Source organism: Lontra canadensis, unplaced genomic scaffold (assembly GCF_010015895.1).
Source record: "Lontra canadensis isolate GAN:19392208 unplaced genomic scaffold, GSC_riverotter_1.0 scaffold16, whole genome shotgun sequence".
NCBI lineage: Eukaryota > Metazoa > Chordata > Mammalia > Carnivora > Mustelidae > Lontra > Lontra canadensis.
The window spans coordinates 201,586-314,323 of record NW_022631010.1 but is presented as its reverse complement, the minus strand read 5'-3'; the positions used below and the strand labels follow the sequence as shown (position 1 = coordinate 314,323).

Here is a 112,738-nt window from a genome sequence, read left to right as displayed (position 1 = left end):
GACATAACCAATAGGACTGGCAGTACTAACAGATTCCTATCCAAACCGCCCAGACCCTGTGTTTTCCTTAAAACCACTCAGCCTTTTACCCAGAGCGGGTCTGTGGTTTTGAAGGCATTAGCCTGCTGCAGCCTCTTTTGCCTGGAAGTAATAAAACTGTCTTTTCTCTTTACCCCAAAGCACTATCTTTGTGTTACATTTCAGCTCTGGAGCACAGAGCCCAGTTTTCAACAGCATGACTATCACCAATACTAAACTAATCTTCCAAATCAGAAAGTGAGGAGTCTACTGAGCAAGAAAATCCAACAAGTTTTGGGGAAGATTTGTGTGGCAGACTTGCCTGGTACTAGCCCAGTATACCAAAAACAGCAAACTAGAAAACTAGGCCACCTTTATATTTTTTATTTTATTATTTTTTAAAGATTTATTTACTTATTTATTAAGATTTTACTTATTTGTTTGACAGAGAGAGAGTGCATAAGCTGGCAGAGTGGCAGGCAGAGGGAGAGATAGAAACAAGCACCCAGCCAAGCAAGGAGCCTAATGCGGGACTCGATCCCAGGGCCTTGGGACCACAACCTAAGCTGAAGGCAGCCATAACCAACTGAGCCACCCAGACGTCCCTAGGCCACCTTTTTAAACAGAACCTATACTTTGTTATATATACTCTTTGCAGGTATAGTAGAGTGCATTGAAAACAAAACCTACATGCAATGTTGTATTGGGATTGCCTCCTGGAATAGAAAAGGGGCATTAGTGAGAAAACTGGTGAAATCTGAATAAAATCTGAAGTTTACTTAATACTAATGTAGAGATGTTACTCTCTTAATTTTGACAAATATACCATGTAACTTTTATATTAGATGTTAAAATTAGAGGAAATTGGGTGATGGACATCTAACTCTGAACTATCTTTGCAAACTTCTCTAAAATTATTCAAAATAAAAATTCTTTTTAAAAAACCTTCTTCCTGGGCACCTGGGTGTCTCAGTCATAAAGCATCTGCCTTCAGCTCAGGCTCAGTTCATGGTACAGGGGTCCTGGAATGCAGCCAGTGGCCAGCTCCCTGCTCAGCAGGAAGCCTGCTTCTCCCTCTCACACTCCCCCTACTTGTGTTCCCTCTCTCGCTGTCTCTCTCTCTCAAATAAATAAAATCTTAAAATAAAATAAAAACCTCCTCCTCCTATCCATCTGCATTTACTGTACTGCTAGCTAGTAGCTTTCAAAATTTTTTGCCATCACTCACGTAATACATTTGCAACCAGGTATACACATTTAAATATATAATCAAAATAAAATGGTTAAGGGGTGCCTGGCTGGTTCAGTGGATGGAACACATGACTCTTAATCTCAAGAGTTGTAGGTTGGAACCCCACATGGATGTAGAGATAACTTAAAAATAATTAAATAAGGGGTGCCTGGGTGGCTCAGTGGGTTAGGCATCTGACTCTTGATCTCAGCAGGTCTTGATCTCAAGGTCAGGGATTCAGGCCCCACATTGAGCTCCACAATGGGTGTACAGCCTACTCATAAATAAATAAATAAAATCTTTAAAAAACAAAATAAAATAAAATACTTAAAATATGTGTGATATACTCTAATGTATTCTTTCTCTTGCTTTTTTTTTTGTTCTAGTAACTATTCACCTACAGTGTCATACCCACAAATGGAAAAACTACTCTAGCTATATTAGCCTATTGGTTTCTCAAACATATCATGCTTTTTTTAAAACTCAGGCCCTTTATTCTTCCAGCTCCTTTTCATTTCTCATTCATCTCTAGCTCTTTCCATGGCTGGAAATCACATTTTTAAAAAATTTTATTTTTTTATTTGACAGAGAGAGAGAGGGAGAGAGAGAGTGTGTGTTAGCATAAGCAGGGGGAGTGGCAGACAGAAGAAGCAGACTCCCAGTGGAGCAAGGAGCCCGATGAGGGGCTTGATTCCCAGCACCCTGGGACCATGACCCAAGGCGAAGGCAGACACTTAAACGACTGAGCCACCCAGGTGCCCCTGAAAATCACATTTTTGCTTACATAACATCTCCTTCAAAAGTCACCTACAGGGTGCCTGGGTGGCTCAGTTGGTTAAGCGACTGCCTTCAGCTCAGGTCATGATCTTGGAGTCCTGGGATCGAGTCCCGCATCGGGCTCCCAGCTCCATGGGGAGTCCGCTTCTCCCTCTGACCTTCTCAGCTCTCATGTTCTCTCTCACTCTCAAATGAATAAATAAAATCTTTTTAAAAAATAAAAATAAATAAAAATTTAAAAAGTCATCTACAGGAATAAAGTGGAGTGGTAGTTTGCTCCTGGTTCCCAAGGACAGGTTGAAATTTTCTCTGAGATTTTCATAACGTCACAAATTAAATAGAAGAAGGTGATTTTATTTCTCTAATCTGCAAATTAACAATTTTTAAAAAGAAACATAAATTATTAGAATAGTGGGTGGAGTCATAGATATTTCTAGCTCCATTTGGTCAAAAAAAATGAAGAGGGACAAGAACAGGAGATAAGCCTTCTAAGAAACTTGCTTCAGTCTATAATCAACATGAAGAGGTGAATTGTGGAGACAAAAAAGAAATTAAATAGTAGGTTATGCTTGTTCCTGAAGGAATCAGTCTTGCTGAGCAGTAGTAATAATTCAGATGTCCACATAAAGCACTGAGGTCTCTGAACAAAGAACCTTCTTCCAGTTGCTCTGGCTCTCCACACCAAGAACATCCATTCACTGTAAGACGAGAGGACTCCTGGAGAGAAATGGTGAGGGTTCCCCACTAAAGGAGCGGAGGCTCAGGAAAGATATTTTGTGTTTCTGTTTTGGGTTGATGGTGGCCTGATACTGAAGTCAACTGGGCTACAGCAATTCTGGTCTGAACATGAAACACCCACTAGGCATTACAAGGTACCCAGATATGCATGGGTTGGTGAGGCAGGAGGAAGCAAGGTTGGCACAAAGTCAGAGGCCCAGCCCATTCTTCTAGTGTTGGGTCCACTTGATGCTCTTGAGATCAATGCCATCCTGTACCATCTCCCAGAGAGGGCTGCAAAGGAAAAGAGATACTGGGTGAGTAAGGGCTTAGATAGGAAATAAATGACATTGCTCTCTGACCCTTGAGTCCTGAATTATATCCATCTGTTCTTCTTGCTCCATTTTCTTGCCCTGAAAGACCCAACATGGTGGTTAGCGAGTCTTTCCCAACTCTCTCTCTCTCCCTTTTTTTAAAGATTTTATTTATTCATTTGAGAGAGAGAAAGAGAGCACGAGCAGGGGGGAGGGTGAGAGGGAGAGGGAGAAGCAGACTTCCTGCTGAGCAGGAAGCCTGATGTGGGACTCGATCCCAGCACCCTAGGATCGTGACCTGAGCTAAAGTCAAATGCTTAACCAACTGAGCCACCCAGGTGCCCTCCCAGCTCTCTTTGAACCCTTGTCAGCTCTAGCCGCTCCATAGCTGCCAACAAACAATAACTGAGTACCCCAGGCTCAGCTCTAGTGGGGCCAAGCCAGTGGCATAAGGTTGTGGTTATATTCGAGAAGCTCTCATCCCATTCGTGAGAGACTATGGACACATTTTCTCTGGTGGAACCAAGACCATTGGAACTGTGTAAGCAGCAAGTTTCAGCCTCTACTCCTCCCCATCACACAAGAACCACTTTCAACACTTCTCTCTGGTTTTTGCTCTATTTCTCAGTTAGTTCTAGACCTTAGTCCTAAATTACCTAGGTATGTAGCAACCGTAGCCAATTCCTACCAGCTTCATCTCCCCAAAGTTGGACTGTGCTTCCAACATCCCTGGTTCCAATTTAAAAGTACCTCCTGGATATTAGACTTGAACATCCCATCTCACACAAGAACTACTGCTGATAAATCTACTAAGATCTGATTCCCTTCAGCTTCAATGCCTTAGATGATATTCCCAGAACAGATATTACCTTAATGTGTTATGACTATGAGATTCTGGTTTGGATTTTACCAGTTAATCTTCTTCTACCCAATTTCATTCTGTTCTTGCCTTATCTCTCTCCTTTATGTCATGCATTCCCAGCATGCCTTTTTTTTTTTTTAAAGATTTTATGTATTTACTTATTTGACAGACAGAGAACACAAGTAGGTAGAACAGCAGGCAGAGGGAGAGGGAGAAGCAGGCTCTCCGCTGAGAGGGGAGCCCGATGCGGAACTAGAACCCAGGACTCTGGGATCATGGCCTGAGCCGAAGGTAGCCACTTAAGCGACTGAGCCACCCAGGCACCCACCAGCATGCCTTTCTATGTATGACATTTTCCATGGCTTCTAAAGTTAGCCATCTCCTTTCTGTCCTTTCTCTTAAGAGGTCACTTACTGTCATAGACGCACATTATAAAGCTTTACTGAGAGCTAATAAGACCAGGCTGAATTTAGTTTGTAAAGGTCAGAAGAAATAGGGTGGAGACACTGAAGTGACAGATTAGAAGAAAAAGTCTTTGCAGTATGGTCCGTAGAAATGCCCCTTCAGTGTGCCAGACAGTACCAAAAGCCAAGCCAAGGAGGAATCTTTTTTTTTTTTTTAAAGATTTTATTTATTTATTTGACAGAAATCACAAGTAGGCAGAGAGAGAGGAGGAAGCAGACTCCCCACTGAGCAGAGAGCCCGATGCCGGCCTCCATCCCAGGACCCTGGGATCATGACCTGAGCTGAAGGCAGAGGCTTTAGCCCACTGAGCCACCCAGGCGCCCCAACCAAGGAGGAATCTTAAGCCTAAGAAAACTAAGCAACCTGTAGATATTTAAGCAATACAACTAGACATTGGGAAGGAAAATCCAGAGCCCAGAAAGGCCTAGTAAAGTTCATAAAGGGAAGAAGGGAGTATACCCGAACTTCCTCACTCAATAACCAGACCAACAGAATCCTGAAAGTTGAATTTAAGCAGAATGGAGCCAGACCCTGAAAAACTCCAGAGGCCTCAATGTCCCCAGGAAGAAGTGGAGCTCTACAGCTACTACGGGAAGCCCTGGGGGCAGCAGCTGACAAAGCATCTCTTGACTTGTTTATAAAGCATCTTTACAAAGAGCACTCTTAGTAGTTCCCAACCTTGAGAACTTGATGGAAACTATGAACTTGCTTTCAAAAAAAAAAGAAAAAGCAAAACAACACAATATTTAGAATACAATTTCAGGGCTATCATGTGCCTCCTAAAGTTAAGCCACAGAATCCAAATTAAGAATCCCAGGGCGATGGGGCACCTGGGTGGCTCAGTGGTTAAAGCCTCTGCCTTCAGCTCAAGTCATGATATCAGGGTACTGGGATTGAGCCCCACATTGGGCTCTCTGCTCAGCAGGGAGCCTGCTTTCCCTTCTCTCTCTGCCTGCCTCTCTGCCTACTTGTGATCTCTGTCAAATAAATAAGTAAAATCTTTAAAAAACAAACAAACAAAAGAATCCCAGGGCGCCTGGGTGGATCAGTTAAGTGTCTACCTTTGGCTCAGGTCATGATCCCAGGGCTCTGGGATCAAGTCCCACATCTGGCTCCCTGCTCGGCAGGAGGCCTGCTTCTCCCTTTCCCACTCCCCCCTGCTTCTGTTCCCTCTCTCGCTGTGTCTCTCACTGTCAAATAAATAAATAAAATCTTAAAAAAAAACTAAGAATCCCTATTTTTTTTTAAAGATTTTATTTATTTATTTGAAAGCGAGAGAGATAACAAGTAGGCAGAGAGTCAGGCAGAGAGAGGGGGGAAACAGGATCCCTGCTAAGCAGAGAGCCCAATGCGGGGCTCAATCCCAGGACCCCAAGTTCATGACCTGAGCCGAAGGCAGAGGCTTAACCCACTGAGCCAACCAGGCGCCCCAAAAATCCCTATCTTGAAGGGAATTTATCTCTACTTAGTCTACAAATCACTAATTTTGTATTGATAATAATACTATAATAATGAAAAACATCTGAATTTATGTAGTTCTTTAGTTTTTAAAAACTCATTGTCCTTTTCTGAAAACAAGTAGCCAAGATCATCCACTACCAGGCTTTGTGGAATTTTTATTTATTTATTTATTTAGAAAGCTCCATACCAAATGTGGGGCTTGAAATCACTGCCTCGATATCACAAATCACATGCTCTACCAACTAAGCCAGCCAGGGGTCCCAACTCTGTGGAACTTCTAAGTCCTAAAATCCAAGTATTCTCAAAGGCTGGTTTGTGGCAAGGTGAACACAAAGCCTGAGGACAAGAGAGGAGCCAGCATTACAATCTCTTTCAAAGGCTCTCTGCTACATAGTGCATACCTCATTTCTCGAAGACGCTTCACATGGTGAATGCACTTCTCCACTGTGTAGTCCACTTCCTCCTCTGTAGTGAAACGGCCAATGCCAAACCTGAAAAAAGGCACAAGAGAAGAGCTCCGCATCTGAACTCTGGCACCAGGGTAAATTCATTCAGCAGATACTCAATGAGGATCTATTCCACAAAAGACACGGAAAGAACAAAGCCAGAGTGTCTCAGAGCGTGGGTCTATGGACCACCCACATTAGTGTCACCACAGTTTTCTTTCTTCCTTTCTTTTCTTTTCTTTCTTTCTTTCTTTCTTTCTTTCTTTCTTTTCTTTCTTAAATTATTTGAGAGAGAGAACACGAAGTGGGGAGAGGTCAAAGAGAGAAGCAGACTCCCCGCTGAGCAGCGAGCCCGAAGTGGGACTCAATCCCTGGACTCAACGGTCATGACCAGAGCTGAAGGCAGTCGCTTAACCAACTGAGCCACCCAGGCGCCAACCAGAGAAGTTTTTCTCCTCCAGTCCTAGTGAATCAGAATCTCTGAGTGTGGAACTCAGAAATCTTCACAAATTTCCCAAGTGATACTCAGTGAAGTCTGAGAGCCGCTGCTCTAGCAACTTTCAAGAAGCATCAGGAAGGGATAAGGAAAACAAGTCTGAGGAGACTATAATAGGAGATGCATAACATGAAAGAGGATGCTTTTCATAAATGTTGCCTCTCAACTGACTGACCTGATAGAAGAGTGAGCTAAATCCTCATCAGTGCCAATCGCTCGGAGGACATAAGAGGGCTCCAGGGATGCAGAGGTGCAGGCACTGAGGAGAAAAACAAGGAGCCTTGCTCAGTTCATCATCAATGTCTGCTTTTAGCCACAAACCTCTTGATCCCACCCCCAGGTCCCTGAAGTCATTACATGGAGATAAAAGAGACATTCTCATCTGGTAGAGCTAAAGGGCCTGATGCTGCCTCCATTTTCTGGAATGTGGACCTACCTCCTCTGGCCCTTGTGGAGGATGTCCTCCTTGAGCAAGGACATTACCAAAGCACGACAGAACATGACACCATGTGAGCTGGGTCTGACCACCAGAAGCAGCGGAAAACCAAGTGCTCACTCTCCTAGGACTGAACACACCATCAGCACCAGCCTAGAAGGCAGCTAAACCCTAGGTGGTCTTTTGAGCATTCTTCAGTTCTGGAGGTCTGTAACAGAACTGCCAGCGTAACACACAACAGATGCATGCATCTCCTAGGGCCACAAAAGGCACAAAATTCTACCCCAGGAAGCCCTCTTACAGTGGCAAACTTCAGCCAGTGGCAAGCCAGCTAAAAAATCAGCACTTATAAAATACATCTACTTAACCAAGAGCTCTTCTGCCTGTCATCTCCACACTAGGAAGCTTAATAATCTGTTATACCACTTAGAGGCCAGGCTAATGAGCCCTGTCATAGTTCTGGTCTATCCAGTCCAACTCACCTCCCTGAGGATAAGGCAACATCCTTGAGTGCCATCAGCAGACTCTCCCCCTCCACATATGCAAAGGAGAGGTTGATACAGCCTGGAAAGAGAATTACTATGAAAGGAGGTTCAAAGTCTCAGACTCTTCCAGAACGGGGATAGAAAGGGCATGACCATACCTGGGTAATGGTGCTCAGGGTCCCCATTCATCACCACATCTGGAAGGCTCTTCATTATCTTCTGTGTGAGCCGCTCTGCTAACTTGGAGATCCGCTTATGGTCGTACTGAGGAGCAGGTAATGGAAGACTAAGCATAGTGACCAATAACAGCTCAGAAACACACAAGATGAGGAGTCCTCTCCCTGTGCTCAGAAGTGATTGGGCATCAGACCCACCTATCATCCTGTATTACCCATGGAGACCACTGTATCCTCAGCACAGAGCACAGCACCTGGCATGCAAAGCTGCCCCATAACTGGACTCATGGTTGCAATAAGCTAGAAATAAATGAGCTGATAACTACTAAAAGGACCCAGATTTTGGAGCCCATAACACCTCCCTCAGAGAAAGATGCCAGTAGCCCTGGGACAAGGACGGATTTTCTAAATCTCCTCTTCTGGCAGAGGTCTGACTCAGTTCTGCAGAAAAGCCTCTAATGGGAGACGCAGCACAGGGGAAGAAGTTAAGGAAGGGAACTGCTCTCCCCATACCTCCATTTCTTGCTGTGCCACCTCACATGCGGCCCCCAGCCCCACCACCAAGGGTGTGGGCACTGTCCCAGACCGCATACCCCGCTCCTGCCCCCCTCCACTCTGCAGGGCCTCCACACGCACACGGGGCCGGCGGCGAATGTAGATGGCACCAACCCCTGGGAAACAAAGTTTGTTACAAAAGAGAAAAAAAGAAAAACGCAGGTGAAACAAACTATCACTTTCAAAAGGGGTCAAAATATTCTTTCAACTTTTCTATAAGCTTGAAACTTTTCAAAATAAAAAAAAAAGTGGAGGAAAGGGAGAAACAGCAGTAAAAGCATAATATTTATAAAAATTATTTACCATCAGGGAAGGTAAATACTAAGAGTAATGACCACATGGTTTAAAGCAGTTCCCTATGCACGTCTGAAATGAGATCGTGCAAGTCATCATTATTCTTTTTTTTTTTTTTAAGGATTTTATTTATTTATTTGACAGATAAAGATCACAAGTAGGCTGAGAGGCAGGCAGAGAGAGAGAGAGAGAGAGGAGGAAGCAGGCTCCCTGCTGAGCAGGAAAGCCCGATATGGGGCTCGATCCCAGGACCCTGAGATCATGACCTGAGCCGAAGGCAGAGGCTTTAACCCACTGAGCCACCCAGGTGCCCAATTCATCATTATTCTTAAGAGAGAAATAACCAGAAACAACTCAGATATTCATCATCAGGGGAATGGGCAAATAAATTATGATTCAGTCCACACAGAGAAATACAAAGCTGGTGTATACAAGAAAGAGGAAGCACCCTGTGTACTGCTACTGTAAAATTGCCAAGAAGCATTGTTAGAAAGTCTGTACTTTATAAAGTCTGTACTTTACATTAAAAAAAAACAAAAACAAAACATTATTAGGTGAAAAAAGGAAGGTGCAGAACAATGAGTATACTATGCTATTTTTTGAGTAAAAACAGAGGAGGAGGAGGGGATTATATATATATATATATATATATATATGCTTGCAAACGCATAGAATAATTCTAGAAAAATATTCAAAAAACAGCCTCCCCAGAAGAGAACTACATTAATGGCAGAAAGAGGTGACAGACTTTCTGGCCTTGTACTTTTTTATAGCTTTTCAATTTGGAACCATGTAAATATATTACCTTGTCTAAACAGAATTTAAAAAATGTTAAGATTTATTTATTCATTTGAGAAAGAGAAAGAGCAGAGGGAAGAGTGAGAGGGAGAAGTGGACTCCCTGCTGAGCAGGGAGCCTGACATGGGCCTTGATGCTAAGACCCTCGGATCATGACCCGAGCCGAAGGCAGGTGCTTAACTGACTAAGCCACCCAGGAGCCCCTAGAATAAAATTTTTTAAAAAGGGGCAGGTAGAGGCGCCTGGGAGGCTCAAATGTTAAGCGTCTGCCTTTGGCTCAGGTCAGGATTCCAGGATTCTGGGATAGAGCCCCACACTGGGCTCCCTGCTCAGCAGGAAGCCTACTTCTCCCTCTGCTTATGCTCCCTCTCTCTCTCTCTCTCTGTCAAATAAATAAAAAGCAAATCTTGACAAAGAAAGAAAGGCACCTGGGTGACTCAGTGGGTTAAAGCCTCTGCCTTCGGCTCAGGTCATGATCCTAGGGTCCTTGGATTGAGACCCACATTGGGCTCTCTGCTCAGCGGCGAGCCTGCTTCCCTCCTCTCTCTGCCTGCCTCTCTGCCTACTTGTGATTTCTGTCAAACAAATAAATAAAATCTTAAAAAAAAAAGAAAGAAAGAAAGAAAGCATTTAAAAAAAAAAAAAGGTGGGGGGCAGATGCCTGGCTGGTTTAGTCAGTGGAACATATGACTCTCAATCTTGGGCTTGTAAGTTTAAGCCATATATTGGGTGTAGAGACTACATAAAAATAAAATCCAAAAAAAAAAGAAAAAAAGAAAAAAAGAAAAGAAAAGAAAACAGGTGCACCTGGGTGGCTCAGTAGGTTAAGCCTCTGCCTTTGGCTCAGGTTATAGTCTCAGGGTCCTGGGATCGAGCCCCACATTGGGCTCTCTGCTCAGCAGGGAGCCTGCTTCCCCCACCACCACCTGCCTGCCTCTCTGCCTACTTGTGATCTCTCTATCTCTGTCAAATAAATAAAATCTTTTAAAAATAAATAAATAAATACAATTAAAAGAAAAGAAATATTTCATTTCCTCATCAAATTCCTCATCAAATTCATTTCCTCATCAAAATCATTTCCTCATACATTTCCTCACTATGTGAATCTCTGCGGTTCCCAAGTTCAGAGAGCACGTGCTCTGACCCCACATCTGGTAGTGAAGGATACCATTTTATCTAAATCCACTGAGATCATGATTTTAGAAAGAAGGAGTTTGGATAGTGAGAGATACCTATACACATTTAAATGCTTATCAGAGCTTCTGCTCCATTGGTTTTGTCAAAATACATATACCCACAATAAAAGCCAATAAAGGCAACATTTTAATTAAAGATAGAATACCTATTGCATTTTTTATAATAATAGCTCACACTCTATAACCGCTGGGAACCTTGAGAAGAAGCCATCTTACATATTTCCAGGAGCTATCACAGCTTTTTCCTCAGGGTATATACCCTAATGACATACACTACAAACACAGAAAGTATAACAGCATTACCAACCCCCACAGACCCTCACCCCAGAGACAAAGGAGTTTTATGGCTACCTCCATGAATATAGAAAACAAGATTGGAGTGAAAAAAATTCTAGCTAGGAAGCATTCCTGGGCCAATAGGACCATAGGGAATAGACAAATATCCTTGAGACACTAATAGTCTCTCAAGGATAACACATTAAATCTAGGCATAAATACCAAGACATGTAAAAGCCCAATTTTCCCCTAGGCTACAAAAACACAAGGAATGAAGGACTCAAAGAACATTGCTCTGAATATCACATCGTGGCAGACAAGATAGCTGGACTTATCTAGCTAAATTTGATATGACAAAACCCTTTGTTCCTCAGTCAAATGAATCTCTACTTGCTCTCCAAGAATTTTTTAAAGAGACCATGGAACAATGGACTGCTACATACAGTTAACTTCAAGAGCCTACAAACAGGCAAGTGTTCCTGGTTATTGCTAAAAGACACTTGCATTCTGCAAGACATTATGAATGTAAACTTCCTCTGAGAGCAACGGTAGTCCCAAATGAGTTCAAGGAACTTCTGTCAAGGAGTTTACTGGGAGGTCTGAGAGAAGGAACTCTAGGAGAGGCTGGTACCTTTGGGACCATAGATTTTATGACCACTGATGCTCATGAGATCGATTTTCATGTCATTGACGTCAAGTGGGATTTTTCCAACAGCCTGGGCTGCATCGGTATGGAAATATACCTTTCTGGAACTGCAAATCCGCCCTAAGGAAACAACAGAAGGGAAGAATCATAGCACAATGTTGGGAAGTCACCTGGCAGTGACCCGGCAAGGTACCTTGAGTTCTAAGGCAAAATTGCATCTGGCACCAGCCTCTAGCCATAAAGTAAATAACTTCTCGTTCTCTCTCTTTCTTCCTTTCTTTCCCTCTCTCCCTCCCACTCCCTGTCATTCTCAGCTAGCTTCCTTTACTAGAAAAAATAAGGGCAAGTACACATCACCTAATCAAAACATCCCTGATATTCTGATGCCTAAGACTCTTCTTACCTTGTTAACACAGCCTTTTGATATACCAGATTAGCTTTTATATCCCTCTTAATTTAAAGGAAGCAAAGATTAGCAGATCTATTTGCTAATGTGCCTTAGGAGTTACAGAGTAAGTCTCCAGCTGTAAGTGAGCATAATAAAGAGATGTACTGAAGTGACAAAGGTGAGAGAGGAAGAGAAGAAAGGGTGGTGTTGTGTTTTGGGCAGCAACTGCAGTTAAATGAAAAGAACAGAAAGAATACTAGACCCGGATTCAAATACTGCTATGCCATACATGGGAGGTCTTTGAACAGGATCTGAAACTCCCTTTCCTTTAATCTCCCTCCACTGCTATGCCATACACAGGAGATCTCTGAACGAGGATCTGAAATTCCTTTTCCCTTAATCTCCCTCCCAGACCACTCTTATTCCTCACATGGATCCCAGTGGTGGGCAAGCATCAAGGTCCACCCACAGTACTCACCTATTTCCGCAATGGGCTGCTTCACTCCAATCTCATTGTTCACAGTCATGACTGAGACCAGGCTGGTATCTGGCTGGATGGCAGACTCTAGTTCCTAAGAGTATCAGGAGCAAGGAGACTATATAGATCCAACGAAATCCTCCCTAACTCAGAATGTAGGCAAGCTTAGTCTTGGAAAGGGGCCTTTCGCCACCCACTTATCAGAATGGTTAAAATAAAAATGGTGACAACCCAAAATGCTGGCAAGGATTCAGAGAAACCTCATCATTCACACACTTGGTTATTACTATTAGTAAGAACGCAAGATGGCATAGCCACGCTGGAAAACAGTTTGGCAGTTTTTGTCTCCTACTAAACATGAAATTACCATATGGCCCAGTAATTGCACTGCTGGGCATTTATCTCAGGGAAATAAAAACAGATTCACACAAAAAACCTACACATAAATGTTCATAGCAGCATTTGTCAAAAAAGCCCAAACCTAGAAACAATCCAGAAGTCACTCAACAGGTGCATGGTTAAACTGTGATACTTCCACCACATGGACTATGATTCAGCAATGTGGGGGGTGGGGTGGGGGGAGAAGTAGCCTCCCTGCCGAGCAAGGATCCCGATGCAGGGCTTAATCCCAAGACCCTGGGATCATGACCTGAGCCGAATGCAGAGGCTCAACCCACTGAGCCACCCAGGCGCCCCCAACTCAGCAACAGAAAGAACAAACTATTGAGTCATATAACAACCTAAATGACTTGCCAAAGACTTGTGGTAGGTAAAAAAAGCTAGTCCCAAAAGGTTACATACTTTAGGATTTCATTTATATAACATTATTGAAATGAAAAAATTAAAGAAATGGAGATCACATTAGTGGTTTTAAAAGAACAGCATTGACACATCACTGTGATGATGACACTAATTTGATGGTAGTTACACACACCTACACGTGATGAGTGAGTCCAAGTTAAACTAGGGAAAGGAGAAGAAGACTGGCAGACTGTCAATATCAATACCCTGGTTGTGGTATTGTACTATACTTCTGCAATATATTATCATGGGGGAAACTGGGTAAAGGATACATGAGATCTCTCTGTATTATTTCTCACAACCACATGTGAATCTACAATTATTTAAAAATTCAAAGTTTAATTAAAAAAAGAGAGAGAACCTTTCCTATGTAAGGTTGTCAGAGTAAGCTGCAAACAACAAAGTAAGTAACAAAAAACAAAGTTATTGGTGACAACACTGAGGTAGGGACCTCATCAGACTAAAATGTTCCTCTTAGTGGAATTATTAATCAGCCTCCCAACATCTTGCTTTCCCAGACACTGGTCTATTAGAGGGGCTCAATGTCATGTTTCTTTCAGCTTCTTGTTTGCTTCCTTCATAGTATTTATCCCAGTTTCTAACTACTTCATTTATATGTTTGTTTATATGTTAACTGTCCCCTTCACTAGAATGTAAGCTCCCTGAAGACAGGGACTAAGCTTGTCTTGTTCATCCCGCTATCCCTAGAGCCAAGCACTATGACATAATAAATATTATAAGGTGAAAGAAAACCAAAGCCATTAAGGAATTTAAGGAATTTAGTTCTCTAAATTATTAAATATAAAGTATTTATTTATATAAATATAAAATATTAATAGGGGTTGGAGCAGCCAAAAAGATTTCAGCAAAAGAGCAGAACTTGAGCTAAGTGGTTAGAAGAGGGAGAGAATTAAGGAAAGTGCAAAGAAAAGGAGAAGAGATCAAAGGTGAGGGGCTATGTGAGAACAGGCCTACAGCAGGACTGGCCAGGGCCGATCAGGGAGATATGAAGGCAGTCTGGCTGAAGTGGAGGGTTTTAAGAAGGGGCCCAGTGGTCAACAATACTGGAACACTAGGTGACAACCACCATGCCTATTCTGAGACCATTATTACCCTCATATCCAAACCAAAGATACCACAAGAAAACTACAGATCAGGATCCCCAATGACTATAGAAACAAAAGTCCTTAACAAAACACTAGCAAACTGGATGGCTCAGTAGTTAAGCGTCTGCCTTTTGCTCAGGTCATGATCCCAAGGTCCTGGAATCGAGCCCCACATCAGTTTCCCTGCTTGGCCGAAGCCTGCTTCCCCCTTTTCCACTCTCCCTCCTTCTGTTCCTCTCTCACTGTCTCTCTCTGTCAAATAAATAAATAAAATCTTAAAAGAAAAAAAAGAAACACTAGCAAACTGGGGCACCTGGATGGCTCAGTCATTTCAGTGTCTGCCCACAACTCGGGACATGATCCCAGAGTCCTGGGATTGAGCTCTACATCAGGCTCCCTGTTCAGTGGGGAGCCTGCTTCTCCCTCTCCCACCTGCTCTTACTCTCTCTCAAGTAAATAAAATCTTTAAAAGACAAACGAAACAAAAACACTAGCAAACCAAATCCAGCAACCTATCAAACAATGTATACACTATATTAATAGAAAACAAAACCCCCTCAATAAACACGAAAAAACTGATGAAACCAAAATGCATTCATGATAACCAAAAAAAAAAAAAAAAAAAAAAATTAACAGCCTTGGAGGAGAACTTCTTTGATCTAATAAAGGACATTCATGCAAGAATGGCTCTGAAAAATCCACAGTTAAGATCATACTTAATGAGGAAAGCTTTCACAGAAGATCAGAAACAAAACGAGGGTGTCTGCTCTCACCACTTCTATTCTGTTTTGCACTAGAAGTTCTTGCCAAGCAACTGGGCAAGGGGAAAAACAAAAAAAGGCATCCAGGTTGGAACCAAAATAAAACAATCTCTACTTGCAAAAGACAGGGTTCTATCCACAAACTGCATCTCAGGATTTGACTAGGGATGCTGATACTCAAAATGTGGTGAACAAGGGGTGCCTGGGTGGCTCAGTGGGTTAAAGCCTCTGCCTTCAGCTCAGGTCATGATCCTTGGGTCTTGGGATCGAGCCCCGCATCAGGCTCTCTGCTCAGCGGGAAGCCTGCTTCCTCCTCTCTCTCTGCCTGCCTCTCTGCCTACTTGTGATCTTTGCCTGTCAAATAAATAAATAAATCTTTAAAAAAAAATGTGGTGAACAAGATGCGTGAACTCACTACACAAAATGTACATTTAAGGATATGGGCCATAAAGGGAAATATTCTTTTTTTTTTTTTTTTAAGATTTTATTTATTTATTTGACAGAGGGAGAGATCACAAGTAGGCAGGAAGGCAGGCAGAGAGAGAGAGGAAGGGAAGCAGGCTCCCCACGGAGCAGAGAGCCCGATGCGGGGCTCGATCCCAGGACCCTGGGATCATGACCTGAGCCGAAGGCAGAGGCTTTAACCTCTGAGCCACCCAGGCGCCCCAAAGGGAAATATTCTTCACAAAAACTACACCTCCAATTTAGAGGGATAAGAAACATCAGCATGGGGGTGGGGGAGAGGCCAGAGCTTTTCCATGGTGAGTGTTGAGTCCCTGGCATCCCGCACACACACCCAGTGGCCCTCAGACACACCAGGAAGCGTTGACAAAGCTGAGAAACAACTCCTCCAGAGAAAAAGAAGATGGTACACACTCAAGGGGAACATATGTTCATATGCTCAGTTTCTCTCCCAGGCCTATTTCTCTAAGCTTCCCCTCACCATTAGATCTAGTCCTTGAAGATCCAGCTGAAGCTGAAGACAGTTACAGGCTGAAGCCAGGCTGCTCCTATTTTGCCCCTCCTGCCAGTAGCCACACCTACCTTCAGGTCGATGATCCCACTCTTCTTCACCGGGAGGTATGTGACCTGAAAGCCCTCAGCTTCCAGTGAACGGCAGGAATCCAAAACACATTTGTGCTCTGTCTGAGTGGTGATCAAGTGCTTCTTCCGTGACCTATAGAACCTGGCCACCCCCTAGAAATTGGTGGTGGTGGAAGGAAGGAAGGTATACTCAGATAAACAGCAAGGACTTCAATCCCACTTGAAAGAAAAAGTGGGAAAGAGCTGTATGCTCCAACATCAATTCTGTGACACCAAGTACATGTCCTACAATTCAGCTGAATTCTGACACTAACTACCGTGAGTTAGTACAAATCCCACAGCTTAAGGGGCTCAGTCCCACGAGACTAACTCCACTTCAGATGTTAGTCACAAGGTCCAGGTGTCACAACCCAGCTTCCAATACTTTTGCCCAGCTGGCTACAAATTCAGGACTACCCACAGCCCCCCAATAATTCACCCGAATAACTCTCCGAAGTGGCTGAAAGCACTATACTATTACAGTTTTATTATAGAGGATACAATTCAGGAACAGCCAAATGGAAGAGATGCATAGGGCAAGGCTGAGGACGGGATGGGCACAAAGTTTCCATGCCCTGTCTTTGTGAATCTAGATATACCACCTGCCCAGCACATCCATGGTGAACACCAACCTGGAAGACCCTCTGAGCCTTACTGTCTGGAGTTTTTATGGGGGTTTCATTACCAAGGCATGACTGATTAAATCACTGGCCACAGGACTGAGCTCAATCTTCAGTTTCCCTCTCCTACTCTGAGGGAAGTAGAGTTGAAAGTTCCAACCCTCTGAGCACATGTTTTATTCTTCCGGAGTGGGCACCAGTCCCTTGCAACCAAGAGTCCACCATGAGTCACTTCATTACCATAAACTCAGATATGAGGGGTTTGTTATGAATAACAAAAGGCATTTCTATTATTCAGGAAATCCAAGGACTTTTGAGGCTCCGGCCACGAATTTTTTTATATAAAAAATATATTTTTTATGATACCACAGGTAGAAAATAGGGAACATGCCTATCCTTGCATCCCAGAAAAGATCTTTCTCTTTATTTCCACTTAATAGTAAAACATGCAAATATGGTGACAGTGATACCAAAAACTGCCAGTGTAAAAGTGAAATGCATACACTCATTCCCTGCTAATATAAGTAATTATGCTAGAATCTCTTCAGAAAATTATTTAGAAAGATGTCTTAAGGGGCGTCTGGGTGGCTCAGTGGGTTAAAGCCTCTGCCTTCGGCTCAGGTCATAATCCCAGGGTCCTGAGATCGAGCCCTTCATGGCACTGGGCTCTCTGCTCAGCGGGGAGCCTGCCTCCTCCTCTCTCTCTGCCTGCTTCTCTGCCTACTTGTGATCTCTGTCAAATAAATAAAATCTTTAAACAAAACAAAAAAAAAAAAGAAAGAAAGAAAGAAAGATGTCTTAAAAGCTGTATTGAGGGGACCTGGGTGGCTCAGTGGGTTAAGCCTCTGTCTTCGGCTCAGGTCGTGATCTCAGGGTCCTGGGATCAAGCCCCACATCAGGCTCTCTGCTCAGCAGTGAACCTGCTTCCCCCTCTCTCTCTCTGCTTGCCTCTCTGCCTACTTGTGATCTCTATCAAATAAATAAAATCTTTTTTAAAAATTATTTATTTATTTGACAGACAGAGATCACAAGTAGGTGGAGAAGCAGGCAGAGAGAGAGAAGGAAGCAGGCTCCCTGTTGAGCAGAGAGCTCGATGTGGGGCTCGATCCCAGGACCCTGGGATCATGACCTGAGCCGAAGGCAGAGGCTTTAACCCACTGAGCCACCCAGACGCCCCTCAGATAAATAAAATCTTTAAAAAAAAAACAAACTGTGATTCTTCATTTGGGGATTTACCTTAGGGAAATATTTCAAAAGACAGGTCAAGCTACAGAGATTAAATATGTTTTTGTGGTATTTATAATCTTTAAAAAGAATGGAAAAATTATTGCTAATTGAATTTAAATTTTTTTAAAAAGGAAAAATTAAACACATCTAACAACAGAGAAATAAAGAGTAAAATATGATAACACAACTCCATGAAAAAGAAGGTAGTTATATTAAAAATTATGAAGTTTGAGGGATGCCTGGGTGGCTCAGTCACTTAAGCATCTGACTTTGACTCAAGTCATAATCTCAGGGTCCTGAGATGGAGCCCCATGTGGAGCTCCCTGCTCAGCAGGGAGTTGGCTTCTCCCCAACTCCTGCCCCTTCTCCCCCCTTGTTCTCTCTCTCTCCCCATCTCAAATACATAAATAAAATCTTAAAAAAAAATTTTTTTAAAGTAATAAAAAAAATAAAATGTGGTGGATCTCAATCTTGGGGTCATGAGTTTAAGCCCCACACTGGCCTCCACACCCAGCATGGAGACTATTTAAAAAAATAACAAACAAAAACCATGCAACCCAATTCCCCCAAGCTTATAATAGAGTACTACTTTAAAAGCAGAATATGGGGGGGGGGGGCGCCTGGGTGGCTCAATCATTAAGCGTCTGCCTTTGGCTCAGGTCATGATCCCAGGGTCCTGGGATCGAGCCCCGCCTCAGGCTCCTTTCTCGGCAGGAAGCCTGCTTCTCCCTCTCCCTCTGCTGCTCCCCTGCTTGTGTTCGCTCTCTTGCTGTGTCTCTGCCAAATAAATAAATAAAATCTTAAAAAAAAAAAAAAAAAGCAGAATGTGGGGTGTCTGGATGGATCAGTCAGATAAGTGTCTAATTCTTGGTTTTGGCGCAGGTCATGATCTCAGGGTTCTGGGATCAAGTCCCTCCCTGGGCTCCAAATGCTCAGTGTGCAATCTGCTGGACATTCTTTCCCCTCACTCTCCCTCCCCCTCTGCTCCCTGCCTGCACCATCACTACCCTCACACTCTCTCTCTCAAATAAACAAAATCTTTAAAAAGCAGAGTATAGGGGTGCCTGGGTGGCTTAGATGGTTTAGCAGCTGCCTTCACCTCAATCATGATCTCTAGGTCCTAGGACAGAGCCCTGCAACAGGCTTCCTGCTCAGCAGGGAGTCTGCTTCGCTCTCTCTCCCATTGTCCCTCCCCACTGCTCATTCTCTCTTTCTAATAAATAAATAAAATCTCAAAATAAATAAATAAATAAATAAATGGCAGAATATAGGGGCACCTGGGTGGCTCAGTCGGTTAAGCTCAGGTCATGGTCCTGGGGTCCTGGGATCCTGGGATCGAGCCCTATGTCAGGCTCACTGTTCAGCGGGGAGTTTGCTTCTCCCTCTGTCTCTGCCTCTGCCCCTGACTTGTGCTTGCTCTCTCTCTCTCAAGTAAATAAATAAATTCTTTTTTTTCTTTTTTTAAAGATTTTATCTATTTGGGGGAGAGAGATAAAGAGTGCACAAGCAGGGGGGGCAGCAGGCAGGCAGAGGGAGAGGAAGCAGCAGGACCCTAGGATCATGACCAGAGCCGAAGGCAGACTCTTAACCGACTGAGCCACCCAGGTGCCCTGAAACAAATAAAACTGTTTTTAAAAAATTTTTAAATAAAAAAGCAGAATATAAAACTAATTAGGCCAAAATTATAACTACATAATATTTATATGTTCTGGAGGATAAGGATCATAACAAGGAAAACATTAAAAGTTCCCCACTCCTGGACAACCCATTCAGGACCTCTCTCACTCTAGAGAGCTTTCTTTCTTTGCTTTCTGTTCTCACCTTCAGTTAATAAATTTTCACTTCACTTAAAAAAATAAACAGAAAAAAAGTTTCCCACCCCTTTCTATTCTCTCCTATCTCAGTTACCCACAGTGTTGAATCCTCTAACAACAGATTTACCCATTTAGGAGACTAAGAGGAAAACTGCTTTTTTGTTTTGTTTTTAAAGATTTTATTTATTTATTTGACAGAGAGAGTGAGAGAGCACAAGCAGGCAGAGCAGCAAAGGGAGAGGGAGAAGCAGGCTCCCCACTGAGCAGGGAGCCCGATTCGGGCTTAACCAACTGAGCCACCCAGGCACCCAAGGGGAAAACTGTTATAACTATTCTTAGCAATCCTGGGCCTCTAGGTTTGAGTAAAAACAGTAGAGAGTTTCAAAGTTTTAAAAATGCTCCTCATTCCGGAAATCATCCCCATTTCTGGAGGGATCTCTACCCTGGTTCTGTAGTTTCTGCGTTCCAAAGGACGGACACCTTCCAGCTAACAGAATCAGACAGACAACTCTGAAGCTCCCCTACACCCACTCTAAGCTCAGAAAAACCAAAACTGGCAGCACAGTTGAGACACCAAGGTGAGAGGGGGTGGAGCCAGTTCAACCTAGAGAGTACACCCTTTCTCAGAGTCTTGGTATTTACCCAAGTGGTACTGGCAGCGGGCCCAGTACAATGTGATTAAGTTGCATGAAATACCAGCATGACTACTGAGAACGGAGCTGTACTTTTGTTAGCACCTAAGACCCAAAGATAGACTGACTGATCTCAGAGTAGGTGGTGAATGTAGCAGTTGCTTTTAGACAACAGGCTTGAGCAATAGAGACCTGATCAAGGTAAAAGGGCCCACAACAACTCCCTTGCTAAAAACAGACATCATGAGACTCACCTCAATATATCCATAGGCCCTGAGTAAACAACGGGCTACTTACAACCAAGCACAGTTGCCAATCCATCCCCATACCTCCTCACCTTCCCCTTTAACAAGCAGCCTCCACCCACTGCCTTCTTGCAGACCGTCTTTCCTTTGCTCTCTTGCCCACCACTTTCCCGGTGTGTATTCAATAAACTTCTATTGCTTTTGTTCTACCTCAGGTGAATCCTTTTACCACCTGTGAAACCAGCTTTGACCCAATCAGTTCACCCCAAATGTTGGAGGGCCCCCATCTTATTGAGAGAGACACCACAATGCAGTGAATGCCTGCAGAAGTATAGCAAACAATACCTCAAAATGGGAACATCTAAAGAAACAGGAGGGGCACCTGCCTGGCTCAGTCATAGAACATGCAACTTTTGGTCTTGGGGTTATAAATTCAAGCCCTACGTTGGATGTAGAAATTACCTTAAAATAGAAAATCCTGGGGTGCCTGGGTGGCTCAATTGGTTAAGTATCTAACTTTTTTTTTAAGATTTATTAATTTATTTTAGGGAGAGAGCACACAATCAAGTGTGGGGAGGGGCAGAGAGAGAGGGAGAGAGAGAATCTTCAAGCAGACTCCCTGCTGAGTGGGGAACCTAACATGACGTTAGGACCCTGAGATCATGACCTGAGCCGAAATCAAGAATCAACCATTTAACTAACTGACCCACCCAGGCACTCCTTGGTTAAGCAACAACTCTTGATTTTGGCTCAGGTCATTATTTCAGGGTTGTGAGACTGAGCCCTGTGTCAGGTTTCATGCTGGGCATGGAGCCTATTTGAGAGTCTCTCTCTCTTCCTCTACCCTTCCTCCTCACCAACCCCCACTCGTGCGTGTTCTCTCTCTCAAAAAAAAAAAAAGCGGGGGAGCCATCTGGGTGGCTCAGTCGTTAAGCATCTGCCTCTGCCTTTGGCTCAGATTATGGTCCCAGGGTCCTGGGTTTGAGCCCCACATAGGGGTCCCTGCTCAGCAGAGAGTCTGCTTCTTCGTCTCCCACTCCCCCTGCTTGTGTTTCCTCTCTCACTGTCTCTCTCTGTCAAATAAATAAAATCGTTAAATAATATATATATATATGCACAAAATCCTTTTTTTCCCCAAGATTTTTATTTATTTATTTGACAGAGATCACAAGTAGGCAGAGAAGCAGAGAAAGGGGAGGAAGCAGGCTCCCAGCCAAGCAGACAGCCCGATGCGGGGCTCAATCCCAGGACCCTGAGATCATGACCTGAGCCGAAGGCAGAGGCTCTAACCCACTGAGCCACCCAGGCGCCACCAAATACACAAAATCCTTAACAAATGTAAAATTTTTAAAAAGGGTACCTGGGTGGCACAGTCGGTTAAACATGGTACTCTTGGTTGGACTCTTGGTTTCTGCTCAGATCAAGATCTCTGAGTTATGGGATCAAGCCCCATGCTGGGCTCTGTGCTCAGCATGGAGTCTGTTTGGGACTTTTTCTCCCTCTGCCCCTCCCTCAACAAAATAAATAAATCTTTTTTTTTTTTTTAATAAACCTTTAAAAAGAAAGAAATGGAAAAACTTGTTGCAAATAGATCTCATCAGAAAGAAAAAGGAAGACAAAGAGGAGGGTTAGCCCTGAAATCACATATATAAGAGTGAAGTTAACCAGAAGCAGTGGAACATGCCCAACTACAAGTGGATTTTGGGCTTCACTGTAATTAGATCAAAAGGATGGTGAAGGGGTACCTAGCTGGCTCAGTCAGTACAGCGTGTGACTCTTGATCTCGGGTTTGTGAGTGGGAGCCCCACAATGGAAGTAGAAATTACTCAAAAAAACAAAACTTAAAAGAAAAAAAAAAGCATGAGGAAAAGGGTTGAGTCACCATTATCCACTCCCTGAAGTAGCCGCCATCCAAAACACCAGTGGTTTTTTTTTTTTTTTTTTTAAGATTTTATTTATTTACCTGACACAGAGACAGCAAGAGAGGGAACACAAGCAGGGGGAGTGGAAGAGGGAGAAGCAGGCTTCCTGCTGAGCAGGGAGCCCGATGTGGGGCTCAGTGCGGGGCTCGATTCCCAGGACCCTGGGATCACCACATGAGCGGAAGGCAAATGCTACCTAGGTACCCCCAAACACCAGTGGTTAATGGTTAAAAAGCCACCTCTTTTCATGTCCAACTACGTCACTGAACTTAGCTCAACAAGAACAAAGATTTAAGATGGAGTAGCTCATAGAGGGTTGAAGGAAGCAACAGATCAGAAAGAATGTATGTTTGCCTGTGTCTTTTCTTTTATTTATTTATTTATTTTAAAGATTTTATTTATTTATTTGACAGAGAGATCACAAGTAGGCAGAGAGGCAGGTAGAGAGAGAGAAGGGAGGAAGCAGGCTCCCTGCTGAGCAGAGAGCCTGATGCGGGGCTTGATCCAAGGACCCTGAGATCATGACCTGAGCCGAAGGCAGAGGCTTTAACCCACTGAGCCACCCAGGCGCCCCTGTGTCTTTATTTTTAAACGGGGTAGGAGTAAGTAGCTGGGAAATACATATATGAGGCCAAATGATGGAGGGACACCATCTCCCGTGTCAGGAAAGTCCAGATATGCCCTCTGGTTCTCTTACCTTAATTGCTATGTTGTTAGATTCAGTAGCGCCACTAGTGAAAATGATCTCACGAGGATCAGCGCCAATCAGAGATGCTACTTGCTGCAAACCAAGAAACAGAGATAAGTAACATCAGTTTCCCAGGCAGGAAAGTAACTGCAGACATAGTTAGGACAGAGCTCTGACTCAAGAGGAGCTCCACTGCATCCTATCAACTACCCAAGAAGCTCTGGACCCACCACAGTCAGACAGTGAGTAGATTCAATTCCATCCCAGATCTGAGGCTCTTTCCTGCCTCATACAAAATAACAATAACAATAATAATAATAATTCTTACTTTTTTTAATTTTTAAAATTTTTTATTAATTATTTTTATTAACATATAACATATTATTTGTCCCAGGGGTACAGGTCTGTGAATCGTCAGGCTTACACATTTCACAGCACTCACCGTATCACATACCCTCGCCAATGTCCATAACCCAACCACCCTCTCCCTACCCACCCTCCCCCCAGCAACCCTCAGTCTGTTTTTTAATTTTTATTTATTTTTTAAAGATTTTATTTATTTATTTGACAGACAGATCACAAGTAGGCAGAGAGGCAGGTAGAGAGAGGGAAGGGAGGAAGCAGGCTCCCTGCTGAGCAGAGAGCCCGATGCTGGGCTCGATCCCAGGACCCTGGGATCATGACCCGAGCTGAAGGCAGAGGGTTTAACCCACTGAGCCACCCAGGCACCCCCCTCAGTCTGTTTTGTGAGATTAAGAGTCTCTTATGTTTTGTCTCCCTCCCAATCTATTTGTATATTTTTAAAAGATTTTATTTATTTCTTTTTCTTACAGATTTTATTTGAGAGAGAAAATGAGCAGGGATAGGGGCAGAGGGAGAGGGAGGAGCAGAATCCCCACTAAGGAGGACCCTGGGATCATGACCTGAGCCGAAGGCAGAGGCTTAACTAACTGAAACCACCCAGGCTCCCCAAAGATTTTATTTTATTTTATTTTATTTTAAGATTTTATTTATTTATTTGACAGACAGAGATCACAAGTAGGCAGAGAGGCAGGCAGAGAGAGGAAGAAGGCTCCCTGCTAGCAGAGAGCTCCATGCGGGGCTCGATCCCAAGACCCTGGGATCGTGAACCGAGCTGAAGGCAGAGGCTTTAATCCACTGAGCCACCCAGGCGCCCCAAGATTTTATTTTTAAGTAATCTCTACACCCATGCAGGGCTCACAACCCTCATATCAAGAGTCACATGCTCTAGTGACTGAGCTAGTCAGGTGCCCCTATATTGGCTTTTTAATTATTTATGTATTTATTTATTTATGATCTTTTATTTGAGAGAGAGTATGTGCTAGCAAGTGGGGGCCAGCAGCGGGGAGGGGCAGAGGAAGAGGGAGAGAAAATCTCAAGCGGACTCCTCACTGAGTGTGGCTGAGTGTGGAACCCAACATGGGTCTCCATTTCAAGACCCTGAGACCCTGACCAGAGTTGGAATCATGAATCAGATGTTCAACCAACTGAGACACCCAGGCACCCCAAAATACTGGCTTTTAAAAAAAAATTTTTTTAAGATTTTTTTATTTATTTGACAGAGAGAGAGAGTGCAAGCAGGGGGAGTGGCAGGGAGAGGGAGAAGCAGGCTCCCACAGAGCAGAGAGCCTGATGAGGTTCTTGATCCCAGAACCCTGGGATCATGACCTGAGCTGAAGGCAGACACTTAACCAACTGAGCCACCCAAGTGCCCCAATATTGGCTTTTTAAAAGCTGGGTGGCTCAGTCAGTCAAGCAACTGAGTCCTGATCTCAGCTCAGGTCTTGATCTCAGGGTCATGAGTTCAAGCCCTGCATCAGGCTCCACGCTGGGCATGAAGTCTACTTAATCTACTTAAAAAAATAAAAGAATAAAATAAAAGGCACTTACTCAGCTTAGTATGTATAAGCATTGTGTTAATAAATACATCATCAGGGGCGCCTGGGTGGCTCAGTGGGTTAAGGCCTCTGCCTTCCGCTCAGGTCATGATCCCAGGGTCCTGGGATCGAGCCCTGCATCGGGCTCTTTGCTCAGCGGGGAGCCTGCTTCCTCCTCTATCTCTCTCTGCCTGCCTCTCAGCCTATCTCTATCTGTCAAATAAATAAATTAAAAATAAAATAAAATAAAATAAATACATCATCAGCAGTTTCTCACTGAATCCACACAAAAACCCTAAAGAATACGAACTATTACAGTCTCCATTTTCAATTTATGGAAATTGAGACTTAGAGAAATTAGGTAACATTCCAGAGGTCATTTAGCTAGGAAATGTAAAAACCAATAAAATCCCATCAGAGAGACTCCAAGGCCTGCTCTTTAAATCTCTTCCTGAAAGATCCCCAAACCATTTCCACTTCCATCCAGAGCCATCAAGTAAATGCCTCCCACAGTCCACTGAGCCTCTGACATCAGAACCTCCTAGGTCTTCTATACTCACCTGGCGAGCATGTTCCATGGCTGCCTCACTCTCCCAGCCATAAGCATGTGTCCGGGAGTGTGGGTTCCCATAGTAGTTGACTAGGTAAGGGATCATGGCATCAAGCACCCGAGGATCCTGAGCACAACAGAACAGATCAGTCCCCTTGAGTCCATAGATCACTCAGGCCCCACTCCATCCCCTCAGACCTGTCCAACCTGCCTCAACACACTCCGAGCCCTTCAGACGCTACCTAGATTGAACCTCAAACATTCTTCCATCCCCTCAGGTACTAAACAAATATCAGCCTAATATACGCCCACTCTCAACCCACCTTAAATCATTCTACCAGATGATTATTCTACCATCTCCTCAGATAATCTACAAACACTGCCTTGTCCTTGCAGCTGTTTCTGCATCCTGCCAGGTGATGTGATCTATAAGGACCAGCATATGACAAGAGACCACATGTTGATGAAATCTTCCACTAATATCGAAGTGCTTATCATGTGCCAGGTTCTGTTTAAAGGGCTGCTTTATGTCTTTTAACCCATTTAATATTTGCCCAAATTCACATAGTAAGTAGCAATCCAGCTAATTCCAAAGCTGATGCTTTTATTCCTACTATAGTGCCTACACTGAAGTGATTTGACCAAGGTCAATAGCTAACAATTAGTAGAGCCATTTCTAGTTTATTATAGCTTAAGCCTCCTGACTTCTGGCTCATTGCTTTTCCCAACACATACTTCACAACGGCTATCACTTCTGGAGGATCCAGTCATTTCTGTGCATTGTCAGTTCTGCAATATAATTGTTATAAACAGCCTGGGGAGAGCTGTCCCTCCATCCTTACCAGAGGAGTCGTGGCTTGCACATCCATATACAGAGGTCGCAGCTCTGACTCGGCCTGTGGAGCAGTGGCTGTAGCTGAGGGAACATCAGACTGGGTAGCATGGTCTACAACTGACCAAGGGAAAAAAAAAAAAAAAAAAAGGTATGGAGTGGCCAAGCTGAGAAAACCTATGGACACAAGCTATCCAAGACAGCAGAAGGTGAAAGCTGGATGGAGGTGAGATGAGCTGAAAGGATGCTGGGGTTGAAGCTCAATGGAAAAGAAAACAAAACATCAGAGAACTTAAGCAAACTGTAAAAGGAAGAGAGGGAGACCGTGGTCTTGGAGGGGGGGTGTTGGGACAATATTCGAATTGCTTCGTTGGGAGCAGGGAGGGATCCGAAAGGGCAAAGCCATTTACAAGGACTGAGGAGACAGAGTAGGTTAAAATCTCCCTCAAAGATTACTGGCTGGACAACTAGCATCTCTTAAAGTTGGCCAGGAGAGGTCTGAAGACCGATCAAGCTTCCAAGGATCTGAGGGCCTGTGGGGTAGGATCTGAAGGGCGACACGGCGAAGTCAACCGATCTGAGGGTGAGCCTGAGAAAGTCTGAGGGGTGCAGCCAGAAGGCAGGGTCAGGGGTCTGGGTAACTGGCGGAAGAGCGAGGCTCTGTAATATTCAGGTGCGTCGCCACGCCAATGGGGAAGGTCCGCGCCTGCAGGGACGGTGGCGGCGAGCAGGGCCCGAGCGTACCGCGCAGGCGCAGCCCCCGAGTGGGCGCCGTGGAGTTGGGCCCCGGAGAGACCGGCACAGCAGCGGCCGCCCGCCTCCAAGCGGTTCGCAGCAGCATGGTCCCGCAGGAAGAGCCCCCCGCCCGAGGCGGCAGCAGTCCTCAGCTACGCGCTCCCGGAAGTTCTGCTCCGCGCCCCGGAAACAGTTCCTCCGGTCGCGGGCGCGCTCCGCCTCGCGTTTTGTGAGAGACGTAGAGCTGAGCGACCGAACCCGCGAACGAGGTGAGGTGGGGGACGCCGCGGCGCGGGGACCCGAACACTAAGAGGGTGATGGAGTCGGGTTACGCGCTTATTTTCCTCCCTGGACTTCCCCGAACCCTTGGATCCGCTCCCCACCCTTCCCCCCCCCCCGGCCCCCGCCCTATTCGGGCAGACGGCTAGGCCCACACTCCCCTAACCTTCGAAACCCGCAGATGCCGGTGGCGGTGGGGCCCTACGGGCAGTCCCAGCCGAGCTGCTTCGACCGTGTGAAGATGGGCTTTGTGATGGGCTGCGCAGTGGGCATGGCGGCCGGGGCGCTCTTCGGCACCTTTTCCTGTCTCAGGTGAGGGGCGCGGGCGGTGATCTCTGGGCGGGACTACAGGACCTGCCCGTCCCGCGCCTCTTGGCCGGCAGCCTGGATAGAGCCTACTTCGTTTCAGTTCCCTCGCTGTCCTTTAACGAGCGAGACAGATTTCCTACTCACCTTCAGTCTGCAAGAAAAGGTTGGAAGCCTCGGCGCTTGAGAATACGAGTTCTGACTCAAACTGAAAGTCAGAAATTCTGACTCTACTCCTTCTGTAACCTTAAGCACGTTGGAGTCTGGGTTTCCTTAAGTGTGGAAAGAGGTCAGTAACATCTACCTCATAGAGTTTTAAGGGTCTAATCAGAGCACACGTCCCACAGAATGTGGCATATATTAAGTGCTCAATAAATGGTTGTTGCTACTGTCGCTATTTTTATTTCTAGTTGCGCATCATGAAACTAAGTTGAGTAATTTTACTGTCCAGCAAACAAGATATAGATACGGAGCAGATAAACTCTAAACCTACACCCCAAATGTCATTTTCACGTGTAGTAGATTCTTCTTCCCACTTTTCCATAGTGTAAGTTACCATTTACTGAGCACTTATCCAGTGTGAATCACTGGTCTAAATGCTGCATGTGTTCTCACAATCCCGTGGTTATGATCCCCATTTCAGAGTTAGCACAGCCTGTAAATTGCAGAGCTGGGGCATGAACACAGATCTGACTCCACAATCATTGCTTTAAACCAGGAAACCATCAGAAAGACAGATGTCTTTATTGGAGCATATGGGTATTTTATACATAGATTATATCCTGGAGGTAAAAGCAAAACAAAAAACTAGTTTCTCAATCTACTTTGCATCAGTTGCCTCCCACAAACTGAAGGCAGGTCATAGGATATTCATCAGAATACCCCTAGAGACCCTGATGCATTGTTTTCTTAGTCATTACCCACCTCAGGTGGGAAAAGATAATGTCTTGGCAGGCTTCAAGAGTAATTTACTAGGAACACAAATTGGAAAAGGGCAGTTAATGCCATTTCTTGTATTTTTGTTCCCAGTTGGCCCCATCTTCGTTTCCTCCTCTTCTAGGATCGGAATGCGGGGTCGGGAGCTGATGGGCGGAATCGGGAAAACCATGATGCAGAGTGGCGGCACTTTTGGCACATTCATGGCCATCGGGATGGGCATCCGATGCTAATCAGGGCAGTGGTTGCCCAGTACAGCTACCCCTTCCCATCAGTCCCAGCTCATGTACTATAATAAAACAAGCCTTTGAGTAGTCGGAGTGTGTTAAAGGCATTTTTTTCTTCACTTCCCACCTATAACCCATCTTAGAGAAAGCTTCAGAGGCGGAACAATGAGTAGGTTTGGGTTCTGTTTCTTAAATACTGTTAATCCAAAATTAGGAAAATTTTCCATGCCTGGAACTTACTGTGGATTCTAATAAACTACTATTCAACCCCATAAGGTTGATGCTGTTTCTCACCATTTTAAAGATTTATTTATTTGACAGATCACAAGGAGGCAGAGAGAGGGGTGGGGGGTAACAGGCTCCCTGATGAGCAGAGAGCAATGTGGGGCTCTATCCCAAGACCCTGGGATCACGACCAGAGCCGAAGGCAGAGGCTTTGACCCTCTAAGCCACCCAGGCGCCCCTGTTCTCACCATTTTAAAGGTGAAAAACTAAGTTTAGATTTCCTCAAGGTCGCACTGCAAAAGGTAGTGTTAACCCAAGTCTAATTTCCGAAGTTATACTCATCCAAAAATTGTCCTTCAGATTTTGTGCAGACTTCAGAAAAAGAACAAATCATCCACTGGGAGGGGCGCCTGGGTGGCTCAGTGGGTTAAAGCCTGTGCCTTAGGCTCAGGTCGTGATCTCAGGGCCCTGGGATCAAACCCCACATCAGGCTCTCTGCTCGTAGGAGCCTGCTTCTCTCTCTCTCTCTCTCCCTGCCTGCCTCTCTGCCCACTTCTGGTCTCTGTCAAATAAATAAAATCTTTAAAAAAAAAAAAAAAAATCAACCACTGGGAAACAAATTCAACAAACTGACACAATGTAGCTTAATGTCATAAACCTCCCAATTTTCTAACCAGCCATCCACGAGGAGGTCAATTTTGTAAAATGACCCCCTGCTTTATACACACAATTCAGTTGTGTTCATAAAATCGGTTCTTTGTAATAAGGGCAAGTGCCTCTCCCCTACTCCAGCCACACAGCCCTTGACAGACTTTGCTTTGAACTGTATTGCCCCTCAAGGAAAATGGTAACATAATGATGGACATAAGAAACTACACTGGCAGGGGCGCCTGGGTAGCTCAGTGGGTTAAAGCCTCTGCCTTCAGCTGGGGTTATGATCCTAGGGTCCCAGGATAGAGCCCCGCATTGGGCTCCTGCTCAGCAGGAAGCCGGCTTCTCCCTCTCCCACTCCCTCTGCTTCTGTTCCCTCATTGTGTCTCTGTCAAATAAATACTTAAACACACACACACACACACCAAAAAACTACACTGGCAATATTTGGGAGGTCATAAGGACACTACCAAAATAGCTACAGCAGCTAGGTTTCCCAGTGTGGGATGCTGTCTCAGGAATGGATTACTTCTAACATTCACTCGGAATTCACATGATTACTTTGTCACACTACTCAGATTACTTGTACCATATTTGCTTTAGTATCATTCACAACCCAAATTTCATTCTGTGGCAGTAGGGAAATGTTTTAACACTACCTCTTTTTAACATGAGATTATAATTAAGTTTGTGGCCCCAGCTCCCCAGAAAGTAATGACAGAACAAAGCAGATAGAGTATCAATCAAGAATAAAAAATTTAATTATGAAGATACTTTGGGAAAGAAAAAAACTATTGAAGTAGTAAGTCTGCCCCCCAAAACACTGCTGCCTATTGTTGAAAAATAAACTTGCATCTTGGAAATTTTCTTTAGGTTCAGTAACTGAAGCAATTAAGTAATTTTCAGTGTCATCAGAAAGGATCGGTTAGTATAAAATCGTGATGCCTCCAGATTCAACTAATTATTTTCACAAATGAATAAACCTATAAAATTTATGCCTTAACACTAATAAATCGATAAGAGTAGAAAGCAGCAGGTGAGGAAATCAACACTGGAAGTTAATCATTCCATTAGGAGCAACATGGCCTATTCAAAGGTTCAAGGTAGATACAAAAACTTGAAGCGGAGTTCAGAATATAAATGGCTTATTGCCTAAATACACTTAAAGCTCAATTCCTTAATAAAATAACATGCAGCTCAGTTTGGGAAATCAGTTAAATGTTTCAACTTTAACCATTTTGGTATTTAAATAGTGAAACATTTTTTCACAGAGATGCCCTAACATAGTAGAGACAAGAATACCCAGGTTTAAGGGCTAATTAAATGTTTCATTTTCTTGTTGGAAAATCCCTAAGGTTTTGATTCATTACCCTAAAAAGTACAGTGCTAAAATATGGTAAAATGGAGGAATGTAACAGAAACAACTTGAGGGCAACAATCTTCCCAAACTCTGCACACTAAGCATTTTCCCCAAGAAGGAAGTCTTGAATGACTACTAAAAGTCAAAGAAACTAATATTCTACTTTCAAGTTTCTAGGACTTCAAAACATTTTAAAAATGAAGATTTCTTATGGCCTTTTTAAGAGAATTTTATTTGAGTGGTTCTTACAAAGGTTGTTGCAATATGAAAGTCATTTGTTTGATAGAAATATCAAGCTGTCTTGTCAAACACACTGAAGTAACCCAAAAATATATTTCAGAGCTCACAGAGCTTAAAAAGAGCAAAGATTATATGCAACCAGACAAAACCTATTTCTGCATTTCCTATTTCTTGCTCAGACTGCTCTGCTTACCAGACTGTCACTAAACATCTTGAGGAAATGCAGGGATCATTTTGTTTGGAATCTTAGACACATCAGAACACATAATATTTACAAAGAAACTTTTACAGATACATTAATTGAAAAGATAGCATCCAGAAATGTAATCTTGAAAACTCCTTTTCTTGCCAATTGATCACGATGCAAGATGAGATGTTAATCAAACAGCCCTTTAGCTGTCTTGAATTTCCATACACTAAATGTGTACTCCAGAAACCTCTGCTAAACCATTAGCCAAGTATCAACATTAGTGAAACGTGTAATGTAACTGCTGTGTAAAAAGTTAGGCTTCTGAAACATTAAAAACATAATTACATCTCTGTCTGCCTTTTTACATTAAGCACATCTGTTCCCCCCCTAGAGCTATTCCTATAGATCCTTAATGTAAATTTCTACATGTACATTTAAAAGGCAGAACAAGAGAACAGCTTTGTATACAGTGGGATTTGCTAGTTAGGGATAATGAGCACACTGCATTCCTGTTAACATTTTTATTTTTTCAAGGTAACAGGAATTGTATACAAATGACAGTAGACCCTTGCCTCTTTATTTTTATCTAAATAAAAGATAACTCAAGATGAATTCTCAAGAAAGAAAAAAAGCTATGTACATAAGGGACTATATCTTCCTTCATCGTCTACTTGGAACCAGTAGTTGTGTTGCTGTCATAGAATCAGGGAAGAGGTTGTGATAAGTTGGAAGAGGTACATATGCTGCTGTTATCATTTTACCTGTTGAAAGAAGCAGATATGAGGGTTTAGCATTTTCACTAAAATTACATCCTTCATAATAATCAGAAAAACAGATGAAACTCACCGGCAAACCACCTGCCATGCAATGCATTGACAGCAGCAATGGCTGCAGCAATTGATGGGCACTTCACATACACGTTGCCCTGAAATAACAATTAATAAAAAGATAAGGGATGTATACAATTTTTCCAAATTTCCTGTTAAATTAAAAAAAAAAAAAAACACACAACCAAGAGCTCTATAACCAAATACTTTTGCATTAGCTAGTATGTACACCTAGGAATTTAATGAAATTAATTTACCCTCCCCGAACTTGTCGTATTCTTTTTTTCTGTGACTTGAAAGCAGCTGAAGAATGAAGAGGACAGTATTTCATGGCAAACTTTCAACACTACCAGCAACATTGCCATACTATGGTCTGATCTAATCTTACTATTAGAGGAGTGTCCTTATGTTGGGGAATATATATTTAGTCACTACGTTAAAATTTATCAGAATTATAAAACAAAACAAAAACTTCCTGGGACAGTGGTAATATGCCGCAAGTATGTATGAAGACTAAGTCATAAAAGAGTAAAACATTCTATCTTTATTAATATCATAACACCTGAGATGAGGTGCATAAAGGGCAGATTAAACTTTTCTGGCGTTAGAGGGAAAAAAAAGATACCTGAGCTGAATTTTTGTCAACATAAATATGAATAACTCCTCCATGTTTATTACATTCTTCAATCACATCATCCTTAATCTCTGTATCCCATCCAACTTCTTCTTCTCTGTTAAGAGAAAGTATTAAGGTCTATCAGACACCATTCAAACTTTTAAAAGTTACATATTCATCTGTATAAAAATATGTCAAGTATGAATTCACTTAACTAATTTAAAAATCATTGATGTTAGCAGTGTAGTGCACTGGAGAAAATAAACAGGATTTAAGGCACTGTTCAGAACAAAGCTTAACGAATTTTTTAAAAAGACTTTGAGAGAGCTGGTGCCCATGTGTGCACATGAGCATGGGGAGGGGCAGAGGGTGACAGAGAAGCAGACTCCCCCAGTTTTCCTGGGAGTCCAACATACCAGGCTTGATCCCAGGAACCTGAGACCATGACCTGAGCCAAGTCAGACAATTACCAACTGAGCTACCCAAACATCCCAAATAATGAATTTCCTAACTCTAAATTAACATTTAAAGTAGTTATGGCCATACAGCAAATAATATGTATACCAAGTTTATCATTAACCAAAGCTAAAAAAACATAAAATAAAAAAAAGATTTTGATATTATCTGGACACCTGGGAGGCTCTATCAGTTAAGCGTCTGCCTTCAGCTCAGATCACCATCCCAGGGTCCTAGGATCGAGTTCCACATCGGGCTCCTTGCTCAGTGAGGAAACTGCTTCCTTCTTTTTTAATTCTTTTTTTTTAGGATTTTATTTGAGAGAGACTGAAAGAGAGACAGATTAGAGGGGAAGGGAGAAGCAGACTCACTGCTAAGTGGAGCCCACTTCTTGCCTGCCACTCCCCTCTACTTGTGCACGCTCTCACACTTGCTCTCTGACAATAAATAAAATCTTGAGGAAAAAAAAAAAAAAAAAAGAATTTGGTGTTACCAAAAGAACACAAGAATCCAAAGCTCAATCTCTATGGTAAACCACGAATATAAACAATGCGAAGAGCATGTGACAAACTACTGCATATAAAACAATCTTTTATAACATGTAACGGTTCATTTATCAAATCAACTGAAGAGGTTATCTTCATTTGCCTCAGAATGTATTACAAATACGATTCATTAAAAAAAAACAGAAGAGTTTGGACTGATAAATAAATGGCATTCTAATCACTGTGCCTAGGCATTAGGAAAAAGAAATTCCTAATTCCTGGACTGCATTAATCTAGGAATATTTTCAAAGGTCCTCTTCTGCTATATAAAATTAAAATAATATGAAAATCTCCAAGCCAAGAACTGCTAGCAGAATAAAGTGGCAACAGAAATAAACACAAATACACATGAACAAACAAAACAAGCAGAAGCACACCCATAGAGGACAAAACGGTGACTGCTGGAGGAGAGGAGGGTGTAGGGATGGGTAAAATAGGTGAAGCGGAGTGGGACGTACAAGCTTTCAGTTATGAACATAGTACGTCCACAAAGAGTACAGGACAGGGAATATAGTCAATGATACTGTAACAGAGGTATATGGTGACAAATGGTAAGCTACAGTGAGCATAGAGAAAGGTGTAGTGTTGAACAACTATTATGAGCCTGAAACTAATGTAACACAATGTATGTAAAATTACAAGTGATAAACACTAATAGAAAACTTCTGAGAAAAATACTTAGATATAATTGGTAAACAAAATCTGTATACCTTTTACATCAATTCCAATCTTATAAACAAACCCAAAGGATTTAGCAATAAAAAGGTTATTAAAATACCCTAAGGAAGGATGAAAACTGTTGCTTACTATTTGAAATGTAAAATATATTGAAGCCTCCAGAATGTTAACTTAGAAAAGCTGAATATTAATACCATCACAGTACAACATGGCTTTCAATTGCACAAGTCCACCTATACAGTACTATAAATGTAGTTGCTCTAAGATTTTCTATTCTTTAGCTTTAGAATGCAGTACAGAAGACATGTAACATACAAGATATCTGTTTATCAACTGTTTATGTTACTATAAGGATTTCAGTCAACAGTAGGGTGCTAGCAGTTAAGTTCTAGAGGAAGTAAAAATTTACACAGATTTTTGACTATGCAAGCAGGGGTCTGCACCTGTGATCCTTGCACTGTTCAAGTGTCAACGGTACATATACCCTTTTTACTTTTTAAGTTTTTATTTATTTATCAGAAAGAGATCACAAGTAGGCAAAGAGGCAGGCAGAGAGGGAGGGAGAAGCAGGCTCCCTGCTGAGCAGAGACCCCCCTTCAGGACTCAATCCCAGGACCCCAGGATCATGACCTGAGCCAAAGGCAGAAACTTTAACCCAATGAGCCACCCAGGCACCCCTATATACCCCTTTTCCAACTTGACCAAAGTATATTACTTACGTTTGAGGGTTAAACATGTTAGAAAGTTGGAAACACTGTGTTGCAAGAGGCTGAACGGAGGCAGCTGCAGCTAAAGCTGAAGCTAAAAAAAAAGAAGAAAAAAAAAAAAAGAGAGAGAGAGAGAGAAATTAGCTTCATGGAAAATGCATCAGAATAGCCCTGATGAATAAAATAAAACCAAAACCCCCTCTAAATCCCAACTGTGAAACTAGGATAGTTAAGTCACTTCCCTAATTTGCTTAATAATGCAATCAAAGCATGTAATGGTACCCAACTGGAGTTGCCAGAAAAGTGAAACAACCGAACATTTGAAATAGCCAATCTTCAGTTGGAAATTTTATTTTTAGAAGGAAAATTAACCTTTAGGTGTAATCAGAACTCATTCAATTAGACAAATTTAAAAATCAATCCAGAAAGGCAAAGGATAAAATAGAAGATTGATTTTGTAGAACTGCTTGAGTTTATACCCTAAGAAGCAGGGAACGATGAAAATACCATCTTTTGGTTTTGCCCATGAATATATTTACGTATTTTCTTTTAAATAAATATTATAAAAGGACTGTTTGTAACAGAGAAGATGCAGAAAACCATCCATTTAAAATTTAATATCCAGGAATATAAACCCTATTTCGAAATCAAAGGAGTATTTTTTAAATGACTAGGTCACAGCACAAGAAACACTAAAAATGCGATATATGTTGTTATACTACTAAGACACTAATATCCAGGAGGAACACTGAAAACCCACACTGGTTTTAGGGTTGAAGTGAGAGCACTGTCCGAAACGGCTGCCCCACTGCTTTTATATGGGATTCACAAAACATTATCAGTAGCTGTTACAGAACTCACCGTAATCAATATATTTGACCAAATTTCATTCCAATATATAACAACAAACAAAGCTAAGGATAAAACAGTGCATTAGAAATTATGGTAATTAAAATTAACAATCACCTGAGGAAATATCAGATATTATTCCACTGAATAAAAATTAGGGCCATGCATGAAATGCATCATAAAAAACGATTAAATTACAAAAGTGCCTTTTGCCCCTTTTATTACTTTATTACTTCAATAGACATTTTTATTCTTTCATGAAGCTTTGCATGGAAATATAAATGCTAAAAAAAAGCTAACATGTCATATTCCATTCAGAAAGGGTGAAGATGTAACCATGCTTATGTTACAACGAATATAAAAATGAGACCCACTGTGTACTTTATCATAAACAAATGGAAATATTCTTGAAAATATACACTAGCTTATTATAAAACTGAGAACTACTTCATTTTTTTTCCATTTTCTTAAATGAATTAGGACAAAAATTTAGAAAATATATGATAGGAACATTCCAGCTCCACCTAGATGAACGCAGAACACAATGAATTCAGCACAGAAATATAGCGAATAGAAAAATCCACTACTTATACTTTTTAAAATCTGTTGCAAAAAAAAAAAAAAAAAAAAAAAGAATTGAGTGTTAACTGTCTCACTTACTGGAAAAAAATTAAAATACACATTTAATTCCTATCACGGAACACGGTAGATATTTTCATATAGAATCATTCTCCTAAACAACTTTTAAGTACAACCTATGAAAGATGGGATACTGAATTAGCTCAACAGCAAAATACTATAAACAAATGGCAGAGATTTGGCAATCAAAAACAAGAAAAAATAGCCTACTTTAGAAATAATTATTTCAATCTTTGAAATATGCATGCAATTTAGTTCTGGCTAACTGCCTCATTGCTTGGTACTGTTAATACAAATCCCTAAAGTTAGAGTCCTTAACCTTACGTTAATTAAGTTCAGACTCCTGAAAGATTTATGTGCTGAAACAACAAATTCCACTTTCTGACTTCTACACAAAACAATCAGAACACAAAGATAAGCATACAAAACTAAAGATAATCCCAAAGTAAGCAACAAATGCACATGCACAGACATTTTAAATTTTGTTCCTCAGAACTCTAATGATTTGGATTAAGCCAACTGAAATGTACATTAATAGATGGCTTAATGTATATACACCATATTATGTCATTCTTTAAAAAAATCCAAAATCCAAAATGTAACAAGTGATATAACAACTATGTCTTACTACATTGACATCTATTTCAAAGACAAATAAAAAGCTCAACTCACCTTCAGTCTGTTGAGAAAGTCTTGTTTGCAAATCTATAACAAAAGAGAATTCTACAGCTCAGTGCAGGAACAATGAAGAGCCTCAACTAACAGGGTAAATGTCAGGAAAGCATTAATAAAAGAGGACTACATAGCAGGGTTTATCAAAATAAACTTCTAGTAAAACCTGGCAGCCAAACCTCCTTCCCCATTCCTCATTGACAAGGCTTTGGGGCCTTTTTCTTTCCTCCTATCCTAGGACTTCTTATGCCTCTGTCCTCCTACTCCTGGTACTCTACCACATCTCCTATGTATTCCACATACTACTCTTCACATGGGAATAATGGGAAATGGGGAAAGGGAAGCACACCGGTCAGAAAATCCATGAAAACCCTGATCTTGAGAATTCAATTCCAAGTACTTGGGATATTCAACTCTGGCTGAGAAGATGACAGTTTAATCAGATCTAGTTTCCTGGCATAGTATGGAAATTTAATGAAGCAGAAATTTTAACCAAGATTACTATAATCTATGAAATACAAGAAGAATTCAATCATCTAGTCACTATCAAAAATAAGAAGAATGGGGATGTTTACCAGTGTATTTCCCCATATAATCATTAAATTCTCCAGGGGAAGTGAAGTTAACAGAAAGCTGCTTAGCACTGAAAACAGCAGCAAATCTAAATGGGAAAAAAAAAAAAAAAGTGTGCTATCTTGAAGTTAAAAACTATGAAAATACATAACATAAAAATTATTTAGGGACGCCTGGGTGGCTCAGTTGGTTAAGCGGCTGCCTTAGCTCAGGTCATGATCCCAGCGTCCTGGGATCGAGTCCCACATCGGGCTCCTTGCTCAGCAGGGAACCTGCTTCTCCCTCTGCCTCTGCCTGCCTCTCTGTCTGCCTGTGCTCGCTCACTCTCTCCCCCTCTGTCCCTGACAAATAAATAAATAAAATCTTAAAAAAAAAAAAAAGATTTAAAAAAAATTATTTAGATCCAGTAACCTAATTTTTATTAACGTGATTTAACTGTAACACGTTATCATCATCTAGGTGTCTTCCTGAGTACAGAAAAAAAATTTAAAATGGGCAAAAATGGCACCTTCTTGCTCAGTGGACAGTGCAACTCCCAACTCAGGGTTATGAGTTCAATCCCCTCGATGGATGTAGATATTGCTTAAAAATAGAATCTCAAAAGGTGGGGCAAAAAGGAAAAGGGATTGGCACCACAAGTTATGCTGAGATAAAATATACTTGGGTCCTAGGGGCTCAAAACTGGTATCTGAGGGAGTTCAAGAAATGTAACTGGTATAGACTGAAGGAACGTGAAGATATGACCATAGAAACACTGTCAAACTTTATAACACAATTTGTCTTTTCTTTCCATACAGTAGGGAAAAAAATCTACCATAAGGGATGCCTGGCTGCCTCAGTCAGAAGAGCACAGGACTCTTGATCTCAGGGTTGTGAGTTCAAGCCCCACACTGGATGCAGAGTTTACTTAAATAAATGAATAAATGAAAACTTAAAAAAAAAAAAAACAAAAACAACAAACACACACTATTTTAAGGGTATGTAAATCCCTATCAAGATTTCAAAAATGATTTTAAAGGTCATTTGTAACAAGTTAGGAAACAAAATACAAGATTCATAAAGGACTCTATTTTAGGAACAACTTCTTAAATTTCTAAAATAAAGTGGATAAAGATTCACCCTTGGTTTTAAAAAAAAAACAGCTTTAAAGAACTTAGGAGAAAGGGCTTTGGACACACTGAAAAGCAATTTATAGCATTTCAACAAGAAGTAAGATTTTAATGATGACTATCAGGAGAAAAATACCGAGTTAATGTAAATATTTACCTACAAATTGAGTGATTATTAATTCAGTAGCAATAACAATCTATGGGAATTTTAAGAAGAAAGAATCAAACTTTATAATCATCTCAATAAACACTAGTAAGGGTGAATATAACAAATACAGATAACTGGCTACTCCGCCAATCCACATACACCTTTACAGAGTTCTAGTTGATCACAATTAGCCCGCCTTAACTATGAACTGCACAGTAAATGTACCCAAGAAGGTGTAGCCATACATCATGCATTGAGAAATAATGGCTAAGGATAGTTAGAATGTCTAATTTTCAAAAATCTTCAATTAGGTGAAGATACTGTTTATGAAGAACATCAACATATTTGATACCGCACTCAGGATATAACGTAAGATTGTTTAGAAACAAACCCTATGTTACTACACCAAATCCCCAAAGACAGCAGACAAATATTCACTACCCTCTAGTGAAATAACTAGAACATGATAAACAGTCCAGCATTTTCTAAATTATTAAAAGAATGATGTGAACAATGGGAAGCAATATAAGGTTAGTTTTTAGATTAAATAGCAAGTCTATTTATTGACTTAAAGACTTTATTATAGACAGAGAAAGCAAAGGAGAGAACACAAGCATGGGGCAGCTGGAGAGGGAGAGGCAGGCTCCCTGCTGAGCAGGATGTCCATTATGGGGCTCCATCTCTGGACGCCCAGATTAGCACCTGAGCCAAAGACAGATGCTTAACGAAAAAGCCACCCAGGTGTCCCTAAATAGCAAGTTTAAAAGCATAGACTGAGTTCCATTTCTGGAAGGGATGGGTTCCCTAATGTCTTTGATTAAACCAAGTGGCATTCTTTGGCTATTTGGTGACTCAAGCAATTAAATGTCTATTACTTGTTTATAGAGTCAAAACAATTTAGTGATACTTGGGGGAGTTTTCCAGTGACTCAAAACACAGAAGTCCATTAATGGTTATGATTTTTTCCCATAAAGACAAGGTAGTGTGGTTTTATCAGAAAAAAGATTCACTTGAGAGAAAAGAGAGGGAGAGACAGTGTTAAGTGCTAGGGGCAGAGAGAGAAGGGGAGAGCATCTCAAGTAGACTCCATGCCCTATGCAGAATCTATGATGTGGGGATGATGTCACGACCCTGAGATCATGACTTGACTGAAATCAAGAGACTGATGCTTAACCCACTAACCACCCAGGCACCCTGGTTCTGTCAAAAGTTTTATAAATACCTATCAGATTTCAAAATAAATAATAGAATCTGACAGGAGAAACACAAAAACAGAAAAGGCAGATTTTCTAAAGTTACAAACGTGTGGAGATCCACTAAAAAGGAAACAGTGAGAAGGCCCTTCTCTCTTAATAACAAAATAGAAAAGCAAAAAGATTCTCTCCTTTAATTAATAAGCTTTTGATTTAAATGGAAATTATAAATCAATCAACTACATAAAAAGGTCCATGGAATCAATCATGGACATTTATGTATATTCAGACGCAGTACTGTGGTCTTAAACTTACAAACTGTCAGTTACAGAGTCTCACTTTGTAGGTAGTATTCATATTACAAAGTGCCATACTTTCTTGGGATATAGATTTCCTGTCTTCCAAGGTCCAAAATACAAATGGTTCTTCTTACATGTTCTAAAACCAAGTTCTTCAACATTTCAAAATTAAATGCTACTCTGGCTGACAGGTTTTGATTAGCATCAAGGTTTATAAAAGGAAATTTGAGGAACTTAAGCCAAACAAAAACAATGTTTATCATAAACCAAACCCCTTGTTACACAACTACAATAAACCATTGCTTCTCTATTTTCCTGCCCTGTTCATGAGCTCCCATTCCCCTAACTGAAAATCTCAAAATACCATGTACTGTTTAGACGAAAGCACTCTTGGTATTGTAATTATTTTACATAAAGCTTGATTTAAAGGCCCCTAATAGTTTTCTCAACTCAAACATTACAAAGAAACATTTCTTGAAACAATATACATTTAGTATTTAAGAAAAGTTATGGATTTACAAAGGTCTAACAGGTAATTCCAACTAAAAATGGTACGTAGGGTTCAAGAAAATGCCCTGATAGCCTATTATTATTAGTGAATAATTCTATTCTGTATTTCCATTTCCTTTAAATTTATAGGCTAAAAAGTACTTGATGAATTGAATTCTCAGTAAGTCCTTTTAAATGCAAAAATTTGGCAAATTTTCGAATTAGGTGAAAAACAATGATTTCAAATTAGAAAAGATTCAATTCCTACCTGCCACAGCACCAAATGCCAAAGAGCCACTCATTTGTAGAGCCTGCTGTGCTGCTGGTGGAATCTGCAAACCTGTACCTGTGTAAAAGAAAAGAGATCTTACAGTCCTTACTATGTTAAGAGTAGAGAACCCCAATTTTCTGGGTGCTTACTACTACCAAAGTTACTTCACTAGAAGTATTTACAAGCAAGACTTGTAATCCGGGCGACCGGGGATATAAATATCATTAAGAAAGCAAAACGAATCCTATAATGTATGCTGTGGCACTCAAAAGGCACCACCACAAAGTAGATTCCAATAGAACTTTTTAAAAGTAGCCTCATCTATGAAATTGCATTTACCACCCAAGAATAAGAAGGTCAACCACAAAATTTTAAAAAAATATTTTTTATTAGTCTGTGTCGGTTACCTTACTCATTACCATATTCACAATAAATCATTCACAACACATGTGAAAACTTACCTTCTGCAAGTCTTGCCATTAATTGGAGACGACCAGTTGTTCCCAAGTCAATTCCAGTCCTTTCCAGTTCATCACTGTCCAAGAATGAGCTAGCACTGGAAGCATCAGTACGTTCAGTAACATGACCAACTTTCATTGGTCTTCCTGCTAACTCAAATCCATTAAGCTGTTCCAAAGCCTTCTTGGCACATTCTGAATCAGAAAACTGTAATTGAAGTAAAGGTGAAAGTAAAAAGTCCAGTATGTAAGTTCATGTATATACCTAAAGTAAAGAAATGCTTACTTATTAAGTCTAGTCTATTCAATAATTACACAAGTGGGTGGATGGCAAAGTAGAATTTCTAGCTTTAAGTTAAAACCTATATGATCAGATCACAAACTCATTCAAATTAGCTCTGTTAATGTGATGGTTTGAACAGCAAGGTATTACGAAATGACACCAAAATTCAGGGGGCGCCTGGGTGGCTCGATTGGTTGGAGCCTTTGCCTTCAGCTCGGGTCATGATCCCAGGGCCCTGGGATCGAGCCCCACATCGGGCTCTCTGCTCAGCCTCTCTGCCTACTTGTGATCTCTGTCAAATAAATAAATAAAGAAAATCTTTAAAAAAAAAAAAAAAGAGCATATGAAGTAATTTTCCTAACATCAAAACTCTTTTTAATGTGCTCAGATAAACTAAAATGGTGCTGTTTCCTACCATAAAAAAAGAGCTACTGGTGTGCCTGGGTGGTTCAGTTAGTTAAGTACACTGCCTTCAGCCTCAGGTCATGATCCCAGAGTCCTAGGATGGAGTCCCACATCAGACTCCACGCTCAACGGGGAACCCGCCTCTCCCTCTACTGGCTGCTTCCTCTGCTTGTGCTGTCAAATAACTAAATAAAATCTTTAAATAGAAAAATTAAAAGTTCACTCAGCTATTATTAATACGACATTGTGGGTCATTTTATTGCCAATAAAATCATAAAAAATATTTTTTTTCTTTAAATCGTGGAAATTCTTAATTCCCAGGATGCAAACACACACTTAGTTGCACACTAATTCTCATTTTTAATTGGGGGTGGGGGGACATGACACGACACAATGATGACAACAACCTCCCAAAAATCCCATAGCTTAGTATCTCATCAGTATGATTCAAAACATTTTCTCCTGAGAAAGAAAAAATTACAGATACTTACAAACATTTATGAACACACAGCAGAACCATGTAAATTAAAATAATCTAAGCTTTGTACATAGATAACTAAATCATAGCCAACAGTTCACACATAGCGGATATTAAAAATGTTTTCTCTTATTAACATATAATGTATTATTAGCCCCAGGGGTACAGGTCTGTGAATCCCCATGTTTACACACTTCACAGCACTCACCATAGCACATACCCTCCCCAATGTCCAAAACCCAACCACCCTCTCCCTACCCGCCTCTCCCCGACAACCCTCAGTTTGTTTTGTGAGATTAAGAGTCTCTTACGGTTTGTCTCCCTCCCTATCCCATCTTGTTTCATTTATTAAAGATGTTTTTAATAGGGGCAGGTCATGATCCTGGAGTCTTGGGAATGAGTCCCAAATTGGGCTCCCTGCTTAGTAAGGGAGTCGCCTTTTCCCTCCCCCTTCCCCCTGCTCCTCTTCTCTCAAGCAAAATCTTTTTTTTTTTAAAGTTACTAACAGTTTTTGATAAGATTTTATTTATTTGATAGAGAAAGTGCACGTCCACCTGCACAAACAGGGGGAGTGGCAGGCAAAGGGAGAGGTAGAAGCAGGTTCCCCACAGGAGGGGAAGTCAGATATGGGACTCAATCCCAGGACTCTGGGATCATGACCTGAGCTGAAGGTAGTGGCTCAACCAACTGAGCCACCCAAATGCCCATACTAACAGTTTTGTAAACTTTTCTCCTTCCACCAGTGTATAAAGACGAATAAAAATAACCAAATGACCAATAAAACTTTCTCTATCATTAAAAAACAGGTCTGTTTGTTTGTTTTTAGAGAGAAGAGAGGGGAAAAGAGTCTCAAGCAGACTCCATGCCCAGTGTGGAGCCCAATGCAAGGACGGCTCTCATGACACTGAGACCATGACCTGGGCCAAAATCAAGTCAGATGGCAGGGTTTGCCTGGGTGGCTCAGTGGGTTAAGCCTCTGCCTTCTGCATCGCCATCAGGCTCTCTGCTCAGAAGGGAGCCTGCTTCTCCCTCTCCCACTTATAGCCTGCCCCCACCCCCAGGGTCAAATAAATAAAATCTAAAAATAAAAAAAAGAACAAGAGAACTGAACCTGTCTATATTTAAATTTTATTTCCCTATGGCTGCAGCAATGGTGACAATCTACCTGCATTTTACACTAGGAACAGCAGTTCTCAGAACTTTCCAAAGTTCTAAACATTAAACATCTGAAAAACTCTACTATGTAATTAAATAGCATCAGGAAATAGAACATAGGAGGGTTTACTTTTAAAGGGGCACTTCCACTCAGTTTTTCCAGCTGCTACCCAACACCCTAATCAGGGAATGGGCTAAGATGGTTGGACAACACCTTTATTCAGATTTCATTTACTTATTTATTTAGAAAGAACACACGTGTGTGAGCACAGGGAAGAGCAGTAGGACAGGAAGACAGAATCTCAAGCAGACTCCATGCCCAGTGCAGAGCCCAATGCACTGGGACCCTAAGATCAGGACCTGAGATGAATTCAAGAGACAAATGCTTAACCCAACTGGACCACCCTGATCATGGTTGTGAGATGCATCCATATAATAAAAAAGTAAGACAGAGTATCAAGACATGGGGCACCTGGGTGGCTCAGTCGATAAGCGTCTGCCTTCAGCTTGGGTCATGATCCCAGGGTCCTGGGATCAAGCCCTGCATCCAGGTTCCCTGATCACTGGGAAGCCTGATTCTCCCTCTCCCGCTCCCCCTGCTTGTGTCCCCTTTTTCTCGCTGTTGTTTCTCTCGGTCAAATAAACACACAAATAAAATCTGTGTTAATAAAAAAAAAAAGTATCGGGGCACCTAGGTGGCTCAGTGGGTTAAAGGCTCTGCCTTTGGCTCCTGAGTCATTGTCCCAGCGTCCTGGGATTGAGCCCCGCGCATCAGGCTCTCTACTCAGAGACCTGCATCCTCCTCTCTCTCTTTCTACCTACTTCTGTGCCTATTTGTGATCTCTGTCTGTCAAATAAATAATTTTAAAAATAAAATAAAATTCATTTATAAAAAAAAAAAAAAGAGTATCAAGACACTTGCATTCAACGGCCAGAAATATCACAAAAAGTATTACAGACCAAAAAAACCTCATAATGCGGTCATAAATTTCAATCTCGTGGATACCAGCTATACAAATTAACTATATTCACGGTAAGAGAAAACTGGCTAAGCAAGCATCAACATTTGGTATACATGGCTACTGAAGGCAAACTATTTTAAACCATTCGAAAAAAGAACCAAGCACCCTTTACCACCATCAATAACTAATGAAGTATTACTATAGTACTTTGGTCTAAAACCTTAAAGTCATTCAATCAATCAAATTTTAAATCATAATGTTAACAATAGTAATTGCTTACCGTAATAAATCCATATCCCTTAGATCGACCTGTTTCACTATCCATCATGAGTTGGATACTTTCAATCTAAAAAATAAAAACAATTATTATGTAACTGCAAAGGAGGAATCAAAGCATTTTATTCCTTGAAACGTGATTTTAAAGTCCCCCCCTCACCAAACAAAAACAAATCATCTCAACCCATCTCCAAAAGTACTTCTGAAAACCTAGATGCTTCTCAAACAAGAAGTTAGGCACTGCGGAATAAAAAGTACAATCTTCTGCCTCAAAAACAAACCACTGGGGCGCCTGGGTGGCTCAGTGGGTTAAAGCCTCTGCCTCCAGCTCAGGTCATGATCCCAGGGTCCTGGGATAGAGCCCCACATGGGGCTCTCTGCTCAGCAGGGAGCCCGCTTCCTCCTCCTCTCTCTCTGCTTACCTTTCTGCCTACTTGTGATATCTGTCTGTTAAAAAAAAAACAACACCACCACTAAAAACCAGAAGTCCTTTGTAAACTACAATCAGGTGTTAGAAATTAACATTTTGTTTTCTTTCCATTATGCTAAAAACACAAATTCCCACTAGTATCAGACATGACAAATTGTCCAAGATGTTGGAATAACTAAAACAGGGGCACCTGGCTGGCTCAGTCAATAGCCCATGAGATTCATGGTCTCATGGTTTTGAGTTCAAGTCACACAGTGAGTGTAAACATTACTTAAAAATCTTGGGACACATGGGTGACTCAATCTGTTAAGCATCTGCCTTTGGCTCTGGTCATGATCCCACCCCTGAGTCCTGGGATGGAGTCCCACAGACTCCTTGCTCAGGGGGAGCATAATTCTCCCTCAGCCTGCCATTCTCCCAGCTTGTGTGCATGCACACTCTCTGACAAATACAAAATTCAAGAGAGACAAAATAAAAAAATAAAAATCTTACAAACAGGGACACCTGGGTGGCAGTTACATGCCTGACTCTTGGGATTCAGCTCAGCTCATGATTTCATGATTTCGAGATCAAGCCCTGCGTCATACTCCACACTCAATCTGCTTGAAACTATCTCCTCTGTCCCCAACCCTGCTTCTCCCAAATAAATCAATCTTTTAAAAAATCTTAAGAATAAAATCAACCCTGAATGTAGATGATCACTGCACAACTCTGGGTAGCCATTTAAAAGGCAATGAATTGTTCACTTGAAGCAGGTGAAGTACATGGTTTGTGTACACCACAGTATCTCCATATAGCTGTTCATACACAGCACAAAAAATTAAAATACAGCATGGATGTACTCTATTTCTTCATGTCCGGTAATTTCAGGAATGCATTAACTTTGCAGTCACTGACCAGAAAAAAAAAAAGATTTGTATGAGAAGTGTGTGCACATTTCTAATTTAATAAAAAGCCCACACTCAACACCCAACTTTTACCATTACGCACTCTTTAAACAGTTTAACAAAGGGGCTGAATGGAAATAGTGAAAAAGTATTATCCAAGGAAAATGAAAATTAGTAGTGGATGCAGTATTAACAGTTACCAACATTTTTATTCACGGCCACATAATGAATATTTTAAACTACAGTACAACCTACTGTTATTAACATTTATTCTAAAATAAAATGTCATGATAAAATGAGGACCAACTGAAGAGGAACAGTCTAACTACTTAATTGAGTAGATAGAAAAAAGGTTCTGTACATACCCCTTAATGTTCCGTAAGGCCAAAAAACAAGCATCCGAGGAACATCAACAGAGGGTGCCTAGGTTGCTCAGTCAGAACATCATGCAACTCTTGATCTTGGGGCCATGAGTTTGGGCACCCACATTAGTAAGCTAGATTGTACTTAAAAAACCAAAAACCGGGGCGCCTGGGTGGCTCAGTGGGTTAAAGCCTCTGCCTTCGCTCAGGTCGTGATCCCAGGGTCCTGGGATCGAGCCCCACATCGGGCTGTGCTCGGCAGGGAGCCTGCTTCCCTTCCTCTCTCTCTGCCTGCTTCTCTGTCTACTTGTGATCTCGGTCAAATAAATAAATAAAACTTAAAAAAAAAAAAAACAAAAAAAAAAAAACCAAAAAAAAAACCCTCCCCCGAAGACCCAACCAAGGAAAACAAAATCTCTCGTTCCAAATGCACGGAGACTCTCATCACTCATGTTGACTTGAAAAAAAAAATGATGCTTCTAATACTCTACGCGTTTCACTGCAGCATTATGAATGACGACACTAAAAGATTCTTGATCTTCAAATGTCACCCTTCTTTCAGAGATACTACCTTAATCTAAGATGCCACAAACCCTCTCAGAAGCACTCTTTCCCATCTTACTATTAACCTTATTAAAACATGCCGAAGTAGATACACAGAATTATTATGCAGTTATATTGTAAGAAGAACCTATTAAGGATCATTGAAGATAATGGGACTTACCCTTCCAAAAGGCTCAAAGATTCCCCGAAGCATATCTTCAGTTATGTTAAAGTGTAACGAGCCCACATAAAGCCTCATAGGTCCAGCACTTCCCTTTTGTAGATTGTTCGCCATTGCTGCAGCTCTGTTTTTTTCTGCCTGCAAGTTAGATAAGACAAAATGCACATCACAGAGCACTAATCCAAATCATTTCTTTAGAGATTTTATTTGACAGAAAGAGAGGGAATACAAGCAGGGAAAGAAGGAGAGTGAGAAGCAGGCTTCCCACTGAGGAGGGAGCCCAATGTGGGGCTTAATCCCAGGATGCTGGGATAATGACCTGAGCCAAAGGCAGACGCTTAACAACTGAGCCACCCAAGCACCCCTCAAATCTTTTTTTTTTTTTTAAGATTTTATTTATTTTTTTGACAGAGAGAGAGAGATCACAAGTAGGCAGAGAAGCAGGCAGAGGGCGAGGGGGAAGCAGGCCCCCTGCTGAGCAGAGAGCAGGATTTGGGGCTCAATCCCAGGACCCTGGGAGCATGACCTGAGCTGAAAGCAGAGGCTTAACCCATTGAGCCACCCAGGCGCCATTTTTTTTTTTTTTTAAGATTTTATTTATTTGACAGAGACACAGTGAGAGAGGGAAAACAGCAGGTAGAGTGGGAGAGGAAAAAGCAGGCTTTTCGCCAAGCAGGGAGCCCAATGCGGGGCTCAGTCCCAGGACCCCAAGATCATGACCAGAGCTGCAGGCAGACGCTTAACGACTGAGCCACCCAGGTCCCCCTAATCCAAATCATTTTCATCATAGTAAAATCCTATTCATTTTAAGTTTGCTTAATGACAAGTAATATCAAAGGCTAGTAATGAAAGTACACTAAGTTTACTAAGTCATACACAGGACAAATACTCCCATTTACATGTGACTGATTAATGGCACTAAATTAAAATTTTAAGAAAATGGTTCAAATGCCAATTTTCTAAACAAAATCTTCAGTATTTTATCCAGCTTAAGATACATATTTTGCCACAATAAAAACTTAGAAGTTTTACAAGCATTAAGTCCTATATAAAGCAATCATACACTCCATTTCATATGTAAAATGAAATCAATCCTGAAGTACACTATGCCGTCTAAATGAGATGCATCCTGATATCAGACATACTAAATGCGGAAAATAAGACTGTCTCACGGAATTCATTGTTCATCAAAATTAATGTATTCTCAAAATCATTGTTACTCAAAGTACAGTACACACCAACTGGCTGACTGCCATAAAAGGGCTTTTTTGTCAATATAAAATCACATCGAGCAAAGCATTCAGTTTAGCTGTTATTTTTTTCCAAAGGAAGTCTCTCTCAAAGGTAATGGTTATCAATTCATATTCTACAAGTTTCCTTTCATATTAACAGACTGAGGAATTTTGAGTATCAATGTCCTAGAGATTAAAGTTAAATCAACTCAAAACCTCATTTTAGGGGCGCCTGGGTGGCTCAGCAGGTTAAAGCCTGTCTTTGGCTCAGGTCGTGATCCCAGGGTCCTGGGATGGAGCCCCACATTGGGGGAAGGGGTCGTCTCCGCTCAGCAGGGAGCCTGCTTCCTCCTCTCTGCCCGCCTCTCTGCCTACTTGTGATCTCTGTCAAATAAATAAATAAAATCTTAAAAAAAAAAAAAAAACCCTCATTTTAATCTGAGGACTCTAGCCCTCTTCATGACAATCTACACACCATTTAATTTGTTATCCAGGGGAGCCTGGTGGCTCAGTTGTTAAACGTCTGCCTTTGGCTCAGGTCATGATCCCAGGGTCCTGGGATCAAGCTGCATTATCGGGCTCCCTGCTGAGAGGGAAGTCTCTTCTCCCTCTCCCACTTCCCCTGCTGTGTTCCCCCCCACTGTGTCTCTCTGTGTCAAATAGATAAATAAAATCTAAAATAAATAAGTAAAAATAAACAAATTTGTCCTCCATCGCAGGAAATGACTCAAGGAACTAATTTTTCCCATTTCCTAACAATTATTTTCTCACTGTTATAATACCTAATATTAAGTGTTTCTAAAACACTAAACAGAACCTATTATCTTTTAGATATGACAAAAGATACAAACTTGACCAATGTTACATACAGCTTATTAACAGTGAGTAAAACTGGAATTTCAAGTCAGATCTGGTTCCAAGGCTTGTGCATAACTTTAGAATATGAAAATTTGATGAAGTAACCAGATTATCTTAAGAGTTACAGATTACTTATTTCAGTGGTTTGGAAAGCTATCAAAATGACTGTTTTATTATGTGTTGCTCGAAAATATTCTTTAAATCCTATAATCACCATTAAAAAACACCTGAGCTACAGATGTTTGTAAGCAGTGACAAATTATCAATAATGGCATCCTAAAAATGCTTTCATGTAATAAAACAATACATCTCAGTTTTTCCACATTTAAACACACTAATGTTACTAACGCTAATTTTATTTCCCGAAGGCAATATTGGATTACTATAAAGTACAAGCAAAGAGGAATTAAACAGAAGAAATTTTAAATAGAAAACATTCACAAGATTAGTTTAAAACATTTTACCTTTAAAAAATGGTAGAAATAATAGCTGCTCAAACTACTCTTAACGCTTTACAAAATCTCACACAAGTGTGTATTAAAAAACACTGAAAATACTAAATTTATTAAAAATGTCAAAATCATTCCATTTGAAAGAAAGGGTAAATGTGTTTTTAAATGTTTTTCTATCCCCAACTAATAAATTATCACAAATCAAAAAAAATCTACACCATGTTCTCATGTCTTTTCATGAAATAGGTATTAAAACAGGATGTTATGGGACGCCTGGGTGGCTCAGGTGGTTAAGCAGCTGCCTTTGGCTCAGGTCATGATCCCAGCGTCCTGGGATTGAGTCCCACGTCCTGGGATTGAGTCCCACACGTCCTGGGATTGAGTCCCACATCGGGCTCCTTGCTCGGCAGGGAGCCTGCTTCTCCCTCTGCCTCTGCCTGCCTCTCTGTCTGCTTGTGCTCGCTCGCTCTCTCTCCCTCTGTCCCTGACAAGTAAATAAATAAAATCTTAAAAAAAAAAAAAAAAAAAAAGGATGTTGTTGAGAATTTATGATTATCAAAGTAACCAAAACAAAGTTTAAGGGAAAAAAAGCTGTTCTGAAAACATCTAACTCAAATAATTAATGATTATGCACACTATAATGTAATACTAAGCAACAGCAGGTTTCTAACACGATTGTTAATCAAATTCCTAACCAAGCAAATGATTACCTGTGATGCTTGTACTATGATTGGCACTCCTAAAACACGTTGGCCAGTTAATCCTATTGCTAGAGGCACTGAGCTAACATCAACAAACTCCACATATGCAATTCCTTTGGAACGTCTTGAATTTCTATCAGAAATCATTCTCACATCTCGAACCTAAAAACAAAACACACACTTAACATAAGTTTCTGTTTATGCAACCATCCACTGTAAACCATTTAAAAAAAAATTTTTTTTTTTACAGATCATGTCGTTTAAATTTACTTTTAAGTAATCTCTACACCCACAGTGGGGCCATGAACTTGTGACCAGAGATTAAGAGTTGCATGTTCCAAATGAACTAGCCAGGTGCCCCTCAATGTTTTAACTAAGGGAACATGTCAGTCCACTTCTTTTTTTTTTTTCTACTTTTGATCAATGTGTGATAATAGTTATTAATTCCAACAGTATTAAATTACAATGGAGGCGAAACAGAAATGTTCCCCAAAAGTTTCCCTAACTGAATTCTACTAAATTAAAAGATTCGATGTTTAAATATTCTCTAATTTAACCTAACACACTGACAATTATTAAATTTTGTTCACAACTCCCATTTATTCAACCTCCCTAAACAGACTAAAAACTTACCTTTCCTACTGTAGAGAAAAACTCTTCCAAATCCCTTGGCCGAATTCTTGCTGCCAGCTGCATGCAGAAAACTGTCCTTGCATCTCTTTCTTCAGGAGTTAGATTATCAATAGGTTCCCTAACAGGAATTAAAAAACAATGCATTTTATAAATTATTCTAAAAATAACCTTATGATTTTCAATGAACAGAATAAACTTTGCAAGTAACTTATCATTATTCCCAAACCCATTTTCTTCTTTTAAGATTTCATTCATTTATCTGAGAGTGAGGAAGAGAGAGCGAGCATGCACAAGCAGGGTAAGAGGCAGAGGGAGTGAGCAGACTCCCCATCCCCTACTGAGGAGGTGGGATCACGACCTGAGTGGGAGAAACAACTGCTTCAGGCACCTGAGGCACCCAGGTGTCCCTTGCAAACCCATTTTCACTAAGATTTATACAAAATATCCATAAAATAGTTCAATGTGACTCAATTCCTTCAACAAGATAACTACTAATGTTTCTTCTGCTAGCATCTTACATGACATCAGAACAAAAGTCCATTCTCAAGTTCTCAAATATGGTAATTTCTCCAGATTAGTAAAAAACCAATCCGAAGCCTTAGAGCTTAAGAAAAGTCTTTAACCACCTACTAGCTACAATGTCAGAATGGTCCAAAACCATAAAACCATGAAGTGAAATAAAGTTTGACAATCATAAACAACTAACCTGAGATGATAAGAACTATTTTATTCTGGTTTTTCCCCTGAATTTTTATTTAACAAATTGAGACAGATATATAGAGTCATGACCTGGTTGCTTATTCTATCAGTCTTTTTTTTTTTTTTAAGATTTTATTTATTTGAGAGAGAGAGAGACATCACAAGAGAACACAAGCAGAGGTACTGGGAGAAGGAGAAGCAAGCTTCCCTCCAAGCAGGGAGCCCAAGAAGGGGCTTGATCCCAGCACCCTGGGATCATGACCTGAGCCAAAGGCAGAAGCTTAACAACTGAGCCACCCAGGTGCCCCTATTCGCATCAGTCTTCTAAGCCTCTATAAACCCAGTATACAAAGCAATATTTCTTTTTATTTTTTTTAAGATTTTATTTATTTGACAGATCACAAGCAGGCAGAGGCAGGCAGAGAAAGAGGAGGAAGCAGGTTCCCTGCTGAGCAGAGAGCCAGATGTGGAGCTTGATCCCAGGACCCTGAGATCATGACCTGAGCCAAAGGCAGAGGCTTAACCCACTGAACCACCCAGGCACCCCCAAAGCAATGTTTCTTGATGGTTATAAAATACAGAAACCATACCCATACACAAACCAAATATGAAAAGCAGGAAATTAAATAAATACAAGTAGTGGAATTCAATTTATTCATTTTTACAGATAGCCTTGACAATCAAGAGCACTTCTAACTATATGGAGGAAATTAAAGTGCCCTAGTAAAAGAGCACAAGAGATCAAATTATATGAATTTCAAGGAAAAAAAAGAAGTGCCTATTATTATTATTATAAAACATCACTAAAGGTTAAGGTTCTAAGTGAATCGCTAAAGATAAAAGCACAAACATGCTCTTATCCACATTCTGGACATTTTCAAGAAGGTACTTTTAAAGTATTCTACCTACAAAATTCTGGTACATTTCTTTGGTAAATTAACAAGTAATTTTAAACTATAAAACAGAGGTACAAAGCTAGACTACATCCAAAGAACGAGAAAAGAGGATTTTCTTTTCTTTTCAGATTTTATTTATTTATTTGGCAGAGGGAAATCACAAGTAGGCAAAGAAGCAGGCAAAGAGAGAGGAGGAAGCAGGCTCCCTGCTGAGCAGAGAGGGCTTGATCCCAGGACCCTGAGATCATGCAGAGCGCCGGAATTCCGGCAGAGGCTTTAACCCACCAAGCCACCCATGCGCCCCAAAAGGGGATTTTCTTACAAGAGTAAGTATTAAAGAGTTAAAAAAAAAAAAAAAAAAAAAAAAAAAAAAGCTCAGTACGTACAAAAAGAGCTTTTAAAATCATTAAGGTTTTCATCAAATCTTAGAATTAGAATATACCAAGCAACAAATATAACAGATAATGAACTCTAAGTTAAAAGGTGCCCTTTAAGGGAAGCCAGAAAGAATATCAGTGTTGCCATTTATCAAAATTTTCCTTGAATGAAAATAAATGATAGACTTAGTAAGTAAGTCTCATTTCATTTAAGAAGAAAATAACTCACAAACATACGATTACTACTACTCAGAAACAAGTCAACTTGGTTAAGACTTTGGAAATTACTTTATCTCAGTAGAGTCAGATTAGTGAAACTCAAGTCTGTTACAACCAATTTCCCATGACGCAATTTTAGTAACTCAAAATTTATTAATTCCAAAGATAAGCAGAGGCAAGTCTATTTCAAGTTTCTATAGTTACCATTAACTTTTATTTAAAAGGGATTTAAGAGGGCGCCTGGGTGGCTCAGTGGATTAAGCCGCTGCCTTCGGCTCAGGTCATGATCTCAGGGTCCTGGGATCGAGCCCCGCATCAGGCTCTCTGCTCAGCAGGGAGCCTGCTTCCCTCTCTCTCTCTCTGCCTGCCTCTCTGTCTACTTGTGATCTCTGTCTGTCAAATAAATAAATAAAATCTTTAAAAAAAAAAAAAGGGGATTTAAGAGCACATGTAATACCACCTCGTATCCTAAAACTATAATTACTACTACTCCATTCTTATAGGAAACTAAAATGAAAACTTACACAACCACACTGATTTAACACAGTCCAAACTATTAAACTATTAAATCTTAATAAATTTAATAGCAGCATAAGTTGCAAAAGCTTTATAAAAGCTGAAAGTGCCAAAGGAAAAAAAAATAGGGACAACAGCTACCTCACAGGGCTCTTGTCTTTTCTGAATGGACTTTTGCTTCGGGAACGTCGTCTGCTGCAAAGTTAAAAAGTTTCAGAAATTACCCAAACAAGTACACCACATTAGTTCCTTGAAAAACAATTTAAACAATTCAGAAGTATGTTTAAAAACCTTAATTTGATGCTATGAGGCAACCCAATCTTTCCTCGGATGGCACTGTTAAATTTTGGTCCGGAGCTAAAAAGGAAACACAAAATTACACTAGTTACAGGGTTAGGGTCTTGCTAAGATCGCGTTCATGCGCTCTCCAGCAAGTTTAACATTGTTTAGGCTGATTTTTTTTTCCACCTCAATTATGAAGAGGAAATAAGAGACTTTTCTTAACTTTATCCCAGGCAACTGCTCTTATAGTTATCCATCCTGGACCACTGAGAGGTGCCAAGACCAAAGGTTACAGCCTCAATATTTTTCAGATCCTGAAAATTCTATCATTTTCAGTCTACCATTTTTTCTTAATTACACATTTATGAATACATTCCTGAGGTGTTCTTTTTTTTTTTTTTTAAGTGAAAATAAATCTTATTTACAAGGAGTAATACAGTTAACAATTTTGTATGAATCTTTGCAGATCCGTTCCCAGGAATTTATGTATTTATACATACATATACACAAAATTCATAAATACGTTTCTTGTTTGAGAAATTACTGAAGAGAGACTAAACTCCAACTTTTCCATTTAACATTAAATCTCAGAGACTGCATGAAAGCAGTTTGTGTCATACTTCACTTCTTTGTGACAAAATATTCCATAGTAAAGATGTGAAGTTCATTGGGATTTCAAAAAAAACTTTGTGAACTTGACATAATAAAGGAATGTTTTCAAAAGAGATCATAAAATTATTCTAAGATCCAGTTTTATTCTGAATTCTAAAAAGGCCTTATAGTTTTAGGACCTTTATTTTAATTTTGAAAGACCAAATTAACTTAAAGGGACAAGTCGTATGTCCCTTAGTGCTCATCCTACTCTCCTTTTCAAGGGTAGCAAAATCGAAGTACCTAGTGGTATGTTATCCACATTTGGACTTGTTTTCATTGACTCTAGGCATACCTGAAACACCCAAGCAGCTCCAAATAAAATTTTATATTAAATGGGTCCTTCACAATTCAAACTAACAGTCACAGTTAAGAATATAAATTTACTGACTAAATTAAAGATCACATGAAACCAGACATAAGAACTAAATCATTTTTTAAGTCAGACCAGGATTACAGGCCGACTTCAAATATTCATTACTAAAACAGATACATAATACACAGAATTTATTAAGGTAATCCCTTCCCCCCTATTTAATTCTGATAAAAACAAATATGGTAAATCTTAATAAATTCAACCAAGAAAGAATCATTCGGAATTAAAACATTGTGGTACTCTTTCAGCTCTTAAATGTTTGTGAAATAAGCAGCTAGGAAGAACTCGAGAACAAGGAGTTCAATCCTTTTTATTTTAAAGGTTAAAGAGCCAGAATCAGAACCCAAAATGTTACTAAATTTAATGGCTTCAAATAATACCCAAACATTTCATGAATAGCAGTTAAGTATTGTGCATCCTTTATTTTCATTCTCTTGTCAATTCAATACTCATTGAGGTTCATCTGTCAGTCGTTACCTTTCTTAAAAAATGAGAAAACTAATACTTAGAGCGTTAACTTGTCCAAGTCAAAGAGTCAAAACTCTCATTCAAGTCTTTGTCTTTCAATTCCATCTCCACCCATTCAACTTAGAGTCCTTACTTTTAATACATTCCCCCCCAGTTTATAGTAGTATATTCATTAAGACAAAAGAATAAAGGTAAAGGGCTAAGGACTGCTAGATTCAATCCTTGTGTTAAGAGTTGTAGGTAGATTCCTTCCAAAGTTATTAACATAGTTTTTTAAATGACTATAATAAACCACGTTTCCAACTTGTTAAACTACAATCAAATTTCCATAGGGATTTCAAAGCACTTTGAGTGTTTTACTCATTTTAAAAACCTCGAATACAATGTGATGAGCCCCCAAATTCATCATTATCAAGGAGCATGCACCAGATTCACAAAGGATCTGTCATTTCAGCTGGAAACAGCCAGAAAAGATTCATAAATTACATATTTGACTGATCATATGTATTAGTAATTTATCTATTTGAGCTTTAAAATTTTAAATAAATTTATGTTCAGCAAAGAGTATTTGAAATCGCTCACATACGTTTAAGCTTTCAAATTTTGGCACTACAGTATCAAGTCTTTTAAAGCATTCTAGTGCTTTGGTCTAGTTCGGATTGGCATACAGTTAAAATATTTTGAACAGAGTAACAGAAAATAATCTGTATGCCTAGTAAAACAAAAGTTATGTATTGGCCCATGTGCTGTTTTTCTCTGTCTTTTCAACGCCAATATCTTTATTTAATGCTTCTTAACTAGACATATTGAAAACCAAAAATTTTATAATGTACATTACTCAGATTGTTTTCTGGATACCTAGAGAATGACTCTCAAACCAAAATCATCAAATTATAGTTACATACTAAGGACTTCTGTAGCGGCCTCTGAATCTGCGATCTCGACTTCTTGAGCGGCTCCGCCTCCTTTCTTTGCTCCTACTTCGCTTCCTTTCACGGCTTTTGCTCTTTTTCCTTTCTCTATCTCTACTTCGTTTCCGTTCCTTACTTTTGCTTCTTTTCCGTTCATGACTACGACTTCTGCTCTTGCTTTTTTTCCTCCTGAGAAGAAAAAAAATTACCATTATCTTTCTGGTTTGAGAAACTGCCCAAATATACTTCCTCTTATGGTCAGAAATCTTAATCTTTCTGTAAATTTATCTTGCTATTTTTACTATTATACAATGATACATAATCATACTTATGGAAAAAATAATTCCTAGGTAAGGCAAAATTTGTCTTCTACTACTGAAAATCAGAAGTCAGTTGACAATCAGTTGACAGCAGGAATTCTAATGATTGCTCCTGAGAGTCAGGTACAGCTTTAACAAGGAAATCATTTGCTGAAACCTGAACTTTTAAATAAACTTTGACCAACATGTAACTGGCCAACAAGTATTACTGTAATCCACTAGATACAGTAATAAAATCAAAGTTACAATAAAATATTAAGTAACAATGGGTCATTCATAAAAAATTATTAAAAACACTTTAACTTCCTTTATGTGAGCCAATTTTGACCCTATTTACACGTATGAGTATTTTCTACTTGAAAGGGCCATACAAGCATCAATACTTTGGTTTTCATGGGCAAACTTACAAGTACTGACAAAGAACAATGCAACTAATGCAATAAAATGCATTCTGACACACCTAGACTTTTGTGACCTTTTTGGATATGTTCTATTTAAAGCTATAATGAATACACCAGAAAATGGAGCATGCCAGTTTATACAAGCCTGTGGGGTGCAATCAAAAACAAGGATCAACACCTTTAATCAATCTTTATAAAATCTCAAACTCTGAAAGGTAAAAAAGCCAGTCAGTCATATCTTTCTGTTCACTTCTGTATTCTTCACAGTATACCACCCGTTCATTTTGTAATTAAATCTTACCATCTGTACCTCTTTGTCATCACCCAAATTTTAGAGGTGCCTTCAGATATTTCAGTATAAATTCAAAGACATTTAAAAATAAACTTATTCTGCTAAAATGTCAATTTGTAGTGGCTAAAAAGATAATTAAACATTTTGACAACTCTATTATCATTTGGAAAATTTAATTAAACTGTTTAGTCCTTATCAAAGCAAAGTTAGCATAAGAGCAATTGAAGTCTGCCTCAGAGAACCTGTAAGCAGGTCATCTTAGAGTGCATTGAAAATAGAAAATGAAGACACCCACCTTCTGGAATCTTGAAACCCACACTCCAATCACAAGGAGATGTAGAGCTTTCCAAGGAGGCAGAAACTTTGTCTAAAATTTCAAGATAATTCACCTGACTGTCAGAAATGTATATGCTAGGTAGCACATGACAGAAAATTAGGCTACACTCATTATTTATATAGAAGTCATCAAAGCAATGCCCAAAAGGGCAACAGATTACATTCCAACTTTGTTGCCTGCAACACCTGACACTGTTTTAGCCTAAGAATTCTGTGAGATAGCTATCATCAAAAGTCCTACATATAATCAATCAGGGGACAAAGTAAAAAGTAACTCCATCCCCCACAAAAAGGACAGACAAGTAAAGTATTGCTCTGCTCATAGACGGTCCACAGCAGAGAGGCAGCCAACCTCCCAATCTATGTCTTTTTAGGCCCAAAACTTATTCTGCCAAAGGAAAGGACTGGAAAATTGGAGAGCTAACTTCAACTAAAAGTCTTCCTGGAACTTTGTACAAATGAGTCCCCACCCACATCTGAAGGCAACCCCAGACAGGTAAAAAGACAGCAACATACTAAGACATTCAGAAGCATGATCCTCTTCATAAAAGCCCAGACAAAAAAAAATTAAGAAAGCAACATACTTCTCTATAACAAATTGCAGCTTGAAAGAACATTAAGTTAACTAAAGAAGGGTTATCAAAATCCACACTAATAGTCAAATCCTGTTACAACTTAAAAGGGACTTTCCAAAGTCTTTAGTGGCAGTGGAATTTTGTACTGAACATCATTGAAGTAAATGGTCCACTGGGCTGGGCCTTTGGACTTTTTGGTTATATGGCCTCTGCTGTAAAGGTGTTTTGCTATAACTGGATTTGACCTCTTCCATGTAAGAAGATCTAAAATTTAAATGCAAAGTACTCTGGAAAATAAGAAAAAAAATAGAAAAGTCATTTATTCCAAAATTTATAGATAATCCACACACAGTAGCCAATATATTTCAACTGTGTCATTTTATTGTTATCCTTTTGAGTAATTCCTAAAGAGCTTAACTGAATGGATGCTACTTTAGACTTTCCGAAAATGGTTACACTAACAAATAATATTCCCATGAAGGCAAGCTCAGATACTTAAAAGGTGTACTTTGAGTTCTTGCCAAACTCAGGGGTACAGCTCTTCAGAAAGTAGGCTAACTGATAACCAATTTATATTAAACTTAGTTCCTTCTACTACTACCAGAATAAAACTGAGTGTAGGTATTGAAAATCAGAACTATTTTTTTGAAAGAAAACATTTATTAGTTGGTCAACTTTCAATTCCTCAGGTTGTACATTTTTTCTTAAAACTATATCCCAACACTCAATTGTTTTTAAGACAATGAAGTTTTAGGATGAAAAATGCAACATGGCACTTTCCTTTAGGAGAATTTATGCAGAACACTAATGCGCAGAACACTGTCATTTTACATTTTATCTAAACTTAAATATGAAAATTTATTTCTACATAACTTTTTTTTTTAAATTTCTACATAACTTTAAAATAAATTTGAAAGCTCAATTCCCTTCAGAGAAATGGGTGAGAAGTTCCTGATTGAACTAAAAAGCCATTTATTTAAGCAGTTTTAGCAGAGAGTGAGAAATATGACAAACAATTTGTACATTTAAAACGATACTAGGTAGTAATTGGGATATTTCAAAAGGACGTTCCCTTATATTGGCTACCCTACAGCCAATCAAAGAAAATTATCCATTCTTCTATTCAGTATCATAAGACTCTACGTTAAATAAAGGCCACAAAGCATCAGTCATGGAGACCTTGATGCTGAATTTCCTGTAAAAGCTTGGTAGCCTTAAATGAGTTTAGATGCACAATGAAAATAAATACGAACTGGAGATCAAGTTAGTAGCAAGGAGTGACATCTGAGAATGGTCAAACAAAGAAAACTCTGTGACCGAAGTGCAAGTCCTCATCCTTTTGGCACTTAGGGTAAGATCTTTACCTACCCAATAGGCCTGATACCTAGATTGGATTAATTTCAATTTATGTGGATAGTCCTTTCTAGGTTTTCATTACAAACTGGGAATTAAAACTATTAATTAGGAAACTGTTACTTTGGGAAAACGTCTAAAACCAGGTGACATTAAACAATGCAATAATTGGCTGACTGCCTTAAATTGTAACAATTCAAGACTAAACCCAATGTGATTAATTTCCGCAATCTGTTATGATTGTAACAGACCCTCTACCCAACTTTGAACCAAAAAAACAAACAAACAAAAAAACCGACATTTTCTGCAAACTGCATCATTTTAAATCCGTTACATTTTTTATGGGAATTGTTAAGAATAAAATAATCAGCATAACAAAGCCTACATAATCCAATTTAAGAATTTTCTCATCTCTTTTGTGAAATTCTATCAACCTACCTAATAAAAGTTGTTGTGAGGAATTTGAGGTAGTGTATTATGAAGCATTTTGAGCTCTTACTAGGAAAAGAGCCAGAAAATCAAATAAGGGACTATGGTATCATTTTCCATTAGATGGAGTCATGTACATTACAAATTAATGACATCACAAAATAGGCTACTGAAACAACTTGAAGCTTATAACATGACCACGTGATGTTAAGAGTCACTAATTTTTAGAGCAGAAAGAATACTCCAAAAATAGGATCCAACTTTATAAAGCGGTTCTGGTTTATGCTGTCACTGAAACATCATATACTGTATTCTAGTCTATAGCACTTAGTTACTATTACAGGTTACTCATTTAACATAGTAAATTGCATTAATATGCACAAATTTTTAAAAAAAACTCCATTTCCACTATTCAAGTAATAAAGTTTTAAAAGCTTAAGCAACAAAAGCCATGTAAAAGGCACCTAAAAAGTACTTAAATATGCTGTAATGTTGCTACAAAAAAGGGCCTTTAAGCAGCAAGATGCATAAATAATTCACAGCTCTGACTCCTTTAAAACAAACAATGTTTTCCACAGGCCGGTTATTTGTTACTTTTTCTTCTTCCTAACCCATCTTCAGTGGATATGGAAGTTTTATGGATATACCACCAAAACATTAAGCCCGAGTTTATAAATTTAAGACAAAGACAAACTCTAATACGGAACTCTTATCCAGATTGTCGTGGATAGACTGGGAGGGGAAGGTGTCCAAAAAGATCCCTGAAACTATATCCTGAAATCTAGGGAAAGAATCCATAGCTTCATATCCTCAAATAGTTTCTCATCCCTTCAGAAGGTAAAGAACGACTTCTCTAAGAGAGACAAGGAAAAGCTTCTGAAGAGAACTTTGTTTGATGCTACAGCCACAGGAACACAACTTAAGATCTCAATCATATAAAGGTCCCCCCACCCCAGGTCCCTTCTTATAACTTACTTTTTGCTACGTTCTTCATGGCCGTTAGCACTGCTCAACTTGTTCTCATCCTAAGCAGGGTTGATAGAAGAACATCATGAGGACGAAGTGGTAACATTTCAAGTTGTCAAAGGGTAAAGGGAATAGGAATAAGAAAATACAAAACAATTTTAAAACTAATTACTTGCTTATAGTTTAACATGGAAGGCTATAAAAAAATTTAGATGGGTACGTGTTTAACCACTTTGTTGCTTACAATTAAGTCATCAAGATACAAAAATAAAAATGCATATTAACATGTTAAATTTTACTTTCTTATATAGTTAGATATTAACTTATCCACATTTACAGTTGTTGAAGTGGTTAAATAGAATTTCTAGAAAACATTAATGAAGTCCTGTTTTGAGTTTTATTCCATGTGCTATGGTCCCTTTGGTCAGTACCATGGCTCTATTTCTGCCTAAGCCCCAAGTGGCCATGCTAGCAGCCAGCCACTATCGATTTCCTGTGACCGATGCCATTCCTGAGATCTTCGCCCATTTCCGTTGGAGGGTTGGGACTGTAAGAGCTTGATGCCACCTCTGTCACACATCTCGCCCTGAAGCAAACAGGGATTCACACTGCTTTAGTAATGTTGACTCCCAAGAACCCAAGAAAGTCAATTAATAATCCACCAGTCCAACCTAAACATTTCCTACTTCCATACCTGTTTACATGGAATTACATCCATGTTAAACTAAGACACAAGAATCTTAACATTAAAACAGAAAGTAGTTCTTCAAGAGTCTAAGCATTATAAAACTACATACACTATTTAAAGCTAAAAAGAATTCATCCAAACTGGTACCACATGGTCGTGCTATACACTCCAAAACAGATGTATTATTTTAAAAGGTTTAGTGCAATGTTTGTTTTTTAAAGTTTGATCACATCAGTTATAGAAGTGCTAACTTACAAAGCTTACAGTTTGCGACACCAGTGATAATGCATGCATACTGCTATTTTCACCACCAACTGGTGAAAGAATGAAAAGACACTTTACTTTTACTGTGATACTGAAATGGGTCAGACTATACTACTAGCCAAAATAATTCCTTTGTAGCTTTTAGTGTGAAATATTATGGCAGGGACTAAGTAAAAATAAAACAATTCGGAGCACAGTAAAACAGTCATCAAGTGACTCTTAAGTTGTGATACTGCCTCCTTTGCTTTAAAAAAATTTTTTCTATTCAGGGATCCAAGAATTTCAGTAATTTTTAACTGAGCAGATCATCACCTGCCTGTTTCAGTATTTACTATCACCAGTCATATATATATAGAAAAAAAATTTAAATCTCACCCATTTCTTCTTGTAAAACTTAAAGATTTGCTTGCCATAGACTGGTTATGCTTTGTTATTCTTGGACCCCTGCTATTTTCCCAAACCACTACATTCACCTTTTTGCTATACCAAACTGGAGCTGGTAATTCTTAGTTGAGTCATTTTACCTAGGGGACCACGGTACAGCGATAAGTCACTCAATTACTACCTTATGATTGACAGTTCACACTGGAATCAAAGGTGAATTCATGGGAGTAGAGGTGAGATATCGTTAGGCAAGTCTACAAAGAGAGATAGATGGGCATTTATTCATCACGCTGAAGTGAAACTACTGCACAATATTATTACATCAATAGCATATATTTACTTTTGTAAGTTACACGTAATGCATCTCTGATAAGATAAATCAAGAGGGCTCCGGGGATGTTAGTTTACATTTCAGCAGTAGTTTCGTGATAATGCTAAATTAAGAAATATATAAACCTCACCGACATGTTTTTTCTCACCTTCTTGTAAGGAGCCTCAAGCATTGCTTCAATATCAATATCGTCTGCCATTTTCTCTAATCGCCTAGAAAATAAAAAAGGTAATTCAAGTGAGTAAACATTTTTCAACGGCGCTCAATCTCCTTACCCGACACACTTCAAAACTTCAGAAAAACCTTCAAAAAGCCCTCGAAAGAGTAAAGTAGCACGATGCACTTAACCAGACTTGGTATTTAAATCTGAAATGTCTCCAAGACTGAACACACGGAAATACATTAAATGTACGATTAAAAAAAAAAAAAAGGCCCACAATTAACTCTAAAAACAGAATCCGCGCGCCGCGAGTTTAGACCGCCTCTTTCCTCGCAAAACCCGCGCTGCCATTTTAGGGGCAAAGGGAAACTCCCTCGGTTGGGAGGGGTTGTATGCCGTGGTAGCGTTCGGCTGGCGCCATGTTGGGAGGTCGCGGCCGGCCAGGCCTCAAAGGGACCGGTCGCCATCCGCCCGAAGCCTCTCTGGGGTCCCTGCCACCCAAAAACCCAAAAATCGAAACGACCGGAAAATAAGGGCGCGGTCGCCGAAATGCAGCTGATTTCTCGAGCCAAACCCCCCCCCCACCGCAGTGCTTAAAGACCGCCTAAAGAGTGCCCCTCAAACCAGACAAAACCCAAACCTCTGAAAAGCTCTGACAATACACAAGCCCGCGACATCTCCTTACCTGTGCGGGCTTTCGGGCCCCTGGGGTGCTTGTATTCGGAAAGGGGGGGGGGCGCTGCTGCTGCTGCCGCTGTTGCTACTGTTAAGCCGCTAGGCCCAGGCCGCGGTACCGCCCAGCCCGAATTTCGGGCTCCGAGGGCGGATAGGCCCGAGCGAATCTAAAAGAAACAATGGGATTAGAGGAGCCCGCGCGGAAGTTCAGGACGGCGGCTTCGGCAGCTCAGGATCCACCCCTGCGACAGCTTCGGCAAGCTCTCTGAAATGGCGGCCGCTGCTTCCCCGTACTCACATCCACCAACACACATACACACACACAAACACACGGGGCCTCACGGAGCGCTCAGCACGGGCTCTCGCGAGAAGCTGCCTCCAGTTCCAGACCAGAGCAACTGAAATATCGCGAGATATAAGCATAGCCCCGGCGACCATGGCCCAATCTCGCGCAATGATTGCGCCACAGATATTCCCATCCCCCACTCAGAGCGGAGCATTTGACACCCCCTCCGCATAGACGCTCGTATCTCGCGAGACCGCGCAAGAAGCTAGCGCTAAGACAGTTGGTACACATCCCGTCAATCTTTTTAAAAGCTGAACGCTGAGTGGACTTCGGTGGTCTCCTCCTCCTTGTAGCGCCTCCTCACAGCGGTCTGAAGGTTTCTCTTACAGAGCTGACCGCCTCTCCCCTCCCCCGGGCCTCCCACCCTGGTGTCTGTCAAGGTCGCCATCAGGCAGCCTAGTCCATATGGCGATAGACTACAACGAAAACCGTCATGTATGTATAGATTATCTGCCAGGAGTGAGGAAGTGAAAAAGCATGCAAAAGAGAAGGCAAGAAGAGACCATAGGGGGCTATTGCTGTTGAGTAAAAATTAGATATTCCGGCCTCTTGGAGCCAGTGGGCTAGACACCGCTAACTAAACGCTCTTGGAAATGGTGTAGAAAGGCAAAGAGAAGGTGAAAAAACAAACTGCTTCCGTCGGCAATGGATAAGCTTTTTGCCCCGAACTTTATAGTCTGTCCTTGTGTCAGGGATGCTATTGTTTCCTCGAAAATGTCCCCCATTCCCCTGGGACTTGGCTTTTCGTCCCTTAATTCTCCAGATACCTGGCAGTTAAGAGTATAAAAGCACCACTTGTTCTCTGGTCAACACTATGAAAAAAGAGGCAGCAGAGAGGTCGACTATAAAGCTAGTACTCCAAGATAAAAGTATTTGAGGGGCACCTGCGTGGCTCAGTGGGTTAAAGCCTTTGCCTTCAGCTCCGGTCATGGTCCCAGGGTCCTGGGGAACGAGCCCCGCGACGGGTTTTCTGCTCAGCAGGGAGCCTGCTTCCTCCTATCTCTGCCTGCTTGTGATCTCTGTCTGTCGAATAAATAAATAAAATCTTTGGGGGGAAAAAAAAAGTATTTGAAAAAATTTTTTGAAAAAAAAATTTTGGAAAAAAATTAGAGGACTTAGGAGCAAAAAGTCTTACATATAAGTCTATTAACAGCTTAGTGATGGGGGTAAAGATTTGACATAAGATAATTCGGTTCTTATAAGCTTCCAACACTGTGTGACCTTGGACAAGTAATCTCTCAGAGCCTATTCTCCATTTCCTCTTATGAAGAAGGGGGTAGCATAATTACTAGGCTAAGCTTCTAATGAGGCTGACCTAGGTTGATAATGCTCACTCCTAAATTTTCAGTGCTTAGCCTGGTGCCCAGCCAGTTGGATACCCAATAAATGAATGAAGACCTATTAGGAGTATAGTGAGTATTAAATGAGACAGCGTCTGCAAAGTACCTGGCAAATATTTAATCCTCAAGGAAGTTATCTTCTGTTATTGCTAAACACTTATTTAGAGGAAATGTAAGTGTAAAGGAACTTTACATTCCTGGTTAATTTTCCACACAGGTGTTTCTCTTAGAGGATTAATAGATGACGCATAGTTAGTAGTATTCCCTTACTCCTTTTCATGAAAATTCAGATCCTCTTTTAAATTTTTTTTTAAAGATTTTATTTATTTATTTGACAGAGAGATCACAAGTAGACAGAGAGGCAGGCAGAGAGAGAGAGGGAAGCAGGCTCCCTGCTGAGCACAGAGCCTGATGCGGGGCTCGATCCCAGGACCCTGGGATCATGACCTGAGCCGAAAGCAGAGGCTTTAACCCACTGAGCCACCCAGGCGCCCCCTCTTTTAAATTTTTTAAGTGTTGAAAATCATCACAGAATATTAGAGCATAATATGTTCAAGCTAACAAAAAAACTAAAGTTAACTTTTGCCTTCTCTTTGCCCCTTTAATTCTATTATTGTGACTTGTTAATTGTGCAGATATCAAACCATAAAGGTGTCCCCTTAATATGTTTTTGTTTGGGAACACGACAACACAGAATTTGACTTAAACCTCTAGAGTTATTTGGGAATAGGAAGGTTTTAAACTTTCAGTCACTCGATTATTGAATGTTTCTTAAATTGTTTTCTGTTCAGGAGTGATAAGAATGAACCTGGAAATAAAGAGCACAATCAAGAAATATCAGCTGGAAAACTCTTCTCTAAAACAGAAGTATTTTTTATGTTTAAAAGAAAATATTAACATAATATGCTTTTCTTTTTTTTTTTAATATTTCATTTATTTATTTGACAGAGAGAGATCACAAGTAGGCAGAGAGGCAGGCAGAGAGAGAAGGAAGCAGGCTCCCTGCTGAGCAGAGAGCCCCATGCAGGGCTCGATACCAGAACCCTGGGATCATGACCTGAGCGGAAGGCAGAGGCTTTAACCCACTGAGCCACCCAGGCGCCCCCATAATATGCTTTTCATTCATTTTGCAAAATCTGTCTCTGACTGGCTTATGGACATTCTGCATAAATTAATTTCCTTTTCATGATTTTGTTCTTATTTGAACCAGATGGTCATTGGTTTAAATCATCTCCACCATCAAAATTATTATTCTGGAGGTACCTGGGTTGCTCAGTCCTTAAACATCTGCCCTCAGGGGCGCCTGGGTGGCTCAGTGGGTTAAAGCCTCTGCCTTCAGCTCAGGTCATGATCTCAGGGTCCTGGGATCGAGCCCCGCAACGGGCTCTCTGCTTAGCAGGAGGCCTGCTTCCTCCTCTCTCTCTCTGTCTGCCTCTCTGTCTACTTGTGATTTCTGTCTGTCAAATAAATAAATAAAATCTTTAAAAAAAAAAAAAATCTGTCCTCAGCTCAGGTCATGATCCCAGGGTCCTGGGATCAGGGCCCACATCGGGCTCCCTGCTCAGCAGGAAGCCTGCTTCCCCCTCTCCCATTCCCCCTGCTTGTGTTCCCTCTCCCACTGTCTCTCTCTGTCAAATAAATAAATAATCTTTTAAAAATAATAACAATAATAAAATATTTGCCAATGTCAGGACACCTGGCTGGCTTAGTCTGTGGAGCATGCAACTCTTCATTTCAGGGTTGTGGGTTCAAGCCCCATGTTGAGTGTAGAGATTACTTAAAATCTTAAAAATACATTCTGCCAATATTTTTTGATATCAATGTATGACTTTTATGGACAGAAAGTACTATTTTTTTATTTTTAGGATTTTTTATTTATTTATTTGACAGAGATCACAAGTAGGCAGAGAGGCAGGCAGAGAGAGAGAAGGGGGGAAGCAGGCTCCCTGCTAAGCAGAGAGCCAGATGTGGGACTCGATCCCGGGACCCTGAGATCATGACCTGAGCCAAAGGCAGAAGCTTAACCCACTGAGCCACCCAGGCACCTCAGAAAGTACTATTTTTGATGCTTGCATTTTTTTTTTTATTAAGTAGGTAGGTTCCACACCCAGCATGGACCCCAATGCAGGACTTGAACTCAACAACCCTCAGATCGAGACCTGAGCTGAGATCAAGTCAGATGCTTAACCTACTGAGCCACCCATCCGCCTCTGCATTTTTTTTAAACAAATGTCTATTTTATTTTATTTTTTTAATTTTATCTCTTTGACAGAAAGAGAACACAAGTAGGCAGAGGAGCAGGAATAGGGAGAGGGAGAAGTTGGTTCCCCACTGAGCAGAGACCTAAGCCGAGGCAGAGGCTTTAACGCACTGAGCCACCCAGTCGCCCCCTTTTTACAAATTTATTTATTTATTTATTTATTTATTTATTTGACAGAGAGAGAGCTAGTGAGAGAGGGAACACAAGCAGGGCAAGTTGGAGAGGGAGAAGAAGGCTTCCCGCTGAGCAGGAAGCCTGACTCTGGGCTTCATCCCAGGACCCTGGGATCATGATTCTAGCCAAAGGCAGACATTTAACTGACTGAGCCACCAGGCGACTGCATTTTTTTAAGTAGGTTCAACACCCAGTGTGAGGCTTGAACTCATGACCCCAAGATCAATAATTGCATGCTCAGGTGCCTGGGTGGCTCAGTCATTAAGCATCTCAGCGGGAAGCCTGCTTCTCCCTCTCCCACTTGCCCTGCTTGTGTTCTCTCTCTCACTGTCTCTCTCTGTCAAATAAATTAATAAATTAAGTTAAATTTTTAAAAAAGGGGGGGCGCCTAGGTGGCTCAGTGTGTTAAAGCCTCTGCCTTCGGCTCAGGTCATGATCCCAGGGTGCTGGGATCAAGCTCCACATCGGGCTCTCTGCTCAGCGTGGAGCCTGCTTCCCCCCCCTTCTCTCTCTCTGTCTGCCTCTCTGCCTACTTGTGATCTATCTCTCTGTCAAATAAATCTTTTTTTTTTTTAAGATTTTATTTATTTATTTGTTTAACAGACAGAGATCACAAGTAGGCAGAGAGGCAGGCAGAGAGGCAGGCAGAGATAGAGGGGAAAGCAGGCTCCCTGCTGAGCAGAGAGTCCGATGTGGGGCTCGATCCCAGGACCCTGGGATCATGACCTGAGCCGAAGGCAGAGACATTAACCCACTGAGCCACCCAGGAGCCCCTCAAATAAATAAATCTTAAAAAAAAAAAAAAAAGGAATTGCATGCTCTACAGACTGAGCCAGCCAGATGTCCCTTGATACTTGCATTTTAAAAATTAATATTCAATTTCTAAAGTAAGTGCATTTTAATAGTTATCCTTAAAACTTTAAGACTCGGGGGGCACCTGGGTGGCTCGGTCATTAAATGTCTGCCCTGCAGCTCAGGTCATGATTCCAGGGTCCTGGGATCAAGCCCAGCAGTGGGCTTGCTGTTCTGCAGGAGGCCCACTACTCCCTCTGCTGTGTTCCTTCTGTAGCTGTGTCTCTCTGTCAAATAGATAAATAAAAATCTTTAAAAAAACAAAAGTTTTAAGACTTGCAGTTTTAAAATTTATGAAGCAAAAATTCTAAAATCACCTTTATTTTATACATTGAGTTAAATTCAAGTTGAACACGGATACCTAGGTGGCTCAGTTGGTTAAGCATCTGCCTTCGGCTCAGGTCATGATTTCAGGCACCTGGGATCAAGTCCTATATTGGGCTCCTTGCCTGGTGGAAAGTCTGCTTCTCCCTCTGCCTACTGCTCCCCCTGCTTGTGCTCTCACTTTCTCTTTCCCTCTCTCTCTGACGAAGAAGTAAAATCTTTAAAAATAAAATATAGGTAAATTCAAGTTGAACAGACTAAACTCTCTTTAAAAAAAAATTAGCCCCGTTTACATCAGGGAAATCTCCTCAAATTTAGTATGCTTTTATCATTTTTGGGTGTAAGTTCTACACCAAACATGGGGCTTAAACTCATGGCCCCAAGATTAAGAGTCACACACTCTTATCGACTGAGCCAGCCAGGCTTTTACCATTTTAACATGTATTATTTTTGAGCACTTTAAAACTTTCCCAAGTATGTAAACAATTCTTTCAAATCCAAGATAATAAAATTATGGAGGGGTGCTTGGCTGGCTCAGTTAATAGAGCATGTGATTCTTGTTCTTGGAGTTTTAGGTTCATCCCTGTGTTGGGTGTAGAGATTACTTAAAAATAATTTATTCTGGGGTGGGGTGGAGGGGCAGAGGGAGAGGTAGAGAGAGTATCTCAAGCAGGCTCCATTCCCAGTGTGGAGCCCAATGTGAGACTCAATCTCAGAACCCAAAAGGTCATGACCTGAGCCAAAATCAAGAGTCAGATGCCCAACTGACTGAGCCACCTAGGCACCCTAAAAATAAAATCTTTTTTTTTTTAAGATTTTATTTATTTATTAGACACAGAGAGAGAGATCACAAGTAGACGGGGGGGGGGGGGGTAGGCCCCCTGCTGAGCAGAGAGCCAGACACGGGACCCGATCCCAGGACCCTGAGATCATGACCTGAGCCGAAGGCAGAACCCACTGAGCCACCCAGGCGCCCCTAAAAATAAAATCTTAAAAAAAAAAAAATTACAAGTATAGTTACTCTTAAAATTTCTAAAAAATTTCTGATGTAGCCTTCTATACCTTTCTACATAAAATCTCAAATCTCACTCAATCATACATATTTAACTAGAATTTTTAGTATGTAAAATTCTCTTAAACATTATAATTTAATTATAAGTATATACAAAATATCCCTAAATTTTTTTTAAAGATTTTATTTATTTGACAGACAGATATACAAGTAGGCAGAGAAGCAGGCAGAGAGAGAAGGGGAAGCAGGCTCCCTGCTGAGCAGAGAGCCTGATGTGGGGTTTGATCCCAGGACCCTGAGATCATGACCTGAGCTGAAGGCAGAGGCTTAAGCCACTGAGTAACCCAGCCGCCCCTAAACTTTTTTTTTAAGATGTTATTTATTGGACAGAGAGAGAGAGAGCGAGGGTAGGCAGAGCAGCAGGCAGAGGGAGAGGGAGAAGCAGACTTCCCGCTGAGCAGGGAGCCCAATGCAGGGCTCAATCCCAGGACCCTGGGATCGTGATCTGAGCCAAAAGCAGCCGCTTAACCGACTGAGCCACCCAGGCGCCCCTAGTATCCCTAAACTTAATATAAAATTTTAAGGTGGCTCAGTCAATAGTGTGTCTGATTTCAGCTTTGGTCATGATCCCAGGGTTCATGAGAGCCCACTCTGCATCCAGCACCACAGTCAGCAGGGAGTCTCTCTCTCTCTCAAAATAAATATAATAAATCTTAGAAAAAAATATTTAATATAGAAGTTTCAAGACCTCATATCTATATTTATATTTAAACCTCTCTGTATAAAAAGATACCCATAAGAGAAGGACTTTATCTCAAAAAACTTGTGATTGGCATTACAAAAGAATGCAGATATGCAGACACTAACTCAGAAGACCAAGATTGCTTTTTTTTTTTTAAGATTTTATTTATTTGTTTGACAGACAGAGATTACAAGTAGGCAGAGAGGCAGGCAGAGAGAGTGAGAGAGGAGGAAGCAGGCTCCCCACCTATCAGAGAGCAAGATTAGGGGCTTAATCCCAGGACCCTGAGATCATGACCTGAGCCAAAGGCAGAGACTTTAACGTACTGAGCCACCCAGGCGCCCCCCAAGGTTCCTTTTTTTTTTATTTTTTTAATTTTTTTTATTTATTTATTTGACAGACAGAGATCACAAGTAGGCAGAGAGGCAGGCAGAGAAAGAGGAGGAAGCAGGCTCCCCACTGAGCAGAGAGCCCGATGCGGGGCTCCATCCCAGGACCCTGGGATCATGACCCGAGCCGAAGGCAGAGGCTTTAACCCACTGAGCCACCCAGGCGCCCCCCAAGGTTCCTTTTTGACCAGAGTTTTTGACTTGGACCAAAGACTGCGGTTGCATAGTCTGCCTGATGGTTTCCAACAATATTATTGAGCCACTGACAGGCACAATGAACCTGTTTTTTCCCCTAAGTCATTATGACAGCAAGAAACTCAAGCCTCTTCATACACATGGAATTAATTTTGCCACCCATATTCGGGTGTATGAAATTATCATTTCCCCCTTGGTATGTGGTTGTTTAATCAATTTACTGATTGAATTTGGCATTTGTTTCAAAAGCTCATCTGTCTTCTGGTCTTAATGTCAGGGGCATTATAGTGACAGAGGAATTTGCATCAATTTGAGAATGATTAGTCCTTAAAAGAAGAGGAGATGTTTCAGGGGTACATCACTAGCCACTTATTTAAGGCTGATACCATGAACTGCAACTCTCATAATTTTGCTTGGTATTACCAACAGAGAATCCTGTTCCTCAAACTCAAGATGCATTTTTTTTAATTAATTTTTTAAAGATTATTTATTTATTTATTTGATAGACAGAGATCATAAGTAGGCAGAGAGGCAGGCAGAGAGAGAAGGGGGGAAGCAGATTCCCTGCCGAGTAGAGAGCCTGATGCAGAGCTCGATCCCAGGACCCCGGGATCATGACCTGAGCCAAAGGCAGAGGCTTTAACCCATTGAGCCACTCAGGCGCCCCTTTAATTAATTTTTTTAAATAATTTTTTCAGGGCACCTGGGTGGCTCAGTTGGTTAAAGCTTCTGCCTTCAGCTCAGGTCATGATCCCAGGGTCCTGGGATAGGGCCCACATCGGGCTCTCTGCTCAGCAGGGAGCCTGCTTCCTCCTCTCTCTCTGCCTGCCTCTCTGCCTACTTGTGCTGTCTGTCAAATAAATAAATAAAATCTTAAAAATAATAATAATAATTTTTTCAATGTGCAGTTTCTTAAGATCCTATGTGAACTAGATGAGGAAACAACAATTGATGTTTTGGCCGGAGTTTAATATTTGGTCAAAAAACTACAATGTCAGGGTTGCCTGGGTGGCTCAGTCCTTAAGCACCTGCCTTCAGCTCATGTCGTGATCCCAGGGTCCTGGTTATCTAGCCCCAGGTCAGTCTCCCTGCTCAGTGGGGAGCCTGCTTCTCCCTCTGCCTGCTGCTCCCCTTGCTTGTGTGCACTCTCTCTCAAATAAATAGATAAAATCTTTAATTAATTAATTAATTAATTAAATTAAAATATCTGCCAGACTCTTAACTATAGGAAACAGAGTGTTGCTACAGGGGAGGTAGGTAGGGGGATGGGGTAACTGGGTGATGGACAAGGAGGGTACTTGATTTAATGAGCACTCGGTGTTATATGCAACTGATTAATCACCAAATTCTACCTCTGAAATGAATAATATGCAACATGTTAATTAATTGCATTTAAATAAAATTTTAAAAAATACCTGCTAACAGGGGTGCTGGGTGGCTCAAGGGATTAAGTTTCTGACTCTTGGTTTTGACTCAGGTCATGATCTCAGGATTCTGAGATTGTGTCAAATTCTATGCTCAGCATAGAGTCTGCTGGAGATTATCTTCTCGCTCTCCCTCAGCTCCTCCCCCTGCTTATGATCTCTCTCTCTCTCTCTCAAATGAATAAAACCTTAAAAAAATGATATCTGCTAGGGTGCCTGGGTGGCTCAGTCATTAAGCGTCTGCCTTCGCATGATCTTGGAGTCCTGGGATCGAGCCCCATGTCCGACTCCCTGCTTGGCGGGAGGCCTGCTTCTACCTCTCCCAGTTGCCCTGCTTTTGTTTCCTCTCTTGCTGTGTCTCTCTCTGTCAAATAAATAAATAAAATCTTAAAAAAAAAAAAAAAAGATACTCCTAACAGGGTGGGTACCTGGCTGGCTTAGTCAGTGGAGCATTTGACTCTTGATCTCAGGGTTATAAATTCAAGCCCCACTTTTGTGTAGAGATTACTTTAAAATAACACAAAATCTTTAAAAAATATCGGCTAACAGGTCATCCTGAGGGGAGGAAAGGAAAGGTCTTGCATCAGACTAGTACCTCTCCCATAGCAGCCATTGGGTCCAGATCACATCCCTCAAGAGCCTCACTATTTTCTGAGAAATGGGTCTGATGCTAGGATGACCTGTTCATCTGGATGGCAGACAATTGTGGACACTGAACATTGGTCCCAGGGCAGAACAGAGCCTCACACTGTGTGACTGCCTACCCCCTCCTCCCATCCTCTTTTTTTTTTTTTTTTTAAGATTTTATTTATTTTCTTGACAGACAGAGATCACAAGTAGGCTGAGGGGCAGGCAGAGAGAGAGAGAGAGAGGAGAAAGCAGGCTCCCTGCTGAGCAGAGAGCCCAATGTGGGGCTTGATCCCAGGTGCCCCTTCCCATCCCTCTTTTGCAGGGCCCAGGGGGAGGACGCTGTAGGGTTGAAACTGGCTCATGATAGATGCCAAATAAATGGTGGTCGAGTGGAAAAATATGTTAACAGCAGCAAAAAGAAATGCAATCACACATAACATTGCAAGAGATTTGGGATTTAAGCAAATCTAGCAGCAGGAAGATCCTGCTGACAGGACATCACTAGACAGAGATATACCTTGAAAATGTTAGGTGAAAAACAAAAGAAGCATCAACACACAACGATTTTTTTTTAAAGATTTTATTTATTTATTTGACAGAGAGAGAGAGAGATCACGAGTAGGCCGAGAAGCAGGCAGAGAGAGAGGGGGAAGCAGGCTCCCCACCGAGCAGAGAGCCCGATGCGGGGCTCGATCCCAGAACTCTGAGATCATGATCCGGGCCGAAGGCAGAGGCTTAACCCACTGAGCCACCCATGCGCCCCAACACACAACGATTTTTATTTTTATTTTTATTTTTATTATTTTTTTAAATATTTTATTGATTCATTTGACAGAGAGAAATCACAAGCAGGCAAAGAGGCAGGCAGAGAGAGAGGGGGAAGCAGGCTCCCTGCTGAGCAGAGAGCCAGATGTGGGACTCGATTCCAGGACCCTGAGATCATGACCCGAGCCAAAGGCTGAGGCTTAACCCACTGAGCCACCCAGGTGCCCCAACACACAACGATTTTTAAAGAAAGCTTGTGATTACATGATATGAATGAATGGCCCTGTACAATGAATAGCCCAGAAGAAAAGATATATTTTGTAAGCTCATTCTTTTCTGGAGCTGGAAAAAAATAGATCTTTAGCAGTTATTTTCTGGAGGGGGCCCAAAGAGACATTATTTGTCTAAATATCTCTAGATAGGGCGCCTGGGTGGCTCAGTGGGTTAAGCCTCTGCCTTCGGCTCAGGTCATGATCTCAGGGTCCTGGGATCGAGCCCCGAATCGGGCACTCTGCTCAGCAGGGAGCCTGCTTCCCTCTCTCTCTCTGCCTGCCCCTCTGCCTATTTGTGATCTCTGTCTGTCAAATAAATAAATAAAATCTTAAAAAAAAAAAAAGAAATATTCAGAATGGGTAATTCCATAGAGATGGAAAGCAGACAGTGGTTGCCAGGGAGTGCGGGGAGGGAAGTATGGAGAATGACTATTTTTTTTTTAAAGATTTTATTTATTTATTTGACAAAGAGAGAGATCACAAGTAGGCAGAGAGGGGGAAGCAGGCTCCCCGCAGAGCAGAGAGCCCGATGTGGGGCCCCATCCCAGGACCCTGGGATTATGACCTGAGCCGAAGGCAGAGGCTTTAACCCACTGAGCCACCCAGGCGCTCCGGGAATGGCTATTTTTTTTAAGATTTTACTTGTTTGTCAGAGAGGGAGATTAAAAGATAGAGAGCGAGCACAAGCAGTGGGAGTGGCAGGCAGAGGGAGAAGTAGGGTCCCCGCTGAGCAAGGAGTCTGGCGAAGCCGGACTCAATCCCAGAACCCTGGGATCAAGACCTGAGCTGAAAGCAGACAATTAACCAACTGAGCCACCCAGGCGTCCTGGGGAGTGACTATTTAATGGGTATGAGATTTCCTTTTGGTATGATGAAAATGGAACTAGCTAGCAATGATGGTTGTTCAACACTGCGCAATGTAGTGAATGCCAAAAATTAGACTCATTAGCATGGTTAATGATTAATTTCATGTTATGTGAATTTTACCTCAGTAAAAAAGAAGGATCTTCTATGAGCCTCTAGAACAGAGCAAGATGCTGGAGGGAGATAATGGAAATAAAAAGACCCTAAATCTTCGCTTTCTAGTACACATGTCTCATCCTGTTATGGCTTCATTCTGTATTTTCAGAACATTGAAATAATTCCTTAGGCAAATATATACTGATGTTTTACAATGTGTTAGTCACTAAACTAGGCACTAGGAAAACAAACAATAGAGTACAAACACAGTCATGGCCTCTGCTGTCCTGGAATTTATAAACCAGCTGGAGGAGGCAGGCATTGATCAAAAGACTGTATCTGAAAAAAGATGCACAACTGTGACAAATGCTACAAGACAGGTTAAGGTGTTATGAAAACATCTTAAAGGAAAATTTAGTATGAGAAAGAGCATTGAATAGGTGAAGAACGTTCCAGTCAAAGGCTAGAATATGCAAAAGGCCTTGTAGCAGGAGGAAGTGTGTTGTCTTTAAGCATCTGCCAGAATGTCATGTGTCTGTAGCGACGCAGCTTATGAAAAGCCAGACCATGCAAAGCCTTCTGAACCAAGTAAGGTGATTCAGTTACTAGTTATTTTCTCACCTCCAAATCCATCCTCTCCTTTAGGATTTTGGGGTTGGGAACTCTGCAAATATTTCTCCATTGCATAGTGGCTCTCTCTTAAGGACTCCCGACAGAGACTACTAGAAAAACCCTGCATGGCTCAGGGGGAAGGATGGAAGCCTCCTTCCTGTTGGCTTCCTGTTGCTCTCTATGGCATCCAGCAAAACTTCTCAGTTCCAGGAGAACCAGTCCCTTCCCATTGCAAGCAGCTGAATCAGAATGCAGTTTTTCCAACACTTACAGAACCAGTCTCATTATTTCTTCTTTGGAGACACCAGCACTGACTACCCAGGTCCGCTCCTACTCACAGGTCTGGGTCTCAACTCCATGGGGCCCTTCCTCTGAATTCAGAGACACACACACCGGTCAAGCAGCATCTCCTCTTTTTTTTTTTTTTTTTTTTTTTTTAAGAGAAGCCTTCAAGCTTCTTTTTATTTTATTTTATTTTATTTTATTTTTTTCATTTGACAGAGAGAGATCACAAGTAGGCAGAGAGGCAGGCAGAGAGAGGGGTGGGGAAGTAGGCTTCCCCCTGAGCAGAGAGCCCAATGGATGCGGGGCTCCATCCCAGGACGCTGGGATCATGACCTGAGCCTAAGGCAGAGGCTTTAACCCACTGAGCCACCCAGGTGCCTCAAGCATCTCCTCTTTAGATATCTGAATTTCAGCTCTTTTTGGCCCTTTAAAAAAAAAAATTTTTTTTTAAGTTTTGCTTTTTAGTAATTTCAACTTCTACCCTTTGTTTCCTCAGCCCTCGGGGTTGGTAGCTGTTCCTACAGTTATTACCACCACAGTACCTTAGATTTCTCCTTTTCTTTCTTCAGTTATGTAGTTGACAATCCATTATATTGAATTCTCTCTCTTTTGGGATGCCTGAGTGGGTCAGTGGGTTAAGCAGCTGCCTTGGCCCAGGTCATGATCCCAGGGTCCTGGGATTGAGCCCTCCATCAGGGCTCCTTGCTTAGCAGGAGCCTGCTTCTCCCTTTCCCTCTACTTGCCGCAACCCCTGGTTGTTCTCTCTCCCTCTGTGTCAAATAAATAAATTAATTCTTCAAAAAGAAAAAAATAAATGATTTCTCTTTTGTAACATGTGGTTTCTACCTCCTTATATGACCTTGACTGATATATAAGGATCTGACATTTACTCTTCAAGATCCATTTCAAATGCTACCTTCTACATGTCTTTCCCCATTTCCCTCTGTCAAAATTATTCCTTCAGTTAATTTTTTTAAGATTTATTTATTTTAGAGAGAGAGAGAGAGAGAGAAAGCATGCTCTCAAGTGGGAGGAGGGGCAGAGGGAGAGAGAGAATCCTCAAGCCAACTCCTTGCTAAGCATGGAGACTGACGTGGGGCTTGAACCCAGGACCCTGAAATCATGACTTGAGCTGAAGTCAAGAGCTGGATACTTAATTCACTAGTCACCCAGGCACCCCTCCTTCAGTTAATTCTTAATATCTTTCTTAAGGCCTATAGGCTTTTGTTTTTCTAATCATAAGCCAAATCACTCCCACATGCCTAATAACATCCTTCTGTTGCCCTACAATTACATTGAAACCCCATGACTCAAATTAACTCTGGATCTAACAAATTCACCTACCAATTCTAACAGAGCAGAGTAGGTATAGAGCAGGCAGGAACAGATATGGGTTCTCATCCATTCTCGTACATATTGTAATTCTGTGCAATTTACTTAATCTCTTAGTGAAGTTTCACTTCTCCTAGCCTCGAAGACAGTTCTGAGGAGTAAGTAAAATAATATACAAAGATGAAGATAATGTATGTGAAGACCTGAGCACCATTCAAAAACATGAGCTATTACTTTTCTTATTAGTTTACAATTTATCCAGCTATGAATACCAAGACCTAGTTTTTGTTTAGATTAAAAAAATAAATGCCAGGGGCACCTGGCATGTTAAGCATCTGTCGGTTAACGGTCTCAGTTGAGTAAGTGTCTGCCTTCGGCTCAGGTCATGATCTCATGGCCCTGGGATGGAGCCCCACACTGGGCTCCCTGCTCAGCTGGGAGTCTGCTTGTCCCTTCCTCCCCACGTGAGCTCTCTCTCTCTCTCAAATAAACAAAATCATTAAAAAAAAGATGATTAAGTATAGTTATCACACTTTTCCTTGCAGATTCCCCCTTTCTCTGTTCTAGTCAACTGGCTTCCTTGTTCCTTAAATATCCAATCTATATTTGTACCACTAAGAGCCCTGCATTTGCTGTAAGTTTTGCCTAGGACATTCTTCTCAACATAGATGCAGCTCTGCCTTCTTCCTATCTCAAGGTCACTAATCAGATGTTACTGTCTCTCGGAGGCCTTCCCTGACCATCCTATTCAAAATGGTGGCTGGCTCTCAGGGCGCCTGGGTGGCTCAGTTGATTAAGTGCCTGCCTCCAGCTCAGGTCTTGGTCCCAGCAAGTCATGGTCCCAGTGTCCTGGGATTGGGCCTGGTGTCGGTCTGCTGCTCAGCAGGGGGCCTGCTTCTCCCTCTGCCCCTCCCCCCACTTCTGCTTTCTCTCTCTCTCTCAAAGTAAATAAATAAAATCTTTAACAAATGTTTTTAATACAATGCTTTGGAAAATATGCCTTCATTCTCTCTCTGTCAAATAAATTAAATAAAATAAAATTTTAAAAGATTTTATTTATTTATTTGACAGAGAGATATCACAAGTAGGCAGAGAGGCAGGCAGAGAGAGAGAGGAGGAAGCAGGCTCCCCACTGAGCAGAGAGCCAGATGCGGGACTCGATCCCAGAACCCTGAGATCATGACCTGAGCCGAAGGCAGAGGCTTAACCCAGAGCCACCCAGGCACCCTAAAATAAAATAAAATAAAATAATTTAAAAAAAAAAAAAGGTAGCTCTCCCTAACTACTTACTCCCCTCTCCGGCTTTATTTTTCTCCATAGTATTTGTCAACATCTGACATACCATATATTTTACTTATTTCATTGCCCATCTCCTACCTGTATTAGACTATAAATTCCATGGAGGCAGGGATTTTTCTTTATTTTGTTAATTATTATATCTCCAGGGCCTGGAATAATACTCAAGACTACGTGGTATGCTGATAAACTTTCTCTCACCAAAAAAACCCCCAAAACAAACCAAACAAAAAAATGTTGTTGCATATTGTTTGCCATAGTGTAAATATTCCCACTCTGGCCTATTTTAAGCTACCAAAATGAGTATTTATCAGCTCTTGTAAAGCCATTAGAAGCTGGTTCTAGCACTCCATTATATGTTTGTAACGTGGAGTGAACTATGTAATCTGTTTTAATGTCTCAGTTTTCTGATTGTGAAATATCTGTGGGATAATAACAGAACTTAGTTTATAAAACTGAGGCAAAAGTTGGGGCACCTGGGTGGCTCTGCCGGTTAAGCTACTGCCTTCAGCTCAGGTCATGATTCCTCAGTCCTGGGTTTGAGTCCTGGGAATCCAGTCCCACATCAGGCTCCCTCCTCAGGAGGGAGTCTGCTTCTCCCTCTTCCTCTGCCCCTTCTCCGCCCATGCTCTCTCTCTCACATAAATAAATAAAATCTTAAGAAAAAAAAAAAACCTGAGGCAAAAGTTAAATGAGTTAATGTAAGTAAGGCAGATAAATCAGTAGCTGACACATGGTGTTAACTTTATTATTTTTATTATTTATATATTTATCATATGTACTTTTCTCCATATGCCACCAACATTGGCTTGTCATTTCTGGTGTTTTCTGCTACATTTTCCAATGTTTGTATTGATTCAAACAGGTCTATCAAGTTCTGTGGCATTCTTGGATCTGGCAACAGAATACCTAGTTTGCTGGCCATGGATTTGATGATTTCCGACAGGTATAAAATCTTGGCAACCATCTCTTGGGGTGTTGATTTATTATTGTATTTCTTTGAATATTTTATTTATTTATTTATTTGAGAGAGAGAGGGAGACAGAAAGCACAAGTAGGAGCAGGGGCAGGGGCAGAGGGAGAGGGAAAAGCAGACTCCCCGCCGAGCAGGGAGCCCAATGTGGTGCTTGATCCCAGGAACCTGAGCCAAAGGCAGACATTTTACCCATTGAACAAACCAGGTGCCACAAGTTTTGCCTCAGTTTTATAAACTAGGTTCTATTACTAACCCACAGGTATTTCACAAATAAGAAAACAGACTTAAGATGGTTTACAAACTTTACTCCATGTGATTTGAAATCACATTTTAAAATTTGTAAGTTATCTTGGGGTGCCTGGGTGGCTAAGTGGGTTAAGCCTCTGCCTTTGGCTCAGGTTTTTGTCTCAGGGTCCTGGGATGGAGCTTTGCATCTGCCTCTCTGCTCAGCAGGGAGCCTGCTTCCCGCCTCTCTCTCTGCCTGCCTCTCTATCTACTTGTGATCTCTCTCTGTGTCAATTAAATAAATAATCTTTTTTTGAAAAATTTTTTTCCATATTTATTTATTTAACAGACAGAGAGAGATCACAAGCAGGCAGAGAGGCAGGCAGAGAGAGAGGGGGAAGCAGGCTCCCTGCTGTGCAGAGCCCAATGTGGGCTAAATCCCAGGACCCTGAGATCATGACCTGAGCCGAAGGCAGAGGCTTTAACCCACGTAGCCACCCAGGCACCCCAATAAATAATCTTTAAAAAAAGTAAATAAATTTTTAAGTCATCTTTACACCCAAGATAGCACCCCATTTATTATTTTTTTTAAAGATTTTATGTTTAGGGATGCTTGGGTGGCTCAGTTAAGCGGCTGCCTTCAACTCAGGTCATGATCCCAGGGTCCTGTATGGAGTCCCACATCAGGCTCCTTGCTTGGAGGGAGTCTGCTTCTCTCTCTGCCTCTGCCTGTCACTCTGTCTGCTTGTGTGCTCTCTCTCTCTGACAAGCAAATAAATAAAATCTTAGAAAAAAAGAAGAAAATATGTTAAAATATTTTTTGTTTAAGTCTTGTGTTCATGATCTATTCAATGACTTTGATCATTTTCTTTTTTTTTTTTTTAAAGATTTTATTTATTTATTTGGCAGACAGAGATCACAAGTAGACAGAGAGGCAGGCAGAGAGAGAGAGGGAAGCAGGCTCCCTGATGAGCAGAGAGCCCGATGCGGGACTCGATCCCAGGACCCTGAGACCACGACCCGAGCCGAAGGCAGAGGCCCAACCCACTGAGCCACCCAGGCGCCCCAACTTTGATCATTTTCTCATTGGAGATTCCGCTATAATTGATTGCGATAGATTCCCACCGAAGGTTTTGGGGAGCACAGAGTAATGCAGGAAGCCTTATCATCTGTCTTACCCCACTTTCTTCATCTGTTCACAAAGTCTCAGATGGCCTGTATCTCCCTGCCTAGAAAGTATCTGTCCTTAAAGATGTTTGTTTTACTTCCTCTAGGAAGTTGGCCTTTATCCTGCCTACCCTTGCTAGACTCAATCAATCTCTCATTATTGCTCTTATTGGATTGAAATTCAACTTACACATTTGACTTCACTACCAGATTGTGAGCTACTCTGAAAACATTGACTGCTTCTTCTTTATCTCTCTTCCCCTCCCCCAGCTCCTAGCATCCTGCCTGGAATGTGCTGGTTGTTTAACAACTATTTGTTGAATTGTTTGGGGTTGTTTTGGAGATGCATCAGTAGAAAGCCAGGATGTAAAGGATGAAAGAACTCAGAAATGGAGCATGTTGCCCAGTGACAATTAAATATAGACAAGCAGGGCATGTTCCCACACAGACAGGAATTTTGTATGATTTCAAAGTCGGCTGCGTGGGTGAGTCGAAAAGTCAGAGAAGATTTCGTTGGAAAGGTACATCAGGGCTAATTTGTGAAAGGTCTTCCATGTTCTGCTAAGAACAGTAGCCAGTGTGTCCTGGAGTGCACTTGGACTAGCTCATGAATCAATGATTTAAATGTCCAGGAATTTTGTCAGTCAGTTGACCTCACACTGATAGTTTGAAATCAGGCAGTGTGGGTATTTACACCACAGATAGATCTGCAAATACTGAAAGTCTTCCTTTTTTTTCTCAGAGATACAGTTGTTGATAGGCCACTGGAAAGTTTTTTTTTTTTTTTAAGATTTTATTTATTAATTTGAGAAAGAGAGTGAGCAAGAGCGAGAGAGAGAAGGAGTGGGAGGAGAGGGAGAAGCAGACTCCTTCCTGAGCAGAGAGCCCAACATGGGGCTCAATCCCAGGATTCTGGGATCATGACCTGAGCTGAAGGCAGATGCTTAATGGACTAAGCCACCCAGGCGCCCCGGCCACTGGAAAGTTTTGGACATCACATTTAAAAGGTTGTTAAATCTTATAAGGTTGTTAAAAAGGTTGGATGAGAAAATACATATGTAAAGAAACTTAGAGAACCTGGCATAATGGAAGTATTCCAAAGATATTGTTTGATATTATCATGAGAAACTTTGAGTACCTGTTTCATGTTAGACATTATTCCATGCACTGAGGATATAGCAGTAAACAAAACAACGTCTCTACCCTTATGAATTTTATTTTTAAAGATTTTTATTTATTTGACAAAGAGAGAGACAGGAGACGGAACACAAGCAGGGGGAGTGGGAGAGGGAGTAGCAGGCCTCCAGTGGAGCAGGGAGCCTGATGTGGGCCTCAATGCCAGGACTCTGGGATCATGACCTGAGCCAAAGACAGATGCTTAACAACTGAGCCACCCAGGCATCCCACCTCCACCCCCCGCTTTATGAATTCTAAATTCTAAGGATGTGAAACAGATTTTTTAAAGGTTTTATTTAAGTAATCTCTATACCCTTTATTTAAGAAATCTCTATTATTTAAGTAATCTCTAACGTGGGGCTCGAACTCATGACCCCAAGATTAAGAGTCACATGTTCTTCTGACTGAGCCAGACTGGAACCCCTGCACTTATATTATTCTTAGCAATGTGACCTTAGACAAGCAACTTCACTTTTCTGGGCTTCCATTCCTTCAGCTGCAAAATGATGATAATAAATAGGACCTCTCTCCAAGCGTTACTGTTTAAAATGAAATAATTCATGTAAAGTACTTAGCACAATGCCTGGCAAACAGTAAATTTTCACTAAATTATCATTATTAGTATTTTTTTCTGGAAGGGATAAAGATTCAATGTGGAACGGGAAGGGGATGGTGTAGGGGTGAAAGGAAAATTTGGAAAATTTATAGGGGATATAAATATAACTTTTCTTTTGTCATCTGGCCTTTGAAAAGTCACCACCTAAGGCAAGTGGTGGGAGGTAGAAGCTCTCTGGGGCAGGGAGAGTTAAATGTGGGCAAGGTCCAGTTCTCTTGTAGTTGTCAGGTTTTGTCATTTGGGTTTATATAGCGCCTTTCATTTCTAGTTTAGCCAAGTATGCAGAGGTTTTTGCCTCTATTTTGCCTCCTGCAGCAAAAAGGGACCCCTGAAAATAAGAAGATGAGGAGGGATGATGATTTAGCATCTAGGCTAAATAAAAAACTTAAAGACCCACAGGCGCCTGCCTGGCTCAGCGGGAGGAGCATGTGATTCTTGATCTCAGGTTTGTAAATTCGAGCCCCACACTGGGTGTAGAGATTACTTAAATAAATACATTTAAAAAGAAAAAGGAAAACTGTAAAGACCTGAAAAGGTTTATGAAGTAGTAAGGAAAGAAAAACAAAACAAAACAATGAGATAGACAAGGAGAGCAGAGCAAGGTGAATAAGGTGTGAGAGTACCTGTGACTACCTGTTTCTCCATAATTACCATCCAATGACTTTCTTTAGTTGCTATTTAGAGCCTGGAATTTGGAATCCAGATTTGATATCAGATATGGTTTTAGACCTAAGGAAACTATGGGTTGTGCTGGGTAGGGTGAAGTCAAGAAGGTGAGATTTCAAATGTACAAGTGTGGGGCAACCAAGAAGGGGGAGAGCGCTTTGGGGTCTTAGTTAATCAATAAGCAGGCAGGAGGGAATCCAGTGGGATTTGAGCAACAGAATGTGAATTACTAATATTCTTCACCACCGTTACCACTTTTTTTTTTTAACATCCAATGTGCATAATTACAGATATACTCAAACGTTTGTTTCTTGGTACAATTTCCATTAAACCAGACACAACCCCATTTTTTCTCTCCTTTATTTTTTTCCTGTTTTGAACATAAAAGGCTGTTTATTGAAAAATTGTTTATAACAATTAGAAACATTGTGAATGGTCATCAATAAGAGAATTATTTATTGCAACATCGTTTTTTTCTTTTTTAAAATAAAATCTTTCCTCAAATCATCATCACCTTTTTAATCCTCCCCAGACTGGGCTTCATTTTAGCCAAAACCATGTTCTATCTTTTTTTTTTTTTTTAAGATTTTATTTATTTATTTGACAGAGATAGATCACAAGTAGGCAGAGAGGCAGGCAGAGAGAGAGAGAGAGAGAGAGGGAAGCAGGCTCCCTGCTGAGCAGAGAGCTCGATGCGGGACTCAATCCCAGGACCCTGAGATCATGACCTGAGCCGAAGGCAGCGGCTTAACCCACTGAGCCACCCAGGTGCCCTAACCATGTTCTATCTTAAGTTTTCTTTTTTTCCCCCTTCTTTCTCCTTATTGCAAAATTGTTTATGAACATTGGAAACAAAGTGAATGGCCCCTCTTTGTTTGAGTTACACTTCCTTAGCCTCCATTCCCACTCTCATTTCCCCACATACTGCAATCCAACTGTTTATATATATATACATTTGTGGATAGAATTTTTTTAGCCCCACCCTGATAGAATAGAATTTTTTAATGTTGTTGAATTTATAATATTTTCCTTAATAACTTGTCCTTTCATGCTTAAGGAGATTTCCTCTACATTAAGATCATCAAGATAATTTCCAGTATCTCTTTTAAAGACACACAGGGTGACATTGACATGTGTGATATACACAGTTGTACAGTGGGTTATACACATTTTTTTAAAAAAGATTTTATTTATTTACCTGACAGACAGAGATCGCAAGTAGGCAGAGAGGCAGAGAGAGAGAAATGGGGAAGCAGGCTCCCTGTTGAGCAGAGAGCCCGATGTGGGGCTCGATCCCAGGACCCTGAGATCATGACCTGAGCTGAAGGCAGAGGCTTTAACCCACTGAGCCACCCAGGCGCCCGGGTTATACACATTTTTTGCTAGAAACTGCAACATTACTCATTTCTTTCCTTATCAAGAATGAAAGTAAATAAGAATAACATAATGGGGGGGGCATCTGGGTGGCTCAGTGGGTTAAGCCTCTGCCTTTGGCTCAGGTCATGATCTCAGGGTCCTGGGATCGAGCCCCGCATCGGGCTCTCTGCTCCGCAGGGAGACTCTCTCTCTGCCTGCCTCTCTGCCTCCTTGTGACCTCTCTCTCTGTCAAATAAATAAATAAAATCTTAAAAAAAAGAGAATAACATAATGGGAATAATCTTGAAACTGCTTCTATTTCTTAAACTATAAATAAATTGCTGGATTTTAATTATTACAAGTAACAGATTACTTGTGACATATTTTGCAGCTGTAGAGTTATATCTCTGGGGAATCCATCGAAGGCAAATTGCAGTCTCTAACATTGCATGTACTCCTGTGGCTCAGAGCTTCCATTTCTGAGAATTTATTTATTATTTTTTTTTGAGAGTCTGCATTTTTTTGGAAGATTTTATTTTATTTTTTATTTTAATTTATTTTTTATTTTTGTTTTATTATATTTTATTTATTCTCCTGCTGAGCAGAGAGCCAGATGCGGGGCTCGATCCCAGGACCCTGAGATCATGACCTGAGCTGAAGGCAGAGGCTTTACCCCACTGAACCACCCAGGTGCCCCAATTTTTTTTTTTAAGATTTTAATTATTTATTTGACAGAGACAGACAGAGAGAGAGGAACACAAGCAGGGGGAGTGGGAGAGGGAGAAGAAGGCTTCCCGCAGAGCAGGGAGCCCGATCCAGGGCTCCATCCCAGGACCCTGGGATCATGACCTGAGCTGAAGGCAGATGCTTAACAACTGAGCCACCCAGATGCCCCCATTTCTGAGAATGTAGACTATAGTTCTGTCTGCACACATGTGCTTTACTATTTGTAAATGGGACATTGTTTTTAACTTGCAAAAGATTGGAAACAACCTAAATGTCCTTTGATAAGGAACTGATTAAGCAAATTATAGTATATCCACACAAGAAACACTGTGGAGCAATAATATAAAACAAGATAATGAGGAAGTTATTTTTCTGCCATTGTACAAAATGTATTCTAGGGTGTCCAAATATGTTGTTTGGTGAAAAAAGTAAGGTGGAGGACAACTATATAAATGCTTCCTTTTGGGTGCACCTGGCTGGCTCACTCAGAGCATATGATACTTGGTCTCAGGTTTGTGAGTTTGAGCTCTGTCACATTGGGTGTAGAAGTTACTTAAAAAAAAAACAAAAACTTACAAAAATTTAAATGCTTCCTTTTGTCTAAAAGAGTCAGAATATATTTGAGCTTATATGTATTTTTTTGAACTTATATTTGAATTTGCTTATATACGTATGGAGAAATCTTGAGAAGATTCTTAAGAAAGTAAGAGTGGTAGTTAACCAGTGGAAACAGGACCAATGAGGGACAAGAATTTGAGGGAGACTGCATTGTATACCTTTTATATAGTTTCTGGGATTTGAACCATATGGCATTGCATTAACTATATATATATTTTTTAAGATTTTGTTTATTTATTTGACAGACAGAGATCACAAGTAGGGAGAGAGGCAGGCAGGGCGGTGGGGGGGGGGAAGCAGGCTCCCCGCTGAGCAGAGAGCCCGATGCGGGGCTTGATCCCAGGACCCTGAGATCATGACCTGAGCTGAAGGCAGAGGCTTTAACCCACTGAACCATCCAGGTGCCCCAGCATTAACTATATAAAATTAAATTATAAGACATTTGAGGAGTGGAGTACCAGCACGTTTAGAGACTGTTCATTTAATTAACTTCTTTAACCTCCATTCCTTTAGTCTCTAGGGCTAAACTCCTTCCCCCTTTCTCTTTATCTCTGGATTGGCATGCATTTCAACCTACAAGAAATATGTATTAAGTGTGTTTAAATTATAGAGAATGGTGCTAGGGATTGGGCATCTCAAAGGACAAAGTAGAATAGGACTTGGTTCCTTGAAGTGGTCCAGGTGGATTTTATTACTCTTTTTAAAGATATTTTCTTTTCTTTCTTTTTTTTTCTCTTTTTCTTTTTTTTTTTTTTTTTTAAGATTTTATTTATTTATATGGCAGACAGAGATCACAAGCAGGCAGAGAGGCAGGCAGAGAGAGAGGAGGAAGCAAGCTCCCCGCCGAGCAGAGAGCCCGATGCGGAGCTTGATCCCAGGACGCTGGGATCGTGACTTGGGCTGAAGGCAGAGGCTTTAACCCACTGAGCCACCCAGATGCCCCTCTTTCTTTCTTTCTTTTTTTTTTTTTTTAAGTAGGCTCCATGCCCAGTATTGGAGCCCAGCACAGGGCTTGAACCCACAACCCTGAGATCAAGACCTTTGCTGAAATTAAGAGTTGTATGCTTAAACAACTGAGCCACCCAGGTGCACCTTATTATTCTTTTTAGTATCTAGGACAAGAATAAAAAATGTTCTCCTCTCCTTTTCCTCTTCTCTCCCTCTTATAATCTTGCAAAATGCTGGAAATATATTAGAATTCCTACTTAATTCTCCTCCCCCTCTCTTGGAGAGCACTAAGGCTTGGGGAGCTCAAGAAACTTCCATCAGGTCCAGACTGGAAGACATCAGGCCAAGCCCAAGACTCAACTTTCTTCCCTTAGGCCCCCGGCGCCTTGTGAAGGTTCTTCGACCTCTCAGATGCTGTTGTGACTGTGGTTTCCGGCTTCCTGAGTTCTCACACTCAGCAGAGTGCTGCAGATATCGTACCCCAGTTCCTATTTTGAAGATTGACAGCCTCAAATTGGTGATCCTCTGAGTATATAGGGTCTGTGAGTGTGAGTCACAGCTGAAGGGCTTGTTTTTCTATTTTAGTTTTCCCCTTTTCCCTAGACAGACTCATTGTAAATACCCTGGGGTTGCATAAGGACAGAGTGTAAAGGTTTGCTGGCTAGAAGCTGAGGAAGATCAGTTTTCTAATTGAATATCCTGTCTCATGTTAGGCCTTTAGTTCTCCTTTAGCCAGGGACATTTTAAATACTCTAGATGATGACAAATGTATTAAGAAAGTAATCAGAAAATCATTTATACAGAACTTTGCAGTTTATAATAAATTTTCTCAGATGCTATTTAACTTAAAATGTGACAGTTTAAGGAGAAAAGTGATATTTAGGTAATGAAAGGACTTTCCATGCAGGTACTGCTTTCTTCTCGTTCTACTATAAACCTTGTGTGCATGCAGGGTTTCCCTGTGGAACTGTCATTTTATAGGCTGGGACGAGAGTTCTAAACTGGTTGGATAATCAGGAGATATTCTACCCTGGAACTGAGGCTGCTTTACATTTATTATTTCACTCATTCATTAATTGCAACTATTTGTTGAATACCTATCTCGTACAAAGAAAGGCTCTACCTAAGACATAATTGGGAAGGTGAGACCAACTACTAGTGAGATGCTGGGGAGGATCTTATGGTCGAAAGATGGATGCTGCTAAAGAGGCATGGGTAAGACTGGGGTTTTAGGGGCACCTGGGTGGCTCAGTGGGTTAAAGCCTGTGCCTTCGGTTCAGGTCATGATCCCAGGGTCCTGGAATAGAGGCCCGCATCAGGCTCTCTGCTCAGCAGGGAGCCTGCCTCCTCTTCTCTCTGCCTGCCTCTCTGCCTATTTGTGATCTCTCTGTCCAATAAATAAATAAATAAAATCTTTAAAAAAAAAAAGGACTGGGGTTTTAGATCAGAATTTTGCAAACTGGAGTTCTGTGACTTGCAGCCAGTGAAGGGCTAGTTTAGAAGAAGCTGGCAAGTCAGATTTCTGCAGGAATCAGAAAGAGCTTAATTCCCAAGATACTTTTTTCATATCTGTATCGAGTTATTTTTGCCTGGCCAGCATCAGCTCTCCCGGCTTTCCCAATTCAGGGGAATATCCTTAGGGGCAAATTGCTCCTCTCTTCTTTCCCTGGCAGTGGGATTGAGCCATGTGACCTGAGGTGGACCAATCAACAGTGACTCTGGGCCAAGATTTTTGCTTCTTAAGTGAGTGACTCAAAGACAAAAGGATGTTAGGATTGAACTCCAGCTGTGGTGTGTGGTGCTGTTGGCAGCAGCAGTTGCTTCTTGGTGAAGCTGCTTTTCTGTGTTTTTTTTTTTTTTTTTTTTTTTTTTTTTTGCAAGCATGCCTTCAGGTCCATGCTCTAGGCCTCTAATATCTTTGTAATATATTTCTCTTTGTATTGGCAACAGTGTCCACGCCTGTACTCGAAACAGACAAAAAGAACTTAAACTTACAAATTGCATGGATTTCTTTACCAGGCTGTGAGATCCTTGAGAGCAGGGCCCACATCTCATTTTGCCTGTATCTTTGGCACCCAGCTCAAGCCTGGGTTTCAATACATGCAGACTGAATAAGTGAAGAAACATGTTGTATTTATGTGGGGCTATTGAGTGTGGGATTCTTGGCATTATTATGGTTATGGGAGAACAAGTCCTCTATGCGCTACAACAGCCATTAACATTTTTTTAAAAAGATTTTATTTATTTGACAGAGAGATCACAAGTAGGCAGAGAAGCAGGCAGAGAGAGAAGGGGGAAGCAGGCTCCCTGCTGAGCAGAGAGCCCGATGCGGGGCTGCATCCCAGACCCTGAGATCATGACCTGAGCTGAAGGCAGAGGCTTAACCCACTGAGCCACCCAGGTGCCCCAACATTTTTTTTTTTTTTGAAGATTCCATTTATTTATTTCAGAGAGAGCACAGAGGGAGAGTGAAAGGGAGAAGCAGCCTCCCCACTGAGCAGAGAGCCTGATGTGGGGATCCCAGGACCTTGAGATCATGACTTGAACCAAGGCAGATGCTTAACCAACTGAGTTGTCCAGGCACCCCAGCTACTAACATCTGAACAATTTCATGTTAAGAAACATAACCCAAGAGGATCCTGGGAAGGTCTTTTGTTATTGCATTGGAGCACTTCGCTGAGTTTATGCAGGTGGTTCTGGTCCTCAAATTCCTAAAGGGATTTTTTTGTTGTTGTTACACATATGGAATATTTCACTAATTTGCATGTTTTCCTTGGACAGGGGCCATGCTAATCTCTGTATTGTTATAATTTCTGTATATGTGCTGCTGAAGTGAACACTGCTGAAGCCTTTGTTCCTAATTTCCCAGAGCTTCTTCCTCTGCCCTGAGTTAATGGCCTCTTCAAGCCTCATTTGAAGAACACTTCTCCTATGGGTGTGGGCCACAGAGAAGAATCTACTAGGGGTGCCTGGCGTGGCTCAGTTGGTTAAACGTCTGCCTTCAGTTCAGGCGATGATCCCAGGGTCCTGGGATTGAGTCCTGAGTTGGGCTCCCTAAAGCGGGGAGCCTGCTTCTCACTCTCCCTCTCCCCCTGGCTTGTGCTCTCTCACTCTCTCTCAAATAAATAAATAAAATCTAAAAAGAAAAAAAAAACCACAACTGCTAAAAAAATTAAAAAAAAAAGAATCTACTAATTTTTTTCAATATCATTTTCTTTCCTTTCATTCCTTCGACAGATACACATTGAACATCTATTATTTGTCAAGTTTGACAATTCAGTTTATAGAAGATAGTTCCTAACTCTAATTTAGGAAATAGACAAATACAATTAAGAGAATAAACAAATGAAATAATTAAAACTGTGTTAGTGCTCTGTTGAAAATGAACAGTAATTAGGTAGAGAGTAATTGTCATGGGGCAGGCATCTGATCGAGTGAAGCACTTTTAGATAATGTAGCTAAAGAGAGTCTCACTGAGGAGATGACAAACAGACCTACATGATGAAGAGTCAGCTTTGGAAAAAGCAACGCTTATTCAATGATCCAGCAGCTGGGAAGAATTTAGAAAGAACCATAGAAACTGACAGTAAGTCAGCATGGCCAGAGGATGAGCAAGGCTGAAAGATGCAGGTGAATAGATTGGCTGTTTTAAGCAGGGCAGTGACATGATTGGATTTATATTTTAAGAAGTGCAATCTGGCTGCTTTGTCATTTCAATGTAAATTAAAGTCTTTATGGCCCTCATAAATAACACACGTTCAGCCTTTCTCCTTGGGACTTCCCAAGACCCATTGGGAAAACATTTCAAACCTTTTTGGTGTGGCTGCAACTCCCACCTTGGTCCCCAGAGGCAAAATAGAGCTCCTCTCCACACTTAGCAGTTGGCATCCTTTCCTAGGAGTTAATGAGGCAAAGTGGAGGAGGTATTAGTGCAAAGACCCCGAGGCGGCAAGGAACCTGGTTTGAGCACTTGAAAGAGTTCGAGAACGTGGGAAAGCAGGATATGTGAGAATGTGAGAAAATCAGGTTAGGTTCAGACTTTGAAGAACCTGGTTGATAGGCTACAGTGGAGATGAAACTTTCAACCCGAAGAACAGTGGGCAATGGGTTTTGAGCAGGGTTTGGCTGTGATTATACTTGAGTTTTGAAAAGGTTCCATTGTTGGTGTGTGAAGAATGGATCAGAAGGGGAAAGGGGTAATGGGATGGAGAGCATCACCATCATTTAAGAGAGAGGTGGCCTAGACTGGAGTGTCGGCAGTGGGATGGAGAAAAGTGGGAGGCTTCGAGATGTACTTAGGAGTCAAAATTAGCAGGTGACGGTTAGTGCCCAGTCCCAGGCTTCGTGTTACCTCAGTGGTTATGGGTGAGTGGGGACTTCGTGCTCTGGATCAGGGCGCCGGCCTGGTTCCCGCGCGTCAGGGCAGTGGGCGTGGCCCACGGGAGCCGTCTCCACGGGGATCAGTCGGGGCGGGGCCGAGGGCGGGGCAGCTGGGGCGCTGCGTCACTCTGTGGTGGCGATGGTGCGTGTGTGTGGGGGGCGGGGGATACGCTGGGCGCGTCCCGCGGGTCACGTGGTGCGCAGCACGCAGAGTCCTTCTGTCGGTTGGTCCTGGAGCGGCGCAGCCGGAGCGGGGCTGTGAGGTGAGCTCGCGGCGAGGCGCGGCGAGGAGAAGCCGGCTGGCCGGAGCCGCGTTGGGCCTGGTCCTCGCCGTGCGCGCGCTGTGCTAGCGGGAGCGGTGACGGCCGCCACCGCTGCTCCGGTCCGCTGCCCGGCCTCGCTCCCCGCCCGGCCCCGCTCGCCCAGCCCGGAGGGAGGCCCGGGGACCGCTGCTGAGAGCGTGGCGGGCGTGCGAGCGGCGCCCAATCCTCAGGGCTGCCGGAGGGAATGACGGCGGCCGCGGCCAATGAGCGCCGCCCGAGGGGGCTGGGCCGCGGGGTGCGGGTTCGGGGCGCGGAGAGGGCCGTGTTGGGGGTGGGGGGTAAGCGCTAGGGCTAGAGGTTGAGCTGTGTGGTCCCCAGGAGCTCCACCACCAGCGGCTGCAGTTACCTTGTGCTTTGGGAACGCGTTTTCTTTTATTGACTCTTTTAGCCTATTCTGGGGAGCACACCTCTTTCTCAAGCCCCTGACTATGGGAGTGTCCCCTTTCTCTCCATAGTTTAGAGATGGTGCATCCCTTTCTTAAACTCCAGCCCTGGGTTTTATCTTAATTTCCAAAGCCCCTCAAACTGAGGATGTACCCCATTTCTCAGGTACCCCCCCAAACTGGGAGGACACTCCCTTTTCCTAGCCGCCAGTATGAACACGCACTCCTTTCAAATTTTGGGGTTGGCCTCATTGACTCTCAAATCTGGGGTCCAGTAACCAAAGTTTTGTGGGTGCTTCTATTGCCACAAATCCCAGAAAGAATCCTATTCTCCAGGCCCCAGATCTTGAAACATGGTTTACAAAATTTCTTAAATTTATGGGCTACTTCGTTTCCCCACCCCTTGAAATCTGGGGGTGCGCCTCATTTCCAGAGTCTCCTGAAAATGTGGTCCAAATCCTGAAGTTTAAAGATAGATATTTGCGGTTGCACAAATAAAGGAATTCACTGCTTTTTTCAGTCACTGTATTCTTGGGGTTGCACCCATTTTCATGAGCTCCTCAAATTGAACTATTTTATTTCCTGGGGAGACTCATTTTCATATCTGAGAGTGTATTTATTTCCTATGTCTCCAAAATATACCAAATCCATGCCTTTGGATGCACAGTTCTTAGGGTGCAGCCACCTTCCTGATACTTCTTAAATCGGGAGGACACACATTTTTTTCTAAGCCCTCTCCTCTCATTCTGGGGCCATGATCCTTGGTTCTTGAGCATGCCTCCTATCCTTTTTAGCTTTTCTATCCAAGATATTTTCATTCTGCAGTTTCCTTTCCTCTTTGGAACCCCATTTCCCTTTTAGGTGCTCTCCCTGCTTGGTCAGGGCACCCATTTCCTCTTCCTTCCTCTGGTGAACGCATATCTTTCTTCAGCACAGCACTTTCTCTGCTTCTGCGGCCTTTTTTCTGAGCACACTTCCTATAGTCACACCTCCTGAATTCCCCTCCCCCAAAGAAAAGATTCCCCCTCCAAAAGGGTGCTTGCTTGTTGTCTTTCATATGTCTGCTTTATCTTTTATCTTTCTGCTTTCTACTAACAGAAACTGTTATATCTTAGCTTGCCCTATCCATTTTTCTGGTTTCTAACTCCCTTTGGACACTGCTCTGCTTACTGTGTCTGTAGAGATTTTCCCTTTTCTACTTATTCCTTGAGCTGGAGGTGGCCTCAAGTCCCTGGACTGCCTAACCCTCTAGCACTGAATTTAAACTGGAAAGGAATCCCCTTGTATTTCTTTGGTTATTCACAGGACTCTTAATCCTCCAGGTGGTTTGCTTCCTATAAGATTCTGATTAGATGTGTACTGTTCTCTTTTGCTTTTCCCCCCTATATTGGGAAAAAATTCTGAAGGAATTCTTCCAGTCTTGCTTCCAACTCATAAGCTTCCTCCCTACATTGGCTTTTTTCCTTCCTTTTATCAAGAAAAGTGGTCATTTGGAGGAATCTCTTTGTCACTCTTTTTGTTCTTGTCCCTGAGGTGCAGGTGGGGGATGGATACTTATCTCTCCCCATCATTTTCTCACATGCCTGCCAAGCCTTGCTCCCAATCCCCACCTGAAAGTCTCCAAATATCTGGGACTTCTTGTCTTTTAAAAGCCTCTCAGTAGGTTCTTTCTTTTGTATTTCTCTCTGCCTTTCCGGATCTTACTCAGGGCTTCTCTGCCTGAACCCCTAACTGGATTAATTTCTCCACAGCTGGAATCCCAAGTGCTTATGGGATAATGATACCTCTGACCTTTCTCCCTTTTGGGAAGTACTTGAGTGTGCAGCTGTATGAGGCCTCAGTGGGGGAGAGAGTTTGGGCCTGAGAAGCTACACTGGCGGGATGAGGCAGGAAAGTACTGCATTTTCAGGACTACATCCTTCTGCATCTCATTTGGAGGTTGGATGTTTGCCAAGCACCTGCTTCTTAGGGATGCTGGGGGGGTTTAATGATACTCCCAGGAACCTGTAGGAATTAATGGGGCTTGTGGAGAAGTGCTCTGAACTCAGTGTTGGAAGTTGCATAAAATTAACCATTATTATATTTTCAGAACAACTAAGCTGTTTTATATTTTATGTGTTTGAAAGCCCTAGAGCTAAGGTGTGTTATTTCAGAAAGTGAAATGGATCCCACATTTAGATCATGTGGTTGTTAGTAAATACCAAATTGATTAAAAAACGCTGGAGGTCTGTCTGATCAGTACCTAATAAAATACAATCTACAGAAACTGAACAGGTACTTCATCTCTTTATATGTCTGTTCGGTACTGCTACATACAGTGCACCCTTAAAGTATTCTCTGTTGGTGCTTCTCAAACTTGAATGTGCATATAAATTGCCTCTGGGGGGAGGGTCTTGATAACATGCTAATTATGATCTAGTAGTTTTAGGGTGCGGCCTCAGTATCTGCATTTCTGATTCCCAGGTGATATCAATATTATTGAACTACACTTTGAATAGCAAAATTCTATACACAAAGCCAAGGATATCTCTGTGGATATAGGAAGGTGGTGCTTAGCCTTATGCTGAGGTATTATTTTCTACTTAATTTTTTTTTAAATTTTATTTTATTTTAAGATTTTATTTATTTATTTGACAGACAGGTATCACAAGTAGGCAAGAGCCAGGCAGAGAGAGAGGAAGGGAAGCGGGCTCCCCGCTGAGCAGAGAGCCCGATGTGGGGCTCGATCCCAGGACCCGAGCTGAAGGCAGAGGCTTTAACCCACTGAGCCACTCAGGTGCCCCGGCATTTAGCTTTTATTTATTTATTTATTTTTAAAAAGATTTTATTTATTTATGTGACAGAGAGAGAGATCACAAGTAGGCAGAGAGGCAGGCAGAGAGAGGGGGGAAGCAGGCTCCCCGCTGAGCAGAGAGCCCTATGTGGAGCTTGATCCCAGGACCCCGAGATCATGACCCGAGCCGAAGGCAAAGGCTTAACCCACTGAGCCACTCAGGTGCCCTGGCATTTAGCTTTTAAAACCTGGCTAAAATTTCTTTCCTTCTTTCTGTCTTTTTTTTTTTTTTTTTTAAGATTTTGTTCATTTTCGAGATGATATATTATATTTTGAGAGAGGGAGAAAGAGCACAAGTAGGGGGAGCAGCAGAGGGAGAGGTAGAAGCTGACTTTCTGCTAAGCAGGGAGCCCAACACGGGTCTTGATCCCAGTACCCCGAGATCATGACCTGAGCCGAAGGCAGACTCTTAACTGAGCCACCCACATGCCCTGAATGGCTAAAATTTCTTAAGGAATTTGAATTTCTATGTATTTTGTTAAATTCAAATGCTTGAATATTTTTTGCTTAATTGTGAACATAATTCTTATTTATACCCAACATGGGGCTCCAACTGAATGACCCCAGAATTAAGAGTCACATGCTCTACTGACTGAGCCAGCCAATTTTTGCAGTTGTGAACATAATTTTTTTTTTTTTAAAGATTTTATTTATTTGTCAGAGAGAGAGGGAGAGAGAGCGAGCACAGGCAGACAGAATGGCAGGCAGAGGCAGAGGGAGAAGCAGGCTCCCCGCAGAGCAAGGAGCCCGATGTGGGACTCGATCCCAGGACGCTAGGATCATGACCTGAGCCGAAGGCAGCTGCTTAACCAACTGAGCCACCCAGGCATCCCAACATAATTTTTTTTTAAAGATTTTATTTATTTATTTGACAGAGAGAGACACAGAGAGAGAATACAAGCAGGGGGAGTGGGAGGGGAGAAGCAGGCCTCCCGCTGAGCAGGGAGCCCGAGGCAGGGCTTGATCCCAGGACCCCCGGATCATGACCTGAGCTGCAGGCAGATGCTTAAAGGCTGAGCCACCCAGGCACCCCAGGAACATAATTTTTAAAAAGATTTAATTAATTAATTAATTTTTAAGGATTTTATTTATTTATTTGAGAGAGAGAGAGAGCATGAGAGGTGAGAGGTCAGAGGGAGAAGCCGACTCCCTGCCAAGGAGGGAGGCTGATGTGGACTTGATTCCAGGATCATGACCTGAGCCAAAGGCAGTTGCTTAACCAGCTGAGCCACTCAGGTGCCCCGATTTTATTTCTTTTTATGAGAGAGAGTAAGGGAGAGGCAGACTCCTGCTGAGCAGGGATTTCCCTATGCCTGGGCTAAGTCCCAGGATCCTGTGATCAGGACCTGAGCAGAAGGCAGATTCTTTATTTTATTTTATTTTATTTTATTTTATTTGACAGACAGAGAGCACTAGTAGGCAGAGAGACAGGCAGAGAGAGAGAGGGGGAAGCAGGCTCCCTGCCAAAGCAGAGAGCCCGATGCGGAACTTGATCCCAGGACAGGAATACGACCTGAGCTGAAGGCAGCGGCTTAACCCACTGAGCCACCCAGGCGCCCCCCAGAAGGCAGATTCTTTTTTTTTTTTTTTTCTTTTTTTAAAATTTAAAGATTTTATTTATTTGACAGACAGAGATCACAAGTAGGCAGAGCAGCAGGCAGAGAGAGAGGAAGGGAAGCAGTCTCCCCGCCGAGCAAAGAGCCCGATGCAGAGCTTGATCCCAGGACCCTGGGATCCCAACCTGAGCCGAAGGCAGAGGCTTTAACACACTGAGCCACCCAGGCACCCCTCCGTGTAATTCTTGACGTAGAGTCTTGTTCTTAAAACTTTTTTTTTTAATTAAAAATTTTTTAAAGAATATTTACCTTTTTGAGAGTGAGAGAGAGTTTGTGCATGCACAAGAGCAAGGGGAGAGAGAAGCAGACTCCCTGCTGAGCAGGGGACCCGACCAGGGTTGGATCCCAGGACGCTGGGATCGTGACCTGAGCCAAAGGAAGGTGTTTCACTGACTGAGCCACTCAGGTGTGCCTCTTCTTCTTCTTCTTCTTCTTTTTTTTTTTTTTTTTAAGATTTATTTACTCACTTCTGGGGGGACTTGGGAACGAGGGCACACGAGGTAGGGGGACAGAAAGGGAGACCGACTCCCTGCTGAATGGGGAGTCAGATGAGAGGCTCCATCCCAGGGCCCCAACATCATGACCTGAGCCGAAATCAGGTTGGATGCTCAACCGACTGAGCCACTGACTCTTCTAGTGAATACTGCAGTGCTGATGCAGTAGTTAGCCATCCTGTCTCTCTAGGTCCTCGCTTGTCATCCTACCATGGGTAGGGAGTATGAGATACCCCAAGTTAGTAGGGTCATATGTGTTGGAATTTCTAAGGAGTCCTTGGAAATGGGTCTGGGAAAGGCCAATGTCTGGACCTTGGATAGAAGCTGCAGAGCTTCACAAAGGCAAATGGTGGTGGGAAGATGGTATTCTTTGATGGCGGTCAGTGCTTATAATGCTCTCTCTTTTTGTACCAAATAAGTCTTAGTGGGTTTTTCCTCCTTAAATGTCTTAAGTCATCTGCACCTATTTCCCTGGCTGTCATCATTACGGCCTTTTTTCCAGCATGATCCTGTTCTGGGTCCTAATCAGGACAAACCTGAATGACTAGACTGTTTTGTGTCCCGTGCCTCCTCCTCCCCCCTCATCTCTCACATGAATGTCAGATCCTCTTCGGTAACGGATTTGATCTGGATTTGGCCCTAGTCCCAGCTCTTCCACTCACTATGAGACCTCAGGCAAGTCACTTAATGCTACTGGGCCTCATTCTCCCCAGTTGTAAAGTGAGGCACTGATTATCTGCAAGGTCTACCCTGCTCTGAGTCTTTGTCAGTATCTTGCTCAGAAACCCAGTGTCTGTGGGAGCTTGTTGTTAGCAGATCTGATTTCCTTCACGTGCTCTGTTGGGCAGGCTGCCAATCATTCCCTTGTCCGAGTCACTCCTGTCACTGCCTCTTTTCTAGCTTAGGCAGGCAGCTTGTCCTCAAACCCAGCTTCAGCATACTTCTGCCTCCATGTCCTCTGCCAGTTTCATGCTTAATTTCATTCAAAATTGCCTCAACTTCTCATTGTTACTAAGTGTTCCTTCAGTGTTAGGTACTTCCTGAATCACTAACAGGGACTCTTGTAGTTTATATATAACTATGTTGGTTAAGTTCTCTCATCTGATATTTATTTACTTATCTGGCAGAGAGAGACATAGTAAGAGAGGGAACACAAGCAGGGGGAGTGGGAGAAGGAGAAGCAGGCTTCCCGCCGAGCAAGGAGCCCAATACTGGGCTCTATCCCGGGACCCTGGGATCATAACCTGAGCTGAAGGCAGAGGCCTAAGACTGAGCCACCAAGGCATCCCTCTGATATATACTTAAAAAGTGTTTTCTCCTCCCCACCCCAGCTTGCTTGCTTGCTTTCTTACAGATTTTTATTTATGAGAGAAAGAACTCTAGAGAGAGCATAAGTAGGGGAAGGTGCAGAAGGAGAGGGAGAAGCAGGCTCCCTGCCTCTCATTACCCCGCGATCATGACCTGAGCCAAAGGCAGACGCTTAACTGACTGAGCCACCCAGGCACCTCCCACCCCAGCTTTCTTTCTGGCTTTGAATTAGCAGCGTGGGCAGAATGAAATTTAAAAGTGAAGCAGGTAGTTTGCTTTTGGCTGGAGTTTGGGGAAAGTGAGATGTAATGCTTTTAGTCCTCTTCCAAAGGTCTTTCATATCTGTGGGGGGTCAGCCACTTGGTACTTCTCCCAGGATTTTAAAGGTGCTCAAACTCCCTATCTGAAATTTGAGTGTATCCTGAGTGCAAGCACTATTTAAAAATGACTTCCAAGTGCTTTTTTCCCTAACAATGGTATTCTTTGGTGCCTTATTCCCTGTGCCTTGCCTTCCTCCTGTACCAAGGACAGTGATAAGAAATCTAGATTTCAAATAACTTCATCAGTGAGTGAAACTGTTCTTTGAGAGCATCTGGTTATTCTTTTTTTTTTTTTTTTGATTATTTATTTATTTATTTATTTATTTGACAGGCTGAGATTACAAGTAAGCAGAGGCAGGCAGAGAGAGAGAGGAGGAAGCAGGCTCTCCGCTGAGCAGAGAGCCCGATGCGGGGCTCCATCCCAGGACCCTGGGACCATGACCTGAGCCGAAGGCAGAGGCTTTAACCCACTGAGCCACCCAGGCACCCTGAACACCTGATTATTTTTTTTTTTTTTACTTGATTATTCTTAAAGGCAGTTGCTGACACTGCCTGGAAATCAGGGCTCAGGATGGTATATAACTCTCTAACCTCCCTTCCTCACCCGTCTCTCTAGGAGCTACTAGGGGGAGGTTTACATTTTTCATGATAAACATTCTTTAGGCCAAAATATGTGCTTACTTAGAGCCTCCTCCATTAGATTGTAAGCTCAGAGAAAGGCAGGATGTTCCCGTCTTATTCATCTCTCTCAGCAATTGCCCCTTATGGGTTGTTGACTGGCTAACCTTTACTTAGGGTAACCTGTTGAACATTGACACCCTGATTTGTAATGCTGGGACAACTTTGCTAGATCTTGGACTAGGTATCCAGCTGTTCTTTGCTTTCTTTGACCAAATAATGGAAGTAATGAGCTTGCAGAAATCCCATAAAATTTTAGGAGCCTGGTGTGAGTCACCAAGCATAAGTAGGGCACTTTGTATGAAAGGGAGGTGGTGTCTGGATCCATTGACTTTGCTGAAGGAGGGAGAGAAGTGTGGGGAAGGATTTAAAATGGTTTGGGTGAGCCTGGCTGGTTCAGTCTGTAGAACATGTGCCTCTTGATCTCAGGGTTGTGAGTTCAATCCCTACTTTGGGTGTAGAGCTTACATTAAAGAAAAAAAAAATGATGGTTTGATCTGATGAGAGCTTATCCCATATCAGAAACAATCTTAGGATTTTATTTTTTTAATTCTTTATTTTAATTTTTTAAAAAGATTGTATTTATTTGAGAGAGAGAGAGAGAGTGCATGTGCGCGTGTGGGGGGTTATGGGCAGAGGGAAAGGGAGAGGCAGACTCCCCACTGAGCAGGGAGCCCAACACAGGGCTCTCTCCCAGGACCATAGGATCATGATCTGAGCGGAAGGCGGACACTTAACCAACTGAGGCACCCAGGTACCCTATTTCTTAATCTTTATTTTTTATTTATTTTTTTTCTTTAAGATTTTATTTCTTAATTTGACAGAAAGAGAGAAAGCAGAAGCCCGGGGAGCAGCAGGCAGAGGAAGAAACAGGCTCCCCAGTGAACAAGGAGCCCAGTGTAAGGCTTGATCCCAGGACTCTGGGATCATGACTTGAGGTGAAGGCAGATGCTTAACCAACTGAGCCACTCAGGCGCCCCAAAGGCCCTATTTTTAAAAGTAATGTGAGTATAGTGGGTCTTAGAGGAGGTTCAGCTTCCCACATCCCAGCTCTTCCACCTAATCAGGTGACCATGGGCACTTTAGTTGCTCTAAGCCTCCTTTCTCTCAGCAAAATGGGATAATACTGCCAACTTCTCTGCGATGTTGGGAATAAGGTATTTGTCAGGGATTTAGCCTGTGGTGAAGTAAATGTAAGCCATTTCCTGGTATTAATAATAAAGGCCAGGAATAAAAGTTAATATTTAAAGAATAAGGTAATGAATTAGTTAACTATTAAATACTTTATTTGTCTTTAAAACCCCATAAGCAGTGAAACTGTTGTAATTCAGGAAAATGTCTTTGGAGTAATGACTCCATATTCAAATTGTTTGCTTTTGTAAAACAATGATACCTCAAGTAAGGAGTCCTGTAAGAACAGTTTAGGTATGTTTAAAAAAAGATTCTCTTGTGTGCCTGGGTGGCTCAGTCCGTTAAGCATTGGTCTTGGTGCAGGTCATGGTTGTGAGATAGAGCCCCGAGGAGGGAGGGGTGCCCGTACTCTCTGGGGAGCCTGCCTGAGAGTCCTCTGCCTCTGTCCCTCCCCCTACTTGGGAGTGCCTGCATGTGGGCACTCTCTTCTCTCTCTCTCTCTCAAATATATAACTAAATCTTAAAAAAATATGAAAGACTCTCTCCTCTGGAAGGAAATCACACAAACCCACTCCACAGCTACCAACATTTATAGGCCAGAGCCTCCCCCTGACTGAAAAACGAATACAGCTTTTCTTAGACCTCAGAAGCAAAATTGTGGTCTGTCTTCAGGTGCCTTATTCCCTGTGCCTTGCCTTCCTCCTGTACCCCTGAGGAGTAATAAGGGTTCCTTCATTTACCCGTGGGTAGCACTTTCAAAGAGCCTCCACATGATGTCCTCTTGAGTCGCTACTTCTTTCTAGGGGAGTGATACTTATCTTTTTTCTTGTTTTTATTCTGCCAGTGAGGAGGTTGACATTTAAGAAGCACCTGACCACCACGTAAGGGCACGCTGCTTGTTAAACGCTGGGGCTGCCTATGAGGGAGTTGAGGACTTATGAGAGATCACTCAGAGAGACAGGCAGTTTCAGTGTCGAGTGCTGAGTGCTGTGGCCCGGAGAACAGGCCAGACTGCCATGGGGGAATATTGTAGTGGGCCGCTGGCCCAGCCAGCCCTTTAGGGAGGTAGACTGGGCAGAGAAAACAGCTTGTTCGAGCAAAGGTCTGGGAGGTTGGAACTGTAAGGAATCTGGCTGTGTGTGTGGCTGTAAGAGCAATAATACCCTGAGAGCCCAAGTAATTTCTCTCTTCATGATACCTGTATGAAGGTATGAAGTTGGTACTGGTACTATTCCTGTTTTACAAGTGAGGAGCCTGAGGCTCATGGAGAAAATGACTTGCACAAGGTTATCTAGAAAATACTGGAGCTGGGATCCAAACCCAGTCTGTCTCACTCCAGAGTTCTGGCCCCTAATGCTGTGTGTCACTGCCCCCTCTGCTAAGCTTTTCTACTCTCTTAGTAAGCGCCCATCTTTAGACTGGTTGCTTTGGTCACAATGGCTAACTCACTCAGCCTTAATGGTACACTGAGTAGCTTGAACTTGTTCCATGGGGGAACTACTGAGCTGGGTTTTTTGTTTTTTTTTTTAATTGAGACATAATTGACATATGACCTAAACTGATTGATTGATTTTATTTTATTTAAATATTTTATTTATTTATTTGACAGAGAGCATAAGCAGGGGAAGCAGTAGGCAAAGGGAGAGGTTGAGAAGCAGAGCAGGGAGCTTTATGTGGGTCTCAATGTGGGGCTCCATCCCAGGACCTTAGGATCATGACCTGAGCCGAGGCAGCCACTTAAAGACTGAGTCACCCAGGAGCCCCCAGAAATTTATTTTAGAGTGGGGAGCCTACTTCTCCCTCTGCCTGTCCCTCCTCCTGCTTGTGTGCTCTCTTTTCTCTCTCTGACAAAATCTTTTTTTTTTTTTTTTTTTAAGATTTTATTTATTTATTTCACAGAGAGAGATCACAAGTAGGCAGAGAGGCAGGCAGAGAGAGAGATAGAGGAGGAAGCAGGTTCTCTACTGAGCAGAGAGCCCGATGTGGGACTCGATCCCAGGACCCTGAGATCATGACCTGAGCCGAAGGCAGAGGCTTAACCCACTGAGCCACCCAGGTGCCCAACTGAGCCACCCAGGTGCCCTCTCTCTGACAAAATCTTAAAAAAACTAAAATGAGAGTCATCATCATCATCACTACAGATCTATAAGGTAGACACTAAATGAGATGATGGTTATATAAAGCATTTAGAATAGTATCTGTAGTAAAACAGGCAGTCAGAAGATGTAAGTTTATGAGACAGTATTGATTTGGATCTGGGAGGGTGTGGCTAGGGGGCTTTGAGCTCCACTGAAAGCTATTGTAGTAATTGGATTGGATCTGATGGGGGCCTGAAGTGGGAGAAGGTGTTACAAAGTGGTGAGTATGAGGGGGAGGCAAAGGTGATGTCCATGTTTCTAGCTTGGCACATTGGTCAGTCTTGGGCCTTAGACTCTGATGAGGAGAAAAGGAACTTGTGAGGGTCGGATGATTAGCTCAGTGAAGTTGAGTAAGGTGCCAAAGGTCATAGAGCAAATACATTCTGGAGCCCAGTCTGTACAATAGGCCCTTTCCACTGCTTCTGGGAAGAACACCGATTTGACCAACTCATTCTCAGTAATTTGGAATAAGTAGACTCTACCTGTGTTTGCTCTCTGTCTGAATTTTAATTGTGGAAGGAAAAGCTTGGCTCTTGGGGAAAGCATTTCAAGTATCCATAAAGAGGGTAAGGGAATTTTTGGTCTATTTTTTTCTTTCCTTTCTCCTTTCCTTTTTTTCCTTTTTTTAAAGTTAAAGATATTTATTTATTTATTTATTTGACAGAGAGAGAGAGAGAGAGACACAGTGAGAGAGAGAACACAAGCAGGGGGAGAGGGAGAAGTGAGCTCCCAAGCAGGCTTTGTGCGGAGCAGGGATCCCAGTTGGGGCTCTATCCCAGGATCCTGGGATCATGACCCAAGCCAAAGGCAGACGCTTAAGGACTGAGCCACCCCGGTGCCCCACCTTTCTCCTTTCCTAATCTCACTCCCTCTCCTTTGCTTACTTCCTAACCCCTTCAAATAAAAGAGATTAATTCAGCTCTCACAGGGTGACCTGCAAGGAGCCTGAGAAATGGAACTGGTCTTTGCATTAGATCCAGTCTTCCTTCTGTGTCCTTGAGGAAACCAGGGTATTGGTGGAGGGGCCCTTGCTCCCACTTGAACCAATTTTTCATCTCCCTAGGACTAAAGACATGTTTCTTATGTTTTTTAGTATACTGGATATTATCTGTTAATATTTCATGATAATACTGACTAGAATGTAGTCCTTTGTGTCTGATGTCCTTTCTGCTGCTACTACTACTATTATACAACCATTTTATCTTCAGTACTGAATATTTAGTCTTTATTGAGCTGAGTATTGGGCATCTATTAGCTTACTTATTCCTCATAACAACCCCAGGAGGTAGGGTTGATGGACAGAGAGAGGCTCAGTGATTTTTCTCATCTTAACTCTGCCAAACAATTGTGGAGCCAGGATTGGTGAGAATCTGAGTCTAAAACCTGACTATGCTCCCATCCCTAAGCATTTCTGACCATCCTCCAAGACAGAACTTTGGCAAAGAGTCCCCTTGGAAACTTCTTCCTGTGAGAATAAGGTGTCACTGGACCTGCTGATACTGTTTATGCTTTTATGGGACCACACTGTGGGCTGCAGGCTAGTCACCACCTCCTCTGCACCGGGCTATGAGGGAGAGGGAACTTCATTCCCGCCTGAGGCATCTTGCCTGACTTTCCCTTTGCCTAGAATTTTTCCCCTAGATCTTAACTTACATGGTTGTCTCCTGGTCATTTAGATCTCTGTCAGATCTCAGCTCTGCAGAGTCCTTTTGTAACAGCCTTATCTAAAGTGGTCCTTCTATGTCACTGGTTCACATTATTTTGTTGGGTTTTCCCCCAGGGTGCTTATCCTGCCAGAGATTATCTTCTTCGTATCTTGTTTATTGCCTGCCTTCCTTGCTGGAGAACAGGGTTATGGTAGTCGTGTCCTCTCAGTATTTCTCTGTAGCACCCGGTACATCGCTTTCAAGAAATACTTTCTGAGGGACACCTGGGTGGATCGGCGGGTTGGCTCAGGTTGTGATCTCAGGGTGATAGGAGGGAGCCCTGTGTCCGGCTCTGTGCGGAATCTGCTTGTCCCCTCTCCTTCTGTCCGCCCCCCCCCACCCTGCTCAAATAAATGAAATCTTTAAAAAAAATATTTATTGAATGAAGGAGACATAAAGATCGAAGCTGGTGTTTTGCTTGAAGTGTCCCTCCATTGAAAAGCGGTTACATTAAGTTTCAGAGGCACTATGACCATTAAGTGGAGGTTGAATGCAAGCCTGGTGGTAAGCACTGTTAGGTTGTCACAAAGCTTGTGCCATAGTTTCTGGTGATTGACATTCTTCGCTTGAGTGTCCCTGGGTTTATTTTCCTCTGATTCTGTCTCCGCTGACTAGTTGAAAGGTCTTGTTCCATACCCATCTATCACTTTAATTCTTTATTACTTTGAGCCCTCAGTTCCTTCTCCTTGAGGACAATGGGGTTGCTGAGGGCAGGACCTCCAGTTACCATGGCTACAGTACTCTTTCACCTCTCCCAAAATAAAACCCAGAGTCCTTGTCAGGACAACATAAACTGTAAGTGTATTATGAATTCGGAAAATTCTGCTGCCATTTTTTTGAGTACCTACTTTGTGTTTCTACAAATAGGGACTTTGCACATCTTTTCTCACCTAATCCTTAAAGCATCCAACATAGGTGCCATTATTAATCCTCATTTGATGAGTTAAGAAACAGAAACCGAAGATGTAGCTCCTAAACAAATATGTGGTAGTGGTTGAAAATCTGGAACCATAAGGCTTATGGCTCAAATCGTGACACAGCCTCTTAATATATGGGTGTTCTAGGATGTCCCTAGCATTCCTTTGTTCCTCTGTTCCTCATTTTTACAGTGAGAATTAATAATGATAGCTACTTCTGTAGTTGCTATAAGGATTACATGACTTAATATGTGTAGAGTTAGCTATTATAATTATCATTATAAATGTTTTTTATGTAGGTCTTATTAGTGTGCTTAAGGATATTTTATATCTGTTCTTTTGTAAAGTTAGTTCACATCCTTGTCATTTTATTTTTTCCTTCATTTATTATGCATCTTTTGAGCATCAGTCATTCATTTGCCTAATGGAGCTTAGGGAACCCACTACATTAGGTTTTATTTAAATATTCTCTTGGTTTTTGTTTGTTTGTTTTTTGCTTGAGAGAGAGCGGAAGTTGGGGGGGGGGTAAGGAGAGAGAGGGAGAGAAAATGCCAAGGAGACTTTATTTCATGACCCTGAGATCATGACCTGAGCCAAAACCAAGTCAGAGGCTTAACCAACTGAGCCCCTAGGTGCCCCAATATTCTCTCTCTCTCTCTCTCTTTTTTTTTTTTTTTAAGATTTTATTTATTTATTTGACAGAGAGAGAGAGAGAGAGATTAAGCAGGGAGAGTGGAAGAGGAAGAAGCAAGCTCCCTGCTAAGCAGGGAGCCCGATTGGAGACTCGATCCCAGGACTCTGAGATCATGACCTGAGCCGAAGGCAGTCATCTAACCAACTGAGCCATCCAGGCATCCTTATTCTCTTGTTTTTAAACATATGAACTGTGAACTATGTCTAATTTCTCCAGAGTTTTATCTAAAGAGCTACTGTGTTTTTGTTTTTGTTTTTGTTTTACAAATGACTTATTTTTATCCTGGGTTGTAATCTTCTTGTTGAAGTTACTGAGTCCAAGTGTATAAGCAGTTTTATAGCTTGTTCCTTGCTTGCAGATTGAAGTAATAAAAAAAGACGGCCATGGTCAGGGCCATAGGCAGTGGTTGAAATGTTCAGTTTCCTTACAGCTGGGCCCGTCTTAGGTTTTGTCCTTTCTAAAAAAATTAAATATTTCTGCTTGTTATATAATGGTGTGAGAATTCTGACACAACATTTGAAAAGCATCCAATTACTTAATCTTCCTGCTTATATTCAAATTATGTTTATATCTAAAGGCATGAATATAATAAGCATAGTAACAGCTTTGGTAGGGGAGAGAAGAAGGGCCTTTGAGAAGGGGTTTTGTGTATCTCTGGGAGAGTCCTGTTACATGTTATAAGAGGGATGTTTCCTGATTTTTTTCTTTTTTTAAGATTATTTATTTATTTATTTGTCAGAGAGAGAGAGAGAGAGCGAGCGCGCGCGCGAGTGCGGGAGCCCAACCAGGGGGACTGGCAAGCAGAAGGAAAAGCAGGCTTCCTGCTGAGCAAGGAGCCCAAGGCGAGACTACATTACAGGACCCTGGGATTATATGACCTGAACCAAAGGCAGGCAATTAACTGACTGAGCCACCCAGGCATCCAGGGATGTCTCGTGCTTCGGAGGACCTCTGAAGTTGCTAGCTCCTTTGCACCTCAGTTTTCTTTCTGTGCCATGGGAACATAACATATAGTTCTCACTAGATCACTTGGCAGTTATGAAGGTCTGGTAAGACAGTGTATGAATGAAAGGACTTTTGTATATTTAAATAATATTTTTTTAAAAATACAAAGAAGTAATAAAGAAGTAATCCAAATTTAAAATCTTACCAACTAGATAATCCCTGCTGACAAAAAAGAAAAAGTACATTCTTAGGGTTAGAAAATTCTAATAATATAGTAAGATAAAAAATGAAAAGTTAAATTTCCATGCTCCATTCCTCTCATTAAGGGAACTACTTAAACAGTTTCTTAGTTCTTGGGTGCCAGGGTGGCTCAGTCAGTTAATTGTCTGCCTTTGGCTCAGGTCATGACCCTGGAGTTTCAGGATTGAACCCTGCATCGGGCTCCCTGCTCAGCCAGGGGTCTGCTGCTTCCTCTGACTCTCACCCCTCTCTCACTCTCTAATAAAGAAAACTTCTTTTTTTTAAAGATTTTATTTATTTATTTGACAGAGATCAGAAGTAGGCAGAGAGGCAGGCAGAGAGAGGGGGAAGCAGGCTTCCTGCTGAGCAGAGCCCAATGCGGGGCTCAATCCCAAGACCCTGGGATCATGACCTGAGCCGAAGGCAGAGGCTTTAACCCACTGAGCCACCCAGGTGCCCCTAAAGAAATCTTTTTTAAAAAACGAAAAATTTCTTAGTTCCTTTTAAGAAATAATTTTATTCAGGGACCTGGGTGGCTCAGTTGGTTGAGTGTGTGCCTTCGGCTCATGTCATGGGCCCAGGGTCCTGGGATCAAGTCCCGTGTGGGGCTCCCTGCTTGGCAGGGAGTTTGGTTCTCCCTCTCCCTCTGCCTGCCGTTCCCCATGCTTGTGCTCTCTCTATTTCAAATAAATAAAATATTTTAAAAAAAGAAAAGAAATAATTTTATGCATATGCTATAATAGATGTGTCTGTATTTATATTTGTTTACATTGAAAGGATAATACCATACATATGCCTCTATACCATGCCCTTTTTACTTGACAGTATGTCTTAAGGATGACTCCATATCATCAGCATCTGCTGATTGCCATTATTCCTTTTTTTTTTTTTTTCAAAGATTCTATTTATTTGACAGAGAGAGATCACAAGCAGGCAGAGAGGCAGGCAGAGAGAGAGTGAGAAGCAGGCTCCCTGCTGAGCAGAGAGCCCGATGTGGGGCTCGATCCCAGGACCCCGGGACTGTGACCTGAGCCGAAGGCAGAGGCTTTAACCCACTGAGCCACCCAGGTGCGCCGCCATTATTCCTTTTAATGGCTGTACCACATTCTGTTTTATAGATGAACCATAATTCATTTAACAAGGCCTCTTATGATGGACATATTAGCTGCAGATATTGCAGACTATATTGATCATGTTACAGGTAATTTGACAGACTTTGGGGGATGTATCTGTAGGGTAGGTTACTGGCAGTGGGACTGCTGGGTTGCAGATAGGTGTATTTTTTATTTAAGCAGTCTCTACTCCAAACATGGGGATTGAACTCATGACCCTGGGATCAAGAGTCACATGCTCTTCCAACTGAGCCAGCCAGGACCCCATGTGTATTTTTGTAGATAGAGCCAAGTTGCCTCTAGAAAAGCTTTTCCAATTAATGCTTCTACCAGCTGTGCATAAGGATGCTTTTTTCTCCTTATCCCTGTAAACACTAGTTATCCCACCTTCAAATTTTTTTGCCTTAGAACTGAAAAATTGTTATTTTGATTTGTATTTTCTTTAATTTAGGGTGACTTTATATAGATGGAACATAATATGCTATTACACCTTCATTTTATCTACTGCTCCCCAATAATTTCTTATTTCTTATACTTTTCCCACTTTTAAGTAAGTTGTCTTTTTTGTTCTTGGTGTGTATGTACTCTTTGTTAATATAGGAAGTTAACTCCTTGTCATATGCATTGTAGCTATTTCCCGTTTCTGAAAGTGCCTTTTAAACAGTATTACACAGCATACACTTAAAGCTTTCATTATTATTGATAACAGGAGCGTTGACTATGAGTACTGTATTTAAGGAAATAAGGCTTTATGTCTCCTTTGTGGCATTGGATTCCCATTAGAGGGAAATTTAAGTGTAAAGGAGCAATTTAAAGGTCTGTCAAGGTCTTTAAAATGGAATCCTATATAAATACAGATTGCATAAGACTTTTTTGTTAGTTTTCCTCCATGTCCTTATTGAACATATTCCCTTTAACTCCTAATTCTGGAAGCTGGAGATTTTTGGAAGAATAAGCTAAGGCCCTGAAGAATGGATAAGTTGAAAGCTATAGAATCTTGGTCCTTTTGCATCTTGAGAACAATCTGTGTTTAAAACTAAATGTGGGGCATCTGGGTGGCTCAGTGGGGCCTGGGTGGCTCAGGCTCAGGTCATGATCCCAGGGTCCTGGGATCAGGCCCCACCTGGGGCTCTCTGCTCAGTATGGAGCCTGCTTCCTTCCTCTCTCTCTGCCTGCCTCTCTGCCTACTTGTGATCTCTGTCAAATAAATAAATAAAATCTAAAAAAAAAAAACCAAAAACAAAACCTAAATGTGAAAAGTTAAAAAAAAAGGTACTTCTTAGGTAACTTTTTTTTTTTTTTTTTTTTTTTTTAGTTCCTGCATCTGTCTTGAACTCTTTTTTGTTAGTGTTGTTGTCACATTAACTTGAGACTTTGTGGTGCCTGGCTGCCTAAGTCCATAGAGCATGTAACTTACGATCTCAGGGTTGTGAGTTCAAGCCCTGTGTTGGGTGTAGAGCTTACTTAAAAATTTAACAACAAAATTAAATTGAGACTTTTAGATAATTTCTTGGGTGTCATCCCCCTTGCCCCTCGTTAGAGTTTGTTCATCTCTTTCCAGTGTTTGTGTGTGTCTTTCTGGGTGGACTGGAGCAGGGACTAAATTGGATTTCTTATTCCTAAATTTCAGCACAATGCGATACCGATAGTACTCACTAATGAATTGTTGAATGATTTAACGTGAAATAAAAAATCAAATGCTGCCACCCCAGAGGAGAAGAGGGAAGGTTTGGGAATGGGACACAAAAGTCAGATTAATCCTTCTTCTAATTTGTTGTGGTATGGTTGTAGTGTAGGAATGTAGGTGAGAGGTTTGCTGGGTTGAGGTCTGGAGTCATGGCCAAGAAAGATTATTGAGATGTCCTTGGTGCAAAATGGTGGTTTTTTTAAAGAATGGGGACAGGATCCATGGACAGGAAGAGCTGCTGCACTAGGGTTGTAAGGAGTGGCTGATTATATACTTGGGAGTTGGGGGAGGCAAGGAAAAAGGAAGATGTCCAAGATGACTTTCCTATGCTCCTGGAGGCCTTGCTAATTTCAAGCTGTGGTGGTTTTTCCTTCCAGTAAAGGGTTAACATTAAGATAGCGGGGAGCTTCCTGGAAGAATGTGAGACTTAACTCCACCCAGGAGTGGGGGTGAGGGCCGGGGTTGCAGGGTGTTAGCTTATGCTTTGTCTTCAGCTAGCCTTCTGCTCCCTCATCAATACCAGAGTGAAACTTCAAACAAGTGGGTCAGAGTTAGAATGAAACAGGCTTTAGTTTAGTTCATGGTAAGGAAAACCTTCTGACAATTCAGTCTTAAGAGGAATTGTTTGTTTGTTTGTTTGTTTGTTTCTTTCTTCCTTTCCTTTGAGCTCTTGGGAATGATCTGCTCATCTTCACTCAATTACTGCCTTCCACACTCCTATATTTTAATGGAAGGTCTCCTAGAGTACATGGGGAGAATTCGTGTGGTGAAAGAATTAATTCAGAAATCAAGCAGACCTGAGCTTTTGTTCTGGGGCTTGTCACTTAGCACCTGAACCTTAGCCAAATTACTTTAAGCATAATTTCCTCATTTGTGATAATAGAATTATTAGCAGCTAATAACTTCTTTATACTCCTTACTTTGCACCAGTCCTTTGCCCCTTAAGTGGATTATCTCATTTAATCCTCACACCCATTGCGGGAGATAGATACTGTTATCACCACTCTAACCCCTTTTAAGGAGAGGAGAAGAATTCAGAGCTGTTAAGTAATTTACCCAAATTCATTCAGCTAGTATGGGGTGGATCTGGGGATTCAAGACCAAGCATTTAGTCCTATTACATTATATACATAGTTTCTATAAAAGTGAGCTGTTGCCGTGCATAAAGTCTGACAAATAGTGGGAGCTCAGTGAGTGTTCATTGCCACTCTGCCTTTCTTTTTGTTTGGCATCACTTTTTTTTTTTTTTTTTTTTTTTTTTTTTTTTTTTTTAATTATTCCCACAACCATTTGGGGGGGGGTTTTTAAAACCCCAAAAAAAAGTGTCGGTTTGTTCTTACGTCCCGCTTGGCGACTCTTGGCATTTTTTT

General features: G+C 41.6%; 4 protein-coding genes and 1 non-coding gene across 11 annotated transcripts in view; 2 read left to right on the top strand and 3 right to left on the bottom strand.

Annotated features, from left to right (window-relative positions):
* Positions 1 to 2,359: 2,359 nt before the first annotated feature.
* On the bottom strand, positions 2,360 to 27,602 carry NFS1 (NFS1 cysteine desulfurase). The gene is made up of 13 exons (XM_032858762.1): positions 27,439 to 27,602; positions 26,705 to 26,814; positions 25,873 to 25,989; positions 23,424 to 23,507; positions 16,228 to 16,380; positions 12,516 to 12,609; positions 11,635 to 11,769; positions 8,398 to 8,555; positions 7,867 to 7,972; positions 7,706 to 7,787; positions 6,963 to 7,046; positions 6,247 to 6,336; positions 2,360 to 3,037 (listed from the first exon to the last, which is right to left on the bottom strand). The coding sequence occupies exons 1-13, from the start codon at positions 27,533 to 27,535 to the stop codon at positions 2,974 to 2,976; spliced, it is 1,374 nt and encodes a 457-aa protein (XP_032714653.1). The 5' UTR covers positions 27,536 to 27,602; the 3' UTR covers positions 2,360 to 2,973.
* Positions 27,603 to 27,620: 18 nt separating this feature from the next.
* Positions 27,621 to 29,267, top strand: ROMO1 (reactive oxygen species modulator 1). Its single transcript, XM_032858763.1, has 3 exons — positions 27,621 to 27,698; positions 27,890 to 28,020; positions 29,075 to 29,267. The coding sequence occupies exons 2-3, from the start codon at positions 27,890 to 27,892 to the stop codon at positions 29,181 to 29,183; spliced, it is 240 nt and encodes a 79-aa protein (XP_032714654.1). The 5' UTR covers positions 27,621 to 27,698; the 3' UTR covers positions 29,184 to 29,267.
* A 2,357-nt stretch (positions 29,268 to 31,624) lies between these two features.
* Positions 31,625 to 65,106, bottom strand: RBM39 (RNA binding motif protein 39). 5 transcript variants are annotated; one of them, XM_032858758.1, is made up of 19 exons: positions 64,790 to 65,106; positions 64,093 to 64,156; positions 63,795 to 63,867; positions 63,221 to 63,279; positions 62,287 to 62,336; positions 57,600 to 57,794; positions 55,209 to 55,274; positions 55,059 to 55,112; positions 52,211 to 52,328; positions 51,587 to 51,739; positions 48,335 to 48,472; positions 45,936 to 46,001; positions 42,376 to 42,580; positions 41,912 to 41,989; positions 37,833 to 37,883; positions 35,685 to 35,766; positions 33,296 to 33,401; positions 32,690 to 32,768; positions 31,625 to 32,604 (listed from the first exon to the last, which is right to left on the bottom strand). In XM_032858758.1, exons 4-19 carry the CDS (start codon positions 63,257 to 63,259, stop codon positions 32,504 to 32,506), a joined length of 1,581 nt encoding a protein of 526 aa, XP_032714649.1. In that variant the 5' UTR covers positions 63,260 to 63,279; positions 63,795 to 63,867; positions 64,093 to 64,156; positions 64,790 to 65,106; the 3' UTR covers positions 31,625 to 32,503. The 5 variants fall into 5 exon arrangements, with proteins under 5 accessions (XP_032714649.1, XP_032714648.1, XP_032714650.1 ...); XM_032858757.1 differs by lacking the exons at positions 63,221 to 63,279; positions 63,795 to 63,867; XM_032858759.1 differs by lacking the exons at positions 63,221 to 63,279; positions 63,795 to 63,867 and having other exon boundaries at positions 37,833 to 37,865.
* A 26,093-nt stretch (positions 65,107 to 91,199) lies between these two features.
* Positions 91,200 to 91,303, bottom strand: LOC116868812. The gene has a single exon (XR_004382894.1). It is a non-coding gene; the product is annotated as a U6 spliceosomal RNA (small nuclear RNA).
* Positions 91,304 to 93,002: 1,699 nt separating this feature from the next.
* PHF20 (PHD finger protein 20) overlaps positions 93,003 to 112,738 on the top strand; it is a 140,319-nt gene continuing 120,583 nt past the window's right edge. For all 3 annotated transcript variants that reach the window (XM_032858754.1, XM_032858755.1, XM_032858753.1), the window contains exon 1: positions 93,003 to 93,106. The gene's annotated coding sequence lies outside the window, so the exon portion shown is untranslated. The remainder of the gene's footprint in view (positions 93,107 to 112,738) is intronic.

Bases quoted from the DNA above. Each gene is read 5' to 3' on its own strand.
- NFS1 (XM_032858762.1), bottom strand. From the start codon at position 27,535: ATGCTGCTGCGAACCGCTTGGAGGCGGGCGGCCGCTGCTGTGCCGGTC. The intron at 7,973-8,397 runs GTATGGGGAGAG...CCTGCTCCTCAG, and splicing joins TGGCACAGCAAGAAATGGAG to TACGACCATAAGCGGATCTC. The intron at 3,038-6,246 runs GTATGCACTATG...TTTCCTTTGCAG, and splicing joins AAGCGTCTTCGAGAAATGAG to CCCTCTCTGGGAGATGGTAC.
- ROMO1 (XM_032858763.1), top strand. From the start codon at position 27,890: ATGCCGGTGGCGGTGGGGCCCTACGGGCAGTCCCAGCCGAGCTGCTTC. The intron at 28,021-29,074 runs GTGAGGGGCGCG...CTCCTCTTCTAG, and splicing joins GGCACCTTTTCCTGTCTCAG to GATCGGAATGCGGGGTCGGG.
- RBM39 (XM_032858757.1), bottom strand. From the start codon at position 64,143: ATGGCAGACGATATTGATATTGAAGCAATGCTTGAGGCTCCTTACAAG. The intron at 33,402-35,684 runs GTAAGTAATATA...TTCTCTTAACAG, and splicing joins AACATGTTTAACCCTCAAAC to AGAAGAAGAAGTTGGATGGG. The intron at 32,769-33,295 runs GTATCTTTTTTT...TTGTTATTTCAG, and splicing joins TTGACAAAAATTCAGCTCAG to GGCAACGTGTATGTGAAGTG.